Source organism: Falco rusticolus, chromosome 8 (genome assembly GCF_015220075.1).
Source record: "Falco rusticolus isolate bFalRus1 chromosome 8, bFalRus1.pri, whole genome shotgun sequence".
NCBI classification, from domain to species: domain Eukaryota; kingdom Metazoa; phylum Chordata; class Aves; order Falconiformes; family Falconidae; genus Falco; species Falco rusticolus.
This window is the reverse complement of record NC_051194.1, coordinates 45,849,958-45,994,136: the sequence shown is the minus strand read 5'-3', so window position 1 is coordinate 45,994,136 and position 144,179 is coordinate 45,849,958. Positions and strand designations below refer to the sequence as shown.

The following is a 144,179-nucleotide window of genomic DNA, read 5'->3' as shown; positions in this document are numbered from 1 at the left end:
AGTGAGCGACAGAGACTTTACCTGCTCTCTGCATGTGCGAAATGTAAGTCCAAACCTCGACTCCTCAGTGTCTTGCAAGCTAGTCCCTTTGATTTGTAATTATTCGAGGCTTCTTAAGTAATTGGCCAGAACTTGCCCGCACTGGGTCCTCGGAAGATCAATAGGCGTGCAACTTTTCATCATTGCGATCGTCTCTGTGAGGCTGGGAACAGGAGCTTTCCCCTCCGCTTCTGCCGTCCCCAGCGCAGCTGGGTACAGTTCTGAGCCAGAAATACGAGTGCGTTCAAGCAACGCCGGGTGCTTGCTCTGCATTTGAGTCAGTATTTCCTTCTCCTCGGTGCCGCCTCAGCCATCCGGTGCAAAACCTCCTAGCAGATGCAGAATAGGCATCGCTAAGGAGCAAGATGGAGAAACTGCGAATTTGAGAGGATTTCGCTGTTCTTTACTCATTTTGATATTAATTTTTTTTTCGTGCTTAAATAAGGCGGGCATTGCGTCTTGTTGTACATTGTGTTATGCAATCTGCGGGACGCCTGCCACGCTAGGAAAGGATGTCCCTGGAGATTATCTTTTATTTGAACGTCTAAGGCTATTTTCAAAGGGCGCTCGCCTTTTTGTCGCCACGTATTAAACAGAGTCGGGCCAGTAGGAGGAAATACTGTTCTGCGCTTAATTCTTTCCACATTGACTCGCAGCGAGCGCAGGGGTCCGGGGAGTGCGCTGCAAACCCTGCCTCCGAAAGCTCTGCCTGCAGCAGATCATAAGCTGCGGCTTTACCCAGGGGGCCTGTAGCCCTCGACGGGTGGAGGCGATTGAAAGGCGGTGGCGGGGGGAGCGACACAGCCCCCGCGGGCCAGGCGAGGAGTCCGACAGGGGCACCCGGGAGCAATCGCCCAACAGGTGACTCCTTCCTTCCCTCCCTCCTTCCCTTCCTCCCTCCTTCCCTCCCTCCCTCCTTCCCTCCCTTCCCTCTCTCCCTCCCTCCCTCCTTCCCTCCCTCCTTCCTTCCTTCCCTCCCTCCTTCCTTCCCTCCCTCCCTCCTTCCTTCCCTCCCTCCTTCCTTCCCTCCCTTCCCTCCCTTCCCTCCTTCCCTCTCTCCCTCCCTCCTTCCCTCCCTCCTTCCTTCCCTCCCTCCTCCCTCCCCCCCCTCCTCCCTTCCCTTCCTCCTTCCCTCCCTCCCCTCCTCCCTTCCCTTCCTCCTTCCTTCCTTCCTTCCCTCCCTTCCTCCTTCCTTCCTTCCTTCCCTCCCTCCCTCCCTCCTTCCTTCCCTCCCTCCCTCCCTTCCCTCCCTACTTCCTCCCTCCCTCCCTGCTCCCTCCGGGGGGACGCCGCTCCTTCCCAGCAGCCCGCCGAGGTGGCGGCCCAGTGGCAGCGCGGCGCCCCGGCCAGCCCGGGGGCGGCGGGTCCTGCCCCCCTGCGGGGGAGCCCCGGGCCGTGCCGCGGCGGGACGTGCGGCGGTGCTGCCCCGCGGCCGCCACTGAAGGCATCCGCCGCCTGCGCGGCCGCGGCCGAGGGGACTCGCTGTGCCGGAGGCGGGCGCTGGCTCTGCCCGCCGCGCATCTGCCTCCATCTCCCTCCGCGCCCCCTTTGTAGTGGGAAAAAGTACCTAAAATCCGCAGAGGCGAGGCGGGCGGCGGAAAGGCTGAGCGAATGGCGGCGGAAGGGTGAAGGCTGCTAAAATCTTTCGGGGGGTCAAGTATTTTCTGACATATTTTTTCATACTCCAAAAATCGAGTTTTTAAACAAAGATCAATGTGTTATGCTAAAGTGTTGAGCTGACTGTTAAAACATTTGGGGGGATAATGACAATGTAACAAAGGCCTGGTTTGGAGTGAATCATCACCCTTTTAAAAGTTAAAGCAATTTTCAGGAGAATAGCTTTCAGCAAATGCTTTACATTATTCAAAACGGCCAAATAATGCTCTATTATAGCGCCTGAATGCTGCCAGTCAGCCCATAAGTGCAATTTGTGCAAAGGCTCGGTGCCTTATCTCCACTTCTTTATAAAGAGGTGAATATAAAACAATTTCTTCCAAACCCAGACAGAGAGCACGAAAATTGCTTCCCTTTCTGCAATCAGGGCAATTTAACTGGAGTGCAATTAGCACTATTAAATGTCGATTCTGCATAAACAAATCTGACTAAGAAGCGAAAGTGGGGTGAGAACCTCATATAAACTGAAACTGATTTTTTAAAATTATGTATCCGGGTCCTTTACAATTGATCCGTGACGTTTTCTCCTCGGAATATATTTACATCATAAATACAGTACCGTTAAATCAACATAGATTTAAAAAAAAAATAATAAATCTCAATATGAATACTAATAAAGAATAGCCTAATTAAATGCAACAGTTCACTTCCTTTGAACAATATTGTTTCCCATCTTCCCTTTACCCGTGTCTTTTGATCTGTGCAACTACTAAAGTTGCTGTCTTCGGGAGGTAAAGCTGGGAAACAATTCGTTCATTAAAGCTGATTGGGAGGCTCGCGGGTTCATATTCAAGAGCCTCAGATGAAATGGCTCTTCTATGCAGACAGAGCTCTGGGAAAGGGCTGCCAAATATTTTCCAAATCAATCGATTTAACAGCAGTTAAATGTAAGGTTGCTGTACAGTTTCCCCTGGATCCTAGGAGGGGCACGGGAGTTTTACACGTGGGTGTTACGGGTGGGAAAGGGGCAAACCCTTCCAAGTTCAAGAGAAGCAGCCTCATTTTCTGCCAAACAGAAGGGACGTGGGCAGGAACCAGGCAAACTGCTCTCATCGCCGAGATAAATAATTGCGTCCTGCCAGATTTTTTTTTTTTTTTTTTTTTTTTTTAGCAACAGGACTTCCGTACGAGCCCCCTCCCCCCTCTCTCTCAATTACACTTTTCATTTACGTGATCTAGAAACCACCTTTGATTATCAGAGCAGCGCAGAGGGGGACCTGGTGATAAATTAAGAACTTCAGTTAAGAAAAGGCTTCCCCACTATTCTGCCCAAGACCAGATATTAAAGGGGGAAGGCTATGTAGAGGCAGTACTAAAATACAGACCTTGGTGCCTGTTGAGTCCACTGAATTCTTTCCGCTATAGTTTTTCATTTGTGGGTAAAGATGAAGTGCAGCTTTTGATTAGAGGGAGATCTTTTACAGTTAATAAAAAGGGAATGAGCACTGGGATCAAATAGATCATGGAAATTAAATGAAAATTATGGCACTCTCCAACAATTTCTGCTTGAGCTTTCATGTGATGTTTGTTACAGAATGCACTCCCCTCTCCTCCTGCCCCCTGCACACAGAGCCCCGGGGTGGAGCATCAGACTGGGCTTTCATCTTTTGCTCCATCTTTAAGGTGACACTGTTCAGGAGTAACAGAGCGACCCACATTACCCTGCGGTAGAAAAAAAAAAAAACAAAAACAAAAACAAAACCAAAACACCTGCACGATAGTTTTAGAAATCCTCTTGTCTGCTGAACGCAGTCAAAAACGTGTCTGTGGAACTAATTGTCTCCGCTAAATTTGTGGACCGTGTATTTTAAACCTCCCTTGTTCTGTTTGTGTCAGCCGAAGACACGTTAACAATTCAAGGGAAGACTAGTGTCAAAGGAAGGAAGGTGACTGCAGACTGTATGATGATTTTAATTACTACAATTATTGGGAGATTATTCAACAGCATCATAGGTTTATTTTCTGCCTTGGTAGGGAAGTCTGAGGAACGTCGTACGAGGAACACTGTGCGAGGGTTTTATCTCCTGGTTCACATGCTCCCAGCGCTGCTGTGATGCATAGGTTAGGCACCACAGGCTCAGGCTGCAGCAGGTTCGGAATTCAGCCGGTGCCTGGCGCTCGCAAAGCTCGCTGAAAATGAAGGTGTTTCTAAATAGAAGGAGTTTAATTAGTGAACGGCTGGAGCCACGTTTATAGAGCGTAAAACCGCCTTTCCACGCAAGTCTATTAAAGAAGCTCTGATGACTTGGTAATGAGGTCTGTATTTCGAGCAGCGGAGCGGTGGCCGCAGCCGCTAGCTGGCAGCCCCCGGCCGCCCCCGCCGGTGCCCCCGTGCCGGCGGGGGGCGGCCGCCTGGCCCAGCACCGCTCCCGCTGCCCCGCTCCCCGCACCGGCCCGGCACCGGGCATCTCCCTTCGGCCAGGCGTGACGGAGCCGTGGCTGTGATGAAGCAGGCAGCCTGCCTGCGGGTACCGGTACGTGGGAGCGCGAGGGGCAGGGTGATTGACGTTACGAAGTTCTCTCCGGTCCACAATGACCAATAAATCCTCCTGCGGGTTTCGCCCGCTAATGAATTGCTGGTTTGGAAGAGGAAAATACGCTGGACCCCCGTTCATATGTTCCCCTCTCCCTCCTCCCTCTGTCCTGGGATTAGGGCGAGGGAAGACGGGGAACCGTTCATTGTGCTCCTCCTGTGTTCTGTAATTACTGGAGCTCAGGCTTAAGGTGAATTTCAGCTCGGATCATGAACCATTTCACGTTCAAATGCAAGCTTGCAATACTTTCCTAGTGGCAATTAGGAGCCTATTACAAGCCATTAGATTGATCAATGTACCTTAAACAATGTGAATGATTTATATGGCAAAAAAACCCCTTCTTACATCCATTGTACTGTTCCAGCGACCAACCTGGCCCTGTGTCTCCATTCATCAGAGCTTTAAACAACAAAAGCGATTTATTTAGAAAACAGGCTCAATTCCTTCGTCTGGAAGGGTATCCGAGCTTTATCTGTCTTTATTGTCAAGAGATGTAGGCTGGAAGAATTCAGGCATATGGGGAGGGAGGAGGGGAGGGGTGGATTTGCTGGTTTCCAAACGGATTAATTCACCTTGTACCTGAAAGGAGGAAACAAAGAGATTCCTGACTGCTTCCTAAACAAGCCCCTAATCTGCTGTGCATATGCAACACAAGGAGGAAAGCGGTGCCTGACACGTGTGTTCCACAAAGTGTTTGGGTAGTTTTTTGTAGCCTTTTAGTGACATCCTGGACACAGAACCAGGAGCCCTGGAAGTTCCAAGGCAGCTACGGAGCGGAGGGCAGCCTGGGACACACCGGGCGATGGAAGAAGGGGGTACACGGTACACGCAGCCTTCTTCACCACGGGTAACTATTCTAACCGTTCTGCAACGAAGAAATCTCAAAATACCAGCTGCTGTGAAAGCCAGAGCAGCCACCCTGTAGGCCTTGGGTCTGTCTGTGTTCACCTTCTTTCAGAAGACCCAGGGAGCCTCTGATGCCTGGGAAATTCCTCCCAGCTCCTGGCAGCCCCGGAGTGAGGGGCTGGGGGAGGCCCCTGACTTTGTGCTTATTCACCTTGCTGCTTAGCACTGCAAAATTACTGTCTTCTCTATAGCTACAAAGTAACTGAGTGAATCTTTGGCTTGGTGTTAAACAGTTCTGACATGTGCCCGATTAAAACTACTGAGGAAAACCCCCCACCACGTGTGAACTACCTAAGCTGTTCTTTAAAATGGGGCTTTGGTAGGACCAGTGTAACTGGTGACAGTGTTTGTCAGGAAAAAATCCCCAAAATTTGTGAGTCTTACTTCAGCTGGAAATTTATGTTGAGATATCACATGAGGGAGAGTGTTATTAATTTAAGATCCCAATTATCATTTGTGTTTCAGTAACAATCTGGTCTACTATTTCCTACATTCTGGTCTCTGGAAATTGCTGCAATGCTCGTCAGAAGTCACCATTTTATCATGTCATTTTCTGCGAGGAGGTAAGCACACAGCACATCAGTATCGGTACAAAGAAAAGAAACAAGGGATGGGTGTCAAGTTCTATCAAGAGATATGACCCTTTTAGTACAAAGCGTGGATGCAGCCACTTCAGAATCTGATTTTCCAAGTTGTCCGTATGGGATTGAGACTATTCACTTCCTTCTCTAGTTATCAGCTGCTTGCTTTCTTGATAAAAAGGGATTAGTAAAACGCAATGTCTACCATGTAAACCGAAGGACAGATGCAATAGCAATAAAAGCTGTCCTCCCCTGTCCCTATAGGAGATCCCACAAGGAGAGGAGGAGTGTTTCTATTGACGCTGTCACATAGTAAACCCAGTTCTTCCTTTTCTTATGGACCCTATGCCATTAAGAGCTTAACCCATAGAATCAGCAGTGTGTCACGCTTACCTTAAACTAGTTCTTTCTCAGAGAGGAGATATGAAAGAAGAATAAAAGATATGGAGGCCTCTTTCAAAGGTTCTGTAGGGATCGTCCATTTAGTGACGTTGTGCTTTAAAGTCTTTTTTCTTTTTCCAGAGCTTTGCATTTGTCGTTGTTCCCAGGAGTGTTGCTGGGTCAGCCTTCTCGGGACAGGTTCTGGCCTTCCTCTGCTCTAAGCATCTCTGCAAAAAGTGTCTACTTGAAGGGTTTTCTGCAAGCCTTAACCTACACGTGTATACCCTCTTGTACAAAAGCAGCCTATGCATCCTAACATGCTGCTTCAGGCACTTACACTCCATCTGGGTTGCATTGCCCTTTAATTATCGGTCTTCTTATTGTGATCAAGTGAACTTTTACTAATCTCCACATTTATTGTTAAAGTAAATAGATGCTGCTTTTAATCAATATGGAGGGCCACACCAATGCAGTTCGAAGTAACTTAAGTCAGCTGTAAAGAGTTCAATGTGTGTATAATTACAGAGGACGTCAACTATTCACTCCAGCCTAATTCAGTGTCTCTTCAGAGACAGACCTCTTCCTCCTCCCTGGTCCCGCTCTCTCCTCCTTTGCTCCCCCCGACCCCGCAAAGCAGGCCAGAGGAGTACAGCGGCGGCCAAGCAAGCAGCAGCCCTGCTGGAACTTCAGGATGCTCAGTGGGTTGAAGCTGCCAGGTGAATATAAGCATATGGGTACAATCTAACACCTTCTTCCAACAAAAAAGATTGATTGCATCTTGGCCTTGGTATTAAATGTGCTATTATCAGAAGCTGAAATAATGCATACAGTCACTTTAAAAGAAAGCAGGTTTCCTTTGTGAACGTATCTATTATTTCAATAGTACTTGAGAACTATTTCAATAGCGGCCAGGTTGTTGCTTACTAAGATATATTTGAATTGAATATGTATATATATCAAGGTTTTTTTCTTAATTTTAGTTTGAATTATTCCTGAAGTTCTCATTAAATTTACCATTTGTAAAGGACAGATTAAATGAAAATGGCTTTTAGAAAAATAGAGCTGGAAATTATTTTGGCCTTTCTGACCTGGAAGAGGTAATAATTTGCAGCAGCACTAGATGCTGGACATGTCTGACACTTCAGGTATTCCCTCGCAGTTTCAGACCTTTGTACAGATGAACTCCGTCTGGGGCATCCCAGCAGTCAACTTTTTGTTACCGTAATGTAAATGAGAAGACTACAGCTGTCTTAAGCAATCTAGGCAGACAACACCAATAGAAAATGAAACTCGGGCAAGGCCAATGCTAAGAAAAGGATGTCTGTTATCCACAATAATGCTCCTGACATTTTCTAAACAGTTATTACGTGTGTCTGTCCATAATTGTCCTTGTTACAGTAACGGTGCAATCTTTCTTCCAGAACATTTACAGAAATCTCTCTCCACTGACTTTCCCAAATGTAAACAACCTCTACAGCATTTTCTAATATAAAACAAATGTGGTAAGTAGGTCCCGCATTAAAGAATCACTTTGACTGGAATGCCTGAAGTGCTCAAGGGATTTTTGGGTGGGTTAGAAAACAGCACCGTTTGCATTCAGTTTCCAGACACAGTCCCATATATACGTATGAGTGTCCATAGGGCGTTGTTGCTGAACTTGCATGGTTGCAGAGAAGAGATAGCTTGCTTTCTCTTTTGTAAAGAGCTGCAAAAGAAGCTGTTGTGGATTTTTGCTATTTAATATTAGTCACAAGCAAATTTTAATGTTGACACTAACAAACATTTGACTATTTAGAAAACAACAAGACTGCAAAATTCCCAGTTACAGCAAAATAACTAGAAGCCAACATCTATATCGCCCTGCCACCCCTTTTGTAATCCTGTTAGATAAACCACATTGGTTACTGTCATTAGAATGAAAATGCAAGCTTCACATTTCTAAAATCTTATCTCTGTACTGAGAAATAGGACGTTCACAATTCCTGTGCAGTACTTATACAGTGTAACTTGAGCCTCCGTTATGCGGTTTGGAGGAAATTTAGCAAAGCTCCTAGGTTTGTTCAGCCTGAGACGAGTACCACAGAAATGTGTGCTGTTTGTCTGGTTTTTTGTAAACATGATGGCTGAAAGCACAGGTCTAAGAGGAAGAGCTGGCTGTGTCCTCCAGCTCTTTTGTATTATCAGCTTGTACATGCATCAGCTTGTAAAATCAAGTGGCCAGACCCTTCAGTTGTTACCCAAAGTCCATTATGCGCTAACTTCAGCTTTGTCCGAATGAGGGCTACATGCTTCTGTTCAAAGTCAGATGCTAAAGTTAATGCATGTAGAAACTTCTGCTTGTTCAGAGAAAATTTTCTGAAAAACTGTAAAGTGCAAAATACAATTGTAGGCCTTGAAAAGATATGTTGCTGCATTCTGCTTTATCTCCTGAGACTTTTTTCGAACTCTGCTTTCCCAGCAGTTGGGAAGGTGCTGATTCCCAAAGTGCAGAGATGAGATTCTGCGCTTTTCCAGAGAGTAGCTGTGGTACCCGCAAAGAGACTGGCCATAGCCCATGAGGCAACAGGAGTGCAGGACCACCTCTTTGTTCCAAAAGTGCAGGCTGGAAATGCTACTAAATGTGAGTTTATTGCCACGTGAGGGAGGGACTCAGCCCATATAACACTGGATGTTCGAGTGTCATGTAAAAATCTGCAGTATCTGGAGTTTTGAAGCTCCAAGACTGAAGCTCTGCAAACACAAACTATTTGCAGGTGGTGTCTTACCTGAGTGTGCACACTCACACTTGTGGCTGCATAAGGAAGAGGGAGGGGATCTCTGTAAATAAACTGCTTAAAAAGAAACCCAAATAGTCAAACTAGCAGCGTGGTAGTTGGATATTCAATTGCCTTTTGTTACAGTATTTTTCAAATAGCTGTTACCATAACAACATAACATATTTTTCTTTTAATTTTGTTTAGCTGTTTGGAAAAAAATATATTCTTGCCAGAATTCTTCCATAATAGCTTCCATTAACTGCAGTGACTTCTATTGGGGAGGCCAGTGCTGATGTCTCCTGCTGTCACAAGTCACTCACAAACCTAGCAGATGTTTTGTTTGATAAGGCCAATTTGAGCTTTATAAAACACGTTGTGGGTTTTTTCCATCCCCAAAGAGCAAATATCAGTTAGGGTGGGATTCGGAACTGACCGTTTGCCAGGAGACAACGCACTTGACCCCTGTCAGCAGAATGTGTTCCACACTTGAAAAACTGGATCAGACCAAACTGTAAAGATTCTCCTTTAACACAGTGACAGTATACCAAATATCAAGAGATAGACCTTAGAGACATATATATATGTATATATAACAACAACGACGAAAACAGAAAAAAAAAAAGAGGAGAAGGAGGAAGAAAGGAGGAACAAATCCTTTGGGAGGCCAGTATTTTTTTCCCTATTCCATAGTACAGATTTTGCTAAACTCAAGGTAAACACTGTAGATGAGAGTGGTTTATCACAATCAAACAAAAGTTACTATACAAACAATTAGAAAAAGCAAAAGAAAAGGAATCCACTTTAAATACTGATGCTGCCCCAGAAACACTGGCAATTTTATTTTGGATTCAAGCAATTTGCATGACTAAGAAATAATCACTTTTCCAGGCCTTCCACACACTTGACTGTGGCAAACATGTCCAGATTACTGTATTTATTAATTTGTCTGCTAATACCATCTTGTTTCTGAGAACAAGGACAAAACTATTTTTGCAGGGCTTATTATATAATCAGCTTTTCATAATTTTATAATCAGCTAGAACCATGTTTTAGTGTAAGTTGTTTGATTTTTTTTAAGCAGTTAACACAGAATAAGGAAAGGTTCCATGAATTACTTCAATGTTGTTATCTAAAATTTCTCAGAGGTGAAGAAAATTTAACTGTATGTTATTTCTATGTTGATTACCTGCATCAAAATGACTAGCAGCTAGTCAGCCAATACTGGCGTGCTGCTTTTCTAGGGGAGGGGTGCAAGTGTGTACATCCGTCTGTATGCAGGTGTGCCCATGTTTTCTTTTTACTAGCTAAAAAGAATATTTTTATACCTTTAAAAGTAAAAAGTGTTGCTTACCAATGTGCTTTACTTTCCATACTCTTTTCCATAAACCTGCATTCACAAGAGTAGTTTAAATTAATTCCGGAGAGGGTATTCCAGATTTGCACAAGGGTAAATGACATTGTAAAATGAAGTGGTTGTCTGGTCATAAGGCTTTGGTGCGACTACTGCCATAAGAGTGCGTCTTCTGTTCCATTTGTGAAGGTATTGAACATTTCAGTGAACCTGGAAACAGCAGTGTTGAAAACAGCATCACAAATCCTGTCGCTCTATTTAAAATTCAGAATAGACAGCAACTTTTTCCTGTGTAGTTCAGATATTTTTCCTGATGTGTAGCTGAAAATATTTCTGCAGGTAAATTCATTTCCCCCACATTTCGGAGTATTTAAAAGCTTACACATAGTGAGGTATTTCTGCTTTTAAAGAACGTTAATCCCACTTTTAAGGATGCAGCAGGTCCAGCATTAGACTGTCTGCTGGAATATCTCCTTCTGATTTAGCAACAGGGCTGTGTCGGGGTTAATCTAACCCTCCTTGATCACACACATCACTTGATATCAAGAGGTGAAAGTGGTACCACAGAGGCCTGCAATTTGATTTATAATGTTAAGAATGTTCACCCACACAACTGCCTGCTAGATTTTATTTGCTACAGTGAGGTTACTCATCTGGGATCACTTCATACAGGCAACAAATCCTCCGTTTTGAAATCAAGTGACAAGTAATACATGTGCCCTTTTTATGCTCCATATTGATTGAATGTGCACATAAAAAATGCTAATAAGATGCATTAAATTTATTAACAACTAAAATCTCTTGCATTCACACCACTCTGCTGTAGCTAGGATTGAGAAGACAAGCTTTAAACAAAAAGAGCTTTCATACCCTGCTCCGGTGTGACCAGTCATTGTGGGTTGCTTCAGGACTCATAACTACCGAGGGGACTTCTGAAACGGGCACTATTTGAACTCCTGAGCATGGTCTATAATCTTGCTTAATAATTACATCAACTGTGACAGTTTAATTCAGTGTAGGTATCCAAAACTATTTCTGAAATTAATAATAAGCATGCTTTACAGCTTATGCATGTCAAAAGTTATAAGACAAGTTTCATCATGGAACTTAACTATTTTAACATGACTTTTTAAATAACCTAACAATTTAAAACAATTACATAACATTTTTTCTTTCTAACTTTTAAAACAAAAAATGTTTCATTGCTTTTATAGGGTTGAGTATAGTTAGGTGACCTCTACAAAAGGCTTCCTCTTTGAAGTGTTCTCTGAAGAGAGCTTCAAGGCAGTTGAGTGTCTCAGATTGTGATTTTGTAAGGTTTTGATGCTAGAAAATTGTTTAACAAACAGCTTCCAAATATTTAGATTTTGATTAATAACACACAGTGCCATGGTATTTAAATACTATGAAGTACAAAATCTAGCATGTGGCAGAAGAGTATGTGTTCCACATGGTTAGGAGGCTAGGGATGGAGGCATACCAATATCTGAGCAGGAGGGAAATAGTTATACAAAGCCAATTAAACTATTCTTTAGGAATATATTATACTGTTGTCTCTACTTGTGCCAGAGCTTTCCCGCTAACTCTGTGGTTAGAAAGGATGCTCCTTCAGCAGTACAGGGAGCTCTGGTTACCATTGCTTTGTTCTTCACATGCCTGCATCGTGTGCGAGTCCACAGAACCCTGGGTTTGGTTAACATTGATGTCCCAGCAGACAACACTTTGGGGATATCAGCCAAATTTATTAATACAGTAATATATGAATAATACTAAGTAAACACAGGGAAGCTGTTGTGCCTAACTACCTTGAAGAGCAATGCTCACACCGAAATCAGTCACAGGGCCTCAGAACCTTTGACTGTAGTTTGATTCCTATATGGTTTCACAATCTTCTTAAATGTTGAAACTTTACTGATAAAAGGAGCTTTACTCTGCCAAAAGGAGTTTTACTGTGTCTAAGGAGGCAAAATACTACTGTATTTGGAGTCTTTCCAATGGAAGGACTTGAACTGATGTTAAGAGATACTGAACTGGTCTACACTGAAGGGTTCATTTATAAATCCCACCTCATTTATAGCCTAATTACTACTAGATCAGGATTACATCCAGTCTCATAGTAATTATATATTAGCTGTATATATTAGCGCTAGGATGAGATCTGATGTTTGCACACAAGTATTTATTTTATTAAATGAAAAGGAGAAAAGACCTGCCTAACTCTGGCATCATATGGCTGTGCCTCATTTGCATATATACCTTTTAAATTCCAAAACAGAAAAAAACTTGTAACTTTAATTTCTATTTCGTGACAAGCCAAAGGGGAAAAAAAAAAAAAAAGCCAAAAGCGTAATTTTTTTAAAAATCAAATTTTCTATGATGGAAGCAAAATGCAATCTAATTAGCTATTTGCTGTGAATACATTAACATTGTGAATATGCACATTGCCATTTAACATGCCAATGCCATGCTGCAACTGTCCAGATATAACACTGTCAGAAGGTGAAGTGTACCTGTAATTCTCATTGATTTCAGCATTATTTTTTTTTTTTCATTTATAATGGCTGGGAGTAGTACATAGCCACAGAGATATGTACAATGGAAAAGACTCATAACCTGCATTTGTGAGCAGTTTCACATTTGAGACAGCAGTCTGAAGAAAATCCTTCCACAGGCAGTTCTGTTAGTGATGGGTAGTGGTTACAATATGAATATGCTTTCAGCAGTGCACTGGTATCTAAAATGGACTTTGACACTGAAGTGATTCTGTCTTTGGATCAACATAGCTAAGGCTGTTAAAAATGCGAAGAAAAGAGCTCATTCAGCAAGCCGTACTAATTATATCTAGCCAACATTCGCAAATTGTTTAATTGTGGATTGGTATTACTAAATCTCAAGGGTTATTTTGCAGTTGTTGGTATCAAAATTAAAAATAGTCTCCATTTAATCTCTTTGAGAAGAGTTGAAGCTAGATGTTGTGAAAACAAATTGTAAATATTAAATAAAAGCCTTATAATCAAATGTCTTTATACCTAAATGAATTATTATCTAATGGCTGGAATCTAACTTCGGAATCAACTACAGAACTTCTTTCATAGTGTTCATTTACCCCATCACAGAGATAATATAATAAACATTTTAATAGAACATTTTTATAAGCAGGAATGTGACAAATTTTTCTGATTCAGGGTTTGAGACTTTATATTACCATCTTTAATCTCAGCTAAACAAAAGGCAGCTGCTCAGGCTTCTTAAGCACAAACACAGTTTAGTGACTATCCACAAGAATCAGTATTCAGGTCTTTTTAAATCAGGAGATTTCCACCCCACCCCCCACCCCCCAGGTGCTTCCCCTGGTGAATTCCCAGTCTGTAGATGCACACACCTACTGCAGCTCACAATCTATCACAATTTCTGATTTCAAAATTAAGTAGGCTGATATTTCTCCAGTCAATAGTGCTGAAAGGTACATGCTGAAAAAGGGAGAAAGACCTTAAAGCCTTAAGGTATCGAGTGTTTTGAAAATGCTTAACTCTTGCAGTCTCCAGGAATTACAGGAATATAAAACTGCAGCACTGAAGTTGCTGACAAAATGCTTTTTACTGCTGCGCTCTTTGTCAGCTGCGGGAAGACTAATCAAAGCCTGAGGCGCCTCATTGTTGTTATAATTTCTTCTTTCCAAGAAGGCTGTTCTCTGAGATACTGGAGCATGAGTTTTTCACCTGACGGATTGTTGACTTTACTGATGCAGCTTCACAACCAAACCCTTCTTACTGTCTGTGATTTACAGAGCTAGTTCTAGGCAAGTTCAAGTAAAGCTGTTTGTATCCATGTCACTTTGGATGCATCTTGTTTTGTGAGCAATTAAAAAAATACATCATGTTTCGTACTCTGGAGATATTGCTGTTTGTGGTTGTCCCAAAATTTAAACGTTTTGCATGCCTCAGACCACCTCAGGAAGCTAGCAGGGTAAACAGAGTCCCCTGACGAGTGGCTAACAGGGGGGCTCACTTTCAGGGAAAGTGTGTCTAATAGCAGGGCATTACTATAAATCTCGGGTTTGATGTACACCCTCTCTTAAATGTTATGGGAGTGGCTTCAGTATCCTGCAGCTTCTGCGTCCCACTTGTAGCTGCAGCCAGGCATATTTATAAATTTATTGAAGGCTGAAATTTTAAAGAGGAGTTATCAACTCTCCTTATAGATGCAAAAATCAAAAATTAAGTCATTAGTTTACCTTTTTTCCCACCTTCAAAATGCTACGTGTCCTTATTATTTTCAAGTCAAAGTCACAACTTTGGGGGATTTTAGAGTTCTGTGATGGTTGAACATTGAGTGCATACATATTTTTTTGACCTTAAGTAGAGAAAATAAAAGACGTAGAACTAGTTTTGGAACTATTTTCTAAACAATCTCAGTGTGTAGCATATAATACTATACTGTGTCCTAGATAATATTGATTTGAAATTGATCTCTGAAGTAAAACAAACAAATGAGAAAATATTTATTTTGTAAATGTAACGATTACATTTATTCATAGCATATTCTTAGACAGCATCTCTCAGACAGCATTTGTGATTCACAGACTGCTGGGACCTTTGGATTATTTCTAAAGGAACCTGTGAAAAATGGCTGAGAAATGAAGTTAATTTATGGGACATCACCTGTAATTGTGCAATTAATGGTTTTAACTTGTCTTGCACTTTCCTGAAATGCTATAGGAGCTTTTTGGATTTTCTTTTGTAAGCCCTGAGGGTACCAAAGAGTCCTTGAGCTTTGACTGTTTCCCAAAAGTCCTTGCTTGGGTGTTTCTAAAACAGCTTGATGCTTTTCAGCTGGGCAGAGGGCATTTAAGCAAGTACCGAGTGCAAGGACAGGTAAGAGGCCAGTTCAGGTTTTTAACCGCCTTATTTCTCTTCTGGCTTTGAGAAGTGAATGCTGCATCATCACTGCTTTGTTGTTCATTCATGCTTTCAGGTACAGACTGGGGAGGTGGTTGGGATTGGTATATGATCTATACAAACAACGTGAGTTTTTCACCAAGTGCTTTAGCAAATCTGGGCATGAAAGGTATTTCTGTGGCTAGCACACTTGATGATCTGACAGCAGATGTAACTTCAGTCTCAGTGCTGTGGAGGTCATCTAGCCTTGTGTTATCACAGCAGAGACATGAATACTGGCAATAGTGACCATCATCTCCTTCCTGGCTGAATGCTGTTCTTGGGCATTTTGTGCTTGATGGTGCGCCTCTTCAGAGAAGTGGGCATCTTAAGCTCAACAGAATCCTGAGGCAAATGGTATTTCAGTTTCATCTAATTCCAGTGATACACCAAGTGCTGAACAAAAAACCCCAGAAATGACAGGAGAAACTCGAGATTGCTTTTGTCCTGAATCAAGAGGCGTTCTTACTCTGCCTTGCAGATAGATGAGTTTGCAAATGCTGCTGCTGCTAATTCCCTTGAATGCATGACCCATGAGATTGAAAGTGAGCTGACAGGAGATCTCCTGTGTTGCCACATGCTAACGGCTCAAGAATATGCAGAAGATATAGGCAGACCTTCATCGCCAGTTTCCTACAAGAAAAGATGAGTTGGTGAGTGTGCTGAGATTTGCATTGGGGTGGACTTTCAATGACTCAAAATCTTTCTTGTTAAATGCCTATAAAAGTAGCCTCTGTTTTTGCTGGATCATGCAGAGAGCCTTAGGCAACATGAAAACTATCATGCATAATTGCTGTGAAAATGGTTAACTATATCTAGGGTTTGTCCCTGACTTCATCTGGATTTCCGGCTTTATCCAGTGAAACAAGCAATGAATGTGTGAGCTCCTGTTTTTGTTCTAAATATAGATGCTGTTGAGGCAAAACTCTAAATGACTTATTTTCTTCACTTTTAACCGCAGTTTTTTTACTGCGAGCCTTTTTCTTTTCTGTGTATTTTAATTATCGTTTTGCTTTGAAAGCAAGACATGGCTTTGCTTGGCTCTTTGCATAACAAAACCAAGACCTTCATCACAAAGGTGCATCCTCAAGTCTGCTGAGTTGGAGAAAACGATTTAGATATGTTTGAAACCTTTTATACATTTTTAGCTGAAATATGTATTGAGATTGATAGGGATAGTGATCAAATACTAGTTTCGCCAGTACTTCTCTGAAACAAAGAATTGTTAGGACTGAAACTTGCAGATTCAGACTGTGTGAGTATGCTTCCAATCTAAGGGTTAAGAAAAGACGCAATCATTCATGCTATTCAGTGATGGACTGAAACTTGCATTTGAGAAGCGACTTTGTAACTTATCTCGGTTAAAATGAAAAGAGAAATATCTTTACCTGGAAGATAAAAAAATAGTAATGTTGTTCTCAACCACCTACTTAGGAAAATTGGGTACAAATTGACATAAATTGGGTATTGAAGCACAGGTACCACTAAAAGCGTGACTGATTCTATTAAGTCTTTTCCCACTTTGTGCTGCAAAACAATCTCTGTCTTCTCACTAGAATGGTTGGACACAGCCTTGTAAGTGATGGTGCAGATTTCTGTTCCAGAGGCTGTAAATGTTTCAGATGTGTTTGTCAGGCCATACACTAGTTACACTTTAGCATTAGCCAAAAATAACAACACTTCATTGTTACTGAACTTAACATAATGCACCTATTCAAACCTGGCCACCTACCTACACATTCCAACCCACAAAACACCACCAGGGAAGAAAGCTGGAGTGGGGACATCATTTGGCAGATACATATCATATATTAGCAATCTTCTCAAGGGTTTTCACTGAACCTGCAGTGCAGCTGAATAGCTGCCATTGGGGCACCAAGCTCACGTTGTAAGGGAATGTAGCAAGAAGGAATCACTAATACAGACATTATTAACAGTCACTGATTCTTTGGAAGATAAACAGAACAGGATACATAAACGTTCTCAGCTGTGTGTTTCAGGCTAAATCAGGGCACCAAAGTAAGGAGCACCAGCTACCAAAAGCTGCCTGAGTTGGGACCCTGGGTGAAGCACGAGGGCACTGCGGCCCCTTCCCACCCACCCACCCGGGGGCTTGGCTGCCTGCGCCCGGTGCCGCTCTGGTGGGGTGTGCGGCTGTGCCCTGGGCTCCGGCTGCCCCAACGCGGCTGTGGAAGGAGGGTCTTGCTGCGGGCTTGTAGGCGTAGCTCTCGGGCAGAGGTAGTGCTGGGGTATGAGGCTGCAGGCATGCCTGCCCCTACTTCTGTGACCTTTTGTGGAAGTCTCATGATCCAACCTCCATCCCATTTTTACCTGACTTGGCCAAAGACCTGCTTTGCCACTGCTGGCTTTCCTGGCATGTAACTGGACTTCTGGCTGATCCTGGTTAGTGTTACCAAACCTGCTTTCCTCTTCTTGCTCAGGTATTGTGGGAATTCTGTTCCTGCTGGCCTTGGTGTCACCCTGAGTGTCTGGCTGGGGTTCTGTGTGTAGCTTGCCTGCTTCAGGCCACCAGCTGCCCTGGTGGGAAGGGGACAATGTCTCCATCCCCTGGGCTATGAGCCAGAGTCGCCAAATGGCACATCTCGCTCCCTTAGAGAACTTCAGGGATGTTGGAGACTTGTAATTCAAATGGAAGGGAAGACTGCACATAGGAACCAGGTTTTCTCTAGCAAAAACAAAAGACCCTTTTATTTTGGTGGGAAGACTGTAGCCAATTATAAGTACTATTACAAATGTTTTTGGAAACAATGGTTTACTTCTGCAAGCTGTTCCAGATCTTTGAGATGTTTGAGCTTTCCATCTGTCATCCAATATGTAACACTAATGGATATAATTTAACAGAGGATGTAAAAAAGAAAAAAAAAAGTTAATGTCATTGACATACTTGGTTAATGTTTTATAATTAACTTTTTCCCCTTTACCATCACTAAAGGACTTTGGACTACGTTTCTATGCCACTATATCAAATAAGGCAGAAAATATTTTATCATATTTTGATTCCTATTTTTACCCCAATTTACATTATGGCATGTTAAAGATTTCCACTGTTCAAATCAGTGAACTGACATTATTCATTGAGATTTTAAATCTAAATGTTTTCACACTTTTGGTTTCCATCATGTATTTGATATAACTGAAATGTAACTAATTAGTACTGAAGTACAACTTTTCGTTTATCACATTTTTACAGATAGATTTTTAGGCATTTATTCTGATTACTCGTTTATTAGGATACGCTGCTTCAGATTAGAACCCTGACTTCTTTTAATAAGGATCCTGAAATCTATTAAAACATCCTACATGTAAAAGGCCTAACAAGAATCCTGTTATTCCCACAACATAGTAGTATTGCTGTAAACATCACAAAGTGATTATGTTTTCACCATTTCATTCAAAGATGCATGGTGCTAATACTTATTCCTCAACTTCAATATCATTTTGGAACCACTATCCTGAGAAGTAGATAATGTTAGAAAGAAGGCGAATTATTAATGCAGAGTGGCATAGTCAATAGGCTACAAAATACACTTTTAAAATCATGCTTTTACAAACATGGCACAGACTCTGCTGTAGCACTGTATGCTCTAAAAGCTGCAGATATATTTTAGAAAACACTGATGAAGCCATTACTGCTCCATCCATTTGTTCATAGTATATATCATTATTCAAGAAATTTAAGAACTGTAATGATGGAAAATCACACAGAAAGAAAAGAAAAGGAACATGGACTTTGTCAGAAACAAGGGCTACATTTTTATTCAAGAGGCCCATAATGACGGAAAATCACAGTGAAAGGCAGAGACGAAACAGGGATCCCATAAAGGACTGACACACCACAGCGGCACAAGTAGTAGAACAGTCATAGCAAGTGGATAAAAATAAAGAAAACAAAATTAACTAGAGAAGAGCTGGACTCGGGGATGAAGCACAAAACAGAAACAAATCACAGCAAATGCTGAAGATTAATTTCAAAGAATCTGCTGAGAATGAGTGGAGAGACAAGTTGCATCAATATTAATGAAGCTGAAATAGAACTCCAAATGGCCACGAGTACAAAATGGCACACAAAGCATTTTCTTTTAAATAGGTTGGAGATTGGATCATGAGACCTTCACAAAAATGAACAGAATTTACAACAGATGTTATTATGGGAAATGTGATAAACAATCACAACCTAAATCTTAAAAAAGAACTACAGAAAAATTAATTACCAGCACATAACATTTACTTTAAAACAATGGTTTATAGATGAGATATTCAGGAAAGTAAGAGAAGAATATTTTCTGATATCCAGTGATCTATAAATGTCTTAAAGGGATCTTGTACGTCTTCAGATACCAGTCTTTGATATATACTTTTTTCCCCCAGGCAGCTAGGCACCTCAAATCTTTAGTAATATATTCCACTTTAAGTTCATATAACATGCAAGCAAATATTATTGCCCACCTTGAGATGAAGAAAGAGTAAATATGTCTTATCTATAGGTTGGCAGTCAGAGCTCTGTGCAGGCGGGAGATAAACTTTTCTTCTCAAATTACTTAAGCTGCCCACTCATGTCAGACAGCCATGACTACAGGCTGTGGAGCTTTCAGACATTCTCGAATTCTTGACATTAAAAATTTCTGCCCCACCAGCTGACAACTGCATTCACTTCTCGTCAGATAGCCTATGGTTAGAGACAAGGGGTCACTCTTTAAGAACCTGATTTCTAAAAAAGACCAACACAAATGTGTAATTTCTCAGATGATGTTGTCAGGAGTCCTGTAAATTGTAACCGGCGTGTCAAACGTCGTAAGACCTCCCGTAGCGAGGAAGCAGAGTGAGTACCTTTCCCGACAAAGATCATTCTTCCCTACGAAAATTTCTCATGACAGGCAAAATTTCAGTGTTGCAGAGATACAATCAGTCGATCTGTTCCTCTTACGCAACAAATTAAACTATTAAAAGTTTTGCATCTGACACAAGAGTGCACGTTTTTCCTTCTCATGGCAGGTCACTGACGTTATTTCAGTGCCTCCCCGCAGCTCACCAGCCTTCTCCACTTCAGGGCTCTCATTGCGCTGGCTGTAAACATGCTCACCTTTCTTGTACGTGGTAGTCAAGACATAATGATCTAAGTAAAGCTGTTGAGAGGAATAAAAACACTTCATAAGGCAAAGTTTTGGCTTAAAAGGGACACGGGGATATAAAATATTGGCATAAATATATATAAAGATGTAGATTAGATTTGCCAGAAGAACAGTTATTTTTGATGGGCCATGGTCTCATGTTTCTTCAGGGAAGCAGGAATTACATAGTGGCAGCCCATAGTTCAACTCTGGCTGAAAATCCCTGTGCAGAACTTCTTTGGGTTCTGAAATCCCTATCAGCAAAATCTGTATCTAAGCTTCCCTGGTCTTACGTCATGCTATGGTTGTATCCACAAAAATATTAGGATTGTGAGGCAACAGGATTTCTGTGATCATGCTTTATTTCTTAACACGGTGATATTAAACTTTACCACTTGATAAATAATTTCTCGGTGTTTGGTGACAGGACTTCATTGTCTTTCCAGAGCTCCTCTGCAGAGGTGTTCTCAGGTTGATCGGTGAGCCTTTCTGGTGTGGCCTGTTCTGCCCTGCTGTGTGCATCCTCCATCCCAGCAGCTAGCCAGGCAGGACTGTGATATCTTCCTACTACTGATGTGCATCTAATTCTCATTTTGGGGAAACAGGGCTTGGGGTGCAATGGGAAGGTGACTGCTAAACACAGGTTTGTGTTCAGCTGCGCTGGCACCTTAACAGTCATTACAGATGATGGCGCCTGCAAGGAGCTGTGACTGTTACTGGTCCGTGATGATGAGGACTGTTGGGACCTCTGCAGTTGCTGTGGACTCTCGGTTTATGCTGGCAGCACCAACAGTGCACATATACAAGCTGTTTCCTAAGCTACAACACAACAAATCCTACATTTACAGATCAGAGTACTTCACAGTTTGGAACAAAGTTAGGAAAACGACTTTGTAAGTAAATGATGGGAAAAACATTGGTGCTGAGTGAAGTGTTGCTGTGCTGTTAAGCTTTTCCAAGTAAAGAATTATGAAAGAGGTCCTCTCCTGAACGCTTAAATGAGGCATAATTGTATTTGACTTTTTCTTATAAATAAGAACACTACCATGAATCTAAAGAAAAATAATACCTGTATGATGGAAGGTTTAAATTGCTTTTAAAATTGTTTTTTTTTAATAATACAGGAGCTGAATTAGTAGGAAGTAGTAACAGAATTCTTATCGTAACCACAAGAATACAATGCCAGCAGTTTGCTGATAGTATTTACATGTAAGCTGAAGCATTCTACATGACAGATCTCCACTGTTTTTACAGAGGTCACTGTAATCCTAATGTAGAACACAAAGTGTCATCCCACCTTCTCAAGGGGGTGCAGTGCTACCACAGTATTTCTGAATTGGACTGAGGTATACACCCATCTGATCATCCTAACAATGTACCTTCATGAGGCAAAACACAGTTTTTCCTCATGAAGTACATGGGTAACTGTTTTTTCCAGCCTCTAGAAATGTAGATGAATCATAGCATTAATTGGTTTTATCTGAACTCTTCAGGTTGTAAAATAAAATAACTAAAATTTTAAACAAGAATTTCTGCATGATGTACTTCAAAATTTTGTTTAGTTCTCATTTTACAGTCATTTTGCAAACTATATATAGTGTATAAAAATTATAGTATAGTTTTCATTTTACTTATGTAGCTTATTAGATAACTCATCTTGTTCTTCCCTCAAAATAGACTGTATCTCACCAGGCTAGAAAGTAACTAGCTTAATGTACGTTAAGCCAGCCCAGAATGAGGTTTGTGGCTTTTTCTCTGAGAACACTTTTTTGAGTTCAATTATACAGATCTCTCACTACATTTTTGTACTATGTTCAGTATATGAAACAAAATTAAGTCATTGAATCTATCATAAAAACACTACATCACAAATATTTTTGTGCCCTAGAAGAGAAACATGAAATGTCTTTGAAAGCTGGCAAGTCTACTATTCTTGCATGGACATTTAACTGCACACAGTTAAAAAACCTAGACTGAATGTAAAATATTATATTATTTTAGCTTTCTGTGCTGTAACTTCAGACTTGTGCTCCCACAAAATCTAAGGGTTAGAGACAAGTTATAGAAAAAAAGTATAATTTTCCCTAAAGTTTCTTCCTTGCAGGCATCTCCCAGTCTGCTGAATATGCCCAAAGATTTGTAGAAAACGGATTCCAGAATAAGTCCTTCTGTGGGCTTATTCCTAGTCAGTATTCTTGCAGTTTTTTGGTGTTTGATTTTAATAAGTATACAGGTACAGCCCAAATTCAGAGACAGAAGTCTCCTTACTTGTAGGTTAGAGCATCTTGTTCCATTGTTCAATACTAGCCTTCAAGGCGTAAGAAGTATTTAACTTGCGTTCATTTCTTATACTTGGTTGTTCAACTATCAAGGGTCTTGATTAATCCAGTCTTCAATGCTACCTTCCCCAGCACTAACTAAAATGAAATTGGAACTTTTTTCTTAGACCAGTACCATTTCTTTTCTTCTAACAGTCCTTTTATGTCTTTTTCATTTGTAGAAAAGAAAAATATTCCGGTCATGCTGGAATGGTCCTAACATCTTTGAAGCCCAGAAAAAGCCTAGTATTGCTCACTCCAGGATCAATCCCAAATTAAGATTTTTTTTCTCTCTTTTTGTTAGTAGAAATCATGGAAGTATTTGTATTTTAGATTGGTACTTGCTTTTATGCTGTCATTTTGCTAGGCTACTGAAAAGTTCAAAGTAGACCTGTCATTTTTTAACTAAAATGTAATTAATTTTCAGGTAATTTCTCCTACTATAGTACCTCTCTCTGCTTGGCTTTCTCTCTCTCTCTGTGAGAGACCCTGTCTTTCACTATTCTTGCTATGAGCATCTCCGTAGTCATTATGCCTGCTAGTGACACTATCTGTGTTAAAGTTATGAAATTCAGCTGAAGTTTCCAGCCTTGTGATCCAGAAATATTAATATGTGGCAGACTGGACTGTTCTGCATTATGTGCTTCTAGACTCCCAAAGTCTGGGATATTGCAGAAAGGGGTGAGAGATGCTTTACGCCACCACAGCAATCCTGACTGACTCTGGAGCAGCACTAACATCATTAACAACCTGTTACCGTTCTTCAGACAAGGATAGTTAGCACAATACAAAAGCATCTAAACAAGTAAGTATAAACCTCAAAGTATAGTATGAATTTAAGTGTATAAAGAATGGTACAAGGTTAGATTCTTTGTGAAACTGGCTGGACCCACAGTTAAAAGAACAAACCCTATTGAACCCTACCAAACATGATGTTTAAAAATATTGTATTAAAGCACAATTCAGCTGGGTGATGACTACCTTTAAACTTCACAGAACTCAGTGAACGCCATTTAGTTTAGCCTGTGCCTTTGAGTAGTGTTTCCTTTCAGTGCCGAGAGTATTTATTACTGGGAGCCATCCAGTTCCCTCCAAGTAGCACGGACCCAGGCAATTCGTGAGTGTTGCTGTGCAAAAGCAGCTGTGTTCTTCTCACCCCCTGGGTTGCACTGAACATTGCCTGGTCACAGCAAGGATCAGGGGCTCTGTCTATTCTTTCAGTGCTACAAACCCACTTATTTTTGCAGTTAATGGTGACTTTGCAGTAAATATATGTTCTGGGCAGCAAAAAGCAGAGTATGTTGGTGGCACTAACCACAAAGTGTTTGTTTTATTACTCTCTGTTAAACATTGTTTTTAATCAGGTAGAGTTGCTCCAGGGCTGTTTGACTTCTGCACGTGTTCCAGCTGTACAATACGCTGTATTTGTGCAGTACTTCTGTGTTGAGAGTTGACATTGAAATGACTGCTCTCTAGAGGTTTTTCCCCCATTAAACTTATAAAACACATTTTGAATGTAATGCGGTTAAGATTATTATGGTTTAAACTATGTATGCCAGTTTAAAATGAGTTTTTCACTGTTGTGACAGATTTGGGTAGAAACGTTCAAGCAAATAAGGCAAACCATGACTCTTAAAAGCAACTTGAAATCAAAAGCATGTAAGATGAAGTGTTACATTGCCAAGAGATGATTTCTAGCTGAAAGAATCAAATGCTTTAAAGTCCCGTGTCTGTATTTAGTGAAGTGGCCATGTGTACAGTAAATTAGATATAGGGGTTAATGGGGGGAGGGGGCAATTATAGCATGTATGAAAAGTTGTATAGAGATAGTTGTATGAAAAGCACAAATCAAAAAATTATTTTCAAACTTGCAAATTTTTGCACACAGCACTAACTTTTGAACCATATGTAGACCAACTGAAGTACAGCAACAAACGTAGTCAGGATCTTAACAATTTATTTTCCTCTTATAGAGTTCAGCTGTTTTCCCAGATAGCTACAATCAGAATTATACCTATTGTAGGCCCTATTATTTTATATATGTGTGTGTATATATATATATACACACACACACATATATGCTCTCTCCTTTATTTCATGTAGCAAACTGCTTATGCCTGCATTGTGCTTATGAACTGGCGAGGAAAAAAAAAAGTTAGACTTAACTGGCTGCTAGCCAAATACCAACTTTCTGGTCACAGACAAATATTCAGCAGAGTTAAATATCTCTGGTTTATGGAGACAGTCAACAAGTTTATCTTCTGAGAGCTATTACGCCTGCAAGGACAACAAAAATGTCTGACAAAATCTTAGGATGGTGAGAATGTTTAATAAAAGGAAGAGCTCTCCAGAAGTAGCCTTTCAGAAAGTTTGTGGTCTTACTAATTGAGCTAGGCAAATCCATCCCTTCCAATTGCATAACCCTACTTTTAGGGCAAGTATGGATAGAAGTGGGCTGTCTTGAGCTTTAGAAGGGTGGAAAACTAAGGAGTGTATATGCTATTGCTGAAAAGGAAACCAATTTTGGTTACTGAAGTTTGTAGTTTAGGTATGTGAAAGATGCAGGGGCTGCTCTGCTTTAAATATTTTTGGTTAATGTCAGTATTTCTGGATGTTTGGTGTAGTAATCCATTAGCGTCATTCAACAGCTAACTATACTTTAATCTGAATTAGTTGGTTGATTTTTTTTTTTCCTTTTGAATGTATAGTGTTAGATTTTCAGACAGCAGAAAGACCATGTAAGCATATTACCAGCATGAACTGACTATCATTGATTGTCACTATACTAGTAGAAAATCTCTGGATAAGGCATTCTTTTTGTCAACTATGTATATATATATTGTTGCAAAAATCTCATCACTGGAAAAAAAAGTTGAAACAGCCATTTTTTATGTGTAATTCCAAATTAGGCTTAGTTAAAGTATCCTTTCTTAGAAAAAAAAGGAAAAAATATTTTTAAAAAATGTTCAAGATTATATTCCTTTTATTGTGACAGAGATGATATATAATCTGATGATACTCTCACCTTGACTCCTTCACTCTGGTGTTTTTCAAGTTTTAAGAATTTTGTCTTATGGACTTAAAATAGGGCATGCTATAAGAACAGTTTTTACTGCCTTCTCTCCTTCAATTTTCTTAGCAGGCAAACACTGATGGTGTCTGTCTTTAATGGTTCAGAGAAGCAGAGCCTAGGTTAAAGAAAATTTCCTTAATTTTTTGAAGAGTTCTGGTCTGGCTTCTATAACATTCCACAATTCATTTTTCATAGATTCATAGAGATTTCATCTTTCCTTCTGGAAATCTATTATTCCCAGATCATCCTCTCAAGAGGATTATTACTGTATTATTTATTAAATTGCCATGTGGATTGTTATAAGTAAGCCCCAATGTGTTTACAACGGGCTCCCCTTGACCATACGGTATCTTTATAAATGGCTAGATATGCATGAACAAAAATCTAGTGATGTGCCCAACCACCACCAGCGATCCTTTGAATGCAAAAAGCATACAGATGCTCAGGGTACGTCTCTGGGTGCTGGGTATTTCACCTTTCCAGTGCTTCCTGCCCTGGTGTAGGATTTGTTGGGTCAGGAAACAGAAAACCAGGAAGTCTGAGCCCACATCTCTACTTGCAGTGAACAGTTACCCTTTGTGTCTTGATGCTTCCCTTTTATTTATGTTATTATTTCCACAAGGGTCCAGGTTCTTGTTCACAGTTTCCTTGCAAGCCATAATCATCTCAGAAAGCTTTTGGAGTTCACATTCACCAAAAAAGCCTACAGAGAAAGACATCCTAAATAATAGTATCACATATATTGACAGGGCCAATTTAGGTTAAGAGAACTGTTGTTTTTATTGCTGAAGACTTATTTACTTTTGGTAAATTCTTTTAACAGAACTTAGATGAAGTTAGATGAAAAAGGAATTCTTTTTCTGGTCAAAATATTTTAAAAGACTCACAAAAGGAAACTGCACATACAACTAAGGTAAGTGTTTATATTCCTGGTAATTTCTGAAGATAACATTAGCACAGATTTACGGCAGAACAAAAAAATTGATCTAGACACAGAATGCAGACAAGTTGTAATAATTACTCATTAATTTTTTTCCTGTACAAATTATATAACCCAAACAATGCTATGCAGAGGAATTGTTGATCTTAATGACCCTTACAGCTGGTTAACTCTCTTCATTCTGTTTATGGATTAAAATTATATACTTGTTTGTTTGAAACAGCAAATGGAAGAAAAAGCCTTATTCTGAGAACTTTCAGTGCAGCCCTAAATTTACATGCTGTGTTACCTAATACCTCCTAGAAATACTGACTTCTGAAACTGGTCGGTTCTTCCCAGAACTGACCCAAGGGTCAAATCCAGCCTTGCATCTGAAGACTGAATAAATGGGCTTTGCATTCCTGTGGTGTTGTTCTTAGGGACAACAAAACTGATTTTGTAGAGCCATTCCTGCAACAGCAAAAATGCAGGCTATTATAATAATGATCGCTCATTACGGTAGATTCCTATTTACAGGTTTAAATGGAACCCCTGTGTGGAGATAATTTTTCTAGTATAATTGTAAACCCTTGCAGACTCCTTTTACTTCCTCCTGCCCGTTTTGGTGGGTTCTGCTGGGCAGAGGAATCACGGCAGGGTTCAGCGCTCCTCGTCTGGGGGAAGAGGTTGGAGCCCCCATCTGCCGCAGCTGTCCCTGGGGCTCTGCTCTCGACTCTGGCTCTGAGTAACCGGGCCTGAGAAATTAAATGACTTTATCTCGCATTCCAATTCTCTGTATACAAAGCATGCAAGTATTCACTTTCGTGAAGCAGCTGGGAGTCCTGACAGCAGGTAACTAGGGACATCTGACAAGGTTATGGGAAAGCTGTAATAGAAATACCGTACAAGTTATGGAACACACCCCCCCCCCCGCCCCGACAGCTCACTGTGCCCCACGCTCAGGGCTGCAGAGTTCTGCCTGTCCTGTTTGTGGCTTACTCCCAAGCTGTGTGCCTGCCGGGGAATGGCAGGGAACCCTCCCCTGGAGAAAGGGTTACGCGCAGCAGCAGCCCTGGGTGAGTTTTGCTACCCTAGTCTGGAGCTGAGGTGGCCAGGGAAGGCCTGGTCATGCTGCTAGGGCAGGGGAGGGCCTGGGGCCCCGGGCGGGCGCCTCCTCTCCACCTGGGCTACTCACACTGGTGTTGCCTTCATGCAGCCCCAGTTTGGTGGGGTTTTGCCCCATCGCCTTTCCCGGAGGAGTTGCACTTGTTCTCTGAGGCAAACGGCGCCCTGGGTGGCCAGTGCTCTCCTCGGGTGCACTGTTGCAGCCACCAGCCCGCAGCCACCAGCCATCCCAGCGGCTGCAGGGGATAGCAGCCCCACTGTCGCCAGAGCTCGTCTTGCCCCGAGCCCAGCACCACACGGCCACTGGCGGGGAGCCAGGGCAGGAGCCGGCAGGGCCAAGGCTTCGGGTCTCCGGTCACAGCCGCAGCCACCAGCGTCAGCCCCCGCCACCCTGCTCCGGCCTTTGTAGCTGGGCTTTTGGATGTTTGCCAGAAAGGTAAACCAGTAATCTATTATTGATGAAGGGAACATTAATGTTGAAATTAAATAGTAGGATACGTGTAGATCTTCTAGCGTGCAGCAGTCTGTTGTCTATCCATGCACGCTATTACCCAGTTTTACAGGTTTTACTGGTATCCGCACTTCCGCAGGTTGCTTCTGTAGCAGGCGGGCTGCTCTCCTACGCGCGTTGCCATTTATGAAGTAAACGCAAAGGCGTCGGAGCGTAACTCATCTGAATCACGTCTGTCCACTTCTTCTGATGACGGTCTCCGACGGCGCCGGACGCCGCGCGCAGCCTGCGGGTGCCGGGGCGGGGGCGCGCGGGCGGCGCTGGCGGGACGCGGCGGCGCGTGGAGCCCCGCCCTCCGCAGCGACCTTTCCCCTCGCGCCGCTCCCCGCCAATGGGCGGCCTCGTCCCCGCCTGTTCCGCCGGCGTGGCCGCGTGCGAGGGGCCGCTCGCGCCTCTTCCTCTCAGGCGGGGGCCGCGCAGCCCGGCTCCGGCAGCTGAGGTGAGGTGAGCCGGGCCGCGCCGAGCCCGCCCGCCCTCTCCTCGCCGCAGGCCTCGCGTCGTACCGCCGGGCCGGGCCGGGCTGGGGGGAGTGCGGTGGAGGAGCCGCCGGGGCCTGGGAGCCGCCGCGCGGGGCGGGGGCGGGGGTTTCTCCTCGGCCTTCCTGAGGCGGAGGCGGCGGCTCGGCCGGAGCGTGCCTCGCCGGGAGGGGACGGGGTTGGGGGTGCGCGGCGGAGCCGCGGCTGTCGCGGGGCCTTGAGTGTGCGCTGCTCTGTGCTTTCAGATGCCCCCGAAAAAGGGAGGCGACGGGGTTAAAGCGCACCCGATCATCGGAAGGTTTGGGACGTCCCTGAAGATCGGGATCGTCGGGCTGCCAAACGTTGGGTAGGTGGTCAGGGGAGCGCGGGGCTGGGGGCGGCGGTGGGGCGAGGGGCAGGCCGGGGGCTCCCCGGTTTGCCTTTGCTGTGGGTAGAGTGAGCTGACACGGTTTCTGGGTGAAGATAGGTGCCTACACCTATCTGTATACGGGCAGAGAGACACGATTAGAATCGTTTTGCTCAGTGGCAAATCTTTAGCTTGAACTACCGATAGGTGGAACGATCTAAAACACTCGGGTAGCGTGAGGCTGGTGTGTACAAGTCTGGACAAGGTAATAGTAAAGAATTAAACAAAAGTCTTAGCGATTGCCGAGGTTTGTAATTTGCATTTCCTTACTTCCACTGTTGTGTGTGTGTAATACATGTTTTTATACAAATACATATGTGCATACAGATTCCTTTTATATTTTATTTTTTGGGGGAGGATGATATGCACAGGAAGCAGTTAATGGTACCGTGTCATTAGTAGCATTAGGAGTTCCGTTCTTGAAACTTCAGGGTTTGTGATGAAAAAAGTTATGTGAGTTACAGTTTGGGGAGTTAATGGAAGATGAATTGCTCTCTGTCACGCTTCTCATCGGTAGTAGTTATAGCTTCTCAAAGGAGCTATACTTAAAGCACTTAAAAAGGACAGTGAATTACCTGGAGAATAACCGTGTGAAACTATTGGTGTTAATTTGTGTATCGCATTTGCTAAAAGAAGTTCTCAGCATTCTCAAACTTTAAATACTTAACAAATGAGAGGAAAAGTTTGAGCATGTCTCAGAGCCGTAAGTACTTTTTATTAAAATTTATTTTTCAGTGTGTAGGTAAATTGCACAGCAGAAAGGAAATTATTAGCAGTAACATTGTATAATGTGTCAGTGGGGAAAATGGCAGTTTCCTTATGATGTAACTTTCAAGGAAAACTGGCTGACTTTTGAGCATGTTGGCTGTATGCAGGGCAACTTTCAGATTTTTTTTTCTAGTGGCTGAGAAGTTACCCAAAACAAACGGGGAAAAAAAACCCCAAACACCAAAACCTCCAGAATATTTATGGCAGAAGGTTCAAGGGTTAAGAACTTTCTCTCAGCAATAACTCATGAATTGCTCTTTTTTGGTTTAATAAATGCCAACTAACAAAATGATCTGCTACTTGGCAAGTGAAAATGTTCTTTCCCACCCTACCCCCCCCCCCCCCCGGCCCTGATACCACTTGCAGGTTTTTTTCTATTGCTATTTAACAAGGATGAAAAATCTTTGGTAGGGTAGAACTGTATCTTTATATGACAAAAGATTACTTGTAATTGATTAATCAATGTGGTTTGCTTTCTGTGCCCCTCTTTCTCTTTTGATTGTTGACTTTTATTGCTTAGACACTGAAATTTTGTTAATGCAGAAATAGAGCTGAGGAAACAATACAGTTGTGGAAAGAGCTGGTGAGTCTTGGCAAAATTAGTTCACTCAGAATAAGTTTCGAGCATCCTTATTGGTTCCTCACTTTGGAAAGTGGTGGCCAGTAGAGCTGTGCTTTGCTTTTGGCTTAAAATTTCTTTGCGAACTGACATGTGCAATATAGTCACTTAAGGAATTTTAAAGGACAGGGAAGAGAGGTGAACATTGGGTCTCAATGGGACACTCTGTATGTGTATTTGAAAAGTGTCTTGTACTAGAAGAATCAGGGCGATGGTCACTGTTACTGAAGTAAAGGTTAAGTTCAGTTTTGCTTTTGGGTTGGAATAAGATGTGTTTCTATCCAGCCCTTTTAAATGCTTCTAATTTGAACTTCTTTAAGAAAGTGTGTATTTTGTTTATAGGAAATCAACATTTTTCAATGTACTAACAAAGAGTCAAGCAGCAGCAGAAAATTTTCCTTTCTGTACCATTGATCCAAATGAGAGTCGAGTACCTGTACCAGATGACAGATTTGACTTCCTATGCCAGTATCACAAACCTCCAAGGTAACTCAAATTCTTAATATTTTTCTTCAGTTAAGCAGCTGAAATAGTATGACTGAACCCAATGTTTTCATAGAAGTTCAATGTGCCGCTATGTCTTTAAATTTTTACTGACATCTGTTTCAGCATGTGAAATTATATATGTACCTGGATTATACCTTTCTCCCTGCCCCCAGTATGACCTTTGTGCTACGAGAATGAGAAATCTGGGAGCTGCTTGCTAGTCATTGCTCAGCACTGTCTGATGCTTGGTGTTCCTGTCTTTTGAAGGTAGTGGCTCCCAGGTGACTTGGAGGATCTTCTGAAGAGATTTCGAAAACAGTAGTGGACATACCTAATGTGTCACGAGGCCGCTCATTTGTAAAATTTCCACCCTGTGTTTTGTATCGTCCAGAATATTGTATATGCTGTAGGTGGCCAAACAAATATCTGTCAACATAGTTGTATCCTCAGTCTTCTGACAGTAAGCTTTATGGGCATGCCGCCTTTTTTCTCCTGACTCTTTCCCTCCTTTTTATGGGCTCTGCTACTTGTTACCTGGTATATTCAGGGATATTCCTACAATATGTCTCTTCTACTTGTTCCCTTACTCTAGGAGTGTACTAATTTGATCATGTCAATGGCTGTTGCAGTTGACCATTTCCATAATCTGCTCTATGTTCAGTGTGGGAAATAGTTTTTTGCTTGAACAGGAAAACTAAAGGGGCTTTCAGAAAAGAGACACTTGTAACTTGTGAAACTCAGTTTGCAGTTACTTGCAGAGGTATCTTTAATGAAGTGAGTGTACATAAATCATAGGGCAAATCACCATGCATGCCTGTGCTTTTGTTCAGTGCTTGGGTCTCAGTTTTAGAGCCAGATCACACTCACAATTAAAGATTTATTAGTCGTTGATCAAAAAATCCATTTGCTAACTTAATTTTCAGGTCCAAACACATTGCTTCTGCCTGTAATTCCTGTGCACTTTTTAAATACTGAAAAATGCGTTAATATGGAGTTGTTTGTTTAAGTGGATGGTTATAACGTTATCTTGTTTTTCCTGCTCAAGTGAGTATTAAGCATACTTGTTACTGTATGGATCATAAAACAAAACTCTGCTGAATTTGAGATAGAACTTTCTGGCCGTTGGCTGTGCAGGGATAATGGAATGGTGTGGCTTTTAAGTTTTGTTGACAAATTTGTTCTAAATTGTAGTGTTATTGCTGCTTTTGCCACTTCAATAATCTCTTTTTCTTCTCACTTAGCTATGACTTGCTACTTCTAAATTAATAATTAGTAGTGACAAAGAGATTATTACCTCTCCCCTCATCCTGCCTTTGGCCATCTACCCTCACAAAGAGTGCTAAGATTGTAAATGCCTGGATGTGTGTTCTCTGACTTGCAAACTCTGTCTGTCTCTGGGAAAATAAAAAATGACCCTTAAATATTAATGAAAATAGTATATTTACTGAATCTGTATTCAGTAAATATACTGAATAGGATAATAAGCCAGATAATCAGCTTTCATATGAATAGCCTCTTGAATTTTTAAGAGTATTTGTTACTTAAAATCAATGTCTGTGGGAATTAGTATGTAGTTATAGCTCCTGAGTTCACATATGCTGCTTATATGATTTTAATATTTCAGTATAACAGTAATAAAGCAGTGGTAAATCAGTAGCACAGTCGACTGAGGTAACTCTTCTTGGGCCATTTGCGCTTGTCGGCCTGAGACTGACTCAGGAAAGGAAGGCTATGCTCATGAAGATCTACAACTGAATTGTAATTTCAATTCCTTGATTTCTCTTGTATAGTCTTGATTTTGTTCTTCATCTTTATGTAATATGTTCTGTGTGTTATTTTTCTACTTGTTTGGATTGGTAGATGTAGTCAATCTATGCATGCAGCATGTTTTATAAACAGTGAGTTCTCTTTAAATTAGACTTTTGTCTAGCCTCAAGATCTCAAAATCTTCAATCTAAAGCATTCAGGTTTTTATTTCCCATATATTACACTTGGTCATCACATATCTGCAGTCATTATTGGGAGGGGGGGGGGGGAGGGGAAAAGGGGACTTTGTCTTAACTAAAATAGTCTATGGCAGGCCAAAGTGATCTTGCCTTGATGCCTGCTGTGGGTGGGAAAAGAGTGGGGCTGCTGGGCTGGCAGTTGCTATCTGTCACACTTGGCTGAGATAGTTGCTGCTGCTATGGAGAGGTGGACTTTATTGCTGAAGAATATTGCTAGTGTGAGTTTGCGGCCATTCTGCCGTTGGAGGAAGAGTTAGGCTGTTAAGGTACCATTTGTTGCTTGAAGATCCATTCCTGTCTCCAAAAGAAGAAAGCACCAGCTTGAATGGGACTTGCTAGCCTATGCTGAAAGCTGACTGGTGTTAGTTAATTGGAAATGTAAACGTTTGTAAATGCAAGCACATAGACAACAATTTAGAGACTTTTACATAAAGGCAAATCTGTACTTAATAGATTAAGGTATGCTGCCGTAACATAAAAACTGTGCTTTTTTCTTTCTGCAGATGTATATGACTGTTTACAATAAATTCAGTGATCAGAAGGTGGGCTCCAGGAACTTCCAGTAAAAACTGCTATGTTGCTGCCAAATGAATTAGATGAACAAATTTCCTTGAGCTTTAATGTTACCTATTGCTCTCTTTCTGGTGTGAATGAAATGATGGATATTAAAAAGAGACCTTAATACCTTAAAATAACAAGCATTCAGATTTATTTTTAAGGTATTAATTTATGTTCTGTTACTAACTTATGTGTTTAAACTACTTATTTTAAATCATATATAATGTTCAGTGAAAGCTCGTATTTGTTACATTGTACCAACATATGTAGCTTTTTCAGAAAGGAAAGCCTGTTGTCTTTTTATTTTGTTGTCTTCCTACCCCTGTTCCCCCAACACCAGTACTTTCAGGCAAGGTTTGGCAGACTAGTGATTTAGTTAGTTCCAGTTTAGTAATTGGAAAGAGTATTTTCTTTGGACTGATTCACTTCAGCAGGAACTAGAGCAGAAAGATATTTATTTTTTTTTGTCTTCCCTGATCTGTGAATCTTAAGAAGGTAGCAGAAGATGAGATCTGCTTATTCTAAAATGAAAAAGATATGTTCTTCATCTCAGCAGGTAGCTCCTGCCTTGAAAGTTGGAACTTGCAAGCCAGAAACAGTTGATCTGTTCACTGCAGTTAATATTTTAATGGAACATTTTGTGTTTGGAAGTGATGGGTTTCTTACACAAGAATTGTGTGTGCAGCACATCTGAATAAATGTTAGTAGCTTAATAAAAGCTTTAGTAAAGGTCTTCTCATGCATTTTTTGTTCTAAATTTCATTAAGATGCTGCTTAATCACCTTAAGCCTAGAAATATTTTTTAGTGTATGTTACTGATGTCATTTGGACAAGTGATTTGGGGCATAACTCACAAATATCTGGAAAGCATCTGAGTATATATACCTACCAGACTTAGCTTGTATGGTCCTACCTACTACCACAGGTGTAGTGTACTGTGCCTGACCAGGAGATGTGTCTCAGTGGTGGTATTTGATTCAAGCCTCAAAATGATTTTGAGTGAGGGGGTGGAGGAAACTGCTATTTTCTCTTTTGTGCCCCAGATAATCTCCTCACTGCCATTGTTTGCATTCTTTCTTCTTTACTTTAAACGAAAGTAAAAAAAAATTCAGGCAGAAGCAATGTAAGCCTAAGCTGTGTTTTAACTGTAAATAGTTAAAACTGAAGGACTGTATTGGCTGATAGTAATCAACTTGTGTGAAAACATTAATTAAAAAAGTGATTTTGAAGTCTTATGTTTCTGTTTCCTCCTCTGGCTAAAATCAAATGAGATTACAGGCAGGATTGAGTAAAATGTAAGTAGTTTAGTTGATCCTTTCTCAAGTTATCAGTATTCATTTAATTCCTTGTTTGTTTGCACCTGTAAGTGATTGTGTTGCCTTGCACACATGTTCACAAAACACAATGGTTATTGCAACCACAAATATTTCTATTTAACTTACACCGTTTTATCTATCTTGGGTGGCCTTTTCAGACTTAAATTTTAAAGCAGTCCAGTTATTCCACAGGAGGATATGTCAAGTAACGTAACAGTCTTCAGCTCTAGCACTGTCCAATATGAAACAAAAATTATCTTGAACTTACTGTAGGATGGCATACTCAGATACTTTATAAAGTTATGCAATGAAAATTAGGTAATCATTTGGTGGAAAGTACTATTTAGAAAACAGGTCAACACTGAGACTTTTTGAATGACATCACGTGGGACTTACTCTAGGTTTAAAAAGAGCATTTAGGTAAATGAAAACCACCTGTATTCACTGTATAATTCCACAGTGAAACACAAATAATTTAGCTGGATGTAACTCTGGCATACCAGCATCTGTAAGAGAGTCCATTTTTTTTACAGAAAACAACTCAATTGGTATGTCCTGTTGTTAGTGTGCTCTGTCTTTGGTGTTACTGAGTTTGCTGGCTCTGCAGTTAGTTCTGAGCCTGTGTAAATCAGATTGGCTGTGATGCTTGTTCTAGCATTGCACATGAGTGATTTCCCAGCAGTGAATGAAAGAGCTTAAGTAGTGGTGACTTGAGCCATCTTTTCTGCCAGGTGGGAGAAGGCAAAATTTAATTAGTTGTATTTTGTTGGTGTAGTAACTGAATAGTTTGAGGTAGCTGAATAGTTTGAGAATGCAGGCATTTGATGTGAGGCACCAAGTATGTTTCAGTCCACACTGAATATTTGACCTTTTTCTAATTCACGTTGTTAGCAGATTTTTCAGTTATGGTTCCATGTGCTGTTAGGTTCAAGTCTTGTTCGTCAGCACCATGGATAAAATGCTGTTAGTGAAATTGGTCTTGCCTAGAAATGGCCAGGGTTCATCTGCAGTACTTAGTTCTTCAGAAAGAGATTCCTTTAATTACCTTTTGACGTATTTTGCTTACACTGGTCAAAACTGCTTGCAAGATTGTACTCCCTATTACAGCTTTTGCAGTCAATCTCCTGGAAGAGGGAAGGTCTGTGAACTGGTCTGTTTGGTAATGAGCCAAAAATAGCTGTGAGGACAGACTGAGTGGAACGGCTTTCTAAGAGGTTGTAAAAATATACACGTTCTGCTATTGCTGCTTCTACTTCAGCTCATTTGTGAACTCTTTAACAGATGAGTCCTGTTTAAGTCCTGTGAATTTTCAGGAAGGAAGAAGAGTTTCCCATTTCTAACAGATTTCAAATAACAGCTTTTAAAGACAGAAGAGCCTGTGCTGGAACCAGATGAGTAGCACTTTTGGCTTTACCAGAGAGAAAAGGAGAACTGGACATTTTACCATAATACTGAAGAATCTGGCCTTTTTGGTATGTGGGACCTAGGATCCAGGTAGAATTTAAGTTGGGAGAAATTTCTTGAATTATTCAGGAAATGAATAAAAAGCAAGCATGTTATGAAAATTATCAGCCAGGCTTACGGGAAAATTGCTGCGTTTTTGAATTTAGTTGAAGCTGTCGTGATTTTCCAGGGTCTCCTCGTGGTTGTGAGATTTCAGTAAACTGTAGTAAATGCTGCAGAGAAGTTATTGGGGTATTTTCTTTGGAGAGGAGAGGTTGTGGAAACCTGGAACAATAAAATCTCAGGGAGAGAAACAGCATTCTGGTTATGATTATTTGGTCTCAATCATAAGTCAAAGCTTCAGGTGTATACTACCTGCAAGTTTTCTCAACTAAACAAATACTTGTGGAAACTTGAGAAATGAATGTATATCTCTTCCCCTCAAATTTTTTGGGGAAAAAAATATGCACATCAAATTGCAGATACCACGTATATGGGCATTTTAAAAGAAAAAATGGTAACTGGTTGCATTGTACTGTTCAGTACTGCTGTCCTGAACAAACAGGTCAGGTAAAGAAACTCCTTTTGCCTGTTTAAATAACTGTTTTGGACAGAAGTTTGAAACAAAGTTGGTGAGAAGTAGGCCTCCTCCCCTGCAAAATGCATAACCTGATGGATATATAAATCTCTCATTCCCTGAGTAAATGCCCTAACCACAAAACTGTACTTTCTTTGGCCCAGTAAGTCTTGTGCTCTTTGTTGCACAGCAGCTCATACAGCGAAGGCAGTATGCTAACACAAAACTGCTGTTGCTGTATTTCTAAGTGAAATAAAAAAAATCCTTGCTCAAGGATTATACCTGTGTGTAAAATATAGAAATACTTCTGGATTTGGTAATCTGTTTCATATTATAAATTCCTGTGGCATGCTGTATGGTATGTTGGTGTTGCACTGATTTGTACAAATGATCAGTTGATGCCACCTGTTCCTGATGATCATTTGAGGCTCAGTGACATTATGCTAATGCCGACTAACGAATCTTAAGAAATGGAAATTAATCTGTTTAGAGTAGGAGAAAAAAAAACAACAATCCACTTAAGTCTTCTACATTTCAAAGAACTAAAACACACTCGAGATATATGGTACTTTTCCCCCAGTCTTTGCAGTGTTTTCTGCTTATTTAGTTTCATAACGTTTACTCTGTCCTTCAGAGCATAGGCATGTGTGACTAGTTTGTGCCTTCTGCTTTTCTCTGTATTCAGCTTGCTATGATGAGGTACAGATTTATGCTTAGGAAAGGGGTTGCCAAGAACGGGGATGGTATTATTTTGCTTGGAACGTTAGCTTTGTGGTACCCACGGTGAAGGAGAGAAAACATCCTGGAAACCCAGATACTCATCTTCAAAGGTCTCTTGCTGCATTAGTCAATTGTGAAAGAAATGTGCTGGGGTTTTCTTTCCATTGTCTAGCAAATGAGATTGATTCAGTTGATAGAGTGGTCCATCTGCATATGAAGGCACCTGTCTTGGTTTAATGTAGCATCTTTATAGTGAAAGTGTGAATTCTTCTGATGGCTGGCCAGGAAGTTAATCCTACCAGAGTGGTGAGAGGGGAGCATAGGAGGAGAACATTTCTAACACCACCTTTGTTTTTCTTAAAACACGTTTAAAATGATAATAGAGAAGTGCTTTAACAAGTGGCATTTTTCTACCTTTCTGTTGACTTGGTTATGTGTCAAAAAGCAAGGAATTAGAACAATTCTGATGGGAGATTGCTGCTGTTTCTTCTGAGGTACCTAATAGCTCTGCAATTCTGTCAGACAAAAGGAGTTACTGGGTTAATGTGTTAATAGACTTAATGGTGTCTGTCTTCAGGTGTGCGTTACTCCTGGAAGTGTGTTAAACTTGAGGACTTCCTATTTCCCTTTGAGTTTGTGTACTGGTAGGTAAAAAAAGAAAGTTTGCAAAGAAAACTAGTGGGACAAAAATGTGACAATTTCAAGGTTTGCTTGCTTCAGAGTGTACTTACATTCTTGTTCTTTCTACTGCATTCAACAGCATTGACTTGCAGTACACATCTGTCTTCCCAAGGATGGGCCGTTCTTCTCATGGGCCTAGTGAAGTTTAAAGCTAAAAGTCAATGTAATACGTACCTGAATTTAAGTAACTCATGCTATGTAGTAAATATTTTCTTACGCTTTTTTTTTTTTTAAATTTACCCTTTTGGGTATTCGGTTCTATTCATGCTTGTTTCTAAGTGCATTACTAAGGTATTAATGACATGAAACATATCAAAATTTTAATTTATTACACCTGACAGGTTTAGTGATACTTTGGACTTCACCTTGGTGAAGAAAAAGATTTTGTCTAGGTCTTGTATTGTGAAGTTAGTTTTCGTGAAATAAATAATTTTTCTTGGGAAGTGTTAGAAGAAAGTTGAAAAGAAAACCAGGATAAGATTGTTTGCTTTTAGGTCATCACACTTCCAGAAATACTGATGTTGCATGCTAAGACAGACTTTAATGGCTCATCTCTTCCCAAATTAGAGAGCTCATTTCAAGGGAGGCAGTGCATCAGCTAATACTAAACTGTGTTGTATTACAGTCAAATGGAAACGGGATAGCACAAAAACCCCCCAAAAGTTGTAAACTTGTTTTGCTGTACTTGAGCCTATTGCTCTGAGAAGAGACAGTGATCCATAGATTTCCGTAACTACAGATTTTTTTGTCTGGGCCATAGCTGCCATGCCAGGCATCAGGGTAAGGACAGAAGGGTGGTTTCCTGACGGTAGTGGAGTTTTCTCGTGTTACAGATTTGATGGCAGTCATGCTGTCAAATATTTCAATATTTGAAAAAACAATTTTATTTATCAGCAACATGTCACACCTAATAAAAAAAAAAGCAGCTTAGTTTGGGCTGTGAACAATAAAGACTTCAGAAGTGTAATGCTGTGCAGAGAAGGTTTCTGTATAGAGTTGGCTAGGAGGTCACTGGCTAGGTCATCCCTAGCACTCATTCACACCTATGTGGGTGCCTCCATCTGTGAGCAGCACTGCAGTGGTAGGTCTTTGGAAAAGACATCTTACGGTAGACCACAGAATTTGTATCTTTTAGATTTGAATCTCATGTTGAAGAGCACTCACCATAAAAGAAAGCTTTGCACTGCTTTACAAATTTGCACTGTATGCTCATGCAGATTTCATAGCATAAGTCATACACTTCTCATCATTGTTATTAAAGCTATAGATTTGGTTGTTTTCTATTATACTCACTGTCAGTAAAACAGTGAACTGTTGTGTTAATCTTGGTGTAATGCTAATGAATTATAATGGTGATAATTTGAAGTGTTTAATGGAAATCAAGTAGTGTTCCACTTATTTATGTTGAAACCATCAAACTGGAGATCTTCATGGGTATGGTGTGTGGCTTCTGGTCTGCAAGTGAGGAATTTGCAGCATTTTATCCTGGTTCTGTCTGCCACTGTTTATGATGGTGGTGTCATTTGCATAGACCATGTGAAAGTGCTTTTAGTCAACACCTTACCACAAAGTTTTAGTTTTGGGGTTGATTTTTTCCCTGACTCAGCTGAATTTTGAGAAGTAATTTGGTTTAGAATATACCTGAAAATATTAATGCCCATTAAGTTATTTGCTTATTTTAAAACAATTTGAGAATCTGCAGAGGATAAAAGGCTTGCAGTATATAAATTGCCTTGTGCATTTCCTGTAGCTCTAAAAGCCTTTTTTCCATTCTTTGTAAGCTAATTTGAACTTCATGACTGTTCTGTTGTTGCTACATAAAATGTTCTGTGGACATGTCTGCTAACCTGTTGCTGTTAACTGTGGTGGAAAACACCACAGCTGTTTATATTATAATGCCAGCCTCATCTTCACTTGTTTTCTTATTGCTTTGAAATTGTTTGCATAACCCTGATCGCTGCTAGTTTTAATGACTGCTGTATTAAAAAAATGCCCTTCTAAGAAAGTTGCTTAACTTACTGAACTAAATGGTAACCTTGGAGGTGGGAGATAGCAGAGTATAATGGCCATTTATGTGTCTTATCCTTTTGGTACTATGAAGACTGCTCATTACAGGTGACTGACTTCATGCCTCAGTGTTCCAGGCCCAATTGATTTTTCATATAGTTGTCAGTATGATTCCACACATAAAAAAATAGTTTACTCCATTTTATGTGAATAATGACAGAGAAATTAAAGAATTCTTGTTCTTTTGCATGGGAGGGGAGAATCTTGTCTCTTACACGTTGCTTGTTAAGTAAGTAAGAAAGCTACTGTCATGTGTGACTTTTTTCTAGAAAAAGGAAATGTTGGATTTTCATGTTCTGAACTTATTTCTGTGACAAAAGGTTTGGTTAATAGGCTTCAGTAATTAAACTTTTAACTTTTATATTTCAGCAAAATTCCAGCTTTTCTGAACGTGGTGGATATTGCTGGCCTTGTGAAAGGAGCCCACACTGGCCAAGGCTTAGGAAATTCCTTCTTGTCTCATATTAACGCCTGTGATGGGATCTTTCATCTGATGCGTATGTAAATTTATTTATCTGTTCTCTCTATAGCTTAAGGACAGCATTCTGTACTCTAAGAGCTGTGGAACAAATATCTATTACAATTTTAAACTTCTACTGTTCAGTTCAAAGTCATCAGGTTTTGGGGTTTTGCAGCTAAGAAAATCCCTGTCCTCTGGTTTATAATGAGTACGTATTCATTGGTGTTGCGCTGAAGACTTAAAAAGGAGCTGGGTTTTTGGAAGTTTACAGTAATTGTTTGTTGTTTTCTTTTGCCAGCAGTGCATGGCAGTTGATTTGTTTAGTTTTGTAAAGGAGGAGGAATGGAATGTGATAATAAAAGGCTGAAATGAAAGTAGAAGATGAAAATGTGGAGTTAGTAGTAGACTCTGGGATTCTGTTCCTCACAGGACAAGCCTCACTTCTTTCCTTTTCCTGATTTTTGTTGTCACTTGTATTGAGCCTTGAACATATCCCCCCACCCTGCATCCCTGTGAATTCTGAACATGTCTCAGTTAAACAGAGGGCTTTGATTCTACTGTTTCATCACCTATTACTGCAATACAGAACTGGCCTTCAGAGTCCTATTAACAACACTTACAAACACTTAGAAGCTTGTTGAAAGTGTGTGTTGGCTTGCAGTACATTTTGAGTGTTGAAAAAGGCTTCTGGTCTGAAAAGGTTGAGCTTAATAGTGTTTATGCAGATTTAAGGGAACTGGATGCCTTTGTTGGTGTCTTTTGGTTGGTCATTATTATACAGTGAGTGATGAAACAATAGAACAAAATAAATGTATTTTATGTGGTCATCATTGGATCAGCAAAATCCTTTTTGTGGATAAGGTGTTTCTAAAACAAAACCCAAAGGCATGGAGTAGTACTATCTTACAGTACTGATTTAGATGCTTAGAACCCTTGTTGCCATTAGCTTGTTTTTTGAAGCATACTTATACAGAGCAGTGAACTGATGTGCCTCTACAGTCTGCATGCTTAGCAAGTTTGTTACCTCAGTCAAATGCAACTTATTATGCATCAAGAATGCCTAGACGCTGATATGGTGCAGAGTGCTGGTATTATGTTTTCAATCGAGAGAGAGAGACTTTGTGGGGAAAGGTATTATGTTCTTAGGCTTATGTGTTGAAAAACAGGACATGCTTTTGGGAGCATTGGCCTTTTTTAAATGTTTTCTAGTACCAGGAAGCCATCTATAACTGTGCATGTGTTGAGCTTTGCTGCTTCTCTGGCCTTATTTGTGTTTTGTATCTAGTATTCTATCCACTATTTTCTGTTAAAGTCACTTGATGCATACTTTCAGTAGAATAGAAAACTGTGGGCTGTTGTTAGTAGTATTTAAAACTAAGACATTTTGAAAAGGTGAGGCCAGATCCTTCCTGGGTATAGTGAAGCAAGTCTTTTAAAGTTGTGCATCGTCTTAGGAGCTAGTTCAATATGTGAAGGCAGTACTAATATATATATACTAATATACTAGTATATTTTAAATATTTGTAGCTACCCAAGAACCATTGCTACAGTATCCCTAGAAAAAAGCGGGGATCAGTTTTCCCAAATCCATTGGTATCCTGTGATTATAATAACTGTATTGCCTGGAGTGAATTGAGAGCATATGATAAACTTTTTATTGGTCTGTTTTGATACTTGTATCATAAATGCTTGTGAAGGAACAGATTGATATAATAGTCAGTTAAGAAGATGCTTTTTAATCTGTATGTTTAATAATCCTAAGCATTTGTTTGAGGTGGCTGTTAACCATGTTAACACCATGTGTATTTTTCTTTGGGGACTGATAGAGAAATGAGGCTATTATTGTGGGTGTGTAAACTATTTGGATACTTACTTTGTATTAACATCTATTTCTTCTGTTCTGGTCTTGCATTTACTTGTTATATGTTTCGGTTTCTTTCGAGGATTCTGAAATGTAATGATTGTGAAATGGTTGTTGCTGTTTTTCTCTGGGAGCAAAATTATAATGGAATCATTTAAAAATAGGTTTTAAAAAGAAAAAAGTTATTAAGCCTGCCTCTTATGCTGCTTTTGCTAGATGTTTTATCTAGAACGCAAACTAGTGATGAACTGAGGTAGAAATTCTGTGTGTTGATAGCCCAATAAACACAAAGATCTTTAAAAATATTACTTAGGGATAATAATAAAAAGCTAATGAAAAATTTTGTGGTTGAGAGATGTAAAAGTACTCTTCCCCACCCCTCCCCATGAAGTGCATATTAGTTCTACTTTCCCCACGGTACTATAAAAATGAAGATCTGGCACTAAAAGCTAGTAATAGCCCTCTAGTAAATTTAAAAAAAACAAAAAAAAATCTGTTGGTTACTATAATATATATATACAGCAGAAACTATAACTCACTGAAGTTTTCAAAATAACATTCCAACTTACATTATTAAAATGTATAAACCTTTTTGATATGCTGTGATGTCTGATATGCTGTAATGTCTTTACAACTACCCACCTGTCAAAATTATTTCCAATCTAAAAATCCCTTTTTCAGAGTCTGTGGCATACCTGGAGTTTGCACTATTTCTATCATATTATATAAACTACTGAAACTGTTTTTGTAAATCCTTAAACTTTCCAGATCCTGGGAGTATGAAGCTTCTTTGTTGCCCTTTATCAGGATTTAGTCCAAGTTCTTAATAGACTGTGTGTCTTTAGGAGCCAGTGCCCCGAGACAGTCTGTTGGTTTTCAGCCTGGCGGGTAGGCACTGAATCTCTGCAGCTGTGTAGAAGCTGACATAAAAGGAACCCAGACAGGTTGCTGCTATTAAAGGGGAATAGGCAGTGGGCTGGAAGGTGAGGCTTTGTATGCCAGCGAGCTGGAAAGGAGGTGTTGCTGAAGATGAAGAGAAGATGAGAATGATAAAATCTTCTTAAGAAGAGATGCACTAGGAAGTGATCCAGGGACCACGCTTTTTCAAAGCATGAAAAATTCAGTGTTTGTTTTGACTAAGATTTTGAGTTGCTCTGGAACAAATGTTCACCTTTGAGCACTGAAACTGTTGCCCCCTGTCTTTATCCTGTTGTAGTAATGCACTACTGCTGCCCATGTTAATGGCAATCATGTGAAGCGGAGCCCTTCAGAGAATTGGTCTTTTCTTATTCCTTGATGCCAGGCAGAAGGTCACTGTGTGGTTTGTGCTGTAGACTTCAAGGTCTGCGTGCCTGAGTATACTGAAGAAAGGCTTGTTAGGCTTTGGCTTAGCTTGGTTCTGTTGGTATTTTTGTAAAAAGTAGTTCGACATAACTCGCTCGAGTTGTGTTAAGGTAAGGATAGGCAAGGAAGTGGCTAGCTAGGAATGGGGAGCTTTTGTTGAGGACTGTGAGCCAAACTTTGGGAATCTCACTGAAGGTATTTTATAGTCCTAGGCTAAAGGTTTTGATCCTGTTTTCTTTATTCATTGAGAAAGTGTTGAACTGTGTCTTCATTAGGACAAAAGGTTTATTTGTGTGTGGTTTTTTTTAGCTGCCATAACAGAACTCACTGTTGTTACCTCTTTGTGTTATGAAGTGCTTTTTGAAGAAGGTTGTTGCCTGTTGGTTTATCCACCTGTTGTTGGTTGAATTTGGCTGGATGCCAGGTGTCCAGCAAGCTGCTCCATTATCCCTCAGCAGAATGGGGGGAGAAAAGAAGATTTTAAAAAACCTTATGGGTCAAGATAAAGACAGTTTAATGAAGCAATGGCAAAAGTTGTACACAGAGCAGTGAAGGAAAACAAAAGATGTTATTCTCTACTTGCCATCAGTAAGTGATGTTTGGCCATTTCCTGGGAAGCAGGGCTTCAGTACTTGTAGCAGTTGCTCCAGAAGACAAATGTCATAATAACAAATGTCCCTCCTTCCTCTTCCTTAGCTTTTATATCTCAGCAAATGTCATACGGTATGGAATAGCCCTTTGGTCAGTTTGGGTCAGCTGTCCTGGCTATGTCCCCTCCCAGGATCCTGCCCACCTCCAGCCTACTGGTGATGGTGATATGGGGAAAGGTTGGAGAGACAGCTTTGATGCTGTTGGAGCACTGCTCAGCAGGAGCCAAAACACTGGTGTGTTATCACCATCTTTCTAGCTACCAGTAGAAAGCACAGCACTGTGAGGGCTGCTATAGGGCTCGTAGACCCAGTACACCACCATAGGGCACATCGATGAGCTGCAGCTGTAGTACACTCGAAGTAATTACATTTCTGTTGGGACTGTGGAAGCTCTGTGTGGTGTTTACTTACACTGTTTCTTGCATGGCATAAAGCTGAAGAGGAATGAGATATATTTCTGCCTGGCTAATTCTCTACTTACCTTACTTTATTTAAAAAAGGGAAGTTCCCACCCCCACCTTGAAATGCTTATGGATTTTCAGCTTTCAAGTTTCCATATCCTAGATAAACTGTTACTTTCCTTGGGAGACGCAATGTTCATTAAACCAATGAAAAAACTGTTTTTATGTCCAAGGTGTATTTGAATATATGTAAAGAAACAGAAATATGTGGTAACAGCACATGGTAGGGTAATAGGACAAATAAAAAGAGATGTAAGGTTGTGTTGAGCACCACTGTATTTTTGTACATGTTTAGTAACAGTATGAAGTAGATTCTCTTGGCTCAGCAAACAAGGTGAATAAGTTTTCCTGTACAGAATAGAGCAATACCTTCTTGGGTTTTGATACTGCCTATAGATTTTTTTCTGTTAAAGTGCACAAACTGAAAATGAATTACTGATACCTATAATAAACCATTTGATGTTAATACACTTTAAAAAAAAATTTGGCAGAGTGAGTGGGGAATTTAATTTTAAAACTATTTTCTACCCTGGATAGCGGCATCTACGCCATTAGTACCATAGTAACCTGACACATGCTTGTTCATCTTCTGAGTTTCACTGTTCAATTTGAAACATTTCTGACCTTTCTATTTTCCATGTTTCAGGTGTATTAGGGTTTTAACTAAGGCAGCAAAGTTTTCCTGGTGGCAGAAGGCAGGCTGTTTGAAGATTGCAATAGTGTTTCTTCTCATGTTGCAGGGCTTTAACTACCTTTCAACTTTTCAGTCACAAGCACTTGTTGAAAATTACTTTCTTTGTATGGTGGACTAAAAATGGCAACCTTGTTCCAAGTGTAAACTTACAGATTACTCCTAAATAATGCTTGGGTGAAGAAAATGCTAGATGTCAATTTTTAGTCCCTGCTACAGCTCTGTTGTGTTCTTGAATGTACTGGATGTTAAAACAGCCAGAGCTCTTCATGTTTTTGAGTTTTTCCCACTGATATCCTGCAGTCCTAGTTTTCCAGAGAATATGTTGCACATTTTTCTATTATTTTTAGTTTCTTTAATGAAATCTAGTCTTTCTTTTCAGAGTTACAGAAATTGAAAGGAAATTTGTCTGTAAAAGTACTTTGCTATCAGATGCGCCTTTTTAATTGAAAAAACTTAGGGTTCAATGCCCAATGTTTGAAATAGGGCAGGCAACATTGGCTTTTGTGGAAGACCTTGAGGGCTCACCTGCATGCCATCACCTGGTCTTCCAGTCCTGCAGAGGAATGGGTGAGCCACCTGCGGTGACATGGTGCTAGGGTAGTACGGGCAGGTAGGGTGGGGTGCTCCTGCTTTGGTCCTCTGCCTGGAAGTGCTCTGACTCCACAGCACAGGAGCTTTAGCTGCCTTTCAGGGGCAGGATGGGGAGTTTGGTAACTGATAATCTGTGTAATATCATTCTTTGTGACAGGAGTGAAAGAACCATGAAGCTAGGTAAACATCCCCTGCGGTCCTATAGAAGTGACTGGTGTGACCAATGTGAATTGGTTCCTAAAAAGCTTTGATTGCTTTTAATCCACTTTTATGTCTTGTTACAACTGGAGAAGTTTAGTACACCCACTGGTTCTGCCTGGTTTTAGGTAACTTCTAAACCACTTTGCCATCATTTAAAAATTGGTTAGAGGTGAATCACGTGACCTGAGTGTAAGTATTTTTGAGATAAGCAGTAGTCAAAACTGAGTTTGACAATATTTGTACCGATTTTTGTGCTCAGCATTTACAACCAAGTTTACTCAGCTTTATTTTTTATCATCATGAGGTTTTATTGGGAACTCACAGTAATACTGCCAGTGTTTTGATTTGCTTGTAAAAATCGAAGTGGTGATAACAGAGTTATTTAATTGAATAAGATGTATCCTCTGTTCTGACTTCATTTTTTGACTTTCTATGAAAATGTGTGTATCTTCTGTATAAAGATGCAAATCATTCTGTACCTTTTATATACTTGAGACATGATGCATTCCCCCCGCCCCCGTGCTGTGTTCTTTAAGAAATCATACCTGCTGATTGCTGCTGTTGGAAGTTGATGCTACAGGGAGGAGGCATATGATGATATCACTTAGCCACACTCCACTAACATTTCGGTGGACAAAGTATGGGTCACATCTGATTCCTTCAGTGTTTTTATGCTGTGTATTGGGCATCATAGTGGCTCTGTTTATGCAATTGTAGCTTGGCTGTGTCACTTCTAATATCTGAAGCTGATTTTTCATCTTTATAATGTGTCAAAATTCATCTTGAAATGATGAAAATGTAGCTGTCTTACAAAATTGTCTTCAACATATTTTGGTTCAGTCTTTTGAAGATGCTTTGGTTTTGTTTTATGCTAGTAAACGTAAGTGCTACCTGTTAAAGTTAGGATTCCTTGTTTATAAATACAAACCTTCCACTGCTAAGCTACCAAAGTTTAAAAGTATTTGCATATATTAAACTTGCTAGTGTTACACAATGAAGATGTATTTCTGTATGCTGTTGAGTAGATAATAGTTCTTGTTGAGGTTTTATCTTCCTTATTTGTTGTTAGAGTAATTAAATTGATATTTAATAAAATACTGGGAATAGTTCACAGTGAAGCTAAACTTTAAGTTAGTTTTCAGTGACTTTTCTGTGTTAAAACCAGAAATTGTGAAAACTTTCAAACTGTGGCAGTTGCGTCTGTGTGACACATTTAATTGTATTAACCTAATGCTTGGGTCTTTTTGACTTTTTAGTGGTTGTTTTTGGGTTTTTTTTGTTTGTGTGGGTGTGGGTTGTTTTTTTTTTTTTTGGTAAAATACTGCAAAGTGTTTTGATTTTGGGAAAAGACCTTGCATAGGAGATTGGGGTTTTTTTGATTGCAAAGTTGTGCAAATAGTATTCCTCTATCCCTTTTAGCACAATTGTCACCAAAACTGAAATAATTTTTTAGCAAGACTATTTTTTGCATTGTATATTGCAATTTCAGAATATCGGGTCTCAAAAAAACCCCAAACCCAGTGGTAATTAATCTTAGGCCACATGTTATCTGTCTTTGAATTGTTCCTCTCATCATTCAGATACTAAGCCTACCACCTTGAAAGGGAAGGGAGACTAACAAAGATATTCCTGAAGCTGCATACAGATTTGCGTATCATTACTTTTTCATCATATAAAAATAAAATGTTTTTGTTTCAGGAGAGGATTTTTCAGAGGCTGTTTAGCTTTATTTTACTTCAAACCTTTTATTTGTGTAGATGATGAGATGATGGTACAGAGGAATTCTGTATGTACATGTCTTCCTTCCCCTTTTAAATAATGTGAAACAGCCAAAAAGCATGTTTGAATAAAGCTTTTTTTTGTCACAGAAGTCAGTTTGAGACAAAAAACACTGAATGCCTCCCCTGCTGCCCCCCCCTCAAAAAAACCCATCCAAAACAAAACCCAACCCCCCCAAAACAACAAAAACCCAACCAAAACCAAGAAACAACCATAAATCCAGAATAACACAAAGTGCCCAATAAAAAAGACTGGAAGAAGCAATGACTCGTGGAAGACTGGTTTTTCAACAAGTACTGCCTTGACAAAAGATTTGTTGCAGGGAAACACATGCAGTTGTCAGTGTCATATACTGGCCTTGAGCCATTTTGGAGAGCTAGTGCTGCTGGATTTTTCTCTGTGGATCCAAGCATGGAAGCACAGCAGTCTTTTTGCTCAGAAAGAGTGATGGTAAAGAGAAGAAACTTTTCATACAGACATCTGCTCAGAGAAGACTTTCCTGAGAAATAACCATGTAGGATTGGTATAGGTGTTTGTGCAACATCCAGCAATGGAGACAGTGGATGTAAGTGAAATCGGGAGTAAACTAGGGGTGAGACCAGCATCCCGTTGTCTGGTACAATGGCTGTTACCTTACTCATGTGTGTACTGTTCAATACCATGATACAGCAAGAGGCTCTAGGATGAAGGCTGATGCTGTAAAGCAGTTGTCTGTTGATGTAGTCTACTTTGTAGAAGTATCTTGAGCAGAAAAGAACCTTGTGTGTGTTTTGGATAGTAGTACATTATTGACCAAAATGTTGGCAGTGAACATAAAAGACTAGGGTGAGATTCTTGTGATCTTCTGACATGCAGCTTCAACTAGTGCTACCACTAAACCTAAACCTGTAAGGGAGACGTTTTGTACACAGATGTCCTGTTCAATAGGTCAGCCCCAGTGCAGGATCAGTTAGCTTAATTTGGCCAGCTGTGGAAAACTTAACTACTCAGATTTTTCACTTAGGCAGATAAGATGAATACAGGAAGGACAATGACCTCCTAAACTATTGCAGAAGAATTTTGCAAGACCTGTTACTGTTCTTACTTGAGCATAATATTAGTGTCTCTGAGATCAGGAAGTCACGTTGTAGTCACCCTCATCTCCTGTTTTATTGCCGGTGTTTCTTTCCTTTTGATGTGCATATATGAACAAAACACACGGGTTTGTACCTCAAAACTGTTCGCAGTAAGCTGCTTGCAGCTTTGTCTCCCTCCCACAGAGGAGCAAATTTGTTTTCCTGGGTATGTGGGTGCAGATTGTGCAAAGGTGCTGCAAAATTGTCAGCACTCTAGTGAGTTAGCCTGTGTCTTTATTGAACAGTAAATTACATCGCCAGGCTGAGTGAAAGTGATACCTGAGCTTTAATCCATATTACTCTAAGGCCAGGTAACTACAGTTTAAAGCACAAATAAACTCAGATAAGGGTTTAAATAGGCTTTATTCTTCAGCTTGTCTCAAGTAATTGTTATTCTGAGAGCTGAATAAATCTTCCCAAATATATGGGTATGAGGAGCAAAAATTCATGTGTTGTGGAATGGTATTGTTTTAATCCCTGATAATTAAATAGATGTGTCTCAAGGATATACTTCTTCAGAAAGAGTAGATGAGAGCTGTGATGTTCAAAAGTTTTTGTTACTAATCAGAAACTCCGAAGTATTTTTTACATTGAGGTTGCCTCTTGATGTCACAAGTCAAATTTTGACTGTACAGTTAGCGAGGAGGTTTCTTTTCAGTCTCAAATGTAAATCCTGTAATTTTATTTAGTTAGTTACTTAGGCTCATTGAGAAGGAAGATTATTGTTCTTGCATTCTACTGTAGCCTTTATTGTAGTTTGATAATGCTAGAATTGTCTTATGCTAATTGAAGTTACAATGGATTTTGGAGCCCACTTTGTCATTCGTCTTTAGCCTAATATCCTGTGCCTCTCCATGTTCAATTTCTTTTTCTTATCAGAAGAGATGAAAACATAAAAATTTCTTGTCTAAAGGCCACCGCCCTTGCTAGAGTAGCAGCATCTAATGCCATTCTATTTATAGATGGAACTTGTTAAGTTTCCTCAGCAGGGACTTAAAGCTATGACCTCGTAGGCCAGAAACAGGAGAGCTACCTACTGAGCTACAAGGGCAATCTCTCAATTCTAAAGAATACATAGAAAATTTCTAATATACTGTACTGTGAGTCATAAAGTACTTGACCAGTAAACCCCCTTCCCCTGAGAATAAAGACCAGGCAGGTTATCTTTACTGAGTCGTTGCTATTATTTGACCTACAACTACTTTTATTATAGTTCTGTGTGTCATATGGCAGTGTATAATTGCTATTTAGGCAATACAGATGAGACTTAAAGTTTTTCTCTGTGATACTTTAAAGAAATTTTCAGTATGTGATAGTGTTAGAGGGTGTTCAGGTGACAGTTTTTTAAACTTGTTTACCTGTTTGAGTGGGTGTCTTTACTCATGGTGTAGAGTATCCTGGCTTTAAGACAGGGGTAGTTTAATGCCTTGTAAGTAATTTCTTCTTTATGTGCCATGGACTTTCTTGAAAGCTTGAAGGGAAATATACTGCAGTTCGGGTTGCTTGTTTTTGTGTTTTTTTTGTCCTGGTGGTAACATGAAATATGAAAGCATCTTTCACTTTGGTTGGAGGAAGGCTGCAGCAGAAAAGGTAAAATCAACAATTTGGGAACAGAAGAAAGTGGCTGACTTTGTTGGCATCACTTTAATTAGCTGTAGTATGTGCATCAGAAAGGTGAGTGGTCTGTAAACTGAGACTATTATAGCTTCCCTTTTAGAAAGTTGCTTCCTCAAAAGAGGGAGCTAGGTTTTTTGGATGTGGGTGTTTTTTTTTTTTAATGCAGAGTTTTCATTAAAACTTTGAAATAGGCTCATAGAAGCACTTCTCTGTTTCCTAATTTATACATAAATGGCTATACTACCTAAACCAGCTGAGGGCATAGACTTGTGTTGGGTTTGGAAACAGCAGTAGGAGTTAACTGTTGTGTCTCAGGGGCTCTTGATTGCTGTCCCTCATTGCTCCAGAGTCGAGTATGGCAGGCGAGCATGCAAGTGTGTCAATATCACATGAGCAGATGTAATTATATCTGAGGTTGATGTGAAATAAAGTGACTTCATATTAAAATAGACAAGGAGCAGTTGCAAAAATGATTGTGATGTGTCATCTGTGGGAGTGGTGGTCACCAGATGAGGGGAACCAACACTTTGGTTTCTGCTAGAGGTACAAGTAGTACAAGTGCCTTGAGGCAAGAGACCAAGTTGCACTGAGGCTATTTCTCTTCCTCTCTTTAAACGGGAACTAAAGTCTTAAGATTTAAATAAAAAACCTGGAATGACAGTAATCTAGTTGAAGAAAGGATAAAATATGTTTGAAGCACTCATGAAAAGGAGCAGTGGTGAGCACTGTGAGCGCCCTTTTGTGCTGGCTTTATTTTATTAAAAATAACTTTGCCATGTCATGGGCTTGTGTTCAGTTCATACAATGGGTGCACATCATTTGGTCTATGTTCATTACATTTACGTTTACTATAAACTTTATGCTTGCAAGTTATTTTGAATATACCTTAGGCTCTGCTAGGTCTTCTGGCCCTCAAAATGTATGAATTAAATTCACCCTATTCATCTGGATTTCTTGTATTGATATTCCCATGATGTACGTATATGATACAGCTATGTACTGAACAGGGGAGTAAATAATGCAAATGAAGACCAGGAGGAAGCTGGCTTTGTGTTTCTTATTTTGACTATAACTTACTTATCCTGGACAAACTAAACAAGGCTCCTAGCTTACGTGAGGTATGTAATTGTAAGACTTACAAAACACGGGATTATATTTTGTTTGTCAGGGAAATCTGTCTGAGATCCTTGGAGTGTCAGAGTGCTTCCTTTTTTTTGCCCATAGTCCCACAGGTGCTTAGAAGTTGCTGGCAGCAGTTACTGCATGTTAAAAAGCTAAGAGTGTATCTACCTGTAGCAAAGGAACTGCTTTAGGAGTCACACCCAAGCAAAAGCTCTGTTCAGTAATCCAGTTCAGATGCAACCTTTTTCAATCTAGACTATTTAGTAAACTGACAGAAAAATCTTTGGTTCAGTTTTCTTTCAGAATTGCTATTTATTGGAGCAGTCCTGGTTTCCACAATGACAAAAACACCACTTCTAGAACTATAGGTGCCTGTCCCTTCCCAGGTCATACTTGGTGCCTAACTTGTACGCTGGATAAGTATGTCTTTTGGTAGCTGAAGCAGCCTTGTACTCCAACACCTTTTGTCATCTGTATGCTGCCACTTTCTCCTGTGCTGTTGGAACTGATTGTGGAACCATGTAGTAAAAGGGCTTTTGGTTTTTAAAAATAACCATATTCTTCTTGCTGGGTTATTTTAAAAATAGGTCATTTATTTAATCAGATTTAAGATATAATCCAGCAAACAGTTGTGCTGTTGTAGCTGAGGGAGTGTTAAGCTGATAGGGTAAGCTGAAAAATGTTTTTAAAAAAAAAAAATGGTAAAAAGGCAGCCATAGGAAATACATAATGCAGATTGCATCCTGTGTTTTAATTTGCTTTTTGTCTTCCAAGTTTGCAAGGCTTAAGAGATGTTTTCTTTTAAATTTTGCATGTTGTCCACTGGAGTCTGAGGAAAACTGACTTTTTGGTGGCTGTTACATATGCTGGACATGTAAGTGAGAGCCAGGGTTTGGTTGCAGATGTGTCATGCTGCTGTTGTAATGATAAGGAATTGATGTGGAAATCTGTTGATTTCTTTTGGTGAGCCTTCAACAAAGACAGACGGTATTTTTCCAGTATACTTTCCAAAACTTCTCTCCGATCCTGATCAAGCCCAGCTTCACACTGGTTAAAGGATGAAGTTTTACTTTTATTTACAGGTTATCAACAGCTTCTCAGCAGAAATTCTGATGGTCTTGAGTTTTTTTTAATGATTGGAGGTTGTCGGTCTTGCATTTGCTACTCTCAGGTTTCTCCCAGCTATTTTTTAGTGTATTTCAGGATGTATTTTCATCCCGAAATCTTGTGTGGAAGAATTAGCATTGGGCTGGATTTAAGTGCTGGATGTTTATGTCAGCAGTAGTTACTAGAGATGCTTTGAAAGCTGTTGTTTTAATATTGATGCCAAGAGGTCTCTAGCCTCAAGTGACATCTTGAAGGCTCGATGCCTGGAGGCAATTAACAAAATGCATTAATTTCCAACCTAACCATTTGTTCTTGTGGAATACCTCAGAAATGCTACTTTCAGTTTTTGTTTTGAGTGTTGCTGTTAAAGTGTGGCTTCATCTGTTGTTGGATACAACAGCAAGAAGATTCTTCAGAACCTCAGTGTTTATACTTAGATGCCAAATTAATTTTCTGAGTATTCAAGTATTGCATGATTAATTTTTTCTGTTAAAGTTAGTTTAAAAGGCTTTCTTTATAAAATCAAACAACACACCTTCCTTCCTTCCTCCTTTCTACCTTCTTCCTTCTGTCCCCCTCCTCCACCCTGTCATACAGGTTTTTCTCCCAATAATGATGATGGCAGATAAGCTTCCATACCTTGAGCTCACTTTACTAGTTAAACTTTTAAAATATGCCTGAGCCTAGGTTTGCATTTCAGTACTTACTGAGATAGCTGTTACTGAGATAACAGTTTCTTGAGGCTTATTGAATATTTTTATGCACCAAGCTTTGGTAATTTGATGTGAAAATTGATGTCTCAAAACTAAATAGCAGTAGGAATGGGAAGTCAAGTGTGTGAAAGAGTTGCAAAAGGGAGGAAATGTATAGCTACGAGAATGTAGGCTACCTGAGAGGGATTGCTTGCTTTTAGAGAAAATATGGAAAGAAGCAGAGGGAATCGGAAAGATAGGGAGCCCAAGACTCAGGGCTGAGCTGCTCTGCACTGCTCTGATGTGTCATAAAGCAGAAAGATTAATGCAGTGAACATCACCATAAAAATTGTGTGCATGTGTGTATATATATATGTGTAGCATACAGGACAAAAATATTGATGTGTCATGTTTTTTAATTGTTAGAGGTGGTATTGTAAAATTGCCATGCAGAGGAAAAACGTCTAATACTGGTATGTGTGTTTAATCTATCCATAACAGCAAACACTAAAATCATGTTTTAATCATAAGCAGATGGTTATTTCATAGTTTAATTACAAGGCAGAATATAAAGATTGTTTTGGTATGCTTATTGCATTTTTGCCTTCTTAACTACTTTTCCAGTTTTTTTTTTTAAATGTAACTGTATCAGTCAATACCACTCTAAATTCCTTTTTAAAAAAATTTTGATCTGAATTATCTGTGTGTTTATGGTGTCTTTTATTTTGCCTGGAAGTCTTTTGCACTTAAATGCAAGTATGAAGTATTATCCTGTATTCTGTGTAGTGTAGATGTTTTAGTTGTTGTTTTTTTTTTTATAACTGCATATGCTTAAAGAGTATGAAACTGTTCATTGGACTCTGCAGTATTTAAAAAAAAATCCAATGCATTTTCAAAATGCCACTCTTGGCCCAAAACTACATCAAGCAACAACTGAAACACATCGCTCTCAGTTGGTTTAAAGACCTGGAAGTAAAAATTTCCTTCCAACTGTGGTACAATATTCAGCTGTTGTTTAATATGCATATAGAAAAGACAGCAAGAAAATATAATTTGTCTTCAGTTGATTTAATTTATATATCAGAAGGTATTGTTAAAATATTGAGTGCTTTGTGTGATTACAAAACATTGTAAATGTAGACAGAGCTCAAGTCAATGGGATCCAGAACCGTACCTCAGTTTCTGCTTTTATCAAAATAATAGGTAATTTTCCCTGAGCCATAGTTCATCTTTGTAGTTACTGTATTGAGCTTTTATTTGTAGAGATTGTTTAGTCATTATGAGAAAACATATTATAAAAATTTTGATAACGAAGAGTTAAAAAGCTCTCAGTGTTTTCTTTTTATAAGCCACCTGTTGCCTTAGATGCGTAAGTATATAAATTTGAACAAAGTGCTCATCACTTGTCAGACATCAGTGGCAGCATAAAAATTACTTGTGGTGCTTGCTTTGCAAGAAGTTCTTTTGTGTTTGTGACATCAGCTTTGTTTTATACAATTAAAGTATTACACGCTAGAATAATCTAAATTGCAACCACTAAATGGTGATGTTCTTTTTTCATAGAGCTGAATTTGTTTACTGGTTGTATACATCTATTGACTACTGTTTAACATGACATGTCCCTTTTGCCTTGAACAGTCTTTGGAAAAGGTGTTTTTTTGTGTCCTGTTCTCGTCTCCCACCCCCTCCATTTCTCCTCCCTTCTCCTTTATGGAAGGCTTTTCTCGTACTTTTTTTAACAAGTAGATATAAATACATGTTAAGACTTCAGTATTTTTTTTTCAACTAGCAAATTAACGGCACATGATGATATCGCAACAGAGAAAAAGGCGTTGCAGTAAAGGGAGCTGGACTGCAGGAGATGTTTTGTTCCATGTGAACACTTTGACATGAACAGAATAGTTTTAGTTTGGACGGTTTAAAATAAAATCCAAAGGCAAACCCTGGTTTTGATAACACACACAGGTTTTCTGATTACGACCCTACTGAACTAGTAGTGACTGTACAGATACGTACTGAATGGCTTTCTCTGTTGGAAATACCTAATCTGTGATGTTCTGTTCCTTTGTTATTGCTATATTTTTCTTTTATTTACATGTCTTTCCACTTCAAAGTGAAAGAGAAGAATTGACATGTGTCTGGATTATGATTTCTTAGTATTAAGTTGTTTTCCTTTTGTTAAAACATACTCGGTCCTACAGAAACTCATGGAAAAGACTGCTGTGTCTTCCTCAAATTCTGTAGTCTTGAGTAAGGGGTGATATTTGTGGAAACTTCAACAAACTAGGTAAAATTAGTGTAGTTTTTTTGTATCTTGGTTGTGTTAAGTATGCAGTAAGCTTGTCTTGTTCCCCATAACCTTAGGAAAGGAATAACATCTCTTCAAAATTTCCATATACTTAAAATTATCTGAGGCGTAGTTCTCATTTGAAGAAATTAGGCTGTAAGAAAGCTACATCACAACTAATTTTTATACTAAATTGCTTTATTTTTGTAGGGAATACATGACAACTGTGTAATTCTATAGGAATTTGCATGCAGGAGTTACTGGCTCTGCTGAATCTGCAATAAAATCTGTGATGAAACCTTTGTGTCTACGTATTAGTCCTGGAACATTAAAGACTGCCTTTAGTGGTCACCCCTCCTGCCGGGGCCAGAAGAACGGAGACAGGAGCATACAAGCTCAACTTTCGTATTCTTTCACATGAAGTTGATCTAGTAACTTATCCTTCTGAGGAATACTGCAAATTAGGGACCGCTTGCCCTAGCAGCATGATATTATCTTTTTTTTCCCCTCAAACTTCCTCTCCCTTCTGCTGATCGTGAAGCAAAATCCACTCGCTTTGCTCATGTGTTCCAGCCACTTTGTAGGGCCCTGGTTACTGGTACTGTTACAATGGTTATCGTACTGGTTACAACTGGGACAGAAATTACTGAAACTTGATACTGAATTTCTTAAAACCAGGTATCACGATGTTGCTTGAAATAAAGTTAAAAGTGGCTTACAATCAAATAATGATTACAGCAGTGTTCCAACAATAATCCTGTAGTGATGGGATATGAAAAGTATATAAAAGCAAGCTAAAGACCATGCAGAACAGTATTAAAAAATGCAGCCGTATCCATATAGTTTAGTTTATCATGCAGTTTCTTTGCTAAGAACATGATTTATCTTAATGCTCGCATTTCAGAGTAATGTTTAAACCGATAAACTATTAACAACAATCACTTTACAAACATGATATTTTTTGATTTTATTATTCTAACACCATTCTAAGCTGCTAACTGGCAAATTAACTGATTGTTGCTTTCATCTTTTCACATGTATTTCTGTTGTTTTTCTTGGAATGTGTATGTAAGCAAGTAGGAAGAGAGAACAAAAGTGACCTTTAAAAGTACTTCTATATCCTTTCCAAGGGCGCAGTTCTTTTATTTAGTCATACTGTGTTTGTGATTTAAATTCCATGAATTGCAGTCAAGTTCCACTCAGTGTGAATAAAGATGGCTTGGTCTGAACCTACACTAATCAGTATATATTTATAAAAACCAAAAATTAACACCCTCCCCTGTCTGTATTGATTACATTTGCAGACTGACATTTAATGTGTCTGTGCCACATAGAACGAATGATTTAGTGTATGAGTTAATTGATCATTTACGAATAAACATTCTTCTTGTGTGGAAAGAGAGAGACCGTTTCCTTGTAGCTGATTTGTCCCATACATGTTTAAATTCATTTTCCCCCCTTCTCTGTGTGCTTTCACTGTGAATGGTTTTGAGTATTAATGGATACAGTTGTACTCATTGAGTAAATAATCAGGGAGTTTTGTTACATGCATGTATTTTTCTTTATGCAGAAGCGTTACAGTGTCACTGCAGGACTTGCCTGAGCCATTGTTAGAACTGGAGAGTGCAGCGTGAGTGTGCCTAGCAGAGCAAAGGTACCTGCCAGCTGAATCGGCTACTCAACTTTTCAGATGTCTTGCTCACTAAACCTCAGCAAGGTTTCAGTTATTAACGGAGGAAAGAAACAGTCAGAATTATTTAATAATTTATTTTTAATGAAACCCTATACTTTTTATTTTTTAGGTGTTAGTATGTTTTCATTTTCCTCTGGTGCTGTCAGTGTAATGTTGTCATATTAAGATACTTTGACTACCTCATTTGGATGTTGTTGAATAATAGGGTGGACTAGACACTTCAAAAGGTACATACATTCATACTTCTGATCTTCCTAATCAGCTGCTGTTTCATACAAATATTTCAAGCTTTTCCTAGTCTTGTTGTTAAATAAACTAAGGGAACCAATTAAGTCCAGGAGCACAGTGTATGTATACTAGTGGGGTCTGGATATGTAAATTGTGGCTCTCATACTTGTGCTGTGCAGATGTGTCCGTTTCCCCTTTAGTAAGGGTGATTAGATTGTGGGGTACAAGCCTGTTCTTGTCCGCCTTGCGCTTGGTCCTTGCTACTGCAGGCTGGATGGCTTACTTGATTTCTGCTTCGTTGTTGCGTGTCAGGAGCATGCCAGGCTGTATTCGGGAGAGGGAGTGTGGGATTCCCAGGAAGGCGGATGTCAGGAGCCCACAGGGGTGGCAGGTGCTACCTGCCTGGAAAGTGCTTTCAGACTACCCGAGCCACCTGCATACCAACAGGTTGTTGCAGACCACCATAGTTTTCAGCTTGTGTGTTGTAGTCACACAAGGATTCCGTACTTCTTCATGTCCCTTCATCTGGTTCTCATAAGCAACATCCAAATTCCCTCCCTGCTGGAGAGAAACCCTGCCTTTGTCAGCTAAAAACCTCAAGTTGTGCTTTTCTGTCATCTCTTTCTGTTTATGGAATGTTTTTTTTTTTTTTGCAGAATTACTCTGCACGTGGTAGTTGCTGGTTTGGGGTTTTTTAGCTTTCCTGCTTTTTGTTTTCTTGCTATGTAACAGCAGGGTGACATTGGTTAACAGGATTTTGTACGTCAGTAGTGCTATTTACTAGAACGTTGTTAATTTATAGTACTAGAGCAGGGAAAATATGAGAAACAATAATTTGTTTGCAGTCTCAGAGAGCTAAAAGCTTCTTGACTAGAAAGATGTCTTTGGGACCGCTGCAGCTATAGAAAAATCATTTTAAATTTAAATGTTTAATTTGGTGGAATTTGGTAGGTTAAGCCCCAGGTTAATAGAAAGAAATTTCAAATTTCACCCATAAAACTACTGTGAAGTTACTTCTCCCCTGCCACCCCCCACCCCAACCCCACCCTATGTTTTAGATTTTGCCTTGGTGAGCAAATAGTTGTTCTTTGTTTCAGAACAAGCATACTTATGCAGAAGTGCATTATCTTTGTATTATACAAGCACTGCGTAGAAATATTTCCACATAACTAGAATGAAATATTCAGCATGTTTAAGAAGAAAGAGCCTTTTGGAAATCTTTGGTAAGGGAAAAGATTACATGTATGATGCAGTTTACATAAATCAGTCTCATATGTATGGTATGCCACCAGTTTTAATATCTTGATGGAGGTACGAGGTGGGTAAGCTGGGCTTGTGCATGGCCGCATGTGAGAGGGAGGCAGATGGAGCCACATCTGAGAGCAAAGCAGCGTCTTCCAGTGGAATGCAAACAGGCTCCAAAGGCCTCTTTTAGTAGGAGGGGGTATTGTAATATTATCAGCAACGTTGTGTCGAAAATTGAAAACCAGTAACTGAAAGCACATTGTAAAAAAACAGATGATGTTAATGACTTGGAGAACATTTTTAAGGTTAGTAATCAGCAAACCTCAAAGAAAATTATCTTGTGATCAGTGGTCTGATTTTTCACCGAAATCGAGAGCCTAGTCAAAGGTAATCCATCTTCTGTTCACTTAACATGTTTTTTCTTAGCTATACTGCTTACCCATTTACTTAAAGAAAAAGATTTTATGTGTCTTATGTACCGTTAAATAAATGACAGAACAGAAACTTAACAGCTTTATAGCTTTTTGGAAGTTCCTTTCTTCTGCAATAACATCTCAGAAAACTTCAGAAAATTATTTAATAGAAGCAAATTGTTTGAAAAATCAGCCTTGTGTAAACACTGGCTTGCTGATAATGAAATGTGGCCTGTTTTCATACTATTGCAGCAGCTATGCTTTCTTCAAAATTTTTTTTGTGGCAGAAGAGTCTTTTGTTGATTTGTGGTGTGTTTCTAACCTTTTTGAAGTTTCTGCATGATGTTTTCATAAGCTCTGAACATCAAGGTTTTCCTGACATATGAAAGGGAAAGAATCTTTGATAGGTAACATTTTCTTTCTGTGGCATGTGATAGCAGAATTTTTTTATCCCTGATCCAATTTAAGTTAGCATATTTCATTATGTAAAAAGGTACTCTTTTTCAGAGTTGTTACAAAAAGGGAAAAGTTGAGCGGTGAACTGTGTCTTCCTAACAAAGTTGAACCGGTTTGAAATCATAAGGTTACTGAAAAATAGGATGTAACTCTTAAGAGATCGTTTCTGTCAGATTCTCGTCTTTTAACTAGTAGATGGTGTGAAGTCTGCTAGGACAGTTCTGGCCTCTGGCTTGCTTCCTTCAGCCCTCTTTCCTGTGGGCAAATGGCGAACAGGGTGCAATTAAGTGAAACTTCATGAAGTGATGGTGGTGCTTGGCTTGCTGTTCTGGAGAGCCATCTATAGCAGTAGTGTTAGAGGTGTCTATGTAAATGCTTAAATATTGTATATACCTTTTTCATGTCTTTTGAAATTTTGGTTTTTTTTTTTTTTTTGTCGTCTATCTCTCATATAATGTGAAAAAGTATTGTGGTTCAACATCTACCGAGAATCTACTGGTTTTAGAAACCCTGATATAATTCCATATATTTTTGTAAAACTGATAGCCTCTTCAGAATAGACAAGGTCCAGGACAAATGCTACATGATAGCTTTTGGGGAAAAAATTGCAAGGAACCTTTCTACAGTAATTGGATGAAGATGATTTTTTTTTTTTTTTTTTTTTTAGTAGACTTAAGTGCTGATGAACAAGGACTTTCTTCAGGGATGTCAAAAATTGCCAGAAGCATGATGTCCAATGTGGTCCTTTTTTTCTGGAGAGTTTCCTTGAAAGCAGAGTGTTTTGAGATTGAGAGGATCTTCATTCTGTCTAAGAATGAGTTTTAATTTTTTTTTAATTTTAATCTTATTTTATCAGGAAGATAAGACTGATGTCAAATGAGACCTTGAACATAAGATACTGCATGCTGGAATTAGCAAATGACCTTGTCTTTTTTCAGAGTCCTTTCTGACTACTCGTGAGTTTGATAGTTTATATCACAACTTATTAAAAAAGTTGTAGCAGTGATATTTAAAATGGTAGTGGTCAAGTGAAATATGATAACATTAGTTTCGATTATTTTTCATTCTGAAATGTTTGGATTTCAAAGACTTTTTTTTTTTTTTTTAATCAGAGAGGGAATGTTTTAAGATACATGTTTCCTTGTGCAAGAAGGCAGTTTCTGGTGGCCTGCTTGACTTTTTTGCTGCATGACACAAATGTTCATACCAACTCAATGTGTAGAGAAGTATGGATATTTACTCTGAGAATTTGAGCATACCTTTATGTGAGCGCTTCTTCTGGATCTTGAAGTTAAAAAAACCCTGCAAAGGCATACGTATTATTGCCAGTTTAAAGTCACTAGGAAACTAAGGCAGTACCACTGAGATGGTCAGTCTGCCATTCATGTGGTGTTGGCTGCATGTTTTTTACTTCTGCACTGTCCTGTGCTATATATGAGCACAAAATTAACTGTGGTTGTGTGCCAAACTGCAAAAAGCCAGATCTTGTTTATTAGTAATGAACAACTAATTTGCAGCTGTAATCCTTGGGTTTGCCCATGTAGTAATCAAGAAACTGTGAGGAAAGCTAATTCACCTTCACATGAACTGTGTTTGGAAGATGTGTGACACAAAATAATTCCTGATGTTGAAAAATTATGTTGGATAATGAAAAATGTAATAAGACATAAACATATATAGAAGCTGGTGAATAATGATGGGATACAAATAGTAGGGGAAAAATATCAGAATACTTCCATATGAAAGTGTTGGTCTCCAAAGAGACTGTTTGCTAGGACTGTGTGTGCACACACAGTTTTACCTAGCAAGCATTTTTAGGTGTTACTGTTAATACAGACAAATGTGAAATACAAAATATGATGTAGTAAGTAGAAGATGAGTTTAAAAATAGCATGTCAAGGTAAAATATTGCCACTGTTTTAAAGTGGTAGTTTAATTGCAAAACATAAAGCGATTATCTAACAAAGTACTTTGCTGAACTGATCTTGCAAACCAGTGCATTTAAAAGAACACAGCGGCTGTCTTGGCAGCTGTCCCCTAACTCCAGCCCAGGGTGCCATTGTCACAACTCAAGTCATTCTTTGCTTCTTGTCCATAGCTGCAGTTCAGGTGCTTGTGGTCATGCCACAAGGCATCTTACTGCCATGAAAATAGTGAAACTGTATTAGTTCTTTAAGTCTGCACGAATGAGGATAATACAGAGTTTGGGTGTGTTTGCAAATGCTGAGCCATCCTGAGGGGTGCAACAATTTGTATTAATGGTGCTTGCCCTACATGAACTACATGGTGAAGGGGTAGTCCCTAAACAGCTTACCTTAGTGTGCATAACTTGCATTGAGGTTTTTATTTCATGAAGTACTGTAATTTCAAATTCAGAAGTTGAGGTTCTTTATGTTTTAAACAAAAAGGTTTATAACAAACTGTTCCTCATGGTATGGTACTTTATAACATCTTTGTCTTTTTCTATCATTAAGAACAGTGTTTCTGTAATGTTAATTAGCTAGTAACTGCTGTTTTCAGTGTGCTTTAATTACTGTATGTTGCTTGATTATATGTTATGAAATAAACTTAAGGTTATTTTAGATTGTTAAATGGTGAGCTAATATATAACTACTGTGCTTAAGATGAGGTTTTTCAGATGCAATGGTGGGTATATTAGAAGGAGAAGCTAAAAACGCAGTCTCATTCTTAGTATGTGAAGACAAATTTAAGAATGACCTCCTAGATTTTAAAATTATTATTTATGAGTAATATCTGGTAAAATACCATGAAAATACTTTGAATCATAACTCTGCATAATCATAAAACAGATTGTAAAGGTGTAACTTTTGATTTGTGTGTGTGTTACTAACAGGCATCTTTTGCTGACAGTCTAATTGTACAATGTAAGATACTTATTTACTATCACTTAAGAATTTATTAAAAAAATGTTCCTGTTAAATTACATTTAGTAATAGCTACATTACTAGTAGATAAATTACATATATATAGTGCTGTCTGCACATGTAGGTAAGTATTGCTGCAGTGACAATTGTATTTTTTAATTAGCAAGATGTTTAAATAACTTGGTGCTTATGGGCACTTTCATATTCAGTTTCGGACAGAACAGTGCTAAATAAAAGATTGTACTTAATGGTTATATTTGGTCAACAGACAAAAAAAAGCTAAGCTTTACAGATGACTTAAAACTTCTGATAACAAATAATTTCATGACCTTCCATATTCTAATAAAAAAGTTGAAAAAAATTTTGAGCAAAATTAAGTGTTTTAAAATGTATCCTGCAACTTCTTTGTCTCCTTTAGGAAGATATTTGCAGTAGTTTTTCTATTGGCTATTGATGTAACTGATCTAACACTGGAAACCACTAAGAATTTTAATATTGTTCGTATATAATTGCTTTAATCTCTGGTCTTTGCAGGAGATGGTGCTTTAAATACTCAAGAGGTTTTTTCCATGGTGTTTCTTTCTCAGATTGCTAGTATAAAGTCCGTATTTGTTTCGGTCGATTGTACATAGAAATAAACAGTTTACATTTTCAGTTGATGCATAACTTTTTCATTTGCTTTACTATGTCTTAAATTCTACCTTCATCTCTAGTTAAGTTTTGTGGTTATGTTCGCATACTTCCCCTCAAAACCTTGAGAAATTCAATGTAAGGCAGCTGTATAGCTCTGATCATGACCTAACTTTGCAAATGGTGCAAAATATATAAAGATAAATCCTGTACCCCAAGATTTCCATTGTAATTTCTTTTGCAGAAATGTTCTCAAAATGACTTTGCCAAAAATATTAACTCTTAATAAGCCACCAGTCAATAAATCAGTATACTCATGATATTTTATATATTTTTTAAAATAAGTTTCTCTTTTTAAAGAGTTTTTCTTTGAAGTAGAGTAAAAGTACGGCTCAACACTGTTGACAGCTAGAAAGATAAGGTCAGCTGAGGGGGTTGGCTGGCTGTTTTTTTCCTGTGGCCTAATAAAATCTGGCATTTTAAGTGCTTAGAGAGGGTCTCAATTGTAGCTGCTCCTGCAGTTAAATAACTGCTTAGGGACACCGAAGATGCATTTTTTCATTCAAAGAAAATAAAACAATTAAGTGTTCCTGCCTCTACAAATATTATAAAATGTAACATACTGGTTATTTTCCCTTGTTTCATATTCTTAGCAGATACTTGGTCTTTGATACAGGTGGGTCCTTCTGTTGTTTCTTTTAAGCTTGATACATTGTACAGCATTTGTTGTTTGAAGTAGCAAAGTCTTACTGTTGTATCACTAAATGGTAATTTATTTTTTTTACTGAACTTGCTGCTGATTCTGTTAAATAAAATTGGTGGCATTTTATATCAAAAGCTACAAGTCTTCTGGATACTTTAGTCACCACGTAACTTGTGTTTTTGTAGTTTGTGATTAATCACTGCATTTTGATGCTTTGTACTTTGATGAAAATGTAGTAACAAGAATAAAGTATTTGTAGAGTTAACTGTACAGAGTTGTTTGGGGTGGGGAAGAGGTTTTTTGTTTTTTGGGTTTTTTTTGAGGGGTGGGAATTTGGTGAACCACTATTAGTTATTAGTATCGTAGGCGTAGGCAGTGTATAACTGAGAATTTAAAAACATTTGAATTTAACTTGTATTTAAGGTTGATAAATATTAATGAATCAACCTGTGCTTTAGGTGAAAAGATTTTCAAATTTAAAGCTTTTTGTGCCCCTGATGGGATTATTTCAGTGATTGACTGAAACATTTAAGAGAAGAAAAATGTTTCTTTAAACAGAGGAGGTTGAGTTGGGAATTGGCAACAGAGGGGAAAAAAAACGTTTAAGCCCCCTCTGATTATGATTGTCATGAAACTGAGTTTTGCTTCAAGATTTTAACCAATGATATGTTTTTATAGTTTAATTAGTGTTTATTTTCTCAGACATTACTGATTTGGATTTCTTAGAAGATGCCTATAACAAACTGGATCCATCAATAAGTAACTCATTTACAGCATTATTGTACTGAGTCGCAAGAAGTTTAATTGCAGTTTGCTTACATAATTTTTCTTGACAGCTGTTGAAAATAATGTGGTAGAATTGGATTTATACTGACTTTTAGGAAGCAGATATTTGTTCAAAAGCAGTCGGGGAGTGCAAAGATCCATGCCAATATTCAGAATTCATATTTCCCTTGAATGGAAGGTTGTGATAAAATGGTACATGGTGTGTTTTCATTGCCTGTTGAAAGACTTTCATGCAGTTAAAATAAGCATTTTGATGGTGGTTGAATTAAGAGTTTTTGTCAGTCTCTTCTCATCATGGATGATTAGACTAAAACGTCTGCTTGTCTTGACTTGAGATCACCACAGCTTCAGATAACATGCTTTGTGATTGAAGGTTGAAATATTTTGAATTCTAATAGGCTGCCAGATGAATTGCTTGAAATAGACTGTAAAATTTCAAGGCTTCCTTTTCCATCTGCTGTGAAAAGAACCATTGGGAATGGTTGAGCTTGATGATCATAGAATTACGGGATGGTGATTCTAAAACCCTCAAAGGGAAGTTGCTATGGAGATCTAGTTCCAAACTGTGAAATGATTCACCTCTGAAAGGCTTCAGGGTCTGAGAAGCTGAACACATCATTGTTCAGGTGGTCATTGGTTAGGAAATTGCTGGTGCCTGTGTAATCAGCACTCCTGTGGTAGTTAACGATCTAAAAAGGTTTGTTCTGAATGATGTGGGACAACAGCAATGTGCATAAGATGGCTTCTCTCAATCATAGTTTGCTCAGCCTGGCGCTTGTAAAAATACAGTGAGCTAAATGGCAGAGAAATGAACTGCTTCATTGAGGAAGTCTTTTAAAAACAAGATTCTTTTCTGTGATGGATTTGACATCTAAAGTAAAAGGAGAAGAACTGTTTCAGCTTAAAAAGCTGTGGTTAGATGTTGCAAAAGTATCACATTTATATATTTATTTTGCAAGGAACAGGATGGCGGGGCTGTGTATTTGTATTTGCTCACAGGCTAAAGGAACAATACTTTTGGAAATGAAGATTTCTACCTAGTCACACCTCGGGAACTTAATGAAGTAGCCTCAATATGTTCATATTGCTGCCCCTGCCCCCCTTCCCCAGTTTTAGGGCCTACCAGACACTGCTTTGACAGTGATGGAAAAACCCCACTCTGTATATTCAGTATTCAAATTAATCAAAGCAGATGTTTTCTTTCTTAGTTTCTAACTTACTTGCATGTTTTCAGGATGGGGAAAGGGAATAAATGGGAAATGTTTGCATACATGCATAAAGCAATGTATTTTGTCAACTATTGCTAAATTTTGCCAGCAGATTCTTAAATTACTTGGAAACTTCAACATAGATACAAGTATTTAATTAAAATTTATATGATTATTTACTTTTTCAAGGAAGGCAGAAGGCACTTGCTAAGCGTGCAAGCAGTTACTGTCTATAGTTTGTGCCTAATTCCACATAAAACATTTTCTTGACCATATGAGATTCAGATAAAGAAGTTTTTTTTTATTATTTCTTGCATATCTTGTATATCACCTTTGTCACAATCCCTCATCATAATCTGTTAATGGGATTTAGTAAAGAAGACAGCAGTGGCTACTAGATGGTGCCAGATAGTTACAGAACACAACTGACATGTTCCATGATGTAGTTGCCATTGAAGTAAAACGTTTGTAGAAAGGAAGCAAATCCCTGAGTGTTAGGGATTACTTTACTGAAGTAATGAGTTCTTTACTTCCCATGTGAAGATCAGCCAATCTATAGCAAGTAATATACTTAGTTTTCTTTTGGGATGCTGTGATGCTGTTCTGAGATTTATAAGGAAGAGGAAGGGACTGATATGCAAAGTGAAATGTTAGTATTGAGTTTTATCTGATTAATTGATACATTAAGGTTTGCACAGGAAATATTGCAAACTTTTATAATCATGTCTAGCATCTCAAATAAGATGCAAATTATGTATTACCTTTTGTTTTCAGTATTTAAGGTGCTGTTCTAAAAAGGTCATTTGATACTTCCTGTGATTCCAAGCCTGTACCATTATGTGAAGTCTGAAGAACTGTGACATCACCTTTAATTTGGTGAAAAGTAATCTTTGCATGTGAAAAATCATGTATGAAGAGCAAACTGTGTCTTAACCAGCTAATTATTATTATTAACAGGATTTCTATTAATAGTAACCAATAGGCAGCACTTAAAAATCTTGAATTGATTTGCAAATGATGTATCTGGATGAACTGTATTGCTACTTTTGCATTAACTTCATGTATTATGTCATGAATGTGGGCCAGAATGTCCAAAAGGAAGGTTGTATATGAGGCATATTTTTTATAAGGTGTATTTACTGAGAGGCTTTTTGCCTTTGTTTTCAAGGATATTTTATTCACTTAGCAACAGAGCAATTCATTACAAACTTATGTAGAGCATATGCATACATAAGGGCACAGATCAAACAATTTTTTCTTATTAAAGTCTTTATCAACTCTCATTTTTGTTACATGTTGACTGGTCTTTCCTGAAGTATATTACTTGAGTAACATTACAAGTATGTTTACTCCTCCTCACCTCCATTGTGCAGTAAAAGAGGTCCTCAAAGGAGAAACATTCAGGTATGGAGAATAAAGTTCTTAACATGTGATGAGCCGAGTTTACAAGTCCTTATACATAACCTTCTTCTAAAAACTTGGTTACTCTTTTTGTAAGCAGTGACTGATCTGTAAAAATACCCCCCCCCCCCCCCCCCCCCGCAAAGTTCTATGATCCTTTTTTATAACACTTTTGTCAGGCACTGCAAGAAGTTTGACAGTCTTGTAGCACTCTTGTTTTATTGGAACAACAATGTAATTTTGAGTTTCAGAATATTTGGGAGCTGCTTAGATACCTACTGATTTCTTGTAGCTGAAAACTTGTTATTACTGAGTTTTGTCTAGGTATTTATATAGCTTAAGACATTGCTTTAAATGTTTTTGAAGAGAAGTTGCCTTACTGAAACAATTTTACACCCTTCACTGTGGGTTCTAGGAGGGCTGTGGTTTTGCATTCTATGCTGAACTGAACTGTTCATTCTTTGTACATTATTTTACAAAGACTAGTAACCCTCCAAAGTGTTGAAGAATGCAGAACAGAGAGTTGAGCTGGCTCTGCACAGGAGCCAAGTTGGGCTCAGGAAGTTTAATGGCTTGAACTTTGTTGCAGCATTAGGTATCCAAAGTGGTTCGGTAGGAGTACATTTGTGGTAACTGCTATGCAGTGCTAAGCCAGATGTGACAAAAACTTCAGGGTTCAAATGTTGGAGTTTTTTTGTATTTCTGCATCTTTGGTGTAGTCAGTCTGTGACCCAGATAAATGGTTTGTGAATAATTAAAATGTTTCCTGTATATCTGATCAGTCAAGGCCAGGTAGAATTGCCCTTTGGGTTTCTGCTGATGGCTGCTAGTTGCTATTAGTGATCTGTGTAAATGTATTGTCTTAAAAACACAGTTATTGTTAGTTATTACATTTTGTTATGGTGAATTTTGGAGAGTTCAGTTAAGACTGACACCATAGAGCTTGGCACTGAGTATTCCTGAAGACAAGACCTTGATGACTGACATTCAGAAAGAAAGGGTGAAATGCATCATGGTGATGTTGGAAGTAATATGAATACACAGTTGTACATATAGGTATATTTCTACTTCCCAAATGAATTCTGCTTAGGAACCATGTTTCTGTACAGTGTAGATGCCATCAGATTGCAAATGCATGCGTTCCAGTCTGAGTTTGAGTAGGAACATTGTCTTTGGTGAACAGTCTGGGTATGTGGTACGTGCCTGTTAGAAGTTATCTGCTGATCTTTGTGGCGAGACCTTCCTGAGTGCATATCCTTTATGCAGGCAGTGCTGCCTTGGGGCTGCTCACCAGGGAGGATGATACTGTGGAGACTTTCCCTTGTTCCTGTTTGCTTCACTTTTCACGACTGAAACTCACAAGGGAAGGTTTTCAGTCATTAGAACAGAAAGTGACATAAAGCAGAGTGTGGCTGAGCTCAGGTTGATGAGGGCAAATGTTCGCATTCTTCAGTGTTTTTGGCTTTTGGATGTTTTGCAGTGGTTCTGGCTAGGTTCCACATGCCCCTTCTTCCAATTACCACAGCTGTATTTAGGAAAATTCTGAACAGAGAGGCTAGTTTTTCTTAGGGAATTTGTATTTTAAACAATTTCTGTGGTATGTCAGCCATCTCAAAAAGTACTACATAAAGTGCTGCCCTTCCTAGTGTCTTCTAATAGCGAGTCCGTGCAAATTACCATGTGCTGTGATCCTGGGTGGTGTGTTGCGAGAAGAGTAACCAAGGAGTTTGTCCCAAGCACTATTTGGTGGGCAGGGCTGTGATAGTATTTCAAATGTATGATCAAGGGCAGTCAGAGTGAACCCTCTGCAAATGGAGGCATGAAGGGCTCAAAGATTTATTCTTTCAGCTGTCAAATAATGTCCTTTACCCAGTGTGACCAACTTGATAGCAAATCTCAGCAGGTAGAAGGTTTTGCCTGCAGAGTGTTGACTACATCCCAGTGGTGCTAGGATGAAAGAGCAATAGCAAGTAAACACATTTTACATCTGAAAGAAATCACTAATATTTGCCAGACAGACTCAAGGGTAAGGGCTCTGGAACAGGATTTTACAGATGAGCTCATTGGAGTGACTGTCTTGGTAACAACTTTTCTCTGTTAAACCTGCTTCCACCAGGAAGAGAATCGCGGTTTCTTCTGCTGACTTACTGTCTTAAAGTGAATTGCTTTGCCTCTGTGTTTCGTGGGGAGGTTATAATTCTCATCTCTGACCTTGTGCGGTACTTGCTTGACGAGTACTTTTATGCAAATATAAATTCTTTGTATGCTCAAGAAGTTGATGCTACAGTCATTTAGAATCCTGTATTGCTGCTCCATGCTCTCATTGTGTGTGCTGGTGCAGAAATAGACTTGCCCTTTTTTGTCAAATACTCCCAATAGATTTGATACTGAAAGGACTGCCATTCAGCTGCTGGTTCAGACTTTTGGGGAGGGGTGCTTGATTTGTGCTCTCTTGACTGGTGCAGTATTAGGGCTCAGTGGGTAAATGTAGCTGCTTATCTTTTATATAGGTAAGTAATGAATGTGAGTCCTAATACTGCACCAGTCAAGAGAGCCCGAAGCAGCTGCTATTACCGTCCTGCGTCTGTACAGCCATATGGTACGCATAAACTGTAACGTTGTGTTCAAGGTAATTAATGCTGCAACTAATATTCTGAACTGTTTTTCTGTTGCTAAAAATCAGCAAAACTTGAGAATAAAAACAAGTGTGTTTAATGGGAATTAAAACCTTTTCTTATATTTCTACGATGCAGGTACAAAAATAATTATTGCCACAGTGACTGCTTGCATTCTAAATAAATTTGTACATATTATTGAGAAAAAAATCTAGTTAACTTTAAAATATGTAAGTTTTCTTGTCATTTAGGGTTCTGTGAAGCTGATCATCAAGAGGGTTGCAAATCATTGGCGGTTTCTATTTTCAGAGTTCCACATCCCAGAGTAATTTGCTTTAATTTCACCCAATTTAACCTATACTTCACACCATCACCATTCAGCTTTAATAGCTATGTTCTATGCATAAGAAAAGCAGATAAATGTCCACAATTAGACTGCAAGTGATTACAACTAGTTAGGGCTTTATGAAGACAAAACTTAAAGGGCTGTAGCACAAAACAAAGCCACAAAAGATGTCTGAAAAAATTCTTTCTTCTGAAGTCAAGGTTTACTACAGCATTTTATTTAATGTTTTTTGTACTTGATTTTGCTTATGTTGAAGATGTAGGCAGGTGCATCTTCTTCAACTGAAAATTACTCTGCTTAAAGAATATTAGGTTTGTGTTACAGGTGATTAATTTCACTTGAAATTAGCTTGCAAGGGAAAACATGCTAAACCTACTTTATTTGTTGGTTCTTTGTTAACACGTGCTACATTCAAGAAGCTGTAAAATGTTGACTCTGACAGTATTTTTGCCCTTCTAATCATGAGTATGCATAGTAAAATGTGCCATCATCAAAGTTTAATACATTCTATATAATGCTAAATGTACTTGTACTTCAGTCAGAAATTGCGGTATCTTTTACCATTTAAACCTTTATAATACTGATGATAGCATGTCAAGCCAGTCTAAGTACAGATATTATTTACGATTTAATGTTTTTTGACACTTGTGGTCTTGTTTCATTTGATAGTTCAGAAAAATACCCTGCTTCTAGCCCCCCTACCCAAGTTACCCTATTTTATTTCTTTTTGTTCTCCCCCCCCATTCCCACCCCAGTAAGTGGACAGATAGATATTATTGCTCATTTATATCAGGGCTTATAACAGGGTACGTATGTGTATTGCGATGTGCCATATCAATCTGTGACGAGCAGCTCTTTTTGATAATAGTCATTGAATGTATGCTGGAGAGGAAGTGCAAGCATCAATTATTCTCTAGGTCTGGTTTTTGGTGGTGTTATTAAACATTCTCTTATAGCTTATTGACAAAAAAAGGCTGGTCATTACCCTAAATACCAATGGGAGTTTCAGCTTGTGTTGCGGTTCAGATTCTGATCAAATTTTAAATATCCCTCTTAATTACAGCATAACATATACCAATGCAGTTGCTTAGCTTTTGTAAATGAATACAAGATGCTGGAATGCTGTTATGTGGAGCTTAATGTTAGCCAAGTATTTTGTTCCGTTTTGCTTTAAGGATAAAGATTATTAAAGAAATGAAGTGACTGATATATCAAATATAAATTAATATTGAAGGTGCTAATTAATTTCCATAATTGCAATTATGAGCAGAATAAAATAAATCTAGTAGTAGTATTTTGATTCGGTTTTTATCATCTTGGTGGGAGCTTGGACCAGCGAGAAACAATAAAGTTTAGGCTATAGGCAGCTTCGGTTTTGTGTCAAACTAGTTTTATATGCTATATCATAAAACTTTCAGCCCAATCAGCAACTACATTTAAATACTGCAAATTGTGGCAGCAAAACAATAATTCTGCTGATTAGCCCCTTTCCATTTCTTGTAAGTGAACTGTTTATGCTGTTGAGTACCTTTTGAAAAAAGAAAAAGCCAAAACAGCCTTGATTAGTCAAGGAGTAATTGGATGACTTGATTTTAGCAAGAGAATGAATTGGTTGATGATAGCCTGTAACTAAGTGTAGTGGTTCTGTTCAGATGAATACATAACATACAGTCATCAGATCTTGACAGGTATAACATAAGCAATGCAAAAATCTCTGGAGGCTGAGAGGTAAATTTTGTCAGAGAATTTTGAAGCTGATTCTTGAAAGAAATGGCAAGAAATGTGCATGCCATTAGATGATACCATTTAAAACGTGGCATTTGTTACTGCTGTGCTGTATACATATTTAGCTGCTATTACTTTTGCTTGTGAAGAAAAGATGCAGTCCATGTGTCCCGATTGCCATTAAGACCTGACAGATGGACAGTTGGTCCCTGCTTTTCCTCTGGGGAAAAAACAGTCAGGTTTCACATCTTCCCAGCCAAGTCATTCAGCTTTCTGGATCTTTTTTATCTAGTATCACTTGAAAGCAAAGTGTGGAACCATCTATCATCATGTTACTACTTTAATGCTACTTCTAAAATATTTTTGGGCTCACCACACTTGGACCCAATCAGCCCAGATAAAGTGCTCAGCTGAAGACAAGTTCTTCCCAGAAACTGAGGAATCCTTTAGGTTTGGCCCTGCTGGCAGCAGAAGGAGGAGCTGGATGTGACAGTGATCATTTTGAAACTCCTCATTTCTAGTACCTTCAGATTAAGTCATTACTTTAGGTGCTGTTAGATGGAAAAATGAATTCTGATGCTGTGTTAGACTTTACTATTTTCCTGTCGTTTTAATAACAGTACCTGCATGCCACTGAAACATTATGGGAATTTACCACAGCAGATTTGCTACTTACAGCAAGCTTGATATTTCTAACTCTGTAGTTCTTTGTTCTTTTACACTAAAGAGAGTGGCAGTGGTGTATCATTCAAGCTAGAGTGCAAATGCATTGGCATTTTCTGTGAGATTATTTGAAAAAAGGCTTATAGCTAGAATGCTTAAAATATAAACTTACGTTGTTGAATGGATTCAATCCAACTTTCTTTTGACTAACTTCTGATAAAAATATACTTTACCACTGGTGGGATGTGTGAGACACCAGAGAATTATTAATTTTTTAAAAAACAATGAAATTACCGATTAGGGGTTCCCAGTTGACTTTCCTGTATTGCTGTATGCTTAGCTTAGTTTATTGACAAGAAGCAGCTTCTTTGGGGAGTTTCTTGAAGTCTTATGCTGCTGCTTCAAATTCAGCATATTTTGGTGAGTGTTCCTTATTTTCAGCAGCCTGTGTTTCTACATAGTGCTCGATACCAACTACTTACACTACTGCTTATTCAGGGTTCATGGCCTGTGTCCACCTTGTCCATCTTGTTCGTCATACAGGTGTTACACTGTCTTTACTTGGACAGTGATATCATTCTTAGTCACCTATTCATTGTATTTTAAGATAGAGCCTTTAAGCTTTCTATTTTGTTGCTGTGTATGCTGGACAGAAGGAGTTATATCTTCCTAAGAAAAGAGAATTAAAGGCCTTGCTTGACAGGAATTTCTCTTGCTAGTAAAGCAAAGGCAGAGAGACATATTAATAAATAGCAATATACTGTTAACGATCTGTATCAGGTAAGAGTTGTAGATTAGTATTATAGTTATTGTTTTAATCTTTGTAAGCTGCAAATAATATATGCAATTGCTAGTATGTCCTATTTCTTGAATCAGTTTTACAACTCTATTTTTTTATTACTCCTTGACATTTTTATGTAAGCTGGTGTTTAAACCAGGGACTGGGCAAAATGTTATTCTGATAGTTTAACTTTGTTAATTTCTCACAGTTGTACTTTTTCCAAGAGATTTCATCTCTTGCACAGAGTTCTTGCTTGCTAAGTCTGCGTTCAGCTCTGCAGACCAGAACTGAATTCCCTACAATGCATTTTGTGCTAGAGCATCATTACAAAGTAGGCTTGAGGCTGGTGTAGCAGATTGCCCAAGATACATCCCACACAGATACTGAGATGAAGTTATAACTAAGGCTCTTTCCTCGTAGAAGGAGTCTCTCTCCCTTTTCCTTTTCTTCTTCTGTGAGTATCCCCTTGTCTCACTGCTGGCTAGGCTGTCAGTCAGAGGCTGATCTGGTTTAGGTTGATGTCTGAAGTTGGCATTGACAAACCCTGAGCAAGAGATTCACAAATAAAGCTGAATGCCTGTTACTTGTCAAGAAGAGTCTCTCAGTTTATGCCAAAATCTAGACATTAATGCCAGTTTGGCCTTTTGCATATACAAAATCTTATACCTACTGCTTCCTTATGAACTGTGGCTGTCTCAATGGGAAGAGAATTAAATTTATCTCCTCTAAGTGTGCCTGATAAGGGGGAAAAAAAAATTTGCCATGATTTAATGGAGTTCCTGTCTATTTAGGAGGGAACTGTATGACCTATGTCAGCACACCCGTTGATAGGTTTTCTCCTTTCCAAGTTAGGAAAACGTACTTTTCCTCTAAATGTAGAACTGAAAATTTAAGCTCAAAATCAAATGTTTTAATGGAATACACAACTAGTGCTCATTTCTTCCATGGGAAGAGTCAAGCAATCCAGTGAGAAGGGGGTTGCCTCAAATGAGGAGTCTTCAGCTCAATAGAGGGACTCCTTACTTGACCAGGCCAGTTGACCATCAGCTGTTACCAGACATGGGTCTCTCGTCCTCAGTGTCACCTAAATGAGCTGCAGGATGGCTGCTGACGCCAGCATGAGGGTAGCTGGTGGGAGGAGGAGGCTTGAAGATGACTCTGGCAGAATGTTGAAGTGTCATGTCTGTGGGTTGAAGTGTTTAGTGGACTGAGAAGAGAACAGAGGTTCGGTTTTATAGGGGTGGAAAATTACACTGAGTTAATTGATTTTTGGATGAATAAAGAACTTTTTTTTTTTTTTGTGAAAAGGATTGGGAAGATGTGAAGAAGTGAAGATAATTGCTGGAGAAGTATTACTGTTGTTCAAGCAAATGGCAAAATATATATGAGCTGTGTTTAGTTATTACTGATTAATTCACCTTACACTTGCTTTTTCAGAAAAACTTCATTCTTACCAAAGACCAAAACAAGGTCTTACAACTTTTTATTTGTATATTGTAAATGTGAGATATTTGTAGCCATGGAGCTTTTCTCCATGACTTCTCCATGTCTTGAACAGTGTGTGTGTGGGTTTTGTTGTTTTTTAATTCATGGACGCCAAATGCAGGAGGCAGATGTAAACCAACTTCAGATGTATTATTTGGATGGTAATGGACATTTTTTTTCTTCAGACAAGAAGGAAAGATAAACTTTTTTGGTTGCATAAATACTGATCATGTATTGGGAATGCTGGGTGGATAGACTTATTTGGTCTGTCTGGTGACATCTTCCTACTTTGTTTTCCTCCTTTTAATTTAGTATTTTCCATGTGAATCAGAACAGAACTGTTACATTATTTCTAGTATTTGTTCGTCTGAACAGCCCATGTCCGATTGGCTTAGGTGCACAGACACGGATTTATGGAAGGCAAAGGCTATGGTATCTCTTCCTTAATTTCCTGGCATTGGTGTGGCTTAGTGTAGTCAGTTTCCATTTGACAGAGCTGCCCATTCTCCCGGCACAGCCGGCGTCAGAGTTGGGGCTGTTGCTGGGGTGATTTTCCTTGTACCAAGGGAGCTCATGGGTGATCTTTGGAGAGAGACAGCTGATGGGAGAGGGGGGAATGTTTGGTAACCACTGTTTCAAAGACTTGAAGAAAATTTAAAGATTAAATAGGTTTTTATGAAAATTATTTTGACACTTAACTGTCAACAACATTTTAAACCTGTGTACCGTGTGTTTTGATGCAAAATCTTTATTGCTAAAATCACAGTTTTCAGTAAGTTAAAAGAAAAGATGAAGTTTAAGACGTTCATGACAACAAAAAACTCCCGATATTCTGTATGTCTGTTAAGGAACTGTTTGTAGTTTACCTTGTTTCCTATTTTATATTTAGTACAAGAAATACCTTGGGTTTTTTCTTCTTCTGTGTAAAAAATCAGTTGATTTTTATTTTGATGATACTAAAATAAAATTATTTTCATGCTTGATTTCTCAGGCAAATCTTTAATGTTACAGGGTAAGCATGCAAATACTCTAAAAATTGATCCAGGAATAAGTAATAAACTTTTTAATTGTTAATATTTTAATTTTTAAAATATTTATTGATTTGGGGAGGGTGTGTGGATGGGGTTTTTTTGGTGGCTTTTTTGTGGGTTTTTTTTTTTTCTTTCCCTGATGCTGCTTATCTGATAATTTAAATCCTAGCTGAATTATGTTGCCAGATTGTCTTCAGAAGGGCATGAAGTCAGCACACATGCTTCAGTAATATCTGGTTGTTTTACCCTTATGTTTCCAGTTGGCAATTTGAAATTATGGCTTCAACTGCACTTTAAATATGTGATAATAGCATGTGTTTCTAATAAGGGCCAGCACCATTTTGTTCAGATAGTGTGAATGGTTGTCACTCATATATGACAAATGCACCTTCATCTGCTTCTTTGATGGCCCCCTAAAAACCATACCCTCAAATCAGGCCGATGAAATTAGCTGCTGTGTAAATTGTGTGTCTGAGTGGTTCATTATCTAATCACCGTCAGAACCACAGTGATAAAGTAGATTGAAACAGGGACGAGGTCTGCCAGATGATTTCAGGCCTTTTTTTCTAAGCCCTGTTTCCCTTGGAAACACTAAGAGTCGTTCAGAACTTCACAATTCTTTGTCTAGTACTTGTTCTTTTCTTAATGCATAAAATTGGTCAGCCAGTGAGGGCTGCCAGGGTGATTTGTAAGGTTTTCTTTCCATTAGTCTTCTAGTCATTACTGTATGTATTAAAATATTCTGCGAAGTTCAATTTAGCTATGTTTGCTTCTGCTAGATTAGATACAGTGGTACCTATATTCAGGGAAGTGCTCTAGCCTGTTCCTATTTAGAAGAAACTCTTAATGATGTGTGAAGTGTGCTCCTGAAATGGCAAGGTGCTGTGCTCTGTACTTATCTGTGTAAAGCTTTAGAATTTGGAACTGATAGGTAAATTAACAGACTAAACCAGTATGATATAAAATATTGCAGCTGACACTGGTAAATGGGTAGTATGACAGACTTTACTTTTTCATTTCAAACTCTTGTGATGCTTAATGGTATTTGTAAATATATATTTCTTGTCCTTTTATCTTGATGTGTAATGTAAATGTTCTTCTGTTTTAGGAGCATTTGAAGACGACGATATCACTCACGTTGAAGGAAGTGTAGATCCTGTTCGTGACATTGAAATAATACACGAGGAACTTAGACTTAAAGATGAGGAGCTGATCCTGCAGAGTATAGACAAGCTTGAAAAAGTAGCTGTAAGAGGAGGGGACAAGAAATTGAAACCTGAATATGTAAGTATAAGTATATGATCTATAAAAGTTTGGTCATTAATTACTCTCTGTATTGAATTGAAGTTCTTGTATTGTTGGGTTTTGTTACTGATCTCCCACAGCTATAATATGAAACATTACTACTATTTTAATGTATTTTTTAAAGTAATTGTTATTATGGGTTGAAAAATTGTTAGCATGAATTATTTGATGTGTTGACAGTGCAAGATTTCATTGATAAAGCTAACTGTAATTTTTTAATTTAACTTGTTATTTTCTTGTTGACACAGCTTTATATAATTGCCAGTGCTTCATCATACTTACATCAGTGTTTAGTTGTAGTTCCAAGTCCAGCAGTCATTTCGGAATTATTCTTGCTGTTAAGTTCTAGTCTGATGTTGCTACTAGTATTTCTGTAGCCACCAAGTGAATATATTTTCTTGGTATGATTGGAGTTTGTGTCTTATAGCACATGTTAAGTAAAGGCTGCTAGTTGAAATAGTTTTAGAATATTGTGGAAAACTGCTTAAATGAGCTCAGTTATCCCAGGGTAGTAGTGGTCTTCCTTTGTAAATTAGAAATGTGCCATAATTACAAACTTAAAAGTGTATTTTTGTAAATGATCTTTTTACTGCCACTTGACTTTTGAGTCTGCTACACTGTGCCAGTAGTCTAGTTATTAATTTTTCTTTCTTTCATTAATCTTCTATAAATATTTCAGGTGGTATACAAAGTACATTCTCTATTACAGCAGTGTATCGGTGTGGAAGTAGACTATTTATGCTTAACGATTAAGTACTAAAAAATACTCTTTTCTCCCATGGCTTTTTGGATGGCAAGTAGTAAGAAAAACATTGTTATATCAGTGCTGGTGTTTTAGTTTATCAGCACTGAAGTGCAATTAATTTTGTTGGCCCTACCTAGCGCTTGGAAGTAAACAGGAACTGAAAGTGGACATCCCTCTCCAAAATGTTCGTGATGCAGTGTTAAAAAGCACTTGTTGGTGAAGAATTAGTCTTTGTCTGGCTTGAAAAGTATTTTATTCTGTGATTGGTCTAAGCCAGAAAAAATAGCTATTGCTGGATGATTTGAAGGCTTTCATGTAAGCCCAGAGAGAGAGAGAGAGAAGGAGCTATACTTCATTTAAGGTCTTACCTGACATGGGTCAGCTCAGCCCTGGGTACATGTGGGCAGTGATTTTTATCTTTTACAAAAGGTTGCACCCGCTTAGAGGAACAGTGCAGCTTATGCCTACAGTTTCAAATAACATCCACACAATCTTTCACCTTTTAATTCATCTTAAAGAAAGAGGCAAGGAAAAATCCTGTCTGTAGTGAATCCGAAGTAAAATTTAGCCTCAGGCTGAACTTTGGTATGAGGTGATGAAAATGAAGAGTGTTGCGATGCTGTTATGCCCCAGTCTTGGCTGCTCTTGCTTACTTTCTTGTGCAGCTCTCTTTGGAAACAGCTTTGCTTGGCTACTCTAGATGGAGAAATTCTTGTCCAGTTTTTGAGTATGCCTTCATACAAAGTATGAAACCTTTGAGGGTTTCATATCATACTCTGTTCTTCCTGAGCTAAGGAAGAGGTCAACGCTTTTGTGATTGCAATGAGACATAACTGAAGTGTGTTTTAAATAAAAGTCAGAATAGTCATCATGTAACTTAATGGGTGGTAGGTACAGTTACTGTTGTATGACAGAGCTGCTCTTATTTTTTAACTACAGGAAGTTGGTATGTGTTTGAAAACAGAAAATGTCAGTTTATTCTTAAATCAAGGGAGACAGTAAATAAAAACCTCAAATCTAGAAAAGCAATTTAAATTAATTAAAGAAAACTTTAAAATCTGTATTATTTAATGTCGTGACCCAGCTTCAGTTTCTCATCCTTCTCTTTGTCTCTTCCTTCAGTTTCTTAACTGTTACTTCATCTGTAGTTCACCTGTCAAAATGACTTTGTCATAGTGTGTTTGTAACTTGCTGTGATTCCTTGGGGTTTTTTTATCCTTTCTTTTTGAAGGAAGGTACAGAAAACACCAGATTCTTGAAGTTGTGTTGCTCTGCCAGTTCTGTTCTCAGTAACAGCTGTTACACTTGACCAGTCTCAGCTGAGTTTGTCAGCAACAATAGAGGTTTCAAAGGCATTAAATTCCTTTGTCTCACGGAAAGGGATGGCTGAACAGAGTGGAGAGGCACAAATTAATGTTCCCCTTGAGACAAAGGCTGCACGAAGGAACTACAGTCACTAGGGAATCTCTTCAGGGAAGTGCTGTGGGGCACGTCTGTGAGTCCAGCTGATATTGGACCTTCTTGCTTGTCTTCCTTTGTGACTTGTATGCTTGAATTGTAACATAGACAGTAGACCTTTAGTAAATGGACTTTTTAAATGGTAAAAGCCTGAGGAAGCTTTGCCTGATTGCTTTTCCTGGTAAATCAATCCTTATGTCTAGTTGCACAGTTTCTACAAGCAATTTGTGTAGTTGTAATATTGTAACGAATTCTTGGGCTTTTCTAGCCGCTAGATGGGTTTATTTAGATGTTCAGCTGGAAGGTTGTGAGGCACTGCTGTATGGTTTGCTTTGCCAGTTTTCCTTTAACGTTTTGTGTTGCAGAAAAGGCCTGTGGTTGTGTTTATGTAATATACTCTGTGATTAGCTGTGTGGTAAACAATTTATTGGTCTGGAAGAGAAACCGTATGGCACTGGTGAAAAAAAACCAGTTAAAGATTATGCCTCTCTAAAGCAGTAACCAAATGTTAGGAGTGTATTTTGGCTGTGTTGTGGTTTAACCCTGGCTGGTAACTAAGTACTACACAGCCACTTGCTCACTCCCTGCTCACCCAGAGGGACGTGAAGGAGAATCGGAAAGGAATATAAAACTTGAGGGTTGAGATAAGAGCGATTCAATTAGTAAAGCAAAAGCCACACATGCAAGTAAAGCACAACAAGGAATTTGTTCTCTGCTTCCCATGGGCAGGCAGGCGTTCAGCCATCCCCAGGAAAGCTGGGCTCCATCATGCGTAACAGTAACACTGGATGGCCCCCACTTCCTCCTTCTTCCCCCAGCTTATATACTGAGCATGACGTCCCATGGTATGGAATGTCCCTTTGGTGAGTTGGAGTCAGCTGTCCTGGCAGTGTCCCCTCCCAATTTCCTATGCCCCAATAGCTTTCTTGCTGGCAGGGCCCAAGAAGCTGAAGTGTCCTTGGCTGAGTATACCCAGCAACAACCAAAACCATCACCGTGCTACTGGCATTGTTCTCACACCAAATTCAAAGCACAGTGCTGCCCGGCTACTAAGAAGAAAATTAACTCTGTCCCAGCTGAAACCAGGACAGGCTGTACTTCCTGAATCTGTTGCATTTTGCAGTTAGAGACAGTATAGACTGGAATTTATACTTTTTTTCCAAACAGGTTGTCTTGGAAAAAAAAAAAGGGGGAGGGCAAGAGGAGGGAGGGGCTGGGAGAGAACCCAGAATTTGCCTCTTTACCAGTGGGATACATAATCGCAGAATGGTCAGGGTTGGAAGGGACCTCTGGGGGTCATCATAATGCTAATATTCTGTTCTTTGCCATAGCAGAGGTGTGCAACAAACATCTCTTGTCTGTGCTCTGAGTGTTCCCAGTCATTTTCCCTTTGGGGAAAACTAGGAGGTTACAAGGGAAAAAAATGTGGTATTTGTAGGGATTTTGGGTTTTGTTTTTGTTTCGTTTTTAAGACACAATGTTAAAATCTTAGTGTTTCTCTTTTTCATTGTTTTCCCTTTCTCATCCTTTTGGGAGTCATTTAAGGTAAAGACATTTGAGACTTTCTTAGGAGTTTTAACTGGTTGAGAATTATGAAAATTCTGTCATTCATTCAGATAAAGATATTGCAAGCTTTCTTACCTGTATTGCTTTCAGACCTTTCACTGGCTTGCTTTCCCCTGCTGAACAAAAACATCTAGCACTTGAATTGCATTTTTTTGTTTCTTCGTACTTTTTTTGAGAGCACTTTGAGATCCGTTGAGGAAGAGCACTATATAAGGTTAGGGAAAGAAGAAGGTGAGGAAAGAAAAGAAATAATATTGATCTTAGTCAAGTATGTTTTTCCTTTGGTAGTTGGCTGAATATAATGAATAGCCTTAATATGAAAGCTAAGGAAAAGTTACTGATTTCAGAGGGGTTGTAATCACCATGTGACCTGTGTAAACTTACTGTTGCCATCAAAGGGGATTTCACTGTGTATTTCATGGAACATAATTGAAAGTAGAAGTCATTTTTATTTATAAATATGAATTGTCATCTTTAGAGGATTCTCTATATCACTAAGCCTCCACAACTGTAACTTGATAGCCTGAAATCTCCAAAAGGTTTAGGAGAAGAGAAGAAAATGATTGGTCTGCGTCAGTCAACAGTTCTTAAATCTGAGATTTGTATTTGATTGCCCACCTTCTCACACCTGTGTTCTAACATGTTAATTGCAATTTTTCCTTCCTGTAAGCCCACATTGCATTCAATTGGTAAGTTCACCTTTGTGTAGTGACCTGGCTTTGCAGTTGAATACGGTGTTAACTGTTTGTCCTGTCTCTCAGAGAATTGATTTCCCAGTCCCCTGTCAGCAGAAATAAAATAGCCAACTGCTCTTAAGGATCCATCAATGAAATAATTTTCAAGTTCTACTTAAAAATCAATGACACAATATGGTTCAATCCAAGATGAGCAACATGTAATGTTGACATAGGCTTGGAAGAGCTTCCTTTACATGTGTGATTTTTGTCTGTTTTGCAAGTGTTCTCACTGCCTTCCTAGAAATGACTGTCTGCTTTTACCTAAGGGTATTATTCTTTCAGACTCAGTATACCTTTAAATATTATTTTGGCTATAACCTTCTAAAGAGATATTATAGAATAAAAATACCCCTGCTATTTGCATGTATTAAACCAGTGCAAATATAATTTCAGAAAGTAATCAGAGTAATTTTGATTTTATATTTTAAATCTGCCTGGTGCTGGTATCTGCAGAGACATGAGAAAGATGCTGAGTTAAACTTTATTATTAGCTTATTATTCATCTGTCATTTTGGCTAGCAATAGATTTCAAAGTAGAAGTAAAATATGCATAAATTTTTAGATGAGAATGTACATATTTTAAAATTTGTTTTAAAGATACATATTTCTTAATCTATGTGTTTTTCAGTCCTGGAGACAGAAGTCTTCAAATTAATATAATATAATATAATATAGTTAAGTGAACATTATTGCAGAATTCTTTTCTAGTATCCTTCCCGTGTGATTCAGTTCTAGTCCTTAGAGGTTGACCCTCTGCAGCAAATAGCTATTCCTTAAGCCCTTTGTTAGTGCACCGAATCTTGAATTCCAGCACAGAATAAATCTTAGTGATAATGGTATTGTGATTTATATATCTGAACACAAGAATATTATTTATAGTTGAGTTCGCGCAGATTATTGATGTTAGTGATATAAAGACAAAATCTTTGGGTCAGCTTCAATGTCCGCAGTGTTTGAGCTTCAATTGAAGACTGGAAGGTCATCATTTGCAGTAGGTCAGGATCAATGTTCACTGCATTTGAACTTATAGTTTTCAGCTGAAAGGGGTGCTTTTACAAGTCCTGTGAGAGATCTAAATTCCATTGTTAAAATCCATCAAATTTACAGTAAGACTAGTTTTTCAGCTCAAAATTTTGTAAGAGCAAAAGTAATTGCAATTATGAAAAGAAAGTTTAAAGGCTCCTTTTTAATGTAATGGTACCAGAACCATCTAGTGCATTTATAACTTACATGAAAGGCATCAAGCTTTGTTTTGTTCCTGCCATGGGCGATGTACTAAAAATGGATACAGTGACCATAGGTATAGAGTCTTAAGTATCTGTTGGCATTTATGTACTCTGAAGAAAAAACCAAAATCTTCCTAATGATGTTTTAAATAACTTTAATCCCTTCCTTCTTCCTCCCTTCCATTTAACATTTTGCTGCTGTCCTAATGATGCAGTAACTGTTTGAAAGATTCTTTTTGTTCATTTAAAATTACTGATAATGGTGTAGGAAATACTTGGCAAACAGCAGAAAGCTGGTGGATTCAGGTTCTTCTCATTACCAATATATACGAGGTGAAAACGGTGAAAATCTTTTCTTCCTGCAATATTCTGATGAATGGGATGGTGCTGAGCAGAATGCACTGACCTCGTGCTGCAAGTGCTTGCCAGAGTTCTCACGGATGGATGAACTCTTATTTCCTCTAACTGATGATGTCAGTTGGGAATTTTCACCTTTCTTTTGTTCCAAGTTGAAGATAAATATAGCAATGAATTGTTTGGGTCTGTGTCCTCCCCCTTCCCCCCGGTTTCTTTGGTCTCCTTTCGTGAGGAGAGTTTGAGAAGCCAGTTTGTTCCACTGGCGATTGGAGAAAAGCAGCAGTGTACATGTATGCTGTTGACATACTTTCTGCCCTTGGCTGTTATAATTAGTAACTTAAATGTTAAATCATAGGGAATGGAGAAAATATTTATATTCTTAATGCATATAATTATGCCTAAAATCTTTAGTGGACCATTTACTATGTTTAATGTGGTATTTAGAGGAAATTAAAGTTCATTCTGGAGAACATTTTGAATGTAACAGGAAAATATTCATGGCAGATGTTTGTGAATTAATCAGTAGTAAAGCCTGACTTAAAAGTACATAATGTGTAAATATACATTTGGATTTCTTTTGGTATTGTCAGTAGACAAAGAGAAGTCAATGCTTACATACTTTCTGTCAAGGCTGATCTTTCCTATGTAGATTTGAACAGTGGCTTAAAGTGATTACTTTTGTAAATAACATCTCTGGGTATGTCTAGATCCAAGCCATGGTGTAATTTTTAAATACTACATACATACACCACAATAACTCCATATATGAATAGTTCTAGTCTGAAAAAGACAACTTCTTCAGTTGGCTTTTATTCACATCTAAAACAAATGCATTCACACTTGGGTATATTTGGAAATGTGTGGGTAGACTAATGCAGTAAGAAAAGTTTAGAGGAACTCTGCAGAAGATGTTTCATTTTACTTTTCAGTGCAATTTCCCTGTTCTGAGTTTTTGAACTGCCAGAAATCATTTGTAGATAGACTGCTTTTTGTATTCTTGCCTGCTTTTTTCTTTGAGAAGCTACAAGTGGCTATATAATTGTGTGTAATGCCTTAGAACCCACAAAGATGACCGACACAGGAGAATTTGGGGATTATTGATGCTTGTAGGATGTTTTGGGTGAAAGTACTTGCTGTGGCTCATAAACATTATTGGCATCTAGCTCTGAGTAAATCTTGTATCATGTGCAGCTTGTACTGGCTCTGTTAGCAGGTATTGAGTAGAAGAAAAGATAATACACTTGTCCTAAATCCATTACTACTTCCATTGTATTTTTATTAAAGTCAGTGAGCAAGGGAATTGTAAGAGATTAGACATTGTTTTGTACCACAGAGGAGTTCATTGTGACTCCAGTTGATGCAGTACCTGACTTGTTCTCTTTCTTGCACCCAGCTGCTACAGCTTATTTAAGCACTTTAACAGAATTGAAAAACATGATATAACTTTTTTTTCCTCAAAACGGCAAGATTTGTCTTAAATGTCCTTTAAAAATACCATGGTTTCTAACCATTGTTTTCACAATAAAGTCTTACTTTGTCACTTCAGCCTCGCTCTTTTGAATTGCCAGAAAACTTCCAGGAAAAGCAGAGTGCTGAGGCTATGCTAAATAGAACTGGAAAAGATTTCCAAGGAAAGCTGTGAACGGAAGGACTGTGGGCATGGTGCAGACCGTACACCTTGCATTAACAGGGAAATAAGTGCGCACACAGTGAATTGTTTTTGGTGCAGCACAGCTTAACTAGTTATGAGCACTCTTTACCTCAAATAGCATAGTTCTCTATCAGTATCTGAAAAACCATCAGAGCTATATTGAAGGCTAGGTGGAATACTAATTATTCCCTAATTTGATCTCTTGCATATTCCAGTTTAATCCTCAAAATTGTGGTTAAAGCGGAATGTATCTCCCAGAGGAAAACCCCTAATGTTTAAATATTTTCTAGCTAGAGAGAAATTACTGTAACTTGCATAAGCTGCGCCAGGGATTAATTATCTTTACTGTTTAGCAGTAAGATGCAGCTTTAGTCTGTATTTGTCAAGCATCAACTTTCAGCCATTTGATTCTGTATGCTATTGTGAAAAACCCTGTACCATGTGAGGTTTTTTTATTAGATACATATATGTGAAATGCAATGAGAATAAAAGAGTAAGATTTAAGCACTTTAAAAACCATATTTTGCTCCAGATTTTCATTATTTTGACAGAGATAAATGTAGCATTACTCACATTGGCCATTAGTCTATTTATATATACAAAGATTATGTTAGTCTTTTAGTTACAGTACAGTTCATTTGCTTGTGACCCTCAAAGTCTTCTGTCATTCTTGCAAGGAGGGGAAGTCCCCTACATGGTAAATACTGTATCCCCCCTCCATTATCCCCCACCCAGCAAGTGTATGAATTTGAATTTATTGTTTTGAAAAACATTGTTTGCTTTCACTAAATCTGTCTAGCAGTTCTGGTCACTACACACATGATTTATGTTGTTAGTAATTTACTATTCTCAGAATCCGTGTCATTAATGTGCTCTTTTTTTAGGCTGTTGATGAAAGATGATAACTAGTGAAATGCAAGTAATTTGTTTGGAGTGCCACTGGAAACACAGCCATTGGATTGTCTATTTGCAGTTACATTCTGAGACCTACTGGTTAGGTGGTGTTGACTCCATTTAGCGTGTGCAGTGTTTGTTGAATTAAATACCTTGTGCCACTGAACCAGATTCCTTAGGGAGCTCTGACTATATTAATTATCCAATACTGCCTTTGTTATTGATGTGCTATGCTGTTGGACTTCTGTGAAAATGAGAGGAGCTAACTAAGAGCTGCGGGTAATGTTTTAGATACCTCTTAGAGCTTTTCTGAGAAGCAGAGCAGTGAAAATGATAGAATTCTGGACAATTGGAACATTTTAATAAAAAGTATTTAGCTGCTTTTGAAGTGTTTATGGGGGCTTGTCAATTATTACATCTTGCAAGTTTTGAAGGGAATGATTGAGGTGCAGAGAAACACTCTATACTTGCCAGAAACTTCTCCCTTGGGGTGGGGGGGAGCCAGCCTACTCTACCACAGTTACTCCCTGTAGTAGCAAAGACTTTTGCACTGCCTGCAGGATCACGGAGAATTCACTTGCACTTTGAAGTGTGAAGTGATAATCCTTACAACTGCTTACTTCTTTATTAAATTTGCGGAAGTTAATTACGTGCCCTGCTAATTTACAACAAAAAAATCACAATTCTCTGATGCCAAGTAGGCAAGTGAGTTTTCCAAGCTTTAGTTTAGTCCCTCATGCTGTAAGAAGAATTTGGCATTGGCACACATTATTACTATCATCCATCCAGAGAGTTTATTAATGTATGCACATTTTTCTACACAGTAGTGTCTCATGAGCATGTCATGATAAATCTCCTAAATGCGATTTAAATGTATTCCTTTATAGTGTTTTATACTGTTGGGACTTACCGTTAAAAGTCCTGCTTAGCATTTGTGGGTTGACTACTTGCCACCTTTGGAAAACGAGAGCAGGACATAAATTAAAATAAAGGTATTGCATATGGCTAAATATACTAAGTATTCACATGCACTAAATACGTTGCCAAGGATATAGTCAGAAATTAACTGATGTTTAAAACAGCAGTATTTGATATTCATGAAGTTTGCTGTATTTCATATGCCTTGACAACTGTAAGTAAATTGGATTTTGGAGGGGGTTTTGGTGGCTTTTTAAATGGTGCTTGCTGTAATGTTGCTAGCTTAAAAACAGAACAGGAATACCCCTTTCATCAAACAAGGAGAAGTGGATCATTCTGCAGGTGACAGATTGACCTGGAAGTGTGCAACTGGGGAGGCCAGATCTAATGAAGTAAAGTGGATCATTGCTCTGTATTTTGTTATTAAGCATCTCTCAGTTAACTCGAAGAGTGATTAAATGTGTTTAAATGACTGTTACAGTGATAGTGAAGATAAAAAGGTCAGTTCATACTCTTTCACCAGGCCTAAACAGAAGTGATTAATAAAACTAAAAACAGTGCTACATGAGAGATAACATAAAAACGTGCTTTTTGTGTGTGTACTTAGAGTATTGGGGCAGCTGAGTGTAAAAGAAATATGCAGAAATAGTTGCTTTTCTTCATATTGTCATTAGTATAATTTCTTTTGAGGGGGTCATATTAAATCTCATTTAAATGGGACAACATCTTGATGCAGGGGAGTAGGAGTTCATCTATCTTTTTGTTTGTTTTTGTTTCTGGACTGTCTGCCTTACATTCTGTGTGCTGTGTCTGCCCAGATAGTCCTTCAGAGAAATTCTTTGTCTTACTGCCTCACCAGCTTCAGGTATAATTGCTGTATTTGCTTGTAAGTTTCCATCCTTCTTTCTAAAGAAAGTTTTCCAATACTTTGCCAGCTTCTCTGTAAAACCAAAATAAAATTGCAAGTATACAGCTGTCAGTTCTCGCCAGCATGTTCAGCTGTTGGTCAGCCTTCCCTGCGGAAGTTAGCCACGTAATTACTCTTTTAGAACAACAGTTGCAAACAGCATCATCAGGTGCCTAAATGAGAACTCTGAAAAATTAGGTCTGTGCCGAAACGAGTTTAGGTGTGTCACTGTAGGTAGCAGATGAATGTGGAAGAGAAGTTCTGATTGGCAACTATGTGCTTAGATGGGCTTTAGAAAGAACAGAGTTTATTTGCTGTGTTGATACTTGAAATTTTCTGGAGGTTCTGCATTATGTAGCTACCCTTACAGTGTGATTAAAAAACATTTCATTGCTGCTTAAGCCTAAAAGATTGGCTTTGATAACTTGTGCTATAATGTTTTCTCTGTCAGGTTTTTATCGACTCCAATTTATATGCAATAACACATTGCTGTTAGGGGGAACTGTCATGTCAAAAGCCATGTGGGAGGTGCCTATGGAATTATTTTAAACCCCCAAATAGTGTGTAATCGGAATTCCTTCACTGCTGAACAGGAATCTTGGGAGTTTGTGTTGATTTTTAAATATCTATTTAAACAAAAGCTGAGGATAAAGATCTTAAATGAAAAGTACCTATTGGTAGAATTGCTTCCCTTATCTTGTTTATACTGTTTAATTAAAAAATAAAAAGCACATGGGGTTAAAGATAAGATGGTACCACTGTTTTCTTCTTTATGTGTAATCTTGTTGCATGTCTCTACATAAGCTGTTCTGGCCACTCATCATAGTAACCAGCTGGGCCATTTCACCTGCTGGAGCCATTAAAGAGGACTCTCTCCCCCTAGATTAATCCCCTCCGACATTAGTTTTTTGCTCTGACAACTGGAGCAGGCATTCAGAATTTGCAGGTGGCCAGTGTGACGCACATAATTGCCTACAATTTTAGGCAATGAATAAAAATGGTCTACATTACTTGTCAAAGGTTGTATATGCAGTGCCAAGTGAGATCTATGGGAAGCCTTTTAGGGTTTAAAGAACAGTTAATAGCAAAGCTGCACAGTGCTTTTTTAATCATAATGCATTTGTAATATAGCACTTTGATCTTCTCCTTGTAGGAAATGGTGTTATATTAGCCACTTTTAAACATTTATGAGTGAAATTCAGTTAGAGGAGAGTAAAAGTGATTATTCTTAGGCAGAACATGTTAGATTTCATTAAAAGTTTTAGCTTGCCCCTTCCTTGTTAAAATCTGTGGGGAGTCCTGTACCTGGAGGGTTTCAAATCAGGATCTGAAGATTTAGAAGAGCTTTTTCTTTTTTTTTTTTTTTTTTTTCTTCACTAAAGCAACTGCAAGACTAGAAAAGGCTGTAGTAAATACTGATGTTATTTATGGTTGTTTATAAATGTACTTCAACTGCATAGCATTAAGAGCAAAAAATGTTGTGTGCTTGACGGTTTACAGAATGTTTCCTTGTATTTTAAAGATCTTAATTCTCAGTGGTGTCAATTATAGCCTAAAAATGCATTATTTAAAGCATGATGATAAATTATCTACAACAAAAAATAGGCGACTCTAAAATGTACTACTCCTAGAAGAGCAGAGTTTGACCTTTCAGACCCAAGAGCCTTTTATTAACACCTGCCTGTAAGGAGAACCGTGCCACACGCAGCTTTCGGATTCACGACCACAAAACTGATGAGGAAAGGCTTGAAGGGTTCAGTTTGTGTCACTTGCTGTTTGCCGTTTCCATTTCACAGATGATTAATCTTTCTGTGAAGAAAGGCCAGAGAAACAAAGCACATTGGGCTCTTCCTGCAGTTACTCCTTCTGAATGCACACTAGCTTGCTAACTAAAAGGCCTTTAGATTTCCTGCCGAGAGAGATGTTCTGAAAGTGAATGCAGCTGGTTGGAGGTCACCAGTGCAAGGCTCTTGCCATTGTGTAATGGAGGCTTTGGCAGGTTTCATTTTGGGGGGGAGGGAGAAGGTGTTGGCGAAAAATTAATGTGGAATAAAAAGGGCTTTGGCCATTTGAATTAATTTCTTGAAGGGTGGATCATCAATAATAGGCTCAATTTCTTTTGCTCACAATTTAAAAAAAAAAAAGATATTTGCTGTGTTTTTTCCCACCCATTCCCTTTTCTTAATGGCATGTTTATATTGTACGTGGTCTCTCCTGCTGGATGCTGAAATGTTGTGTCTTACTGAGTTTGAAAAGCAATCTAAAATGTGCTGATCTTAAGATATATTTTATGAGCTCTGCTAATTTTCATGGTGGCAAGAGATGATACTTGAGTATTGTGTATTTAACTTCCTAATTACGGGATTTGCTTTGTTTTGATAATCAGTATTGCTCCTTAGTGACTTTTAAGGAAGCAATTTCTTTTTCTGGGAGAGTAAAAATTTTTTTAAAAAAGGTATTATATAATTTTTGTTTGTATGTTTTGAATCTTAATATATACATGCCTTGTTCATGGAAGAGAATGATCTGATATCCAGCTGAGTTTTTGACTTTGTTTTTTCCTGATCTTGTGTAGGACGTAATGTGCAAAATCAAGACATGGGTAATAGATGAAAAGAAAGCTGTCCGCTTCTATCATGATTGGAATGATAAAGAGGTAGGCTATAAATTATTATCCCATGAATTGACTCCTAATTTTGCTACCTGTTACTGTCTTTTTTTAAAGGTGTTTTTTTGTAAGATTTCATATTCATACTGTATTGAATGTTAAATTTATCAGCTAATTCTGTGTTTATCAGTGATCTATATATTACACTTTAATTCTGTTGCCTTCTCAGACATGCCATTAGGAGAATGGTCATAGAATTAACTCAAGTTGGTATAACTTGTTTTTAAAATTCTCCTCCTGTATTTTCATTTCTAGATTGATGTTTTGAACAAACATTTGTTTTTTACTTCAAAACCGATGATCTACTTGGTTAACCTCTCTGAAAAAGACTACATTAGAAAGAAAAACAAGTGGTAAGTGTTTTCAGGTTAAATATCTAGATTTATGTTTCTATTTCACATTTTTCAGTGGTGAATAATTCCTTGTGCATTAAGATCACCAAGGATATTAGTTAAAGTAGAAACAAAAACTAATGTTGCACTTTGTTACTTGTTATGCCCGCATTGATACGCTGCTTGAGTGCAATACATATGGCGAAAGCCTGAATGAAACTGCAGAACAGAAAAGACTGTGCTTTCCTTCCTTACATTTTTACATGAATCCATTAACTGTGAACAAAATAGATTTGATTTAGAAGCACTGATTTAAATAAACATATATTTTATCATGTTACATAATGCTGATTGAACAAGATCTTTTTCATTCCAAAGGAATGAATTGAATGCCAGAGGGCTAAAGCTATGCGAGTTGCACGGAAATCTTTCAAACTGTGACAGAATTGCACATTTTAACACTACTTTTCTGTTTGCAGTTGGGTGCCTGGCTTCCTCGCTGCTGCTTGCCCTATGCTTATGGTTTACAGGCCTGTTTTGATGGGTTTTAATGCCATGAACAGCACAGGTTTTAGTCAAGTATTCCTGACATCAATATTACGACTTAAGTGCATGATGGTTACAAAATCAATCTATCAGGCATTCAATGAACTGGATTAAGATCCAGTCCTAACATGGCAGACATATGGTGGGAATCCGCTGTTGAGAAGTACAGCTTTTAGCATGTCATTGGAAGCTCTAGATGGGGTAAATATTTGGTTTGAGGAGGAGGCAACAGATTAAGTAGTGTATGATGAAGAAAAGTTTATAGCAGTATATTTAGTTTAAAAAAAACACAAACCACCAAACAACAAACCTTTTCTCAGTATTCAGATCTTTAAACACTGTACTTGTGAGATACTTTGAAAATTTATAAATGTATGTTTGTGAACAAATACACACATGTAACTCAACCAAACAAATCAAAAGTATCTAAAGCGGAATATCTGAATTCTCCTAAAGTACACCCTCTGTTTCTCCCTGTACTTCATTAAGTACTTAGATGCACATGGTTTCAATTTTCCATTAAAAATTCTCATTTCCATATGATATCAAAGAGTGAGAAGGCTTTAAACTGAAAAATAAACATTCATAGACTGGAAGCCAAAACAATAATTAATGTCAGATGGTTAACTCCAATAAATCATTAGAATAAATTCTGTGAAATTACAGCAGCTAAAACTGTCCTTTTGATAGTCCAAGACATTTTGTGTTAATGTTAAAGAATAAAATTTAACCTGTTTAATAGCAAACCCTCTTGGCCAAAAACACAGACTTTGGAATAAACTTGATAACCGGTGTAATAATGTAAGCTTTTCATGTTTGCCAGATTTTATGACTGTGAATTAATTTGTTCCTTCTTTGAATGTTTTTTTGGGTATGACAATTTAAATATTAAAAGTGATTCTACCCAAGGAAGTCTTTAAAATCAGGATAGTAGTATTTGCTATGCTATTGTCAGGTGATTATTTCTTTTAAGTACAAATGTTTGGGTTTCCTGAGGTTTGCTATAACCTTATAGTATAGGCATAGAAGTTTGTGAAAATGGATGAGTTGGTTGCCCTGTCCAAAAAAGGATCCTCGCACCTGTATGATTACAGGTAGAGCTCACTGGCTCTAATTGTACAGTAAATACCATTTCCCAGACCCTAATGGTAGGCAGACTATTTAGGAGACGCCAGTCTGTGATTTAGCTGTCGCCAGTCACCCCATGTTTTTTGTGAGACTAGTTGTGATGATGACATAGTTAAACCCAATTGAAAGCAAATCTTTGTATAAATTGCAATTTTTAATTTGTAAAAAATCAGATGTTTGAGTTGAGGAGTCATATAATGAAATGGTTTAACTGTTTCTATTACTATTAATGATTTAGTTTTTAAAAACTATATCCAGATCTCATGGATGTGAGTGTAATTGTAGCTGAAAGATCAAAGCCTGGGTAGCTGAGTGATGTTCCAGAAGAGAATTTACCACATAGCCATTTTCAGTACAGTTTCTGCCTCCTGCTGTTCCTATTTTCCCTCAAGCTAGCCATTGACTACCCCCTGTGCATCCCTGCTCGTAAAAAATGATTGAGGAAGTATTTGTCATGTATTTATGAGTGGGAAACATTGTGTGATAGGGAAAGGCATCTAGTAGAACCAGAAAGATTGCCATTTTCTTTCATTCAGACACTCTGCCACAGCTTTAAATCCTCTGTTTATGCGACATAGCTTTTATATTTAAGAGCAGAATAAATGTTTTCTATGAAGGATGCTAACGGTAGGCTTTTGTCATTTATGTAGTGTAAACAGATGTAAATGATTAGAATATATTTTACTGTTAGATGCCACTTACTTTGTAATTTTTTTGTTATTATTTTGAGGGGTAGAGGTTCATATTTGAAATGCAAGCCACATTTAGACTAGTCGTTCAACTTGAAAAAGTTTATTTCTGAGCTTAATTCATAATAATACTGTAACAAAAGTAAGGTTAATGCAGGAAACGCTCAGCAGTAAAATGTTTTCATAAGACTTTTGCAACTATAAAAGTGTTTAAAACAGCAAAGGAGTGGAGAGGCTTTTTGATTGTGGGTAGAGAGGAAAACTAAAATTGTCTTTGTTTTACTGGGTCACTCTTTCAGAATTAATGAACATTTTAATTGTTAGTTAAAACACACTTACATTTAAGTGCTAACATGTTATTTTTCAATCCAAGAAAAGAAGAAAACACTGTGAAAGATAGGACTATTGTGTGTTTGAGTAGGTGTATTGACCTTTTGAAAGATGTAAAAACTGGAATGGCTCCAAGCAGTTACTTGCTGGTTTTAACAATGTTGAATTAGTCATTCAGCTGATTTATGATTAAGACCTAGCCCCTGAAGAGAAGCTGACATGGCAGCTGTGCTAGTCGCACTTGTGTTATGATCAGATGACAGTAATCATGATGCTGTATGGGGGAATCCACTGCAACCATTCTTACTCTACATATTGCTGTTCTCTAAATGAATACTTAAGCCCTTCTTTTAATAATTCCTAATGGTTTTTACATGGCTGTAGTACCTTAACATGGTATACATGTATTCAAGTTTTATCGTGAAAGTATTCTAAATAAGCCTAATAATTTTCTGTTAAAACTGCTTTCTGAGTCCCAGGATGTCACATAAATCCAGGACACGAGATTTATCAGCCCTTCACCTAATTAAAGGTTTACATTTTAGTCTTGCTAAAGAGGATGCATTTAGCGGGTCATAATATGGATTCCAATTATGAAATATATTGAGCTAATTAATGAGCAGATGTAGTGGACTATGTTTATCATATTGTACAGTTCAGTATTTTGGACTTAACTCTTTGCAGTGAGCACCAGGAATACTCATGTGTCAAAGCTGCGTAGACTGATCTTTTGACTTGACTTCTCAGGTCTAAACCAAGTGATTTTTCATCCTGTGCATAGACTAATTTAAGGAGTTGATTACGCTGCTGACAATTCTGTTATCTATAGCATCATAACTAAGTCATCTGAGACTTGATAGGGATATTTGAACATTTTCTCTAATATAATCCAGACTTGTTGAGCGTCCAAATGTGTGTTAATGTTATTTTCAAGGGGCTGTCTCTCAAAATGTTATGGTAGACAAAAATGTTAACAAAAATAAGTTGGGTGTTCCTGGATAGGATACCTCTCTTGACTGATCTTACTCCTGTGTATTTAGAAAGGTGGCATATATGCCATAAAAATAACCTTTTCCCCATTAGTTTTTCTAGCATTTTTCATGTTCTTAAGCTAGAAGAAGCATAATTAGGTCAGATGAAAGGTCTGTCTTTTCTGGCATCATGTTTCTGACAGGCCACTAACATGTCCAGGGAAGATTACAGGACCACATTAAGTGAACAAAGTGTATGCGTCCAGCTTCTTGCAATCTATTATTGTAGAACTGACTAAGCCAGATATGATATACTTGTGGTTAATAATTTTTGACTGATTTTTATGCTGTGAATTTAGCCATTGACCTTTTGAACCTATATATACTTTTGGCATCCCAATATCCTGGAGCAGGGACTTCCACAGTTTAACTATGTGCTATATGGAGAAATACTTCCTTATGCTTGTTTTGGATCTGCCACGTCGTAATTTCATTTGATGCTCCTTAGGTCTTGTAGTATGGGAGTGAGTAATCCTTTTCTATTCATCTTTTCCATATTGTTTCAGATGTTCCAAATATTTTTTTTTTTTTAAAAAAAAAAGGGAGCGGGGTGGAGAAATCTGACATGAAGAAAGAAATATTGGGGTAAAGTACGAGGAAGAATCAATAGACTTGAGTATGAATTAATCTGATTCTCTCAGTCTTCACTTTATACTAGTTAGGAAAGAAAGTTATTATCTGGTTGGAAAAGGAGACTTGATGTTCTTGGTTGTATTTCTGTGGGTACATGCCCAGTGGCAGAATAGATCTAGTAAGTTAAGTGTTCACTTTCTTAGCGAAAGAACAAGGTGGTGTCATGTGCTGGTAGAGCAAGAAGATGGTGACAGAAGAAGAAATGCTATCCAGAAGGTTTTCATGGCTTCAGTACATCTGTTAAAATCAAGAAAAGAAAGCAAAACTTAAAAGAAACTCAACAGCAAAAAAACCCCTATACTCCCAAACCTCCCCTGCCACCCATAAAATAATGTCTGATTTTAGGGAAGTCCTGGAGATACTGTTTTTGTACAGGCTCTTCTTAAATTGGTTAGTAATAAATATTTGATCTCTATGTTAAAAAAAAAAAAAAAAAAGAGTGAAAGATAGTCCTTGGCATTTTACGTGCATTTTGGTTTTGAGATTTTTCAAAATGACATCTTAAAAACCAAAAGAAGCAAAGATTAATGGAAATGGTAATATTAATGTAACACACCTTGAAGCAAAATGTGATTTAACAAGTAGTGTAAAGTTATATATAAGAATCTTAGTAAATAAATGCACAGGATGTAAAGTTAAGTGAAAGAACAGCTGTGGGCCAGCTCCATCTCTTACAGCTAGAAATATGGTGACTCAATGGAACTGTAGCATCCCACAGAAACACCATCTCTTTTCACTGTCCCAAGTTTCCAACCATTTTCAAGTGCTGTCTGAAATAGGTGAACTTCACAAATTTTGCTGAAAACCAAAAAAAAATTACCCCATTTGGACCAAATACCTAAAAGTCGTTTGTCTTCCAAAAGGAGGGATGCTGCTGTTAATGAACCTCTGCAGTGCAGAGGCAAACAGAATTACATCACTTAAAGCAAACAGTTATTTGCAAATACCAGGATATTAGTCATATAGCAAGATACCAGAGTGAGAGCAGAATGCAGTTTTCACTATCTTCAGCTTCTGAACGATATTTATTTTCTGAATTACATTAAGCAAATATTTAAATACATTATAGGTCATACAGTCATGAATGTTTAGGCAGATGAATTTTATTCTTGTAAATATATTTGAGAATGTATTTGATATAGAATTCTTTCAGTCATAATTGTAAGTTGTAATGCCATCATGGTGTTGAGATGTTTTCTTGACATAGCTGCTCAATGATTTTTAAGGCTGTTTTCTATGCTGACAGATTTGCAAAATTACATTTTAAAATATGTTGCACTTCTTATCCCTGCCTTACAACTGAAATGCTTTTAAAAAGTATTACAGAGTATTTGTATGTTCTGTGTGTAAATGGAGATTTGCATACACAAGTTGTGAATACAGCTCAACTTTGATACTCACAGGTAACAAGATCCAGAATTTGTGCTTCCTATTGCACCTTTACTGCCTGTTTGAGAGAGAGAGTACCTCACAGCTCAGGTCGTTTTAACTAGAGGATGGCATGTTTTCCATAGAACACTTACATACTGTATTAAGGGATAGTGCTGTTTGCTTAATAAACAGTTATTCTTTATTACGTCTTATACAAATTAATGAATACAAATTAATTTATCACCCATCAACCTAATGGCAGTCTCTTTTCTTCCCAGCTCATTTGCCTGACATTGCTAGTTGACTTCTTGTAGTCTTCTGGATTACCAATTCCAGTGACTTTTCATTCAGTTGTTCTATCCCAAACTTTTTTTACTCACCCTTTTCCTAGCTGATGTATTCTCCATAGGGCTTTGCCAGGTTGCCTCTCCCTCTTGTCTGATTTCATCCCATTCTTGCTGGCTTAGTTCCAGTCCAGTCCTTTGGCCTGGATGATTTCTTTCATCAGACTTCCTGCTTTGCTTTGCTTTCCTTTACCTCCCCCTCTGGAGTCCCCAGTCTGTTTGAATGTGAATGCTGGGTAACAGCAGGTGTTAGGGACATGTCTCTTAAGCATGGGGAAGATGGGTCCCTGCTCTCAGCTCCAGTGTGTAACCTCACCCCAGACACACAAACACCTTCCAGGAAAAGTCTAGCTTCATTCCAGTGCTCTGCCTACATGCAGGTGCTGTGGATTATAGAAGGAGATTAAATCACGGAGACTCTTCAGTGTTAAATTTGAGCAGTTTTTCTACAGAGGACATGAATTTCTGATTTAGACGTACTTTCGTACAAGTGCGATGGTTTATCTCTGATACCGAGTTTGCTCTGTGCCAAACGTAAACTCTTGGCTCCTAAGCGTTAGGACAGTAAAACTTCAAATAAAATGTTTCTGGGATGATTTAAAAATGAGCAGTTGTCCTGGTCTCGGCTGGGATAGAGTTGATTTTCTTCTTAGTAGCTGGTGCAGTGCTGTGTTTTGGATTTAGCATGAGAATAATGTTGGTAACACACTGATGTTTTCAGTTGTTGCTAAATAGTGTTTATACTAAATCAAGCACCTTTCAGTTTGTCAGGCCCTGCCAGCAAGAGGGCTGGAGTGGCACAAGAAATTGGGAGGGGACACAACCAGGACAGGTGACCTGAACTGGCCAAAGTGATATTCCATACCATGGAATGAGATGCTGAGGATAGAAACAGGGGTGGGGGGTTCAGCCAGGGCCGGCTGATCCCTGCTCAGGGACTGGCTGGGCATCGGTCAGCAGGTGGTGAACAATTGTATTGTGCATCACTTGGTGTTTTTTCTTTTTTCCTTTAGATTTTATTCCTCTCTCTCTTCTTCTCATTACAATTGTTGTTGTTGTTATTACTGTTATCATACAAGATTATATTTTATTTTAATTATTAAGTTCTTACCTCAACCCATGAGTTTTACCTTTTTCCCGAATCTCTTCCCTATCCCTTGGGGGGAGCCTGGGGGAGTAAGTGAGCGGCTGCATGGTACTTGGTTGCTGGCTGGGGTTGAGCCACAACAGCAATGCTGTATGGTGAAGCTATTTTAAAAAATTTCAGTCCACCTGGTTACAACATGGCACTTATAGCTAAAGTGTAGGTTGCCAAGTCAGGAAATAAAGCCTCAGTAATTTACTTAGGCTATATTGAGCCTTGAAACTGGTAATAAGAGGAGGTGGTGATGGAGGGCAACCTCTTGGTTGTTGGGAAACCTGTCCTGGGCAGATAAAGGTAGCTTCAAGCTGTTCTTGCAACTCCTGAAAGGCTGCAGGCTTAGAGAACAGGGTAACCAGGGTAATGCAGACCAATTTCTGCAGTGTTATAAGTGATACATGATGATGGCCCAGCACACAACACCCAAACACCAGCCCAACACAGCTGTACTCCAGTGAGCCTCTTGTATTTTCTGAAAGCATCCGTGTGCATCAAGCTGATTATACTATCAGAGTAATGCCAAGGAGCTATGTGTTTTAAGGCTTCATATCACTAAGGCTGTGCTAAGTGAAAGCAGCTATAGGTAACTTTTCAACTTCATTGCTGTGTGTATGATCCCTGTCTTACCAGCTGCATGTCATACCAAACCTCCTTTTGAACAATTCAGCTTTGCTTCCTGTCTTCTGTTCATTCTTTTCTTCTCTCTCCAGATGCTCTTCTGAGTGTTGGTTTTTTGGTTTGTTTGTTGTTGTTTTTCCCCCATCATCACCATAATTTCTGAGCTGTTTGTACACAGTTTTGTGGGTGCAGTTAAATGTTGAACAACCGCAGCTTTGAGTTTGGATGCTTCACTGATTTTGTAGTCGGGTTGTGTAATCTTAGGAATTGCTACCTGCTAACAATACTTTTTTAAAAATCTGCCGTGACAGTTTGGAGAATCAAGTAATTTGTGTGATATTTTATTCAAACACTTGGATTTTCATAGGCAAAAATCTGAAGCAATAGATGCTAGCTTTCAACAAGCAAAAACTTAACAACTTAGAAAGTTATCCAAACTTGTGCAGGGTAAGAAGGGGTTTCTTTATTCAGGATATACTGTATGAACACTTTAGAAACTGTTTCTTCCTGATCTTCATTGGAAGTGGGACTTTTCAAAAAATGATTTTGTTACATTTATTAACACGTGCTGTTTAAGATAGGACTCGGAGAGAAAATAATGGGGCACTAGTTTTCAAGTAAATTTATTATTTTGCTTAATTCAGTGTATAAATAACATAAGCAGTGAAGAGAGGGACTTGCACAGAAAAATGTTGTCGAAGACAGTGATGTAAACTTTGTTGCAAAATCATTGCAATGTGACATGTTCCTGACTCTGGATGCAACTTCAGTCTGTTCAAAACTGAAGAATGCTTAAACTGCCCAGAAACAAACCTGAGATGCAGTGATATGTCTGAGAATAGATTTTGCTACTGTGGAGTTGATATGGAAAGAGCAGAGACTAATAAATTAACTGCTCTTTGTTTCCAGTATGTGTGTAAAAGCTTACTCCAGTTTTCTGCTAGTTAGTTTCCACTGTTTGGGAAGCTTGCTTTATGCTTCAGTTTTCCTTACCGCTTCCCTAAAAATGTTGGTGCTAGTGAAATCATAGACAAAATGTTTTTGGGAAATATTCTCTACTTTAAAATCAAGTTACCCAATAAAAATGTTGATACTGTCTAGCAGTTGTATGTTTTTCTGGAATTGTATCAGTGGTTATCTCGTGAATGATGTCTGCAAAGAAATAATGTGTTCTGTCAGTCCTTTTTTTCAAAGGCTTTCCAAATGTGCTTGGAGTGATGTATGTGTATACTGTATGTAGTTGTGGTCCTTCACTGCCTGCTACTGTCACAGACTTAGCTGGGTAAGCAATGTCCTGCTTGCTTGCCTGAATGCAGATTTTTAGGTTTTTGAATCAATTCTTCTTTAGAACGCTTCCCTGTTATTTATTGTAGGTTAGAGCACAGCTTTTGAGAATGTGTAAAATATTAGTTTTACTGGCAGCTAAATGAGTTTGGGAATTTTCAGTAGCTTGATATCTTTTTTTGATACTCTAAAGAGAGATTTTTAGCTTCAGAGTGTCTCATCTGGCTTTTTGTGGCTAATGTTTTTAGATTCAGTCTAGCTTTTATTTAGGAGAACAGACATCTGTCTTCCATAGTACTCCAAGCCAGTGGAATCTTAAAACGCTGAAATGGAAAAAGCAAAGGAGAAACAGTATTTTTCTCACTTGCCTTTGTACCAGAATGGAAGAAAGGGGAAGGGTAAGCAGCCTAAGAACCCAGCTTTTATATTGAGGACCAGATTCTGTAATTTACAGTGTCTTCCAGGCCAGGGTTGTTAGTCTGCACGTCCTCAATGCAACCCATCAACAGGTCTTCAAGGATTTTTGAGGCAACCAGGGTACTAACCACTCTATCAGTGCTGTCATCTCTCAATAATATCGTTACCTCAGATGCAGTCCGACTTCCAATGGTAAATAGTTCGGTAGTGATTTCACTCTTACTAATTTTAGAGTAAAGCAGTTTGGCTGTGCATATATGCCTGTAGATGTTTGTGTCAAAATCCCTTTCACATTTCATGTTCCTGATGAGAAACATCATTACTGAGGTAGAAGTAAAACACTTCTTGTTTCCATATTCTTTTGTGTCATGCACATACAAGCACAGCCACCTTTGCTGCAGTGATTTTTGCATGTAGCAATATTGATGAGAGAAGGAGAAGGAAGGTAAAACAGTCTACTCAAATTTCTCAGGGGTAAAGATTATTCTTTGATTGAAAGTGAGTGTCCAAACCTACTTGGAGAAGATGAGCTTGGTTCTGCTGCATTTTTCTGTTTATTGTTGACTTATAAAAATATTTTATGTCTCCTTTGTGATGCAAGTTACAAAAGCCCAGTTACACTTCTTTTGTTGCAGTTAAAATGCTATCTGCTAATATGCTGTAGCTGAATCAAGTTAACTTTTTCTACTTATTTGAACTTCACAAGAATTTTGACAGGGAAAGACAGGTAGAGAGTGCTCTACATATGCCATGGTTTAGTTAATGAGCTCAAAGAATAACTTGAATATTTCTCATTAACAAGCAGGTTTTATCCTAGAAAGCAGGATTTATATTTTTTTAAATAAAGAAGGGTTTTGCCCTTATTTGCTTTAAAATCAGCTAATAGAGAATTATGCAAGAGGTTATTATTCTTGATTCTTGTTGTTTAGTCTTAATTATTGTATATTAATTTAGTTGTTATTAATTATTATTATTAATGTATTGAGCCCTGTGACTTTCAGAATGAATGAGCATTGTTAGCCTATCTTTGTCAACTAGACAACACAGAAACAGAAGTAGTGCATAGTTCATAAAGCAAATAAATTACTCTTTCAAAACGATGGGAAAATAGATGCTATGGGTAGAGTCCCCGGCTTTTAGTGTGTGTTGGGTCATTATTATTGTATCTGACATGGTGTTTAAAAATCAGCAGCTGTTACTATGTGGGTCCTATTGAGAATCTGGAAGATGGAGAGGAAGGCTGTTGAATGGCAGTAGAGATGGGTGGCTGTGATCTCACTTAGTGTGGTGGGAGCTGCAGGTAGCTCCTTCTCTGTGTTAGGATCTAGTACCTCCTTGCTGCATGTAACCTGTGGTTTTTGAGAGGAAAAACAGGTTTTTGTTCTGATGGTAGACACATCAACAGTTGTAATAACTGGCAGGTGAGCTTTCATTTTAGAATTTTTTTTAAGCCAAAAAACCTTCTAAAAATCTGTCTTCATTTTCTGAAAATACAAGACAATTACTTGTGTTACTTTTTCAAAAACATCTGTATGGGGAAATTTTGATGGAGCATTGAAATCAGTATCACTATAATAGTATCTCTTAAACAATGTCCAAATTAATAAGTAACTTACGCTAATACTGACTGGCAGATTATGAAAGGAATCTGATTCACAAAAAAGTACATGTACTTACCTCTAAAGTTCTACTTACTGAATTTCTCTGTCCGGACCATGTCTTGAATCATTTCTTGCTATCACATGCTAGAGAGTTCTGTTAATCTAAGTTCTCGTAGTTGAAGTTAATTTTATTTCACCTACTATTCTTTATTTCACTGCAGTTGATATTTGGGATATTTATGGAGTCTGGGAACAATACTCATCTTAAAATTGTTCTTCATGAATAGTCCTGCAGCATGTGTTCTCTGAGGGAATATTGTATGGACTGTTCCGTTTCCTACAAATAGGGGCTAAATGGGAATATCAGCCAATGAAAAATAATTTATTATAAATAGGAAAATGATGTTTAAGAATTAAGATTCCTTTATACAATTGGAAATATTGTGTGACTTTGGCAGGCATTTTTCAAGTTTACTTTTGCTTTGAGGTAAATTCTTTGTTTCACAATTTACAGACAAATTTTTCATTGATAATTATATTGAAAATCTGTTGCATTTTATTTATTTTAATGTTATGGTTATTTACAGCTCAATTTTAAGTATTGAGTATATGGAAATCTATTTTCATTTAACTGCTTGTTTTTCCCAAGAAAGATTACTCACCTTCTCAAGTTTTGGCAGAGTGTTTTATTTTTCAGCTTGAGTTTCTTCTAATGACTAATATTAATGCCAGATGTTCAAATGCTGATAGTCAGTAGTTTTACAATTGATAGAACTATGTGTCTGTGTTTTGAAAGAAGGAATAGATGCTTCTTCATGTTTAAATTGCAGAGGAAAGTTCATAGGTTATGTATGTTTCATGGAAGAACTGTCAAACAAGACATTTGGTATGGGTATCTTATTATCCTTTATTACAATGTTTGACTTTAATTATTGTTAATTTGGGGAGAAGTTAAGTAAAATAATGTTTTGGATTTCCGGTGCTCTGGCAATAGTTTCTAAAGCCTGAAGAGATGTTTAGAAGATAAATATTTGAAAGTGAGTAATTACATGTGCTAGTTTTGTACTTCATGGAATTGAACAATGAAAATGCGTTTATCAGTTTCACTGTATATCAGTTTCACTCTTTTTCTCATGCACTGGCACAGTATTACACTTCTGAAGTGAAAATATATTTAAATCTAAACAAATGGTTTTTATTTAAAAAAAAAAAACTTACACCTAATACATCGAGAACCTGCACAATGTGGTCTATCTAAAACATGTGATGGTTCTTCCAGCTTGTTTTATTTCAGAGGCTCATTAAATCCATACCTATTTTTATTTAATAAAATCTTTATGTCCCGGGATACTCAAATTAATGAAGTGTGCGTATGTGTGCATGCATGTTCAGTTTCCCATAGTATTTAAAAAAATATTATTATTTAAAAATAACTTTATGGAGGCTAAATGTTTGTCTTTGGCTCCCTCTATCTGCCTGTCTCTACTTGTCTTTATGAATTAATGCTTTTTTATAACTTGGTCCATCAGATAGGTTGGAATCAGCAGATAAGATGTCTGCAAGTAAATAAATAAATAAAAATGTGGTGAAGAGACATGGAGAACTAGTAAGGAATTCAGTTATTCAAGCTTAAAAGACAAGGTTAATGACTTTGTGCTTAGACAGTATATTTTTCCATTCTGGTCAAAGGCTGTTTTCTGTGTGAGGTTTTCCATAAAGATACAGCAGCGTGCTTGAAGTATATTAAACAGAAACATGGTTTTAGTTGCCTGTCTTGCAGTATTGTGTGGTTGTGTGATAGCCTTTTGTTTCTGATTTCTAGTTATATTAGTATCGTATTGACCTAGAACGTAACTAGATTGTTCTATTAGTGATTTCTGACAAACAGATATGCTAAAGCTGTTTCTGACAGAAGATACAAAGTTTTGACAAACATGCATGGCACAGCAAGTGTCCAATTCTAAAGAGCAAAATAAATGCAAACCACCATTACGGGGAACACAAACAGCCTGAAAGCAAGTGATCAGTAAGCAAATAATTGTTGAACTGTTATGAATGGAATAGGATGTTGAAATAGGGCATGATTGGCTGATGTTACATATGTCCTTGATTACCTTCCTTGTGCTTTTATCCTAATAAGTGACATTCTTTGTATTCCCTTGGATGGCTAGACAGTCTGACACTGAAGAAGAATAAATATTGCATGTGGTACACATTAAGCTGTCATCTGGGACAGCATTTATAAAAAGTAACTAGAAAAATTCATAAGAAATTCTGCAGTGCTACAGTTTCCTGGCTCCAGTCATAATTGTCAAAGTTCTTGACACATTCAGGTCTTCTGAAATGATTTAGGTTTACAGTTACTTGGTGTATGAATAATTATTAAGGATTCATTTTCTCTGATGATGCAGACTGTTAATGTTAGTTCTCAAAATGTTGCATTTTCATTAAAGGCTATGTAGTAATAAAAAAATATATATATATACAAGTGTGGTGTATATAGCTAGTCCTCTTGCAGAGGTCAGAACCAGGAGATGGGTATGTATAAAATAAAAGTAACTGACAAAATGAAAAAGCTCTTTTTCAAATGCTGTCTTTAAATCTTGGTGGAAAAGCCATAATGAGCACGCGTTGTAACTATTTTTCTACTTTGGAAATAGACCTAATTTTTGTGTAAAATACCAGTCTTCTGTTTTTCTTCACTGACTTAAAATTAAGACTCAAAAGCAACATAGCAGGATATCATCATCTCTGCAAGGGCAATGGAGAAAAACCATTTTCAACTATCTTAAGTTGATGAGTTAGTGTTTGAATGTAATTATTCTAATCTTTAATTTTGAGAAGAGGGAAGTGTAGTAGTTACATTCCTTGTACTCTTTAAGTCTCTAAATTTCTTGTGACAATTTGTATGTTGACCAAGAAATATTCAGTGGCTCCGTTGTCTTTCCATGTATTTGTCCATTGCCTAACATAATACCATGGTACTCTCTGGAGTTTGATACAAAATTTCACTATAAATATTTTAAAGGATTTTTACAGCTCTATCACTGACCTTGCCAGTGGAACATTCTTGGTTTGTACTGTATTCATGATATAATCTGGTTTTGCTACATATGAAAATGCAGCCTTCTTCCAATTGTGGGTACATGTCTCTCCATTTGTGTCAGTATTGTCTAACTCATGTGATCTTTTTTTATTATTTTACTGGATTAAGAATACCCTGTAAGGAAAAATAGCCTGTTACCACCTCATCAAGTTACTTAAGGACTAACACGATTTTATAGGTGACATTGTGCTTATTCTCATCCTTCTTCCAAGTAGGCTATAACTTATGAGACCTCATTGTGAATGGCTTGGAATGGGAAAATAGAGCCATTGGCTCTTTCATAAATTTGCATTTAATGTTAATTGGAAAGCCCTAAAATAGTTCTTCAAACAGGGTTGGAAAAAATGTGTATTCATGGGAATACATAAAGCTGAAACACCTGTTTAGGTTGAAGAAAGTTTTCTCCCAAGTGTAACACTGCTCAAATGTTACAGGTAACTGTTAACTCTGTAGACCACTGCAGAGCACAAAATATTTGCCCAACTGGTAAATTGAACTGTAAGTCCCACTGTGGGAAATTGCTTTGCTGTGCTCCAAACAGCAGTTATCTTAGTAATTGTAGCTGAATTCTTTTGTAGCTAATAGACAGTTGATGTCCTTCTTACCATGACAGAATTATTTTATTGCAATATTATTAATTGTAAAAATTTCAGGTAAGACGTGTTCATGTAGTTTAAGATGGGCTGAGTATGATTTTTAATTGGTGCTCTGAGAGCACTGGTTTTTTGGTTGAGAATGTGCATAACCTCGCATTTCACATTCTAAACCAGCGCTCACAACAAGGAGCTTATCAGAGCAAATTGTCTAGTCCATCCCCTTCCTCACTCAAAACCTAATGACCCTTTATCATCATGGTTTAGATTGCTGGACACAGATGTGAGAAAATACAAGTAATCTACAGGTAACTACAGTAGCTGCACTGATGTTCTCAGAGAACTGACTGCTGGGAAGATAAAAAGCTTCCCACAGAGCCTGTGACTTTCCAGCAGCAAAGCACATCATGAGCTCATACATGAAGTTTTATTTGCTGAAGATTCACAATAAGATGCATTAGGACATTCAGCAGGGTCCCTTCTTAGATGAGCACAAGAATTCAGTGAGGTTGTTAGTTGATGCACTAGTGCATGGCTTCACACTAAAACTAGAAAGTCCAACAATACCAATAATGTTTCTTTTTGAGAACATCACAAACTGCAGCTGTAATATGATATTGATGTTAACATACTTTGTTCCTTGATAGTAAATGATGTAATATCATTGAACTTTTTTTTTCTTGTTAAGGAAAGTATTCAGGCGGGAAGTAAATGTTCTTTAGGAAAAAGGCTGCTGGCCGTAGAAGTACAGAGTTAGCAGTACATACTAGATATGAAGGTCGAAGTTAAGTCTTATATGAAAAGACTTGTGTATGATTAATTACCATCTTTTTCTCAGCATTTTTTGTTGTAATCATGAAGCAGATATAAAAATCTCTGTGTATGTGGTCGGATACTTTGCCAAGAAATGGGAAGGAAGTAAAATATTTTTTGGATAAATTTCGTGTACCGTAAGGTTAAGAAGTTCATGATCTAGTTTACTATTTTTTAAAATGTTTTTTGTAATTCAAGAGGCTGCTATAATACAGTTTTTATTTTTAGTGATTCGGTAAGGTTGAAATGTATCTGTTAAACCAGATGGGAATGATCAATGTGAATCAGTCTGTCTGCACTTTCATTCTCTTCTAAAGTAACTTAAGTATAAACACAGTTACTTGCATAGAAAAATGAATTTGGATGCTGAAATACTTCCCCTCCCCCCTTCTTGTTTTTAATCATCTATAAGATTTGGGTTTGTGAGGAGGGGGAGGTAACATTGTGTGAGAGGTACAGCTCCTCCAAAAATTAGGATCCACAGAGAGTGTTATTAATTATTAAGCAGGCAATAAGCATTAAGTAGTGGTCTTTACAGAAAATGCTAATCCTGCAAAAAGCCTAAAATCGAAGCCAAATAAAAACTGAGCAGTCTCCTCCCACCCAGAAAGAAACAAAAAAATAAATCCCAGAAACAACATCTTCCTTCCTCTGGTAGGGCAAATGAGACAAACTTAGGTCTATTTTTAAAATTTCAGTCCTTCCACCCTCTTCGATCATCAAGGCTTCTGTGTTCTGTTACTGATCTTGGGGAGTTGCTCCGTTGGGTTTCGGTGCTGCTGGTGGTGGCAAACCTTTTGAGCAAGAGCGGGCAGAGCTGGCTGTAAGGCTGTGCTCTCAAGCTGAGCCAGTGACCATAGCAGCAGTCTCCGTAATTTTCTGTTTTATCATTGATCTTCCATGAGAGGAAACCACAAGGCACTGAAGATGATGTACTGTTTGCTCTTCATCATTGCTACTTGCCTCTGTTTCACTTTTTTGTGCCTGTTTTCCAGCTTATGCCAACCTAAATGGTAACAAGCAGAACTCCGTATTGCAGAGCCCAACGTGTCCTTCCTAAGAAATTATTTTCAGTGATTACACATACCTTTTGGTTCATGGTACAGACATGCAGAAATATTTTCTCTTTTTCTCTAGCAAAGAGGAGCTACAAAGAAAGAGATACATGTCCTCTTGTTCTATTTTGTCTTTTGATTGAGGAAGACAAAAGAAGTAAAGGGGTATGTATTTAAGATTGATTTCCCCCACTTTTTTTAATCTTGAGATTAATTATAGTTAAATCCATGTACAAATTGCCGAAAACACTTGAGATACCCTTTTTATGATATATACTGTGCTTCCTAGTCTGTAGTGGCTTTAATTCTCAACTACAGTAGATGTATGGAAAACAGAAAAAACGCTGGCTGTTACAAAGTTTTGTTTGAGCTTTTTAAACTGAGTGATTAGCAGAAATAATGACCCTGTCAGCCTTAATCACATTAAAATGTGGTTAACATCATTTAATTTTTTCCACTTAATATGCGAAAATTTCCAGTAGATTTGCAGTGAAGGCCATTGAAATTCCATTAGAACAAGAATAAAAATTTCAGGCATCATTTATTCAGAGAGGGAATAAAGGTCTCGACTGAAAACTGCTGAATCTTTCTATTAGGGAAACTATGAATCATTGCATTGAGCAGTACCTTCAGCTTCTATAGTACTGAGTCTGGGTTGCTTCTGAATGAATGGAATGCGTTTGTAGTGTGGTGCTTTTCTGAAAATTGCAGCATATAAGTTGTGCAGAAATTCAGTAAATGCTTTCTCTGTAAAGGACTATTACATAGTATTTTATAACTGCTGCAGAGCTGGAGAAATACTTCTGTTTTAGGCATCTCATCACTGTCAAGTTCCATACTTTGGATTATTTTCATTAAAACATTAAAAAAAGGTATCCTTTTTCTGATTGATATGTGATGTATAGTTGTGGTTTGTTTGTGGTAAATAGCAAAATTGAGGACATGTGCAGCTACGACTAGAATATTAAGTAATATTAAGCCCCCTGCGCTCTTGGCATTTCTTGCCACGTGCTCCACAGATAAGTACCAAAAGTACAGCATACACACAGTAACTCTTTTTCTAAGAGAAAGTTCTCTTTCTAGGAAAGACGCAATGTTTGTTAGCTTTGCCATGTTTCAGTCTGCTCTGTTTAAGTTCCCATTTTTTGTCCTTTGGCTGGGTAAAGAGATTTCATCTGATAAGCGGAGGCACTAGAAGTACAACTGTATGTTCTGTGCTTTTCTAGACTCTACCGAAGAACTTTTATTGAATATTTCTTTAAAAAAAATATTACTGTATGTATCTGGTAATGTACGATACCTTTATTGAATTGGTTTTGCGTATCTGGCACTCAAGTAACTATAAAGTGGATTAGGGTTGGTTTGTTTCTTTCTTTTTTAAATTAGTATTTTGTTCCTGAGTCTAGTTTATTTCAGCCTATTATGTCATTACTTTGTCCTCTGGTGAGAAAAATCATTAAAAAGGCATTGGATTTATGCAGAAAAAATTTTAAAATTTCAGTATTTGTATGATTTATTTTTTAAACAGAATGTAAGAAATTACAGTGGTAAATACCTAATGCTAAATACTGAGAGATACACAGCGGCTAAGGATCTTTCTTTGAAATAGCTGTTTTACTAAACTGAAGAATTGAGCAGACCTAACAGGAGTTTGGAAGTGCCTCTGATCCAAATGTACCTCTGTATGTTGAAAAACAAAGACTAAGTAGGAGGTGGGTCCCTGGCCAGGACCAGAACTGTTAAACCCACAAATAAGATAAAAGGAAGTAGGAGTGTGGGAGTGACCAAAAGCCAGGGTGAAAGGGTGGTGCAGATTGAATGAAGAGGTGATAAATTCTCTTAAGGTAAGAGGGAGTCGCATTTGGAAGCTTCTTACTGAAGAGCTGTTTGGACCAGGATGGAAAGCTTTGAAGACTGGAGGATGACGCTGGGAAAAGAAACCAGACTGAGCAACAGCATGCAAAGAACTGTCCGATGGGATGGGGAAAGTGGCCATATTTTAGGAGGAAGGATCAGTAGAGACTGCACTCGCTAGATTTTTCTCCTTACAAAGCACAGCATGAGATTCAGAGGTACTGTGTGGTTTTGTTTCTCTGCTCTTGGCAAGTGTCTGTGAGCTCTCACAGCAGAACGCCTTACTGCTTCCTAGCTTCTAGTCTGTTGAGGGGCAAATACTCACTGTAGCTCCATTAGCTCGAAGATTGGTTTGTGTAATGGGTTTGTAACAGGTACATTCAGTTTAGAATTTAAAATGTTTATTGGTTGCCTTTTTAGAAATTGAAATCATGTACAGCTATGTTAAGTGTCTTAATGTTGTAATGGGAAACACTTTGAAGTCATAAAATGTTGGAATGAAGCTTACCAATGCATTTCAGAATCCGTGTCCTGCCCCGAAAGGTGGTCTGCTCATGGCTGCACCAAACGGCTCCCTTTCCTTTACAGTCAGGCTTGTCTTGCTCCATGCAAAGGACAAGCTTGCTCTTGAGGATGCGGTTGGGTTGGGTAGGACAGGAGACTTCTGATGATGGGATTCCCATCCTCTGAAGCAAAACTTGATACTGATATCAAACTGGAAGATGTCAAGGGATGGCTTTATCTTAAAGGCATTTTACATGCCTGGAGATTTGGTGATGGAGGACTGGATCTTACTTCTCTCTTTGATTTCTGTTTGTGTTGCCAAGTAAGAAAATCCCATTAAAATCTTCACATGTTTTTGAATAACCATGTTCTTGATTTTCTTCATTTGACATCTTCATTAGGATAATGAAGCCCAGGGTTCTTATTAGTGCTATTTTAAAAATGTGTACCTTTCCCAAATTTTGAAATTACTTGCTGCCAAGCTGTGATGCAAGTACTGCAGCCACCTCTTCTGCCTTGCCTGTGCTGTCTTCATGAACGGTGCTGTTAACCATGTGTGGTATTTATGGGCTGCTTTTGACTTTATTACGTTTCATTTTGGAAGAACAGAACTCATGAAGTCAGTTTTCCAAGAGTTTGATTCTTGTTTCCTTTCAACAGCAATTCCTAATTTATGCTTATTCTTTAAAAAGCAGTGACATGGTACACTGAACAGCAGGCAGCATCATATTATGTGGCACAAGAGGAATTTTTGCATGGTGATCAGCCTGCCAGCCTACCTCTGCTGGTCAGCTGGCTAGCTCCAGCCAAATCAAATATGTGGTGGTTGAGTACTTTGTGCCTTTTCCCCAGTGGAGGCATGGGTTTTTACAAAATGTGTGGGGACTTGATTTGTATGAGACTGAGACCTTTTTGCCCTGCTTTTGCATTTCTGCATAGCCTTTATGTACTTCTGAATTCACAAAATGTAGTGCTTCCTTGTTAACTATATGGTAATCCCTAAATTACTGTAATCCCTCCTCTGCGTTCAGTACAGAACCAGTTATTGGTAGCTACATAGTATAATGACTTTCATAAACTAATTTTGTTGTGTTTTTTTTTTTAACATAGCTGATTGTTTTGTGCTTGGTATTGGGAGCCTGTTCACAGAACCTCACTGCTGCCTTGGGTTGAAAATGTTCTGCTACTTCCCAGCCTACATTTTTCCATGTCTGATTTATTTCACAGGTGCTTCTTGCAGCTTTGTCCTGTAGATTATATAGTATCTTATCTAATTGGTGTTTACCTCTAGTACTTATTTAAAGCAGACATTATCAATTTTCTCTCTGTCTCGGTCATTTACATGAGGCTCCCATTCCTCTGGTAATCTTAGACCTGTTCTGAATTTAGCTGACCGGAGCTGCACATAGTACTGCACATGCTTTCATGAACACCACATATGCAGACGTAGTGCATCCTGTTAAAACAAGCAAAGCGTTTCCAGTAGCATCTGTGGGCTACATTTGCCTTTTCCCTGTTGCATTTTCTTGGTGGCTTAGGGTTGCTTTCAAGAAGACTAATCGTCATCCCCCCTTCTATGTCATATCCAATTGATGATGATGATGACTTTCCTTGAGGAAAACATCTCCTGCTCTTGTATCGAATGTAAACTTTATGTTCAACCAATGTTTATGTCAAGGTCATTAATGTATTTAAACAAGATCAGTCCTAAGTTTGATTCTTATGAAAATTGATTAACAATATCCTTAAAAATCAATTTATTCTCATGTTAACAGATCTAGTGCATTACTTAGTACATGGTCTGTATGAATCCACTTCCCCCTCTTCTCCAGCTGAACAAGCAGTCTTCATGGCACACTATCAAACACTTTATAGATGTATTTCTCCTGCATAGAAAATCCTATGTCGTATCAATGAAAGAATAAATTTATCAGGGCATGCTTTATTGTTTTCCTTTAAACAAAATTGTTTGTGTTTATCAAGGATATTTTCTGTGATCATTTCTTTGACGGTGCCATTGCTCAACCGAACTTAAGTCTAAAGTAGCATTGTAAGTGTTGATTAAGAGACTTTTCGGTGGAATCATGGATAGACTGTCATGTCCCAGAATAACATGATTTTTTTTGTATTTTTCCTTTGGTTAGGCCTGCTTTTAACCATATATTACTTACTAGAGCTCTTGCCTGTTGAGCCAGCCTTTTCCAAACTTAAATTCTATGGCATGTCTAAAACAGGTGAAGAATCCCTTTGAGCATTAAAATAGGAATGGTGCTTTTAATTTGTTACTGAAACGTCTCTTACAACTCATGTGCTAAAGGAGCGTGATTGCGTTAAGCAAATAAACAGTGTTTCTAATGATGAGAAAGCATCTGGGTGCAAGTTGAGTAATTCACAACTTCACTTTGCTTTGGGTATATGTATTGTTTTAGTCTTCGTTTGCTTGATTGGGTGAAGCGTGTTCAACTGTGGCTTTGGATGGTGCAGATGAATATAGAGAAAGTAGAAATAATTTTATAGAGGCTGTTAGAGGTCTAGTTTTGGGTTTTTTTGTACTTGGGAGCTGATTAATGTTTCAAATTAATTTTTAATGACAATGCATGTTTATGACATAGGCTTTTCCTTTTTCAGCGTAACTGTAGATCAGACCACATTCCTTACAGTATATCCTGTGCATATTTGAACTACTTCAAAAAAGTGAAATGATGTGATGTTTAGCTACAGAGAAATGTCAAAAACAATGCATTTATATGATATGAAAGATTTGCAAGCGCAAGCTAGCAATTGATAGTAATATTATAATTAGCTCTTTATACAGCCTGTTTTTTATTCATGAACATTTTCATTTATGTTGACAACTATCAGGTATGCCACCACACATGGAGCCTCTTCTTTACTCAGAAGAGGCTGAACAAGAATTAGTATATTTTGGGGCTTATGTTCCGACTTTATTGAAAAATGGTTTCTGGGCCAAGTCATAGAAATTACAGTAGCTTGCATTTCAGGTTTGGCTTTTTTATCCTATTGCTGTTAGTGCTAGTGTTTGTAAGGGTAAAATGAAGCACAGAGCACTGTAACTTCAAGGTGGAACTTCTTTTCAGTCAAATAATTTTTTGTTGTTAAAATTGCTGGGTGCATTGAGTGCATCCTAATTCCATAATCCATAAGAAGATGAAGATAGGTAAACTAGTAGTTTTATAATAAATCAAATTTTAGTTTTGTGTTTGCAAATAAAACTGTTTTGTACACACCCACCCACAGAATGCGAGTATTTATTTCTGACAGAAATTTACTTCTGTCATTCCATTTTCAGCCATCAAAATCTTCACGTCTAACAGATCCTTCACAGTCCATCAGATAAATGGAGCGTAATTTCAGACACTGATCCAGATACTTATACCTGCTTCTGAAAAAAAAATATAAATCAAAGTTAGTGTTCCCCTAGGAGAAATATGCTTTAGTAGGTGATTCAGATATTAATTTTTTTCATTTCACCATAGTTTAGACAGGTAAACAGACTGTGTCTGTAGAATTGAACGTTTTTGTGACAGCTTTTCAAATTAGTGAAGTGTGTTTCATACAAGGCATCTCTGCACACTGTGAAGATCTGTGACTCATTTAGTGCTTTACTTGGACATGAACACATTCATATGACAGTACAGTGTATGCTGTTGTATTTATTAGACACTATTTTGGGGAAATGTATCAGCAGGAGGTAAGACTGAGGCACACCACATAATTTTACGTAAGCATCTTAGGCACTTAAGGTCAGGGTTAGTTTCTAAAGCAGCCTATGTACGGTGCTTTAAGAAAAAAGTGAGAACAGAAGCCCTAATTTAAGTGCTCTGAATTGCCTTCAGAAAAGCCTCTTCCTTTATTAACTATATAGGGAGCAGAGTGAGATTAGGTATCTATATCAGGTATCTGAAATTAAGCCTTGCGTTCTTTGAGATGCTATAGTCTGAATATTAACCATTCAGCTAAATAACTCTTTCATTGTTATACTGAGAGCTTAGATGATGTTCTTTCTCTGGATGAACATCAAAGTTAATTTCTGATTTATTGAGTAGCATATTCCAGCCTAATAACAAGTTTGATCTTTTCTTCATCAACAGCCATCCCCCCCACCAACATAGTGCAGTGTCACCAGCTTCTACGATTCTTATTGCTAGTCTCATTGAAATTGTTTCTTAAAATGTTGCTTGTAGTGTCATGTGATCACATAACACTTCGCACTTGGTAATGGTCCAAGGGAGTGGGGAGAATAAACAGGGTTTATTATTTTAAATCTAGTGCCCTTGTAGTAATATTTGACTCTTGCAATTTTAATACTTAACGTAGTTTTTAACAACTGATGTAGGGAGGAAGAGAGCATTCATGTGAATTCTGTGGTCTAGAGAGGCTCTGCGATTAAGATCACACAGGCTAATTCTGGAGGAGCGAGGAAAGCATCTCCCTCTGTCATGTGTGAGTCGGAGAGGATATTTCATTAAGAGAACGGGGGGGGGGTGGAATATTCTGACCCAGTTTGTTTAGGTTTCATTCAGTAGTATGACATTAGCAAAAGCCTAAACTAACACATGTTGTAGTCTGCATTTCTGTTACTCATTGCAGGATTTTTAATTAGTACTAGTGGAGTATATTCCCTATTACTTTTTATAGTGTCTTATTTCAAGTGTTGTTAGGATGTGTTTTACTTCATTACACAGGAGTTTTATGTAGATCATATTTTTGGGGGGTAAGTATGGCCTTGTGTTTGCTTGTGTGCACACAGTACATGGAAGAATCAAAGAACAGAAATTTAAAATGGTTTTTGCCTGTCACACACTTCATGTAAAGTTTCTCTTGTTAAGGCATCACGTTTTTTTAATGACATATTCTGTTATGCATGGTTTATACTTTTTTATGGGATTACATATGTGAGACTTTGCTAAATAGTGTTAATATGAATTGTCCTACTTTTTTTTGGTACAGAACCCTTAAGTTTTCAATGTGGCATAAGAAGCCCTGTCAAGAGACAAAAGTCAAAACTATCATGCCGTAATGTAAACCTGACTATGGCATAGGAATTCTTTCCACTGATCTGTAGTAGTCTCTCAGTCATCATCATTTTGTACCCAAGTCTTGTGACTGAGATTTGCTCCTGCTATAATTTATGAGCCAGTATTTGCTAAATTATTTTGTTACAGTTTTCAAGATAACCTTTCAAAACTCCACATTTTATAAATGATAGCAGAAAGACTGAAAAAGATACGACTTTCTGAAGGCATCTTTTCTGTCCGAAGTATATGTGCTGCCAGTGGAGCCTGTTATGCCTGTAACTGTGAAATGTAATGTCCATGATTTGTTGCAGTCTGCATTGTTATGCAGTTTCATCAGTATTTTGGTCTTGACTGTGCTTGATCCCTGCTGACAGCAACAGCCATGTCTTTTTTGGTTTGTTTTTTTTGGGGGGTTGATTTTTTGGTTTTTTGTTAGTTAAGACAGAATTAATTTTTAGAATTGGCAGACCAAGGAGAACTAGAAACTGTAAGCCTTTCACATACCCGCAGGTGCTACAAGCAGCAGTGTAGTACCATTTTCATTATTGTTTTAAGTCATAATTGGTTTTGACCACTTTAATGGGGGGACCATGATTTGCGTAGAGATATTACTGAAGTCTTGAAAATTATATCAGAAATGAATATTGTAGAAATCAATTTTTAAGATCTTTATTCTTCATGAATGATGCTTCTTAGAAATGTTTAAAATAGGGTTACCTTGACTGACCTTTTGTTGGATGGAATTTGCTGTATGAGGTAATGAAAAAGTCTTTTCTTACTAAGAGCTCTGTATACATTAGCAGAAAATGTAATTCTGGATTATTTTACCTCTTTCTCTCTGTCTTTCTACCATCTTGATATTCTTTAATTCAAACTTGGTTGTAGGTCATCATCTTGATTTTTCTATTTGCATGCTTTATTCCTCCTAGTTATGGAAGTATTTTGTCCATTAACTACTAACTGTCTGTACTTGATTTACAGGTAATATCATGTTATCCAGTAGTATTTCTTTCACAGTTCTGACATCTTGCAAACCCAAAACAGCTAAACAAGTTTCATTTCAGTTAAGACAAACCTTTATTTGAAATATGTTCAAAAATTGTCAGTAGTATAAAGTTGTAATTGAAGTGTTATGTCCTTACACATTTTTAACATATCATTAAACAACAAATATCTGCCGTTCGCTTTCTAGACCAGATAAACTGAGAACTGTATACTACTTCCATATTATGCTAGACAATTTGTTAACAGAATTATGTCTTGAGGGCATAATAAGTGCAGTCTTATGAATTTCCAGAATATTGCTTTGACTTTTCCCCTCCCGTCAACTAATATTGTTTTCTACCTTGAAGAATCTATTTTTAACTGATCTCATATGGGATAATCTTTACTCAGGAGTCATGCCATATAGAAGTATTCTCCAATGATAAACACCAAAATTCTTGATTGAACTTGGCTTCATGGCATTGCTCTTGTTTGGGTGGGAGGCTAACTTAAGGCACTCCTGGCTTGACCAGTCTTAACTGTTCCTGCACCACCCTTCAGTTATAGTGGCACAAGTGGTTTTAAGGATACATAGAAAAGTGAATTGGTCCAGCTTAAAAGGGGTGGGGAGGCAGGGTAAGAAAGAAATAAAATACTTCCTCCTTCTGAAAACTGCTTTCTTGCCAGGTTATTTTTGTTGGTGAACAGCTTGAGAATGCCTGCGGGGGGTGTGGGAAGGGTCCCTGCTCCATGTGCAGCTGGTAGCAGAAAAGCAAGCATAACATCTAGATGGAGGAGTGGGATGAGAAGCTCGCATCCAGATTATGAAAATGTTCCTTTAGAATATGGGAGGCAACGTAAACTAAAATAGTAGGTGCAATGCTGGTCACCCCATCTAGTAGATGATTTTGCAGAATTATAGGGGATGTAAGATGATGGCTGTGGTAAAGATCAAGGCCCTGCAAAAATTTGTTTTGACACACATAAGGCAGAGAGCCTGGGATTACTTACGTTTCAAAGGACAATGTTGAGGAAAGTTATAAACTCATCTGTAATAAATGGCAAATGACAGTGTTGATCAGGAACTTCTATTATTCTTGATACAGTATCAGTTGAATTTACAATGAAGTTAAAAAGTGTGAAATCCAAATCTGGTAGAGTGAAATGCTTTATATACTTATTTTGTCATAAGATTCCTGAGATGTTGCAAACCCCTGAAAATACTGTGGTAAAAAATGTTGAGGACTATTGCACTGTGTGTTTCAAGGCTCAAGTCTATCTGTGTTGGGAGATGAGTGACATCTAATGTGTGAGATAGGTTCTCCATGTTGGTCTCTTGTAAGATTTCATCTGGATGCAGTGACTAAATACTGGAGGGGATATGGACATTGGAAGGTTGTCGAGGAACTTATTCAGGATGCGCAGGATAAATGGAGTTCTGAGTTCCTGAGGGGCTGAGAGGAGGCTACTGGCCAGGGAGCAGCCCAGCATGTGGAGGGAGTGTTTTTGTTCTGAAGTGTTACTAGAAAGTGCTTGCAGGTGAGGGGTGAGGGGTAGGGGGTGGGAGAGGGCTTTTTGAAATCTAAGGATCGCTGTGTTATTCCTGGCCATCCAGGACCAGAGAATAAAGAAATCAATTCATAAATGTCACAGACAATTTAAAACTGGATTGACTAGGTCAGTAACAGGTAGTTCCAAACCTTCTGTAGATTTACTGACTTCATAAAATGCAAACTGTCATGGTGGGGAAGAAAATACCTCTTTATTCCTTAATGTTTTCCTGTTTAGTCTTCCTTTCTCTTTATGTAGCGCAAGAAGAAAGAGGTACCCTAAGAAAGGCAGGTAGCAGTAAGAGTTACAGCATGTTAATCTGTTACAGCAGAGTACCTGTGCTTTCTGCTTCCCATTCTTAACTTCTTCCATAGACGTGGTTTTTGATAGAAAATTATTATATACATTGGTTTCATCATTTTCACCATTCCATTCTTTGTCAATTGTATAAATCTGGAATGATAGCTTACTGAGGCTGTGAATGTTTCTTATTTATATAAGATTACATATTCATATTCATCTATATATATGTGCCACACTGAGAACAGTGGTACCTGATCTTTGTGGAGTCTGTGCATGCTAACAGAACAGCAGGGAAGGAAGGACGTCACCTGTGAACTGTGTCACATAGTGCTGGTGCTTAGGTAAATTAGATTTTCGTCTCCCATCCCATCAAATCAACTAAACCTAGTGGTACTCTTAGAATGTTTTGGGACCTGGCCCAAAAAAAATTAAAAAAAAAAAAAAAAAAAAAAAAAAGGTTGCCTAACATCATCATTTTAGATAATTTGTGGATAATGGGTGATGCTTCAAAAGACAAAAGAAAGCCATAAAGAAGAAAAAATTTTTAAGTCAATGAATTTTCCTTTAATTTCAAGAAAAATGTTGGAAAGATTCAATTGTTTTTAATCACCTAGAAGCAGCCCAGTTGTCTTCATAAATACGTGTTAGCTATTTATTACTTGTCTAAGTTGTCAGATTAATATTTTTTTTTGTGATAAATGTAATGGTCTTGCATATAGTAGAAAAATATACTTTACTACATATTGGGACTTTTATTAAGCCTTTAAAGGTTTCAATGCCTTTCAACATTCTCATAAATGAGATAGGAAATATTAGCTAGATGGAAACTACTGGAAGTTGAGTGTGCAAGACTGGTTGGAAGATAATACACAGACCATAGTTATCAGTGGTTCACTTTCTGATTGGAAGAATATCTCATTATGAGATCTGCAGAAGCGGCTGCTGGTTGAATACTGTTAAATATTTCCATTAATGAGCAGGATGATGAACATTTTTGTTAAATCTTTAGATGACCCCAAACTAGGAGTGACCAGGTATATATAGAACAAAATTAGAATTTAGGAGCATCTCAATAAATAGAAGAAATCATTAAGAAAAAAAGAGCTAGGGTGCAACTTCTGAGAAGGATTTTATGCAGAAATAATCCACTAGGCAAATATAGTATTAAGAATAGCTAGTCAAGCAGGATCATACAATAAGCTATAAACTGAGCGTGAGATAATGTTGCAGTGCTGTCACAAAAAGCAAATGCTATACTGGGTTTTATAAATAGGAGAATCATCTGAAAAATATGTAAGTTAATCCTCTAGTTGTTTTTAATGCTTATAAGACATTATTATTGAAAGCTCCGTGGAGTGCATTAGGTACTGTGTGCTTCCAGGAACTTTTAGACCAGTTATAGTCCAGAAGAAGGTTCAAAGTTAGAAGTAATATGTAGCTTACAAGGAAAACTCAAAATAAAAAGACAGACCTCAGGTTTTAAGTGTGAACAAATAGGCAGTGTGTATTCCCAGTCCGTATAGGCTCAGTTAAACTAATGCATTTAAACTGAAATAAAAGTGGCTTAGGCTACACATACCAAAAACTTTTCAACAGTTGGGAACAAAGTTTGGTTTTAGGGAAGTTTTTAAAAATCCTGGGATTGCTCAAAACTGCCAACAGGAAAAGCCTGTTGGAAGTGCTAGATCTTCTTGTTCTCACTCTTATCTGTAGATTTTTTTTTTCAGAATTTTGTATGTTTTGATCACTTAGCTTGATCATCTACATTTGTTACTTCTTGCGGTGCTGCCTGGTGTTTTCTTCTGCTTTGCCATCCTGTTCTGTTTCTGCTGATTTCTACTCGTATTTCAGGTGTAGAACAGAAAAACAATTGTTGCCTTTCCGTGAGTTAGATGGTTTGGGGTTTTTTTTGTATTGCTTGTACAAAAGCATACTTTCACTAATCACCTTTCCTTCTCAGGGGTCAGTTTTAAAGATCATCTTGCCTTGCAGTTGTTCACGGAGCCTAAGTTCTCTCTGCAGCTTCTCTCTTCCATCACTACTTGTGATTTCCATCTGAACTCTCTCTGTTCCCAGCTGGATCTGTCATGTAAAACACTGTCAAATATTGATTTGTAGTTAGTGTACATTTTGCAGCTTTTGTACTTCTTTATTGGATTGTCTGCAGGCTTTGGTTTCTTCTGCCTCAGGAAACATCAGCATTTCAAAGTGAAGGCAGTACCTTCTGCACAACTCCCCTTTCTGGTGCGCTTTGCTTGTTGGCCTTCTCAGTGAGTGCCATCATTTTTAAACCTTTCTCCAAGATCTGTTCTGCATCCTGATTTAGTATCAGGAGTTGTCCTGATCTTTCTGCACTTGAAGTCATTGGCTTCTTTCATTTACTTTTTCCTTGCCAGGCTGATGCAGAGTTAAAGACTGTAATGCTCTTAAATGACACCTTTGTCAAATTTTGGAATCTGCTAATGGCAAGGAAACATCTTGGTTTTTTCGGAGTTAGTAGCAAATATGCTGACATGCTGTTGTTCTTCATTATCTCCTTATAAGCCAACAGTAAGTGTTAGATGGAAGTGAGCATCTTAATTCCTCTTGGCCGTTTTCCCTGGTCAGATTTTTGAGTGCTGCCTTCACTTACAAATTGTTCAGATCTGGTTTTGTTCTTGTCTTGAGTTTGGGCTTGTGTCAGGTTTTTACATAGTTGACTTTTTAATTGAGTTTTTGATTCAGTTTTTACTTAAGATTTTCTTTTTGCCATCACAGAATGAGTAGTTGTCTTCCTGTCCTTTGGGTCTACGTTTTTTGCCAGTAAGGATATTTTGTCCATTTGTGACGAATAGAATCAAATTTCGGCTCAGGAACCCTCTGTAGTTGCTGTTGGCACCCCCCTCTCCACAGGGGGAAGAATCAAGCCACCTCAATAGGAAAAGGCTGTTGGATGTCCAGAAGTGCTCTGAGACATCCCTCGCTGTTATTACTGAGCAGTACTAAAATAAACCTGTCTTCTTTCTGCTTTACATTTTATAATCAGCTTTTAGTTTTAATTCTACTAATAACGGCATTTTTAGAAACCTGATTAGGAAGGAGGATATTTTGAATTGCTTTTAATGTGTACACTGTTTTCACACAGTTTCCAGTTTACGTTGTCAAGAAGGATTTTCATCTTGAGCACTTTCTTGTTTCTTAAAGTAGTTTCAGCTGTTAATCAAGGTCATTGGTTCTTCCAGTTCTAATACTGGGGATTTTTTCACTTTTAATTTTGTTACATTTTAGTGTGTTGGGTTTTTTTAATTGAGATCATCTTAAGTATTAATAGTTGTTTCTCTCAGCCTAACACCCAATGCCCTTCATCATTCATCACCAAGTATAGTATGAAATAATGGAGACATACTCCAGGATTTGCTTATCTTAACAAAGGCCCAAATGAGTGTGCTAATGCTGTCCTTTTACAGACGTACAACATTTCCATGGAAAAATTATGTGCTCAAATCAACCAGACTTTGGTGTTAATTGTTGCCATTTGTTAAGAGAATTTTGTTCCGTTTAGCACGCTTGGTTACCCCTAACAGGAAAGCAGACTTGAACTATTACTTTATTATTAGTCAAGCATTTTTCCTTTGGGGAAAATTTCATTTAGAAATATATCAGTATTTATATTAGAGTATTTACTTTTTTTTGTTTGTTTTCCCTATTTTGATCAACATTAGGGGAATTCCTTGGTACTTTTTAGTAATTCCTGTGACATTGAAAGTCGCAAAAGTGAAAGACTCGGGCAGAGAACCCGACTGTCTGTACAGAGTGGGATGCAGTACCTTATTCTTTTAGTGAGGCTGTAGCAGGTCTGATGTCAGTCACTTCAGAGACCTTTAGACCTCAGTGCTCATTTATTGCTAAAATGTACCAGCTCTGCGCCTGCATTATGAAGATCATCTGTCAACACTTTGAGATATTCTCCTTTGTTATTAAGCTTGTGATGCTCTACACTGTCAGGTTTTTTGCCAATTATAGTTAAGGTACAATGGTGTATTCACTGGATCAAAGTCTCACACTGGCGGTAGAGGAATGATTTGTAAGTCTTTATTCATCTGAATTGTACAATAGAATACCTGAGGAATGCAAATAATCCCTCTAAGGACTCAATAGAAAAGCTGTTAAAATGACAGTCTAAGACTATTATTATTCTGAATTGGTGTTTTAGCCAAAGTAATTATTTCTTATCTTGTTGTTCCACAATAGTTCTTAGTTTATTAGTTATGATGACCATATTTACAAACAGAATTTGAATCCAGTTTTTGACGTTAGCTTGTTTCACTTTTTCAAGTTTGCATGCTTCATTCTGTCTTTCACTGGTACGTTATTTAATTAGTCTAGAGACCAGTGTTAGATACTTTCTTTAAAAAAATATAAAAAAGATGTATGCACAGATGTTGGAAGTACACTTACGAATAGCAATTCCATTTCTAGATATGTTTTCTGTAAAAGTTTGGCATTTATAATCTCTGAACTTCGATATCCAGTTTGTTAGCCAAAATAAATTAGTTAACTACAAATGTCAGTTTTAGAAGTGGTGTTAAATGTCACATGTCATATTCAGAAATGCACCTTAATTGTGATTTTCAGTTCAGATGTTTCTGAAGGCAATACTGTTTCAATATCAGTCCTGGATACCAGACTATACTTTCATTGGATAGCTGAAGGAAAAAAAGATTAGTATAATGAAGATTGAAAACCACTGATGGGGTATTTACATAAGTAAATGACAGAAGACCAGCCTTATATAACAAACGTGTGAAAACTGTTGAGTGAACTTTTATATTCTTTGTCCCATCTAAAACCCTACTCAGTGGGCCATGCACTTAATCTCATAATAGCTCTGATCCCCTGCTATTTTCTTTGACAAATGTGTGTTGATGAACTTGTGGTTCAGTTCATTTTTTTCTGAAGTGACATTTGCATTGATTATTTAAAGATTTGCAGGCCACAGTTTCAAAGCACTTTAGTATAATAGCAGTTAAAACCTTAGTCTAAATCTTGGAGATTAGCAGGACTAAGAAAAAGAACTCAGCAAGCATAAAACCCTGTGCTGTATGGTGGGTGCTTCAGGTCTGAAACATCCAGCACCCAACGTACTGTATTTTGTACTTTGATTCTTAGTATACAGGAAGTATTCCCATGCCTCTTTTGTTTTCTTGCTGAGCGTACAGAGTTGTCGTTCTTACCATTCATACCTGTTCAGAAAGAGTGCCCTATAAATAATATTCAGCTCCTTACAAGTAATGTATGAACGTCTCCCTTAAATTTAAAATAAATAGTACTTGCAGTCATGAATATGATGCCTGTGTTTAGAGACTGTTTAAACATCAGCTGTTGCTGCAAAGATTTTCTTAATTTTAATAGGATATTGAACATTCAAAAACTAACACCATAAATCTGTAACTCTAAATTTGTATTTCATTCAACTAAAAAAAAATACTAGATGTACAGCAAGCTATTATTGATACTTCCAGTTATTGAAGATTAAGAGGAATAGGAGATTTGATTATTTGTTTTAAAATAATAGTAGTGTAGTATCTAGAAGCTTTGTCCTGGGGACATAGTAGAAAGGTGGGAGAAACTAGTAGTAACACGGCCCTGTATTCATTAGCTATGGCACACTCCAAGATCAGTAGCTCGAAAAAACAAGGTGCTGCTTGCTGTCTGGGAGTTTGTAGAGTGTAATGTTCTTTACTGTCTGCTCATAGCTGCCGTAGCCACTGAAATGTTTTTTTTCTTTAAAAAAAAAAAAGTCACAGTTAAAACTGAAGAGCCTCCGTTTTACCGCTTTTGATAAATACCACTCTTGGAAGTCTCAGGAAAATGTACATCCGCAGATCTACAAAGTTTTATTCAGTTAGTATTTTAGGTTGCCAGTATTTAACCTCTACCAAAAACCTAGTTATTGTCTCAAATTATGCCTATTTCTGATAGATTAAATGCCAAACAGAAACCAAGAAACAGTGAAATGTTAATGGAGTACACCTGAAGCAATTGCTGCCTGTTAATGCCTTGACCTTGGAAAGCAATACACAAAAAGATGGCATCATAAATCCGTACAATTCTTATGAATATGTATGTGCTACTTGATAATAATGAATGTGGTACAGCCATGCATGCACTACAAGATAATGTTGTGCCCTTTGTTGTCTACAGGTTGATAAAAATTAAAGAGTGGGTGGACAAGCACGACCCGGGTGCTTTGGTCATTCCTTTTAGTGGGGCCTTGGAACTCAAGTTGCAAGATATGAGTGCTGAGGAGAAACAGAAGTATCTGGAAGAGAACATGACACAAAGGTTAATTAGCATTCATTTTCCCTACACTTTATTATCAACTATTTCCTTGCAGTAATTTAATTGCTTGCGCTGATAGAATAATAAATGACAGAGTAATTACCATTATAAAGAGAGAATCTTCTCCTTTCTTTACCATGAGACAGAGTGAAAAGATTTATTTTAAATTAAGTTTTTAACTGTCATCTGTCATCTCTGTACAGTGTTTTAATTATAACATAGGTATTAGTTATGTATATTTTTGAGAAGGAATGATCACCAAAACTGTTTCGTCATCCATGGGGAATAGGGATGGTGGAGAAAATTTTGCCATAATTTTTCTGAAGAACTGTAATAAATTGTTTCAATATCAAATTTCAGTCAAACAGTTATGCTTTCATGACCTGGAGTCCTGAAAATTACATGAGACCAAAAGTGCTGCCTGATAGGGTGATTTAAATTTATCCCATATTTCTGTAGCCTGCCAAATAAACAAATCAAAATACTGCCTTTATGATTCTGCAGTAAAAAAGTATTTCTGAAGAGAGTTCAAAGAAAAACGCTACTGTGATTATTGCTGTGTTTAAAAGTAGACCTGGTATCTTCAAAATGCGTGATGTCTTTCGTGTAAATTGATTACTTGGGGGATTTAGCTGTTATATGTGTATATGTTGAATGAATTGGATTCATTTTTTTTTCAGTGCTTTAGCAAAGATCATTAAGGCTGGATATGCAGCACTCCAACTAGAATACTTTTTCACTGCAGGCCCAGATGAAGTGCGTGCATGGACCATCAGGGTAAGATTCATACTTATTCATCAGCTATATCCAGTTCCACACTATTGAATTCAGATTGATATCACTGACTTTGAAGTTTGTCATGGTGGCGGTTAGCTAGTCATTACAGATGAGGTTTTTGTCCAGGATAACTTTAATTATTTGTGAGCTGCTGAACAGTGAAAGTGGAGCTGCATTGATTGAGGCAGGTAACAATTGATTCTGCCTATTACATAGTCTGAATTTCTTCATCCTGTAGAATCTGTCTACCCTCCTCCTGTGGTCAGAGATAAGACGTACCAGTATTGTGCTTGCTTAATCTGTGTGACTGGGTTTGTCTGCAGTGAAATTGATGTTGCTTTTCATTTTGTATTCACTAAGTTTGTTTGGGTTGCGGATGGTTCATTCCTCCTTTGCTTTGCTCGGATTACATTTTCAGCAATAAAAGCAATATAACATCATTATATTCCTCATGGATACACAGTTGGGCTCAAAACCCTAAAATCAGTGTGCAGTAATTCAGGTCTTTTACTGACTTTAATATTTATACCTCATTTATTTTGGTAGTTTTATATGTTTATCTGGGAACTTATGTAATGCCTAAAATTATATTATGCATTTTAAATATTGATGCAGAATGATTATAGCCATAGAGATCTACTAATTTATTCCCAGAGGACAGTAAGAGCTGAGCTGTAGTGGTTTGCCTTTGAATGTAAATATGTTATAATAGAAAGATTAGCATTGAAAAATATTTTGAATTTTTGCAATTTGAATTGCAATTGCAATTTGAAATGCATGTAGTTATAAACTCTTATCTTAAAAATTACAGAAATGTCAACTTTTGGAGGTGCAAATCTGTCACTGAGCTTTTATTTTTTGCATCAGTGTGTTTAGTGCTGTGCAGTGAATCTCAGTGCTGTATTTACTTTCATTCAATGGAATTCATTTGTTTTCATTAATCAACATAATTTCTAGTAAATTCGTATTTGTATTAATACTGCTACAGATGTTTGTGTATGGTTTAGGATGTTAAACTCATTTTCCTAAAAGCACGTTTATTTTTTTAGCCTTTTTATCTCATTTCGTTTTATATGGTAACTGCTAGCAGAAGTCCCTGAAATAGCTACCAAAATAATACAAAGGCAGAAGTTGTTCTGATTCTTGCCACAGTTTTTAAAAGCACATTCTGAACTCCACTGTTTTCAGTAGGAGAAATGCTTGCTCTTTATTAGAAAATTTGAAAGCTGGTTTGTCTTAAGACTGATTGTGACTATCTGTGATTTAATGTGCAAAGATATTTAGTCAGGTAAGCATCAGTGAGTAGCCATATTAACCCAATACATCTTTTATTGTAAAAACTGTGCTTTACAGTGTCAGACTCCTTAGCACTTTAACATGCTTTATTAAGCAGCCTTTAGGTCACCATTATTTCTCAAATTTCTCTCCATGGTTGTATGTGCACAGAATGTATGTCCTTGTAATTTAAAGCACGCAGTTATAATGCATTCTCCCCTATTGCATAAACTTAAATTATCTTATAATAGTTGCCTGTGATTTTTTTATTTTTTAGTGATTCAGCTGTTGACATTTTGGTAAGAATACTCATTTTGTTCTATATTAGACTGAAATAAAAATAAGCAAATATGTAGGGTTTGAGCTCCATAAATAATTTTTGATTATAAATATGGATCACCAATGAATGTTATCATTTAATTTAAATTATTTGGATGTAAGTAAAAGTCATAATTCAGATTTTTAAGTTACTTTATTTTCCTCACTTTCTGTCTGTGTCAGGAGCTAGGGATCGAAGTGAATCTCACAACAAAACACAATCATAGCTTCTAAAATCAATACTGCTGTTGATACCTATCAGGAAAAACAAAGCTGCCCTTTAATATCCGTTGGTTTATCTGTGACGAAGGCGCCTGTCTGTCCCAGTATTGAGAATTGAATTTTGGATGCGTAACATTTTAACTGCTACAAAACAAAGTTTTAGCACATCCTGAAAGGATATCAAAAAGGAGAAACCTCTTCCCTGCAATCGGTCTTCTTAAATGCAATTAATTTTCTTCCGGTCTTTCCTTTGACAGAAAGGGACGAAGGCTCCTCAGGCAGCAGGGAAGATTCACACAGATTTTGAGAAGGGATTCATTATGGCTGAAGTAATGAAATATGAAGATTTTAAAGAAGGAGGTTCAGAAGCTGCTGTCAAGGTGAGCTCCCCATCTTTTTCTCCTCCCTTCCTCCATTATGTGCCATTTTTCCATTCTTTCCATGGGAAGAAGTTCTTGATGCTAAGTGATTCTTAAGTCACCTCTAGCAATAGACCAAAATCTGTTTTCATCTTTTATTTAAGAAAGAGTTCAAATGCACCAACTTACTGAACAGGAATGCAACTATTTCAGTATCTAAGATATGACAGTTTATGTCAACACCAAGACCAAATGCTATGCTAATTTTTTTTTCTCTCTTTGCATGCTAGTGTTCAGAATTTAATAAGCTTTAAAATGAACTTTGTTTTGAAAAATTGGATTTTTAAGATGAGATAGCAGATTTTTGAATCGCCTCTTAAAGGAAACACAAACACAGAAAATCTTCTAATAATGTCATCTTTTTTTGAGTTTGCAGTGAAGATCTTACAAATGTCAGATGCAAATGGTTAAGAAAATATTATGTTATGAAAATGTACTTTACACACACATGGATTAGTGGATTCCAGTCCTAGGCTCTGATAGGCATAATTAGAACCTTAAAATTTACCATATCAGTATTTAATTCAATTGCCCTTTGATGTCTTACTCAAAAATGCCATGCCTTACTTTGATTGTTCAGGGTGCCAGTAATGGTTGTCAGTAGTCCACGAAAATATATTACATTGTGAAGTTTCCTAGTTGCTGTCTACTGAATAGGCAGTGAAGATATTTAATGAAAAACTTTTTTCTTGAGCTCACGTTTCTTTGTAGTGATACTTCTGTTAAAAAGAGCTTTATCTGCTTTCTCAACACTAGAGGGCAGAGACTGATTGGGTGCCTAAAGTTGTGCCCTTCTTATAGCTGACAAATTATATCTGATTTGAAGTTATTAAACATGAAATGAACTTGTACATGGCAAATAAATGTCCTAAGAAAAAGTGTTCTTTGCATTGCTACTGCATTATTTCCACCTTCATTAAGCAGAGAAACTTCCCTTTATTTCATACACATTGATTTCTCATTTGGCATTTTCAGTGTTTTATTAAGATTTGTATATTATAAAACTGCAATTACAAGCACATTGGTTTGATTTAATTACTCTCAGTATTTGAAGGTTCCTACACACTAGAATGTGTTAAAGAATTTAAAAGGTTCAGCTTTATTGTTTGCTATTTGATAGCTTGAAAGGTATGCAAAACTCTGATTTCAAATTCAGCTTTTCCTCAGTGGTATCACTAAGGAAGATCATACCGAGCAGCAGGACTTTAATAGGTTTGTTTGAACCCCAGGAAGTGAGGGAAAAAAATCCCAGTATAATTGGTTCGTTGCGGCATGTGAACTGCCTTATGAAAAGGGAAGTAGAGTTGTAGTTGTAAAGCGAAACCACAGCTATAAATAAATCTAATATTGCGCAGTCAGAAACCACTTTATGTAACCAAGATTCAAATTTTGCCAGCAACAGTTTTTGATGGTCAAATCTGAGCGTTTACCCTGGGAAGCTGCATCAGTTAGTACCTACTAAATTAATCTATAAGTATTTTGTTTGTGTATTTTTATTTGCTTTTCAGTGTGAGATTCTAGACATCAAGCTTCCATGTTCAAATTATATTTAATGATTACATTTTTACTGTTTTGAAGTATCTGTAAAGCAAGCATATTTACATTTGTTACTCATTTTTTTAATCAAGGTTACAAAAAAACTCTTGCTCTTAGAAAAATGTGTTATATTGCTTTTTTCCAATTTGCATTTAATACAGTGTTTCGTGCCATACACAATACTAATTACTTTTATATTGCTGGTAAATTTCAAAATTAATTTTGGGAGCTTTTAGGAGTCAACTGAAATAACAGTGGCAATGGGAGTTGCTTGCTTTGTATGTTATCAAGTTGATCGATTTTTAAGTTTGATTTTGTGTGTGTTTAACACCAGTACAGCATAACTAATTTGATGCCAGTGCTGTGAACTATACACTGAATAGCTCTGTGTGGGCTTTGTAGTCTACAGGGATATCACATTATTAGCAATCATATCTGCTTAGGCAAAGCTGGCTTCTACAGATGGCTGCTTTCAAGTGCAAATGAACTGGTTAGACGTGTCTTGTTTAATACATACTCAAGATTCACAAATGGGTATTGATTTTTTCAACCAGTGTTTCTGATAGTGATGGAAATGGATTAAATGGTCTCTAGAGAATTTAAAGGAACACTGTCACTTTTAATTAACTATAAACTGGTAACAAAAATACATAAACTTGCATTAGTGTGTCAAAATGTATTTAATTAAAGAAGTCTATGCCACTTCAACAGCGTGCAGTAGTGTGCTAAAAAAAAAAAAATCTGCATTGTTACTTTGCGGAGGTCAGTTTTTTCAACAAATATTTGTGAGTTATAAATGTATTTGACTGTAAAATATCTCTGTACCTGTGCCTGCAGCTTATGCTTGCTGACGATTTTTACAGCACTGTTTTATTAGTGTTTATGCCATCAATTAGTCTAATTACACTTGACTTTGGGCATTATTAGAATCTTCAAAGGCAAGAACTACTAAGTCTACTTGAAAGTAAACCTTTTATAGTCTAAACAGATTTCCAGGGATGGGGGGGACAAATATAAAAACATTTCCAAAGTACTATTTATTATTTATCGATAGTGTCATATGGGATAAGGTCAGTTACTTTTGCACTGTATATTTATTGTCGAGGCTATTTTCTCGGCAGTTTTCTGTAGACTCCAGGCACCAGCATCACTGGTGACCATATTTAAATAAAGAATGACAGCAACAAGGTTATTGAGCCTCTAAATTTCTAGACAGTAATATGGGGAAATACGTTGCTTTATAGAGCAGGTTTTGTGAAAGAAAGGTGTCCAAGTTAACTATGTACCATTAATCTGATCTGTTCTACTGCAACTAAGGTCATTAGTTAACAGCTTTCCTGTAATGGGATCTTAGCATGCCACCACTGTGATAGTGTCATTGAGAATAATGGCACAGTGAGGTCTTGCATGGAAGCACTTTCTCCTGCAAGAGGAAACTTCAAAACAGGAATGGTTATTGAACTAAAGCAGAAGCTCTCAACTTTTCCATGTTTTAGATCACTTTTCAAGATAAATGCTTCTGCAGACCACCTCCCACCCAGTCTGTCAGTCCTAATGCCACAGCTTCTCTGTAGCCTCTGTAATACTAGGTTTAATTATGATGACATAAAGACAGAAAAATATAAATTTTAATGCAGAGAGTACTGATATTTAATAGATTCCTTGCCTATTTTCTGTTCTCCTCAAGTACAGCATTTTCATAACAAATTTCCTTTTCATGTCTTTGGTCTACACGCCTTCTTCTGTATCGTGGGTTCACAGCCTATCTGCTCTTCTCTCTGTCAGTCTGAAGCAAATTCCTTTTAAAGGGAATTTCTGACAGAAAAACCAAGCCTGTATTTTGTGCTCTTCGGTCCTCCTTATCTGGGCACAAGCAGACGAGAGACCCCCCCTCGAAGCATGAGGCGTGTACAGTTGTGACTTTTGCATAGGGTTCCCATCTCTAGTTTTGACAGTAGACATTTGTCCAGCCGCTCAGAAGTAGTTCATACGCTGTTTTAATAGCCAAGCAGCCACGAGGCAAACTGTTGCCGATTGCCCTTTCCAGCAATCCTGTTTCGGATTCCTGTTGCCAGTGTTTGCCATCTGCAGGTTTTTTAGATGAAGAAAAAGAAAGCCAGAAAGCTTGGGGGGGGGGAATTCTTTTAGTGTCCTTTATCTTAAGACTGGCTAGGGTTTACAGATTTAGCACTGTGCAATTCAGATGGCATTTAAGCACCACCAATTCAGAGGAGGTTAAATTATTTTTGTTTCTATTTTATATGTGTTTAGAACCAAATTATGTTAAACTGACTAGTATTGTGGCTGTCAAACTCTGAAGCTGAAGTAGTACCTTTCTTTAGCAGAATGTAGTTAAATAATTACAATTTGAAAATACTACAAAATGTCTAATGAAATAACCCATTTTCCTTTTGTCTGTTCTATTTACAGGCTGCTGGAAAATACAGACAACAAGGCAGAAATTACATAGTGGAGGATGGAGATATTATCTTCTTTAAATTTAATACACCTCAACAACCCAAGAAGAAATGAGTATCAGATGTTGTTCATTGCTCAGAAATAAACTGTGCTGCTTCAAAAAGCATATGATTTTTCATTTAGGATGGAATATCTGGAAACAAAAAGCATACAGTTTCTACCTAGGGAACCTCCCCTCCCCCCCCTCCCCCCCCGTGAAATCATTCTTGTTTGTTTTGAATTAAAATATGGCACCTCCAGCAAACATGCAAGTTCACTAAATGTGAACAGCTTTGCATTTCAAACGATTAAGACCCTACTCCAAATTGTAGAAGCTTTTCAGGAACCATATTACTCTCATGATACTTCATTAATCTCCATCATGTATGCCAAGCCTGACACGTTTGACAGTGAGGACAATGTGGCTTGCTCCTTTTTGAATCTACAGATAATGCATGTTTTACAGTACTCCAGATGTCTACACTCAATAAAACATTTGACAAAACCAGCCTTGGTGTGTTTGGGGATGTCTGTATTGACTGACTGTGGTGTGCTGAATGCGATACGGCACCTGGTGGATGCTGATTACGGAATTTTAAGACGTGTATGATACAGTAACTGGCAGTGTGGGGCAGCTGCAATTGTATCTCGGAAGTGAGTCTTTCATGGGAATCAGAAGATTAGGATGCCAATGATTTGTCTCAAAAAAGTTAATGAATTTGTAGATGGACATTCACTGAAAGATGATAGTAAGGATAATAAGAACGATGCAGTGTAAATTATTTTTACCAGAGAAAAAAAAATTATGTAGAAAAATCATGTTATCTTTGAGACTGAAGCTTTTTTGCTCAAATAATTTTGAAAAAGTATTTCACTCTTGCCTTGAGCAGCCGTGCCTGATGTTGTGTGCTGTCCTCTCAGGTCTGGTCTTCAGGCCAGCGGAGTGTGACAGCAGATAGTGTTGTGAAGGAAGAGATCGCGCTGTGCTGGATAGGTGAGTTGTTCTGCTGAAATAAGGTCGCAGCTTTGAGTACTTTTTTACCCCTTTGACCATGAGGGAGGGCTATTCTCTTTGAGTAACACAGAAAAACAAATTGTTGGCAAAAATGCTGCCAAGTTTGTACTTTTAATGCAAGCTGTAGAATTGCCCCTATTTGCAGTATGTTTAATGTATTTCAAACAGCCTGACTTTTTCTGAAGTGCCCGTGTGCCTGCGGTTTCAGCTACAGATTCAGTGGGGTCAGGGCTGGGTGAAATGCTGTTACCTGTGCCTTGTTGGTGTGCCAGACCTCTTGTGTCGCTGTGACATATTTGCTTGCTATAAACTGTGAAAAAGCAACTCATCACTGGCTAGCCTCCCCTCTGTGTTTAAGGTATTGGGAGCGCTGGTCAGGTCCTGCTCCAAGGCTTCCCTTGAGATGCTGTCTTTGAGCTTCGTTGCTCATTTCTGAAAGAGTAAGACGTGGGTCAGCCAGAGCCACGAGGCTCATTGTTGAAAAGTTGGCATCATGCCTTTAATTGCACGGAGAAGAAAGAGGGAGGGCAGATGACTTCAATACGTAGTTGTTGATTTTGTTTTAAAGAGTGTCTCCTTTTTTCATGGTGGCAGGAGGGGGGACAACATTGCAAAGCAGGGAAATTAGGGCTTCAGATGTTTTGGAACCCTTGAAATTCTCTTTTGTATCGTCTCCCCGGTGCAGCTGGTATTTGTTCGTGGCGTTATTTTGATGTTACATAATTGAGAAAAGATTAGGACCACCAAATCTTGTGTTAAAAAGTCAAATCCGAAAGAAAACGGAGCCTGCCTGTTTCTCTTGGAAGTCAGCAAGGTGCTAGTAACAGAGAAGGGCTCATGCTGGGTTTTAGACGCAATGAAAGGTGAGTGAGAAGTGGAGTGTATGTGTTGGTGAAAGAGAAGTAACCTCTTTACTGCACTAATACCTGCTGAAACGTGTCCTGTCTGAAATTCGTTATGGTTTCCAAAATATTCCTGTGGTCCCTAATCATTTCATGTCAGCAAGGAAGTTGTTAGAAAGGACAGCACAATTAATGGATTGCTTTGTGTTTTTGCATCTCTTAGTTTAGATTTAATAAACCATATTTCTTTAGATTTGAATGTGTGTGCTTCACAATAACCCCCTGTTCTAAAAAGAAAAATAATTAAAAATTGAACCAATTTGTTCATAATAGACAGGGTTTTTTACAGTTGTTACAATATTCTGAAAATAGAAAATGAACTCAAAATTTGCCACATCTTTAAAAATACATATTCTATAATGTTTTGTTTCATCTTATTAACTTGCCTGAATAGTTTATCTTTACAGCTGTTTTAACTAATGTTCTTTTAACTACTGAAGCTAATCAATTATTCCAGAATAAAAACAAGATTTATTAAAAGAAAGAATAATCTGATAAGCTCTGTTACTCCTATCACTGGTGACTGGTGGCAATGGCCACATTAAATCTGTGCAGCCTGTGTTTCTTCTCAGTGGGTCTGTGCATTTAAGATTTAAAACTCCTAAAAACTTGTAGATAGGTAGCAAGTTTCAAGCACCCTGTTTTTAATAGAATTGTGATTTAACTTAAGCCAAGCACGCGTTATTTATGCATTTCCACCTGTGCAGGTGACTCCAAATGCAACGCATCCATCCTACTCATGTTTGCTATTTTAAGAAAAAAAAGTGAAGCCTGCCTGCATGCTTTTCACTGTGTGACCTGTACTCACTGGTGGTAGTGATGGTGACAGTGAGTAGGACATACTTTGTTTCTCCAGCTGGAGAAGGGTGAGAAAACACTGTAGGCACTGCTCTTTCAAAATACAGGAAGTAGGGAATTTTGCAAAGGAGGAGAACTACTGACCCTTCCTCTTAACTTGCATTCCTGAGTGCCCAGTAGCCATGGCGTTGATGGCATGTTTCTGGGATTAAACAAAGTGCTAGTGGGATGGGAAGATTGCTGCTACCTGCCTCCAAACGGACCACAAGAGAGGGCCTGCAGGTGGTGTGGAGGTGTCGGTGAAAGCAGCGGTGCCTGCACTGGCACTGGGGTGGCTCTGTAGGGGTGGATCGGGAGAGCAAAGCAGTTGGCACTTCAGACCATTGAGAAGCACAGAAATTTAGCTTTTGAAGACTATTTGTACCCGCAGATACCTCCCATGTAGGATATATTTTCTGTCCTAATTGGTGTTTCCCAGAACAGCACAAGGGGACCAGGCTTGGGCTTTCTGTATGGATTAATGTATCAGATAAAGCATCATATTGTTTCCATAGTACATTACTTAAAGTAAAATGGGTTGTGGGTATGCTCAGTGGTCAGCGATGAACTAGAAATGGCTGCCTAACTGCCTGAAACTCGGGCGTGTTCATCCAGCTATTTCAAAATCCAAGTAAACGTTTTAGTAGGATTGCAGTCACAAAGGTGCAGCTGGCCATCTCGGCTGCCGTTTGAGCATCCTTGGGGTCAGCACATTGCGCAGAGGAACTGAAGGATTTTCACATCTTCATAGAGCCAGTGCTCAGGCTAGTGTAGGTGGTAGGCTAAAACAAATACTACAACAAACACTTACTTTACATTGTTTCAGCTGCGCACTTCTGGCCACAGGATGATGTGGGTGCTGAAGGCTGGCAAAGGTTCAGAAATGCTTGGCCAAAGCCCCGGGGGAAGGAAAAAGGGGCCGATTGGGGAAAAAGAAACCCTGTTAAAAATGAAGATGCCGCCTCTGCACTTGGAGTGTCCTTAAGTCACAAATTGCTGGAGGCTGGGAGAAAAACTGGTATGTATACCTTGTCTCTGTCAGGCATCTGTTGGCCGCTGTCAGAATCCAGGATGCCAGCCTGGATGGGCCTGTGACCCAAGGCAGCTGGCCCAGTCTGTGCATCTGACCCAGTACCACCCTTCCTGCCTCCTCAAGCAGCTTTTCTTCAAAGCCTGTCCCCAAATGCCAGTAAAGAGCTTGATCTCTTTAATGGCTTTCCCAGTTCTGCATTTTGATTAAAATCTTTATTTGAAAGAAAAAAAAATAAATTAATTTCATGTTAATTTGCTCTTTCATTGACTGTGCTTGGCCCTGCAGAGGTGGTAGCATTATCGTAATTGTTGTAAATTATTTACCTTCCCTGAAGGATCCTTTCTTACCTGCTGCAAGTTTCCATCTGCCTTCTCCCTGTCCTCACCCACGTCAGCCTGACCACAGAGGGTCTTCCCAGATGGCGTGGGGCCTGGCTGGCCACGGGCTCGGTGTGCCAGCGTGCCTGCTTCGGAAACGCTGCGTCGTAAGCCATACTCTCTTCTCTCCCACGGAACAAGCTTCCAGCTGGAGTGGCTGCTCCTGCTTCCCCAGTGGTGCCTGCCGTGGGCAGGGGCAGCTGGGCTGAGCGAGTGCAGCATCCCCCGGCACAGGGCTCTCTGCCTCTGCGCCAGCGAGCTGGCGAATAACCCTCATGGTGTATCAGGAACACGCTTTCTCGGTGCAGCCTTTTATGTTCCTGTGGCTGCCAGGCTTGTTCCAAGTGTCCTCACTGAGCTCTGCCGGTCCTTACCGTGGCGGTTGGCAGTGATGCCACGTGCCCCGTTCTGTTGGGTGGTTTAAACACTGAGTGTTTCTTCTACCAGGTGCAGGGTAGGGCCGTGAAATTGCATTTTGAAGAAGCAACGTGTGTGGCAAGGTTTTCAGTTTAAAAAAATTTTAGCTAAATTTTAACATTTCTCTCATTAACACTCAGCTCATGGAGGGTGAAGGGGGGGGAAATCATTAGAACTTAGTAATCGTTTAAAACTAATAATCTCTAGTTTTAATTTTTACTCCCCCCCATACTAATTCCATATGTTTGATTATGCTAATCCACCATTTCACTTCAATTAAACCAGGAAAACCACCGGAGGCTTTGAGAAAAAAAAAAAAGAAAAGTAATAATCAAAGTAGTGGTATTCATCACAGAATCCCAGCAGATTAAATAGTGGTGTGCTGGCTGGGCTTTGAAAGTTTCAAAGTAAATTCTGCATTTTAAGGCTGTCTTTGAAGCAGTTATTTCTTGGCTTCTATCTACAGGTAGTGCCCATTCGCAGTCCATGGGAACAGACACATATGGTAGCGTGTTGCATATTGTGAAATAAGTTACACGTGTGTGCTTGCTGTCATAAACTGATGATTTGGTAGGTGCCTGCTCATCGGAGCTCATTACGGCTCTGCGTGGTTACAGAGTGCCTGTAGCGTTTTATTTTCTACATGCAAAATGTATGTGCTCAGCACAGAAAAATACCCTACAGAAAATAAAATCTGTGGCTGTCGCAAGAGCACATGTGATGTGTAAGTTAGCAAAATCCTCGGAAAGTAAGTCTCGGAAAGGAAGCGGGCTGGCAGACCTGGGCTGGCTGAACTGGAGCACGGGGGGGGTCCTGCCGTCACGGGAGGGGAAGGTCTCTGGCTTCAGCACTGGTGGGCCCCGCGGGCAGGGGCTCTGCACAACAGGGGGAACTGGAACGGCTGAGGTCGTGTACAGGGAGTGTGTCCACACACAGTGAACCACATGCCAAGGGCTGTTTCGGCGAGGGTAGGGATGGAGGGAGTACTGCTCTGTGGTGACTTACGGTTTTTCCCCCAGTGAGGCAAACCCTGTGGCTCGGGTGGGAGTGGGGGGAGTGGGGGTGGGTGTGCTGGCTGCTGCCCAGGACCCCCACTGCCACCGCAGCCATCCCCCGACTCGCCCGCAGCAGCGCCTCCGGCTCTGAAGTTACGGTTGAGTTAAGCCTGGACTTGGAAGTGCAGCGTTAAAGCCCAGCTTCTACTTCTCACACCGAGTTGACTTGCTGGATTTTGGTGAGCCTAATGATTGTAGCAGTGTGTGAGGAGGAGGGAAACTTTGTGAGGGGGATTTGGGAAACCCGTTTGTGAGGACCTTCGCCACCCCACAGCCACGGACGCACGGAGGAGCTGCCTGCAGCGGCGCACAGCTGGCGGTAAGCACGTGGGGCCCCACGTTTGGTACCAACTCCTGACAGCAAAGAGAGCTAGGTTGCACAAAGAGGTTCTGATCAGTAAAGTCTGATTTATGGCAAACAGGTAATAATTTAAAAGTTAATAACGTCCTTGCTCAGAAATGAGGAAGGATGTTGCCCACATAAAAAGGCTGCCAGGAGTGAGCCGGGGCAGCGGGACAGGCTCTGAGGGGACCCCGGCGAGTGAGCAGCACAAGGGTTCAACTGCGCCCGCCGCTGCTGCCCACCCGGAGCGTGGAGGGGATGGAGGTGGTGCGGGTGCCCTGGCCCAGCACAGGGACGCACTCCCCTCTCTTGCCCTCTGCCAGGAAAGCTCACCCGCACCGTGCAAGGACAGAGCTAGCTCTCACCAGGGGGGCTCCGGTGCCACTGAGGGTCACCTGGCCAAATTTGTCCACAAGAGATGCAACATACACTCTCCGTTGGAAATCACACGCAAAACCTTTCAGTTGCCAAAGAGTTAAACTTCCCTGAAATCTGAATCCTGTGCAAAGTATCCAAATTTCGTTATAAATCCTGTTTAAATTTCAAAGCACAGCATTATTGGAGGTAGCAACAGTAACATCAAATAGCCTTGATAAGATCAACAAATTACTAAGTATAATTGTTTGTGCTGGGGTGTGTGCAAGGAGATAAATAGCTCATAAATTAAACACCAGTGCCTGGGGGTGAGTCATTCATGGATTCAGAGCTGTCCTGACACTCGCAAGCAAAAAGTAATTTTCTCTTAGTTCAGTAATTATGCAATTCAAGATCTAAGATCAGCGATCAATGCTAGGTGCGCTTGCAAAGGTGGAAGGGTACTTCGGCTACTGGAGTTTCCCATACATTGATGAACAAGTAGCAGGGGATGTTCTGACTGAGGTACAATTCTTCGATAAGATAATGAAGAATAAAGGCATTAAAAATAGATTAAGGGTCAGTTTTTGCTGATATAAATTAGCAGCACTCTCTTGGCTCCAGTAGAGCAGTACTAGTTTATACTAGCAGAAAACCTACCCCAAATTATTACAGAAAATCAACAAATGCCCTGTGCTAACTGCTGTTAGTCATCTAGGCTGGTGCCTGTTTCTAAGAGGCACCTGGCACCTCGCTGGCTGCGCTGCAGCTCGTATGCTCTCGTGCGAGGTCATTAGAGCCCCTTCCTGACTTATTCATAAGACCCCGTGAGGATCTTGGTCTAATCAGGGTTTTCCTAAGGACAGGGAATAGTAATGTAATCTGTTATTGTAACAACATCATCTTGATCCGCTTTTATTTACTAATGTTTTGCCAGCCATTAAATATTTTTCTGCCAAATTCAGATAGGGATCACACTGAGAAATCATATTTTTCGGAAATGTGGCGTAAATCACACAGCTGCTCAGCAACAGTTGCTGCTGGTATAAACTCCCAGCCTTCAGGAGACAACTTTGACGTGCAACCTACAGCTCACCTGACCACTCAGATCTCAACTAGCCCTCACCCCATCTGTCAGTGAAGTGGGACACACACACGTGAGCGGTGGGAACCCTTCTAGAGAAGGATGGGGAGTCTGTGACAGCCTTTAGACTCCCACACAGCCAGCTCGCATCCCTCGGCTCTGGGATCCACCCCGACGAGCCAGATGGCTGCAATTGTCTGGCCATGCAAACAGGTGCACCATGAAGTAAACAAGGATAAAGACAATCAAAATTAAGCATTATTTTTGAATCCTTCTTCACTCATCATGTTATGGTGAAAAAGTTTAAACAAAGATGTTTTTACTTCCTGACTGCCAGCCAAACCCTGGTGTCTCCTTTGCTCATCAGGCTTCAGTGAAATCTCCAGAGTGGCCGTGTCCAGCTCGTGGTCCCCTGGCAGGTTACTGAGCCGGTGTGTTCGGGGCTGCCTGGAGGGTGGGTTCGTGCCCGAGTAGCATGTCACTGCACAGGGATGTCCTGCGCAGACCTTGGGAAGGACTCTTCCCCGGAGGAGGAATGTCCATATTTCCATTCCTGCCAACCACAGCTGCCGCCCCTCCTCCTGCAGACTGGGACACGCGGGGGGTGAGACAGGGCCATGAGGGCGCTTGTTACGTGGAAAGGTGCTGGAAGTCTGTGCAAGGCATAAATAGGGTTTTCAAGTTCCTAACAAGGGATGGCTGCTATTTAAGTCCAACTGTTAATGTATTTTTCATAAATAGCGCTGGGATCCTGCCCTTAATATTTGTTTCTTTCACAGAGCAAAGGCTTCAGCTGTCAGCTCTTCCCCAGGACAGGCTGGTCCCCTCATTCCTCAGGAGGACTAATGGTGCATCAGTTTTCAACCAAAGATATATAGGAGAGATGGAAACATAACTGGTGTAAATTACACGTATGATGTATGACTTACATCTTCTCCATTAAGCAGTGCCTTCTTGTGATATCTTCATCCCTTCACATGCCTCCTGGAATTTGAAGGCTTCCCCGAGTTTTCTGCAATTTCTGCCAACCCAGTGGTACGGTGACCTGGCACTCAAGAACCTGTCACCAGGTAAGGACGCTTCTCCTGTTGCAGGCTGCTGTTTATGTGCAGTGTTGTAGGAAACCTTCTGCCTTGGGGAGGTTCATGTCTAAACCCAGCGTGTTGGTTTGAAATGCACTTGTGGCAAGTGTTTGAGGTCAGCCCTGGTTTCACTGGCAGATGCCATTCTGGGAACTGAAGAGAAATGTTTGATTTATATTTACTATTTAGGAAAAAAGCTGTAAGTGTGCTCTTTTATTCCAAAATAAAAATGCGTTAATGACTGGAGTGTTTAGCCCATTGGGGATGTTATTGTTTTCAATTACGTGCCATTCTGACGGGAGAGCACAGATTCTTAGGCTGAATGAAGATTTGTGCTGCAGCTATTTGTGCCTTTTAAAACATTTTCTTTACTACTTTAAGAGAAAACTGTAAAATGGCAATAATGACATATTATTACAAGTAAATTACACTGTAAAATAGCATTAATATTGCAGTTGAAACCTAGAATTTGAAATAAGAGGGAAATATTCATTTGCACGCAGCTTTTGTTCTTATCAAAAGCGATTTGGATTAGGAATGAGATTTACTTAGTGCCTGCACTCACAGGCGAGCTAATGTGCAGTCACCTGTTTGCAGCGCAGGCTGTCAAGCTCATCTGTCACCAGCCGCTGCGGGTGCCTCGGGCACAGCCCAGCACAGCCTGGGGTGGCACAAAGCACCGCGCATCCCGAAGGGAGCGGAGATGCTGCACACGCAGCTCGGAAGGACCCCGGGTGTGCAGAGCGCTCCGGACTTGGTGCTGGGGAGCAGGCTGGGCAGCCGGGGCTCCCTGGGCGCGGGGATGGCCTCCCTTTGGCCCGTGGCACCGCTGGGTCCCTACCGCAGCACGTGAAACACCCTCTTCTGCCATCTAATGAAGACTAATAGAAGTTAATAAAACCAAAGCAGGTGCAGGATAGTAACTGGGGACCTTGTGCTTAGGGAAAGCACCGAACAATTTAATACTCTATTTCATAAAAATTTTTCCTTGAATTTGACGAGCATGTTCTTCAAAGATCAAGGGGTTTTGGTCTTATTTTTCCTCTCCTCCACCCTTAGGTGGAACGCTGTCAAAACCTTGAAGGGTCACTTCTGTACAGAGAAATTTTGCACAGTCAGGTCTGCAGGAGAGCTCCTTCAGAGGGGTACGCCGAAGGGGAGGGGTACGCCGAAGGGATGGGGTACCAAACTGTGTTTAAGATGCATTCTTTTCTGGGCTGTGTTGGCATTAAAGAGTAAGGAAGAACAGAAACCACTTTCTCTTGATTTCGATGTAACACCTTTAAGTAGATTGCTCTGATAGTAGACCTGCGTTTCCAAAGGCCTTTGTTTGCCTCATACGTATCCTGCAGCAATGTTTGCGCACAGCCATCACCTTTCAAGCAGCACAGGCTGTGGTACATTTATCAGGACCACCAGCAAGGCTCCATCAGCTCCCTGTGGCAATGGGCCTTAAATCCTCCCCTCTGTCCATGCCTTGTCCGGACAGAACAGACCTCCCCTTCCTCGCACCTCAGGAGAGGGTGGTCAGCTCGCTGGGTGATCTGCCCGCTATTTGCTGGCCACAGGATAAAAGGGCAAATCCCAGAAATCCAGTCACCTTTTTGTCACAGCTTTTATGAATTTGTATTCCTATCAGCACAAGAAAAGACAGTAGAACTGATCCTTCAGGCAACTTCTGTTCAAAGTTACCCTTCTAGTCCTTCTTATCTCTGCCAAATTGGAACATACAGGGGGTCCACAGAATCTCTGTATGTGGAATTAGGTGGAGAGTCAAATATTTCTGTAATGCTTCTTTGCAGTGGTGATATATCTCTGTTTTCTGTCTTTGTAGTAATTTTGCCGTGGCATGGAGAAAATGAACTGCCAGTTGCTGAAAACTGTCTTGTGCTCCTTGTGACCCCACGCAGGAGGTCTGGGCTACTGACCATGTCCGTGGGAAACAGAGGAGGGCAGGGCAGGGCAGAAGGTGCTGCTGTGATGCTGCTGCTGTCCCGGCTCTGAAAGGTAAGCCCTAGGCAAACTTCCCTCTCTGCGGGATAAATGGGGCTGCGGGCGGGTCCACGCTGCTGCAGTTGCCAGGCTGCTCCTGGTCCTGCAAACAGGCTGTTCACTCCTGCCCTGCTGACACACAGGGTGAGCTGGGGATGGACCAGTGTCCTTGGTGGAAACGCTCTTATTCAGTAATTCCCAGACTGTGAGAAAGAGCATTTGGCAAAGGATGGGGAAGCGTGTTGACCAGCAACCTCTTGTAGCTGCACCCTGGTCTCCAGCCCAACGACTGGGAGGGGAGCTGCGGGCAGGGCACGACTGCGCTCCTTCCACCTCCCCCTGGTACTTCTGCCGTGAGGAGGGGGCACACCCGTGACAAACCAGGCCGTGTTAACACTTAACATTAGGTTTAGGATCCAGAGGCACCTTGAAATTATGTCTGAGCCATCAAAAAAAATAATTAAAAATAAGTCAGGACAGTGGTGGGAGTTGGAGGAAGCAACCGCAGAGGCAGAGCCTCAGAGGCAGCCCTGGCCGGGGCTCAGGGCGCTGCAGGGTGCTCCCGCTGCGCTGGCGCTGCATCCCTCCCCTGCACCCAGCATCAGCTGCTCCAAACCTGGTCAGGAACGTCCTGTGTGCTCCTGATGGTATGGTGCTAGTGGCAACAAATGAGCGCAGCTAAGCGACCCTCAGCCTTGCGTGCACTCTGCTGCTGGGCCGTTGTTCCTGCAGGATCAGGGTCGTTTCTGATGGTTGAATGACTTATTTGGGTAAACTCTTTGGTTCTTTGGTTCTTCCGTGAGGAATAATGTGAGGTGTCATATAAGGCAACCTCATGTTGTCTTATATATATGTATATTAATTTATATATTTATATAGATGTGTATATTATTTTTTATACACGTATATGTATATTTATATATATAAATGTATGTTTATTTCTGAAGTGAGCTTCTAGAGTGGTTTGGAAGGGCACTGGCATTGTGGCAGCTCTGAGATTGGTATGTTCACTCTGAAATTAATAGTTCTTTTTTCAAAGGCAACAGAGGTCTATTTGCATGACTACTGTATTTTAATACTATGGCAAATCTCATCTTAGAAGTATTCTTGTACTATTTCTAGCAATCAGTAAAAATACATGTTATTTGTATTCCATCTGATGCCTTTACTTGGGAGGAAGTACCTTTAAACACATTAGAAATGAAGATGTACCGTATCCCTGACAGTCAGGGTGGGCACCTTCAAAATAAGGCAGCTGATTTCTTTTTGGGGCCCAAAGACCAGCCCATGAGCCCAAGGGCATTTGGTGCCTGAGCCTTGCTGGGGTCCTGGCTGAGGATCCCCATGCCTGGCAAGCCTGGCGGTTCCCTTGGCTGTCCCCACCGAGCACTCACGCCTGAAACACACCGGTCTTGTTTCTCATTTCCATACGCAGTCTTCGGAGCAGAAATACCTGTCTGTCACACTACTGGTTCCACGTGTCCCCTTTGGATGTAGGAATCAGTTTGGGAATGTGGGGTGTGAGAATGAGTGCCCTTCATTTAACGCCACTGAAAACCCCCAAACCTCAACTGGTTAATCAGTTTTTGCAAATGTCTCTGATAAGAAAGACATTTAAACGCACCTTGGCAAAGTTACCTCATTATAATAGTGAGCAAATAAGCAAAAATAAGCATGAAAGGTCCTGAGATAGGGGAGAGAGAGAGAGAATGTTGTCTAGGTCTTCCACGCTAACAGAGGAGGTTTTATGCTTCATCTCTGAAAGAACTGAAAAGGCAGGCAATGTCTCAGGCTGGTTCTGTTATGGTTTGCAGGCAAATGCAACTTTAATCATAATAATCCCACTGTATGCAGTGAAGCTATTCTGGGCTTAGAGTTATAGATGCGCCTAATTCTTTGCCTAAAGACAAATACATTGTTTATAAGCAAATTAAGGGTATTCACGCTCTAAATCTTGGTTATCCTGGTTAGTTAAATTGGGGACCGAGGAAGCTTTTCTGGGTCAGAATCAGAACAGATTTACGTATCTTAA

General features: G+C 38.6%; 1 protein-coding gene and 1 long non-coding RNA gene across 3 annotated transcripts; both read left to right on the top strand.

Annotated features, from left to right (window-relative positions):
* The first annotated feature begins 15,793 nt into the window (after positions 1-15,793).
* LOC119152652 lies at positions 15,794-21,732 on the top strand. Its single transcript, XR_005105839.1, has 3 exons — positions 15,794-15,812; positions 20,735-21,181; positions 21,543-21,732. It is a non-coding gene; the product is annotated as an uncharacterized LOC119152652 (long non-coding RNA).
* Positions 21,733-28,558: 6,826 nt separating this feature from the next.
* Positions 28,559-132,164, top strand: OLA1 (Obg like ATPase 1). 2 transcript variants are annotated; one of them, XM_037397312.1, is made up of 11 exons: positions 28,559-28,678; positions 28,956-29,056; positions 30,846-30,989; positions 40,727-40,854; positions 77,741-77,916; positions 90,972-91,052; positions 91,320-91,417; positions 124,515-124,655; positions 125,333-125,429; positions 127,502-127,624; positions 131,630-132,164. In XM_037397312.1, exons 2-11 carry the CDS (start codon positions 28,956-28,958, stop codon positions 131,729-131,731), a joined length of 1,191 nt encoding a protein of 396 aa, XP_037253209.1. In that variant the 5' UTR covers positions 28,559-28,678; the 3' UTR covers positions 131,732-132,164. The 2 variants fall into 2 exon arrangements, with proteins under 2 accessions (XP_037253209.1, XP_037253210.1); XM_037397313.1 differs by lacking the exons at positions 28,559-28,678; positions 40,727-40,854.
* The last annotated feature ends 12,015 nt before the right edge of the window (positions 132,165-144,179 follow it).

Bases quoted from the DNA above. Each gene is read 5' to 3' on its own strand.
- OLA1 (XM_037397312.1), top strand. From the start codon at position 28,956: ATGCCCCCGAAAAAGGGAGGCGACGGGGTTAAAGCGCACCCGATCATC. The intron at 124,656-125,332 runs GTTAATTAGCAT...TTTTTTTTTCAG, and splicing joins GAAGAGAACATGACACAAAG to TGCTTTAGCAAAGATCATTA. The intron at 125,430-127,501 runs GTAAGATTCATA...TTCCTTTGACAG, and splicing joins TGCGTGCATGGACCATCAGG to AAAGGGACGAAGGCTCCTCA.